This window comes from Syngnathoides biaculeatus, chromosome 2 (genome assembly GCF_019802595.1).
Source record: "Syngnathoides biaculeatus isolate LvHL_M chromosome 2, ASM1980259v1, whole genome shotgun sequence".
Taxonomy (NCBI): domain Eukaryota; kingdom Metazoa; phylum Chordata; class Actinopteri; order Syngnathiformes; family Syngnathidae; genus Syngnathoides; species Syngnathoides biaculeatus.
Genome location: NC_084641.1, coordinates 25856335 through 26000513, shown reverse-complemented (window position 1 = coordinate 26000513; position 144179 = coordinate 25856335). Strand labels below are relative to the sequence as shown.

The 144179-nt window shown below is 45.3% G+C and overlaps 4 protein-coding genes and 1 pseudogene across 7 annotated transcripts; 3 read left to right on the top strand and 2 right to left on the bottom strand.

Annotated features, from left to right (window-relative positions):
- The first annotated feature begins 23530 nt into the window (after positions 1 to 23530).
- Positions 23531 to 33678, top strand: LOC133513132 (acid-sensing ion channel 1B-like). Of its 2 annotated transcripts, XM_061843563.1 has the most exons (8): positions 23531 to 24112; positions 24215 to 24342; positions 25710 to 25860; positions 28625 to 28681; positions 28808 to 28961; positions 30535 to 30626; positions 30730 to 30809; positions 33368 to 33678. In XM_061843563.1, the coding sequence occupies exons 1-8, from the start codon at positions 24043 to 24045 to the stop codon at positions 33482 to 33484; spliced, it is 849 nt and encodes a 282-aa protein (XP_061699547.1). In that variant the 5' UTR covers positions 23531 to 24042; the 3' UTR covers positions 33485 to 33678. The 2 variants fall into 2 exon arrangements, with proteins under 2 accessions (XP_061699547.1, XP_061699537.1); XM_061843553.1 differs by having other exon boundaries at positions 23531 to 24342.
- Positions 33679 to 41018: 7340 nt separating this feature from the next.
- LOC133513126 (glycerol-3-phosphate dehydrogenase [NAD(+)], cytoplasmic) lies at positions 41019 to 51601 on the top strand. Its single transcript, XM_061843540.1, has 8 exons — positions 41019 to 41341; positions 42566 to 42743; positions 43746 to 43886; positions 45148 to 45286; positions 47092 to 47204; positions 48834 to 49070; positions 49157 to 49263; positions 49364 to 51601. The coding sequence occupies exons 1-8, from the start codon at positions 41166 to 41168 to the stop codon at positions 49458 to 49460; spliced, it is 1188 nt and encodes a 395-aa protein (XP_061699524.1). The 5' UTR covers positions 41019 to 41165; the 3' UTR covers positions 49461 to 51601.
- Positions 51558 to 66652, bottom strand: g6pd (glucose-6-phosphate dehydrogenase). Of its 3 annotated transcripts, none has more exons than XM_061843510.1 (13): positions 66616 to 66652; positions 62895 to 63016; positions 57883 to 57920; positions 57647 to 57755; positions 56801 to 57018; positions 56454 to 56612; positions 54408 to 54533; positions 54181 to 54274; positions 53912 to 54098; positions 53598 to 53833; positions 53400 to 53476; positions 52098 to 52190; positions 51558 to 52009 (listed from the first exon to the last, which is right to left on the bottom strand). In XM_061843510.1, the coding sequence occupies exons 1-13, from the start codon at positions 66635 to 66637 to the stop codon at positions 51919 to 51921; spliced, it is 1572 nt and encodes a 523-aa protein (XP_061699494.1). In that variant the 5' UTR covers positions 66638 to 66652; the 3' UTR covers positions 51558 to 51918. The 3 variants fall into 3 exon arrangements, with proteins under 3 accessions (XP_061699494.1, XP_061699502.1, XP_061699511.1); XM_061843518.1 differs by having other exon boundaries at positions 66488 to 66621; XM_061843527.1 differs by lacking the exon at positions 66616 to 66652 and adding an exon at positions 65822 to 66085.
- Positions 66653 to 73959: 7307 nt separating this feature from the next.
- LOC133513104 (adenylate cyclase type 6-like) lies at positions 73960 to 140398 on the bottom strand. Its single transcript, XM_061843490.1, has 24 exons — positions 140248 to 140398; positions 128733 to 128978; positions 127718 to 128651; positions 100402 to 100551; positions 98444 to 98565; positions 96142 to 96253; positions 94399 to 94526; positions 94143 to 94301; positions 93897 to 94038; positions 91897 to 92025; positions 91763 to 91791; positions 91548 to 91695; positions 91366 to 91463; positions 83790 to 83877; positions 83596 to 83712; positions 83363 to 83521; positions 83084 to 83259; positions 81254 to 81280; positions 81133 to 81162; positions 80929 to 81061; positions 78747 to 79010; positions 78456 to 78660; positions 78251 to 78375; positions 73960 to 76712 (listed from the first exon to the last, which is right to left on the bottom strand). Exons 2-24 carry the CDS (start codon positions 128750 to 128752, stop codon positions 76584 to 76586), a joined length of 3624 nt encoding a protein of 1207 aa, XP_061699474.1. The 5' UTR covers positions 128753 to 128978; positions 140248 to 140398; the 3' UTR covers positions 73960 to 76583.
- LOC133497388 (5S ribosomal RNA) lies at positions 136165 to 136284 on the top strand (annotated as a pseudogene).
- Positions 140399 to 144179: the final 3781 nt, after the last annotated feature.

Below are 144179 nucleotides of genomic sequence, written 5' to 3'. Positions count from 1 at the left end.
TTGGTTTGTGCGTCGTCTCCGCCTCAATTACGCCTGAGTAAAGGAGAGTGGCAATGCTTTGTCAGAGAAACAAACAAAACAAAAAAAAAACAAGATGGAAGGAAATGTGCATCACACACGCTCATGTTGTGGTTTTCAAACTCGAAAGACTGTGGAGATGATTGTGGACTTCGGGAGGCATCCTTCAACACAGCTGCCCCTGACGCTGTCCGACTGCCTTGTGTCAACAGTCGAGACCTTCAAGTTCTTGGGAATTACAGTCTCAGAGGACCTGAAGTGGGAGACGAACATCAACCGCATCCTCAAAAGAGCCCAGCAAAGGATGTACATCCTTTCTTCCTTGCGGCTTCCGAGGAAGCACAGCCCGGGCACAAATGCTGCTGAGACAGTTCTACACAGCGGTTATACAATCAGTACTGTGTACCTCCATCACAGTCTGGTTTGGGGCCACCGCTAAAAAGAACAAACTCAGACTGGAACGGACAATCAAAACTCCTGAACGGATTGTCGGCGCCACGCTGCCACTATTGAGGACTTGCACGCAAAGCAAACTAGGTCCAGAAATGGCAGGATTCTTTCGGATCCTCCACATCCTGGTCACCAGTTCTTCCAGCTCCTTCCGTCGGGTAATATGGGACGTTAACACACTCTCACACTCTCCCATAATTTCCGGCTTACCAGCCACGACTTTTTTCCACACGCTTTCAACCCTGCGGTTTATGCGGTGATGCGGCTAATTTGTCCATTTTTTTCTAAACGGCCGCAAGGGGGCACTCGAGCGGAAAAGGTAAAGAAGGAGCGGTGGAATATATGTGCCGAGGAAGTGACTTTTACCGGCCTTGTTAGCGCTGCGCAAGCGTTACCGCTGGGCTAGCATGTTGCTGCTGTGTTACTGCCGTGTCTCAGTGATATTTACCGTTAGGTTTTATTTTAACCGGACCCTGTTAGTGTAAGCCCCAGCTTTAGTGCGGCGCCAGCGTTTGTACTAGCATTAGTACATTAGCGTTAAACTCTTTGTACCGTCTTTCTTTGTAAACATCTTGTGTTTCAATTCTGGCACCATCGGCTTTTACACAGCTGCGACGTCTGTATGGACCAAATGGTATTTCCTTTACAAAAGTACTCTGTGAGGCTTGTAGGCCGGGAATTACGGAATATATATTTTACATCTTGTACGTCAGGAATAGTTCCTGTAAACAGAAATGTGTCTTGTTCTTTGTTCTGAATGTCGGACCCGGGCAGCACCGACTGCCGGAGAAAAATTCCCTGTGTGTTTTTAAACACTTGGACATTAAAGCTGATTCTGGTTGTAATTCTGATTTGACTCTGATTTTTTTTTTTATGTATCTAAGAAGCTTTTCACATACAAGGTGTGCCCGAATGATAAAGAAATGATACTGGTGAATAACATTCAGCTGTGACCAATTTGCTGCGGCCAACGGGGACAAACTATCACCGCTGACATATTTGACTTTGTAACGTTTATGTCACAGGTGTCAAACTCACGGCCCGGGGGCCGGATCTGGCCCGCCACGTGATATTATGTGGCCCGCAAAGGCAAATTTAGAACGTCAATTTTCATGATTCTTGTAAAAACCTGTACCAAAATTTAGAAATTGTCATACATCATAAATGATAAAGTTGAGGTATTGCAAGCATTTTTGTGTTACCAAACAAGAATAGTTGAAAAACGTATTACTCTTGGTTTCTGATTCCAAAACTAGTTCATAGATTGATGTAAATATGATGAGATGAATAAGGGTTCCACGGTCATAACGGCCCTCTGAGGGAAACCGGAACAACAATCCGGCCCGCGAGAAAAATCAGTACGAAACCTCTGGTTTATGGGGTGAGTTTTCCCGCAAACAGACACATCAAGTAAAATATTTCTGATTGTAAATCAGTGCATCCATATGTTTGAATTCAAACCTAGAAAGGAGGAAGAGGTTGCATGGGTCCAAAAGGACGGGAGTTGAGCGAGGGCAACGTTTGTGCGGCGGAAGATTATTGAGCAATTGGACGCACTGAGACACCCAGATGACACTCTGCCAGAATTCTGGTTGATTGGTGCCTCATCAGCCGCAACAAAATGGCGTAGCAGAACACAATGTCAACAAAAATCAATTGCTTTTTGAGCCGCTTACAAAGGGCTCATTCTGAACTCGCAACCACCTCCACTTTAAGGCCAAAGTTCAGTAGCTCATGGACGAATCATCACAATTAGCATATTCAAAGGTTAATAGAAATATGGAAAACTTGAGACAATAACCTCCATTGAGTGATCGCAGTATTCGTCCTTATACTCGGAAATGAGTTTTTCATTATAACATAATTGTTGCCTGGCAGCGAGGGAGTGATTGTGTTCATGCAGGTGTGTCTTTTAAAATGATCGCCGCCTTGCGTCGTCACCTGCGACCCTTTATTAATGGCAGCTTTGTTTTAATTAGACGGTGACGGAAGCGAGACGAGGGACGTTTGAGTGGCGGCGGCGTGTGCGCCGTTAGCATTCACTGCTAATTTGCATATTTCGCGACGGAAGAAGGTGAAGCTCGTCTTTATTTGAAGATACGTCCAATTTATGAAAACGTTTGTATAGCATGTATGAGTCATTTGGGGTGGGGAGTTTTTTTTTTTTATGCATTCTCCACCAGCAAAGCTTTTGTAATTAAATTATATCCACCCCCACGGCCTTGCTAGCAAGGAGCTTTTTAACCACCTTGGTGATCTCAACCCGAGAGATAGGTGAGCCCACCTCGGAGAAGAAGGCCCCTATGGACCTTTCCGAGTGGCGATCTTGAGCTCCGCCCCCTTAGCTACAGTTGCCATGTCCCACAAGCTTTACTGCTCACATCCAAAATGGCGACTGAACAGAACAGGTTTGAAGTCGATTCTCTAACGCATTTTCCAGATAATGTTGTGGTATGTTTTTTGCCAAATGCGCCAGACTTGTCCAAGAGAGTTCTACAGAGAAGTCTCGACTATTCCACGCAAGGATAAGTACACGGATTTAAGATTTCGGACAGAGCAGGACGCAATGTCAGCAAAATGTTGGCGATCGATGCGAAAAAAGTTTGACGCTTCACAAACTTCATGTTGAAATCCAACAGGGTAAAATAGTGGACTTGTACTGCGCATGTAAAGCAGGGTGAGTACTTTTGACTTGAAAAGATCACGAGTAATATCATTGTAGTCTTTAGAAGGGAGTTAGGTTCGATTTTCTACATTTAAACAATGGTGATTAACTCAGTCAGTGCCGTAGTCACCAGTTGAAAAACTTTGATTTGGTTCGTAATCGAACGCAGTGCTCTGTCTTAAAAGTCCGATGTGATACAAATAGGCAAATAGACGTTTCTCTTGCATGATATCCCACTTTTACGTATTACTAACCCGACTCTTCGTCATAAAACATCCCACACTTCATTCAGCAGGTCAGTGATACACTAACAAAGTGAAAGTTCTTCTCCTGATAATAATTCAATCAAACTCAGAGAAGTTATTTCTCCCTCAGGGGCGTGTCAAGCCAAGGGTTAAGACAATGTGGCTATCTTATTGGCTATTATTGTACGAGTGATTGACAGGTCGCAAAGTTCCATTATGAGGATTATGTGTCTTTGGCTTTCACTCTGATTTGTGACTCAGCAAAATGCTCATCGAGTCATTGTTTGATTAGCTTGATGTTTCTATAAAAAGTTGCCTTTGCCTTGCATGAATCATTTGCGCTAACCTAATCCCGGCTGTGTGCTAATCCTCATAAGTAATGCTGCGGTAGTCATACTTTTTTGGCCTTTGAAGACAACCTTAAATCTGAAAAACATTACTAATAAAAGGAAAACTCAAAAACTGTTCAGTGAGACCAATGTTAGAATATTCGGGTTGAAATCTTTTTGTTTTAATTCATTTAAAGTCTGACCTCTGCTTTCAAGACAGCGCAAAGTGCACACAGGGAGGTTTGAGTGGGTTTTGGCTATGAATGCAGATTCACACCCTCAACCTTTGCCTTTCAGTCACATTCCCCGCCCCCATTTTCATCATGAAGTCACCAAAGCAAACCGCGACTCATTTTACACAATGACCCCAGCCGACGCACCGGTGTCGATGTTTTCCCTCTGCTTGTCACATGACATTAATTTCATCCATCCATCCATCCGTTTTGTATGCTGCTTGTTCGTCATTGCGGTTTCGGGTGCGCTGCAGCCTATCCCAGCTGATCTTGAGTAAATACACCCAAGACTGGTGGACGGTTAATCGCAGACCATATACTGTACATATCTCACATGCACACGTATGGACAATTTAGAGCATCATTTTCATATTGTTATACATCTACGCGTTCTTTCACACACAACTTGTAGCTTTTGATTAACGCTCACACCGTTTGAGAATTTTACGGTTACAATATGTTCAAATAATTTGTCACCTCGTTTAAAATAACACAAAACAGATTGTAGGTACAGATCAATGGCAAACTACAAGATGCAGTGATAGAATCGCCCAAGTTATTATCCATAAGGAAGCGGCAACGGTACAGAATAGCCACTGCTTAGAATAAGGGGGCTTTGTACTTTGATAGCGGGGGAGGGACAACTCGTGCCAGAGGCCTTCTTGCATCATCTGCCCTCGTGTTGCCCCCATCCAAAGAAATCCGGTCAACTGAAATTGATCAAAAATTTCATGCAATATCTCGGCAATTCAGTACGACTGTAAATTGTTGTAGTTGCACATTTTAAGCATCCATCAATCCATTTTCTTTGCCGCTTATCCTCACGAGGGTGGCGGGGAGTGCCGGAGCCTATCCCGGCTGTCAACGGGCAGGAGGCGGGGTACACCCTGACCTGGTCGCCAGCCAAACGTAGGGCACTTGGAGACAAACAGCCACACTCACAAATAACACCTAGGGGCAATTTAGAGTGTCCAATTGATGTTGCACATTTTTGGAATGTGGGAGGAAACCAGAGTGCCCCGAGGAAACCTACGCAGGTACAGGGAGAACATGCAAACTCCATACAGGCAGGTCCGGGATTGAAACCAGGACCTCAGAACTGTGAGGAGGAGTGCTGGAGCCCTGAACTACACCCTGAACTGGTTGTCAGCCAATCGGAGGGCACATGGTGACAGACAAAATCCACACTCACAAGGAAAACCCACGCAGACACGGGGAGAACATGCAAACTCCACACAGGCGGGTCTGGGATTGAACCCGGGACCTCAGAACTATGAGGCCAACGCTTCACCCATCTGAGCAACTGTGCCGCCCCATCTTGAAACATACTGTATTTAATGTAATCAGAAAAACAAACAAAAACGACTTTACTGGGGCGGTGCAGCAGCCAGAGAGCGTTGGCCTCACAATTCTGAGGACCGTGGTTCAAATCCTGGGCCCACCTGTGTTGAGTTTGCATGTCCTCCCCGTGCCTGCGTGGGTTTCCTCCGGGCACTCCGGTTTCCTCCCACATCCCCAAAGCATGCATGAATTTGAGACCCTAAATTCCCCCCTAGGTATGATTATGAGTGAGACTGTTGTCTGTCTCCATGTGCCCCGCGATTGGCCGGCAACCAGTTCACGGTGTACCGGTGATAGCTGGGATAGGCTACAGCACTCCTGCAACCCTCGTGAGGATAAGCGGCTCAGAAAATGGATGGATGGATGGACTTTACTGGGTCTTTCATATTTATCTCTTTTTGACTTTCACACCTCGCCTAGTTCCAAGCCTTTAAGCTGACCCGGTCGGTTATGACGTGTTATCGAATTGATTTGACAGCGCAGATGTGATTGTTAGCCTGAATACATCCATCATATGCTTCAGTGCCACACAAGCCGAGCTCTTCTTCTTTTAAGGCGCGCTTGCGAGCTCCGCGCTGTCCAACTCTCAACAACTTTGCACAGCAAGACGGCTGAATCCAACCCTCCAGAGTTTGTTACTGCGAAGATTTTGACAGTCCTCCCAGGAAAGATAAATCACCATTCGCACGCCCGACTTGTGTCCCCGTGAAAACATTTTGTTTTTTTCATTGTTTCAAAGTTGCAAGTACGATAGCTACAAATATGACCATAGAGGAGAAGTGTCAAACTCAAGGCTCGGGGGTTACATCCGGCCCGCCACATGATTTTATGTGGCCAACGAAGGCAAGTGATCTGTGTGAACTTCAATGATTCTTGTGAAAATCGATCCATCCATTTTCTTAGCCGCTTACCCTCACAAGGGTCGCTGGGAGTGCTGGAGCCTATCCCAGCTGTCAACGGGCAGGAGGTGGCCTACACCCTGAACTGGTTGCCAGCCAATCGCAGGGCACATGGAGACAGACGGTCACACTCGCAATCACACCGAGGGGCACTTTAAGGTTTCCAATTAATGTTGCATGTTTTTGGAATGTGGGAGGAAACTAGAGTGCCCGGAGGAAAAACCCATGCAGGCCATGCAAACTCAACGCAGGCGGGTCAGGGATTGAACCCGGGACCTCAGAACTGTGAGACCAACGCTTTACCAGCTGAGACACCGCACCACAATCTTGTGAAAATCTCTACCAAAATTTGTAATTGTCAAGCCATCTATCCATTTTCTTAGCCGCTTATTCTCACAAGGGTCGTAAGGAGTCCTGCAGCCTTTTTTCTTCGGGCACTACAGTTTCCATCCATCCATCCATCCATTTTCTTTGCCACTTATCCTCACGACGGTCGACGGGTGCCGGGGTACACCCTGAACTGGCTGCCAGACAATTGAAGGGCACATTGAGACAACCAACCACACTCACAATCACACCTAGGGGCAATTTAGAGTGTTCAGTTAATGTTGCATGTTTTTGGGATGTGGGAGGTAAACCGGAGCGCCCGGAAAAAAACCCCACGCAGACACGGGGAGAACATGAAAACTCCACACAGGTGGGTCTGGGATCGAACCCGTGACCTCAGAACTGTGAGGCCCACGCTTTACAACTGATCCACCGAGCTGCCTTTCAAATTCTCGTGTATCACAAATAATAACATTGCTATAAACATGACCAATTGTTGCAAAACCCGTTACCCTTCATTTCTGATCCCAAAACTAGTTCATAAATTTCATGTGCAAATATGACGACGTGATTAATGATTCTTAGGATCATAACGACCCTCTGAGGGAAACGGAAACTACAATGTGGCCCGCGACAAGAATGAGTTTGACTCCCATGCCATAGAGTATGAATATGGTGTATTCTGACGTAACAAGTATTTTTCCTAATATTAGAGTTTGACCTCTTCTTGGGTGCGAGGTGCAATTAAGGAATGATAATGATTGAATAAATACTACTAATAATATTTCTCTAGTAACACCAGGGATGGGATATTACGCAAACAGTTTTGACTGAAGGACTCAGCTAGCTACACGGCGGGGGGGGGGGGGGGGGGGGTCGTCAATGTTCTAGAAAACAGAGCTGACCTGAGAATCAGCAGGACTTTAAACCTGGGCCTCCTTTCCACGGTGCGTGATTAAACCTTCCTCCCGGTTTGTTGCGATTTAAACGAATTCCTCTCCTTGCATTCAGGGACGGCATTTAGTGCGTTTCTCTCACCAGAGTGTGAAATTTGTCACACAGAAGAAGCTCAACCCATGCAGGGAAGGAGCCAGCGGGTCCTCTTTGGCCTTGTGGCTGCACCCCTGATCTTCAAAAACTAGATCAAAACTTTTTCAGAGATTAATTCAAATAATGGAATTTTGTGTTTTGTTTGCTTGATATAGGTTGCCTTGTCTTTTTCATCAGGAGGCTGGCCGCCTGCCTGACTTTGAAGCTGTCGTCGCGATTATCATAACGGCTATATGTGGTTCATGATGCACATTTCAACCCAATTTATGCAGTTTGCACAATGAAAAATGGCCACCATCATAACGTAGAATCACCTGGAGCGCTGAGCCTGATGTCAACGTGATGAAGCGCTTTTACAGCAAATCGCTCTTTCTGCTTCTTGTGGTAAGATTAGTTTCTTCCAACGTATGAGTCAACACAGACATTTTTCTAGCACATTAGTTTTGCCCTAAATTGTGCAAATATGGATTGATCTGTCATAAACCAGCAGCACAGGGTTGGACCCAAATGCAGGACTCCGAGACGAAAGCATGGTGTTGAGGGTGTTTTTATTCCAAGTCGGTGTCATACACAGTGTAGCGGTCCGACAAGGCAGAGGCACAAAAGCGCCAGGCTAGAAGCAAGGTCCAAAAACAAGGTCCGATTGCTGCGAAGCAAAACTTGGAAACATGAACAAAATCTTGACTATGGTGTCACAGGCTCACTGTGATAAAGGGTTGCTCTACACTAAACTTGCAACTTACGCACAGTAGCGGAGTAACCCAGGATGCGGTGAAGCATCTACAACGAACTGGCAAATGCCGATGACAAAACTCGGACTTCAATGCCTGCTCTAATACGCGTTCTTTAATGTCAGTCACTGAATAGTTACAGCATTGCATCGGGCGCCGGTATTGACGCCATCCAGCCATTTTCGGTACCTCTTAGCCTCGGGATGATCTTGAACCTATCCCAGCTGAACTGGTTGCCATCTAATCTTTTCACTCATATTCGCAATTATGGGAAATTTACGAGGAGAACGAGGAAACTCCACATGGGAAGGGCAGAGCCAAGATTCCAACACGAAACATGAACTTAAACTTCAGAATTTATTTGGCAGTCGTGCTAAAAAAAAAAAAAAAAAACATTTTCACGTGATATGTGCTCAGGTTGACTGAAGTCTCTTCAGTGAGGCACCTCAACAGTCTTCGGTGTCACTCCCCACCACGGAAGGATCTCCAAAAGAGATCAAACTGGAGGCGCAGTTCTACCCCCCCCCCCCCCACTAGAGCGATTCACCTCTTGAAGAACAAAGCGGCATTTTATAGACAGCCTTCGCTCCAGTTCAGGTGCTTCGAAATTGCCCCGGGCAGATCCCATCTCAACCCACACAGAGCTAAACTGTTTTAATTCCGTTACTCAGGGGGATGAATCATAGAGGTATGCCAAAAATACACTTAAGAGTACTCTTTTGCCCAAGTCCAACGTGTGAGAGTTTGGCACGCATCACGTGTGTTACCCTTGTGTTCAAAGTGTGCGTATTTTAACTTCTGTGACATGCTACCATACGTCCCCCGTCTTCCCCCTTTCGCCGTCACGCACGCGGAGTGTGATTTATTCATGTGGCTTTCTCCTCGAAAGCGGTCTCGGGAGCACACGGCACCCTGCGCTCCGGATAACGGAGGCTGATTGCCGTACTCCTCGGCACACTGGAGGGAAGCACAATGGCGGTGCGATACAGTCCGCGGAGGGAGGGCTCAGTCAGTCAGATTTAATCTCATTTATTCCCCGCACTTCAAAGGGGACGCCGAGAAAGTAATTACTGGAAAACTGATGAAAGCATTAAACGTAATTTCATTCTGTGGGGTGAGGGTAGGGGGTGGGGGGGGGAGTCGCTATTGAGTGAAGTTGTTTTAAATTAAAAGAAGAGCTGGTGTACGTCTGACATTAACTGTCTTTACTCGGTTCAACTCCGGTGTGAGCTTTGATGGTTTGTGGGTGCCTGTTGGCTTTGGGAAATTCATTTTCGCATCCTTCTGGGAGGTGATTATTCCTAGCTAATGATTTTATGCGTTGTATATTATCAGATGCGCACTCGAGATAATCTCCACACAAAATCGGCACACATTTGTCGGAGCCACCGAGGTCGTAGGCAATATGTTCTTGGATGCTGGCTGGCCTCAATAAATTTCAGAGAAGGAAATGATCTGTTCTGGTCAAAACTCATTGATATTAATTATCCAGGCAATGTTTGGAACAACATTTTATGTAATGTTTGTAAATGTAATCTGTGGACGCAGCTTTAACGCTGATTAAATACGCCGCGCTTCCCGTCTAATGCAGATTTTTGCTTTAACTGGAGCATTTAGTCTTTTGGGGTTGGCATATCCTGACTCGGCGATATTTTCAAACTCTTGCTCCAAATTAATCCTCCAAATGTCAAAAGTTGACTTATACGTGGCATCTCGAATGCACAGACCCCCCCTACAAATCAACTTAAATATTTACAACTGGATTTGGACCGGACCGTTCCTTTCGTTGATCTGGTTTTATGCTTGGGGTCATTGTGGTGTGGAACGGTTAACCTCATTGCACCTTTTGAACAGACAACTGAAGGTTTTGCCCAAAACTAACTCAAAACAATCATAAGCCGCTCCACATTGGCTTGAGATCCAGTTCTGGCTGAACAAAGCGAGAGAAACTACAGTACAGCGACATGCTGGAGGTGGTAGAATCACGGATGTGGTGTTGGTCACTTCTGGTGAATGTTGTTCAACTATCGTGGCGCAAGAGTCCAACGATCGGTGAATTTCTCAAGCTAGAGCTAATGCAACTTACTTTTTACTCGTACAAAAGTACTTTAATTAAGAAAGAATGTTATTCATATGGGGAGGTCACTGATGGTGTAGTGGTACACACGCCTGACTTTGGTGTGGGCAGCGTGGGATCAATTCCCGCTCAGTGATGGTGTCAATGTGTCCCCTGTGACTGATTGGCGACCCGTTCAGGGTGTACTCCACCCTTCGCCCGATATTAGCTGGGATAGGCTCTGGCACTCCCGTGGCCCTTGTGAGGATAAGCAGCTTGGAAAATGGAATGGAATGGTTACTCATACGGGCACCATGTTAGAGCATCTGCCTCACAGTTCTGAGTACCGAGGTTCATATCCTGGCCCTGCCCGTGTGGAGTTTGCATGTTCTTCCTGTGCCTGCGTGGGTTTTTGTTGGACACTACGGTTTCCATCCATCCATCCGTCCATTTTCTTTGCTGCTTATCCTCATAGGGTCGTGGGGAGCCGGGGTACACCCTGAACTGGTTGCCACCCAATCGCAAGGCATATAGACACAAACAGTCTCAATTTAGAGTGTCCAACAAATGCGGCATGTTTTTGGGATGTGGGAGGAAATCAGAGTGCCCGGAGAAAACCCACGCACACGGGGAGAACATGCAAACTCTACACAGGCGGGGCCAGGATTGAACCAGGGTCCTCAGAACTGTGAGGCCAACGCTTTACAAGCTGATCCACCGTTCCCCCACGGTTTCATCCCAGATCCCAAAAACACGCAACATTAATTAGACGCTCGCAATTGCCCCGAGGTGTGATTGTGAGTGCGGCTGTTGTCTTGTCTCTATGTGCCCTGCGGTTAGTCGACAACCAGTTCAGGGCGTACCCCGTCCCCTGCCCGAAGTTAGCTGGGATATGCTCCAGCACCCTCACGACACTTGTGAGGATAAGCGGCTCAGATAATGGATGGATGTTCCCCATACGCTCTCACATTGAGGCACACTGCGCTCCCTTCTTTTCTTTACTTAATAGCAATGAGTTTACCAAAAATGGTGAACAAAGAGGACTTCAGTACAAGGAAAAACTCCTTCAAGTTACAACAAAAGGATGGGAAAGAAGTTTAAAAAAAAAAAACAGGCACACAATTTACACAATTGGTGCGCTTTTTTTTTTTTTATATAACCTTCTTTGTCCTTGCGCATCTATTTACTGAACACGTTTGCGCCTCCCAATAAAAGAAGCCTTTTCGAGGAGAGGAACCAGACGTGTACATGGAGTAATTATATCGGGAGAACAAAAGAGGAGGAACAAACGGCAAGGACGGACGAATGTTTGGAGAAACGGGACGTTTGTGTTTCGATGTCATTTCATGCGCGTCGCAGATTAACCATTTTAGATCTGAATTATTACTATCACAACGGCTCAAAAATCAAACTCAGTAGCTACTCAGTGCTTGAGTATTTTTTTTTAACTCAGTACAAAAATTGGGACTACTACTTTTTACTTTTATGATTCATATTTTTGGCTACTCTACCCACCTCAGCTTATAAACAATTCAAACAATATTCAAGGTAACCTGAGTTGTTTATCCGTCTGCCTACATATAAACGATCATGTAATAAAGCACATGTGCAACGCAAGAGAGATTTCCTGTCTCAGTCTTTCCATCACCCTCGCTAAAAATGATATTTAGTCCTAGTTAACCCCACTGTCTGCCACCTAGAATGTTGTCAGACAAAATAAGGAGAAATGTGTTGCCTCTGTGAGTGCCTCCGAGGCTGTTTATCCCTCCATGTTTACTCAGCTATGCCTGACGAGGGGTCAGCGCTCAGTAGAATTACAACGCAGAGAGCGGTTGCTGTGACGATGCCTGCCCGGCTGGCATTTTCCTCACAGCTGGAGCTGGAGGACGGACTCTGTACACGTATAGGAGGACCGGAAACGCACGCCATTAGTGGGCGGTGGTAAGAATTCAGACATGCACGACAAAAGACTGGCACGTTTAGCCATCCAATAGGAAACATAAAAAAAAAAAAAAAAACTATGACATCTAATCTAATTCAAAGTGGCCGCATAATGCGTCACATAAGTGGTTGGCCGAGTAACCAAAAAAAAAAGAAAAAAATGCATGTCCATAATCCAAATCAGAAGATTATGTCCTTCTGTTGACCAAAACAGATGAAAACTCATGTTCTTATCTTGACTACGCACACACATGCATTTCTATACCGGTTAGTGCCCTGCGACTGATTGGCGACCAGTTCAGGGTGTACTCCACCTTTCCCCTGATATTAGCTGCGATTAGCTCCAGCACTCCCATGGCCCTTGTGAGGATAAGCAGCTTGGAAAATGGAATGGAACAGTTACTCATACGGGCACCAGGTTAGAGCGTCTCCCTCACGGTTCTGAGAACTGAGGTTCAAATCCTGGCCCCGCCTGTGTGGAGTTTGCATGTTTTCCCCGTGCCTGCGTGGGTTTTCTTCGGACACTACGGTTTCCGTACATCCATCCATCCATTTTCTGTGTCGCTTATCCTCATGAGGGTCCAGAGGAGGCAGGGTACACCCTGAACTGGTTGCCAGCCAATCGCAGGGCACATAGAGACAGACAACAGCCGCGCTCACAATCACGCCTAGGGCCATTTTAGCGTGACCAATTAATGTTGCGTGTTTTTGGAATGTGGGAGGAAACCGGAGTGCCCGGAGGAAACCCACGCATGCACGGGGAGAACATGCAAACTCCACACAGGCGGGTCCAGGATTGAACCCGGGACCTCAGAACTGTGAGGCCAACGCTTTACCAGCTGAGCCACCGTGCCGCCTGCTGGAAAATAACTAAATAAAATAACAAAAACATGTACGTTGATCAGCTTGACAACAAATACAAATTACACTTGGGAGGGGTGGGGGGGGCCAGAATGTGGGGTGGGGACACACTCATTATAGCCACCTGCCGCCCCGGGTTATCTTAATTAATGCAAAAAATATAAAAATGTACTTTTATGTTAAACACTTTTTTTTTTACCTTGACTTTATGTAGCAAATATTTTGCACTTTCTTTTAGTAGTGTGTGTGTGTGGGGGGGACAAAAGGAACTCAAGTAGTGCTATGTTGTTTCCGGGCATCGCGTTCAAACCAATACACCTTTTGAGCAGTGTGCTTTAATGGTGGGACAGCGGGGCCATTGACCCCTAAACATTGTTATTGGCCCGCTGTCGGACCCCCGGCCGAACCCTCATTACTCCCCCCCCCCCCCCCACATAGCGACTGTACAAGTCAATAAATCATTTTCGATAGGACCACCTCGTCCACTATTGACGATTGTAGACAACAAAAATGATTGGGCCCGGTCCGGCCACTCAGCTGAAAGTAGAGCAGAACCACCCCTGATTTGAAGTGACATTAGGAAATGGAAGCACTTTATGAATCGATTCATCCCTTTCTCAGTTCAATTGAGCTGAGCCGCCAAGGTGAGCCGCACGAGAAATCCCGTCTCGATCTGTGTGGCTGAGCTCGGAGGGGCCGCCAGTGATGCTCCACAGTTCACCGACTACGAGAGTCCCTAAAAATATTTTTTCGATTAAGCCTCAGCAATAAAACGATGGATCTATCCATTTTCTACACCGCTTATGTTCACTTTGAGATCACCGCTTGAGCCTATCCTAGCTAAGTGCAAGTGAGAGGCGGGGTACACCTTGAGCTGGTTTCCAGCCAATCCCAGGGCACTTACAAACAAACAACCATTTGTACTGACATTCACACCAATGGTCAATTTAGAGATTTCTGTCAACCTACCATGCATGTTTTTGGGATGTGGGAGGACACCGGAGCACCTGGAGTAAAACCACACAAGCACGGGAAGAACATGCAAACTCCACACAAGTAGTGTTGGATTTGAACCAGAGTCCTCAGAACAGTGAGGCGGATGTGCTAACCAGTCACGGACCGTGCCGCAAATAATAAAGGTAAATGTGTGAAAATGGGTTTTCGTCAAAAGACATGAACCCTCTCCAGATCGGGGATGAGATCCTGCCCCAAGTGGAGGAGTTCAAGTGTCTTGGGGTCTTGTTCACGAGTGAGGGAAGAATGGAGATCGACAGACGCAGTGATGCGGACTTTGTATCGGTTTGTTGTGGTAAAGAGGGAACTAAGTCGAAACGCGAAGTTCTCAATTTACCAGTCGATCTAAGTTCCTACCCTTACTTATGGGCATGAGCTGTGGGTCACGACCAAAAGAACAAGATCCCAGATACAAGTGGCCGAAATTAAGTTTCCTTCGCATTGTGTACGGACTCTCCCTTAGAGATAGGGTGAGAAGCTCGGTCATCAGGGAGGGGCTCAGTGTTGAGCTGCTACTCCTCCGCATCGAGAGGAGCCAGACGAAGAGGTTGGGGCATCTGATTCGGATGCCACCCCTGGTGAGGTGTTCCGGGCATGTCCCACCAGAAAGAGACCCCGAGGACGACCCAGGACACTCTTGGAGAGACTATGTCTCTCGGCTGTCTTGGGAACGCCTCGGGATTCCTTCGGAAGACCTGGAAGAAGTGGCTGGGGAAAGGGAAGTCTGGGTATCCCTGCTGAAGCTACTTACCCCGCGACCTGACCCGGAAAAGCGGGGGATAATGGATGGATGGATGGACGGCTGGACATCAGATTCAGTCGATAGACTTCACTAGATTGCATTTGTCCATATTTTTGACAGTTGCTCGAGGTTGAACTAATCATATGACGGGAATAGAACCGTGCCAAGTAAGACTGACGCATCCACAGCACATTAGCGGTGAGCTGCTGCCGTCTACCTCAGCAGTGGGAGAGGGCTTAAAAAAAAAGATAGAAGGCTGGTATACTAAAATGATCAGATTATGTTTTTAAGGCGTGATGCTATACAGATGCTGTCAGACTATACTATATCATATTTATAAGCTACATCTACATTAATTGATTTGGCTTCTGAATCATGTCTGCCACATTTCAGCTTGAAGTACAAGTTGGATACTCAACACAACAGCTTGTAAGCAAATTCTTACAACTAAAAATACTGATATACGCTCCATGATATGGAAATGTTTCTGTAGCTTGACATGCAGTATGCTGGAAAATATCCATCTATCCATTTTCCTAGCTGCTTATCCTCACAAGGGTTGCGGGGAGTCCAGGAGCCCATCCCAGCTGTCAACGGGCAGGAGGCGAGGTACACCCTGAATTGGTTGAGCTGATATCAGCTGGGATAGGCTCCCGGCAATCCCGTGGCCCTTGTGAGGACAAGCAGCTTGGAAAATGGAATGGAACGGTTACTCATACCAGGTTAGAGCGTCTGCCTCACGGTTCTGAGAACCGACGTTCAAATCCTGGCCCCGCCTGTGTGGGGTTTGCATGTTCTCCCCGTGCCTGCGTGGGTTTTCTTCGGGCACTACGGTTTCCATCCATACATTGTCTTTGCCGCTTATTCTCACGACGGTCGTGGGGTGCCGGGGTACACCCTGAACTGGTTGCCAGCTAATCGCAGGGCACATCGAGACAAACAACTGCACTCGCAATCACACCTATGGGCAATTTAGAGCGTCCAATTAATGTTACATATTTTGGGGACGTGGGAGGAAACCCGAGGTCCCAGAGAAAACCTACGCAGGCGAGGCCGGGATTGAACCCGGGACCTCAGAACTGTGAGGCCAACGCTTTCCACCTGAGCCACCGTGCCGCCTGCTGGAAAATAACTTGAAGAAAAACATGTACGTTGATCAGCTTGACAACAAATACGAACTACACTCATTATAGCGCGTTTAAATGGATATTTTTCCGTGCACACCCTCCGATGTCCCTAATTGCGTTCCGCTGGCATTATATGTCGCTACTTCAAACATCATAGAAATTTATTGCATTTCGTACGGCCCAGATGGTCTCTACCGCGGAAAGCGAAGGCAGCTGCTCCCCTTAAACAAGTCCCGATGGATTAAAGGAGGCCATGTCAAGACTCCCCTTGAACATATTAGACATCGACTCAGCTGCTCTTGCTTCAAACTCAACCTTTTTATTCCTCTGTGGCCTTCACAAGTAAAAAAAAAAAAAAAAAAAAAAAGCACGGCGATCAATCAAATGTTTTGCATGCGCGCTTTTCATGCTGATCCAAAAATTTCTCGTTTAACATGATGTAAATGTTTCAATATCTGTTATATGTACTTGGGAAGGTGTGTGTGTGTGTGTGTGTGTTCTTATTTCATTCTATTACTGAGGCTGTGCCAGTGTGTTTTTTCCACCCAACAGGATATATTAATTGACTGAGGACTCTTTTGTAGGATGTTATTATGCGTTAATAAGCCATCCTGATATTTAGAGAGGAGCGCCTCTCATCCGTACACCCACCCAGTCCCCTCAAGTGCCCCTTACCCGGTCTCTGAAGGTGATAGGTAGTGAGAGGCCGGACAGGGCTTGGGAATAGGATGAGAGAGGCAGAGCGTCTCTACTGGCCTGTAAAATATTCATCAAATGAAGCAGAGGTGGGTGGGGAAGTGCGGCAGGAGATAGGCGAGGACGTCATCGTTTTCAGCAGTGAACTGCAGGCAAAAACCAGGACCGAGGAGGAGGCAGAAAGTATTTTTTTTTTTTTTTGTGGAGGGGTGGGAGGGGAATACCATCTGTGAGCAGCCTGTTAAAATCCTGATTAGAAAATCCAAATTGGAGGTTTTGAAATGCAGATGTTTGGTTTTGTTTTGTTGAAGCGGCTGGAAGTATTTTCGCCTCGTGTTCTAAATGTCAGGAGCAAGCCAGCTCAAGATCAATTCTCCGTCTGCATTTTGACTTTCGGGTATACTGCAATACTGATGGTCTTATTTCCGTGCAAATCGGGCGACTGCATACATGTTTCCCCTTTTAATTATGGAGGTAAATAACATGCAAGTCACAGCATAAAATTTTCTATATCAGGTACCAAGAGAGGAACTGTGGTACTGCATGCGGAAGTCCAGTGTGGCGGAGGAATTTGTTAGCATAGTACAGGACATGTATGAAGGCAGCAGAACAGCGGTGAGATGTGCCGTAGTTGTGTCAGAAGAATTTAAGGTGGAGGTGGGACTGCATCAGGGATCCACACTGAGCCCCTTCCTGTTTGTGGTAGTGATGGACAGGCTGGCAGATGAGGCCTAACGGGACAAGCCGAAAGGAAAAGAAGAAGATGATGAAAAAGGTCAAAAGCAATCCATCACTGGAAGATGGTGAACGATGTGTGTATTTTTTAATTTTAACAAAATTTCCCATTGGAAATAATGGAAATGGAAAAGCAATTGACGGGATCCAAATTTTAGACCATCATGAGACCTCACAACTAGTACGTTAGACATCAAGTCTATTCTAGGCTTTTACTTTGAAGCTGGCCATCACATTGCGTTGCAGGCATGTTTGTCATAAGCCAGCGGAACGAGGGCGGACCTAAATGCAGCACTCCGAGGTAAGGGCATGATATTGAGAGTGGTTTTATTCCAGAAGGGGGTCAAACACCAAAAGGCAGTCCAAACAGGTGGAAGCACAAAAACGCTAGGCAACAGACAAGATCCAAAAATGTACACAAGGTCCGATGACTATGAGGCAAAAACTAAGAAACATGGACAAGACTTGGTCAAATTAAAGAGGCACAGTCTCGGTATGACAAAGGATTGGTGTACACTAAACCTGCTGGAGTAAAGCATACGCAACGAACTGGCAAATGCCGATGGCACATTCACCACTTAAGTGCTTGGTCAATTCGTGTCCAAAATGTAACATGTCAGAGGTGTCTGGCCACGCCCCTCACAGGAAGTGGCTATGACATGCCCCTGACAATGTTAGCATAAATGAGAGGATGAACAATCGTTGTGGTGACTATTTTTGTTTTTTTTAGTTCATTTTTCATACTGTGTAGTATGAAGCTATAATTGTACAGATGGATCCTCGTCCAGTACTTTGACCAGATACTGTAATGTTTCCTGCAATTTTTTTTTCACCAGTAGCATTGTTAGACCTATTACTGAAGTCCCCCCCCTCCCCCCAACTGATTGGTTGATTTCATTTTTTTGTTTTGTACTTTTTTTTTTTTTCTTTGACCCATAACATTCTTGAGTAAGTTTGAATATATGACCAATAATTCATCATGGGATTGTTTGTTGCCCCCAAAAAAGGAAGAAAAAAAAAAAACAGAAAAGTTGGGCAAAATTTTGGAAAATATATATATATATATATTATTTTTTTTTTTTTGAATCTGCAGGGGTCCACTCGACTTGACAAATGATCAAAAATTAATCCATCCCAGAGAGTTTCAAGACTAATTTGATATTACTTTGTTTAAATTAAAAGTAATTGAGTAATACTTCAGCATGGTGGGACAGCTGTAAAACTTTGGCCTCACAGTTCTGCGGACCCTGATTCAATCCTGGCCCACCCTATGTGGAGTTTGCATGTTCTCGTGCCTTTGTGGGTTTTCTTGGGGCACTCCGGTTTCCTCCGACATCCCCCAAAAAATGTGAGGTAGGTTAATTGAAGAATCCAAATGACCCGTAAGTGTGAATGGTTGTTTGTTTATGTGTGCCCTGTGATTAGCTGACGACCAGTTCCGGGCGTAACCCGCCTCTCGCCCTAAGATACTGTACCATAGTTAGCATGCCCACCACCCTAGTGAGGATAAGCAGTTCGGAAAATGGACGGATGGTTGTAAATGATGGGCTTAACTGACTTGATGACAATTGTTTTAAAATCTGTCCAGAAATATAAATAAGCTATTTCTGAGTCTACACCTGAAATGTCCTCACACAGCTCTACATTTACTCACATCCTGGGCATCTCTAGGGGGGGGGGGGGGGATCTAAGCCCCCCCCCCTATCTATAAACCTAGGGATGCCCCTGGGCTGAACAGCTTGGTTGTGTTAGCTTAACATTGCAGGGTGAACACAAATGGAAAAAAAAAAAAGGTAATTGTGACAAAAATCAGCCAAGTTCATCATATTGACCCATCCATCTATTTTCTGCACTGCTTATCCTCAATAGTGTTGTGGACGTGCTGGAGCCTATCCCAGGAATCTTAGGGTGAGAGGTGGGGAAACACAAAAAATAAGAGAATATTGATTGTTGAGAGGTTGAAATCAAAGGATTTGGACAATTTTAAGTAAAAAAATAAAAAAAGGCTTCCAAAGGATCGCTTGATTACCAAAATACTTTGATTAATTGATTTTATGATGAACAATAAATGCTGTACCTCTAATATGCTCCCTGACGCTGTTCAAGGATCTTCCAACAAAGAGTCGCTCATTTGGAAGTGAGAGGAGCATCTTTGTGCTATTGAAAATAAAAACCAAAGCAAATGTGAAACAATAATTTATCTGTGGAATAACTTTGATTGTGAAATGTGTAACTCACTGAAGATTTTCAAATCTATCTATGATAGCAAGCTCATCACTAAATGCATGCGCTGTCTGAAGTCTGTGACGCTGCTTTAACGTTTGTAATGTGCACAGAGGACACCCCGCTATTGGGTCTGGGAAGGTCACGTTGAAAGTATCATTAAGTCAGTCGCATTTTCAGTTTTATTCAGCTTCGGGGCTTAATTCCCCCTCCCAGCGATTTATTTCCCCTTTTGAGTGTTTCTCTATTCCAGCCACGAATGATCATCACCTCGGCGAGTCAGGAGAGGACATTCTTGAGGGGATTTCGTTGTTGCTTTTCTTGATTCGTTGATTTGTGAGTAGAACGGACTGTACATTGTTGTTCCGTGTGACCTTTTGAGCTGCAACCACTCAAAGCAAGTCCTGTACAGACAAGGGGCTAAAACAAGAGTGGGTGTTGACTCCCACAGAGACTAATCTCAGCGCCAAGGCAAAATTTCACTGAATCCAAATCCAATCCCCCGGGCCGCTCAATCCTGCTACGTTTTACCCACTCTGTACAAAATATGGCCTGAATCATCGTGAAAAATACATTGAATTTCCAGAATGATCAAGAAACACAACATACATTTTTTTGACAAATGCCGTGTTATACCCAGAAATTTGCAATGTTTAGGTTGATGTTCAGATATAAATATAAATACAAAGACATGAAGTTTAATTTTTTTTGTAGAATGATTAAAAAAGTAAAACAAACATCACACAGCCGTAAGTATTCAGACCCGACTGTTGCTAACTTGGGTGCCGTCCATTTCTTCAGATCATCCTTGAGATGGTTCTGTACCTTCGTAGGAGTCCTGCTGCGTTTGATTATGCTGATAAGACTCGATTAGAAAAGCCACACACATTTGACACCTTACAGCGCATGTCAGAGCAAATGAGAATCAGGAGGTTGAAGGAACTGCCTGAAGAGCTCAGAGACGGAATGGCGCCAAGGCGCAGATCTGGCCAAGGTTAGAAAACATTTCTGCTACAATTAAGGTTCCGAAGAGCTCAGTGGGCTCCGTCATCCTAAAATGGATGACGTTAGGGACGACCAGAACCCTTCCTTGAGCTGACCGTCCTGCCAAACTGAGCAATTGGGGGAGAAGACCCCTTGTGGGAGAGGTAAAGAAGAACCCAAAGATCACTGTGGCTGAGGTCCAGAGATGCACTTGGGACACGGGAGAAAGTTCTAGAAAGTCAACCATCACTGCAGTTCTGAGTAGTGAGAAATAAAAATTTCGGTGTCTGATAAGACCAAGATGGAACTTTCTGGCCTTAATTCTGAGTGTTATACGTGGAGAAAACCAGAAACTACTCATCACCTAGCAATACAGTCCCAACAATGACACACGATGGCAGCATCAACATGTTGTGAGATGTTTTTTAGCTGCAGTGACAGGACGATATCCTGGACAAAAACCTTCTACAGAGTCCTCAGGACCTTAGACTGAGCCGAGCTTAACTTTTCAGAAGGAAGATCACCCTAAGCACACAGCTAAAATACAGAAGGAGTGACTTCATAACAACTGTGTTTTTGAATAGCCCACCCAGAGCCCTGACTTAAACCCAATTAAGCATCTCTGGAGAGACCTAAAAATGGCTCCCCCACCAACCTGACAGAACTGGAGAGGATCTGCAAGGATTGGCACGAGATCTCCAAATCGTGAAAAACTTGCTGCACCATCACGGCTGTATTAGCTCAAAAGGGTGCGTCCACTACCTATTGAGCAAAGAGTCTCAATAAAGTAAGTGATATGCCATTTTTTTTTTTTTTTAATAAAACTGCACCCATTTAAACAATTTTCCTGTCAATATTGTGTGCTGTGTGTACATTAATGAGGAAAAAAAATAAACTTACATTATTTTAGCAAGTGTCATGGTCCACTGGTCCTTGGTTCAGTTCTCACTCAGTGATGGTGTGAATTTGAGTATGAACGGTTGTTCACAAAATAATGTAACTACGTTTAGTGTGGTCTGCATTTCTGTAAGGAGGAATTAATTGAAGTAATGTACAGTAGGGCTGAAGTCCACACACTCCTGTGGTCATTCCACCCAGTTAGTGTACAGTAAACTAGGTAACACCGTCCCTCCGCTTTACCAAGATGTCAAAATGCTTCCAAGACTTTGGAAGCGGTTCCATGAACTCAGCAGCACTAATGGATTGAATCTACCCTGCTGTAGACAGACCTTGTTAAATTGCATGCCAAAGTGCAAGTATTTTTGATTGAGGGATTCTTTTAAAAATCGAATATTCACCTGAAGTCAGACATGCAAATTTATGTGCATTATCATTAACGGCAGTGCTCTGCTGCGTGCTTTTAAAGCACTCAAACAGGCAAAAGTGGTTGTGAGGCACAGCTTTATTGATCGTAGCGCTCTGATTGCGTGTGTCTGTAAGTTAAGAATTTAATATTGTGGGGGGGTCCTGAAGTATAACTAATTGGCATTCAAGTGAAGGTCATATTTAACTATTTATAATCACTGATTAATACAAGGATCCATCATCTGGGATGTCACGCTTTAACAGTTCCATCGCACGACATACACGACATGTCACGCACATGTGCTTTGTGATTTATTCGTTCATTTTAACAGGCGCTTGCAATATGCAAGCTACACAGACTGCGTAACATACAGTCCACGGATGGTTTTTCGCACATAGCATCTCTTTCACGCCATGACATCCACGCCTCACGATCAAGCATAATGCTGCTGAACATCACGCACCTGTCTTGGCCATTCAATTACATTTATGCAGCGCTGACTTGGGAATGAGGACCAACGTTTGAATTATTTTTGAGGGGTTGAAGCTGTTTCGACAGTGGATTAGCTCTTGGGTTGTGAGCTGCCTAGCATTACGCTATAAACAATGAGAATAGAACAAAGTGTCAATGTTTTTTCACAAAGGCACTCTGCTAAAATCATTCAATCAATCATCATCATCACTCATCGTTATTTGTTATTCGTTGTTCATAATGCAAAGTAGAATCACGATATGGTTTCGCAGATACTGTACTAGTCACTGTGATTTGACGGGCGCGGTCGTGCCGGCGCGCCATCGCACTTGCAAATCTGCACACTCAAGCACAAAAAAAAATCATGTGCGGGAAATTTGTTACGAGTAGAAATACGTAGATATTGAAAGGCGTCGCTTATTTTGCGGAGTCTTGACCAATGCTCCCTCTAAGCTGCGCAATTGCGCACTTGTCGCACACATGAAAACCGATCCAGTGCCGTTAACTACAGCCTGACGTCTTTTTTTTTTTTTTAAACACGGAAGCACAACTGCCCAACCTACTTCTACTTCCTAGTTTACCTGACACCGCCCCCCTCCGCTCTTAAAGGGGTACACTCATAATTGCAAACAGAACACACACCGCAACTTTATATCTGAGGGCATGACTGACCACACCCGTACATTTTTCAAATGTGAGTGACTGCTGTACTGTATATGAGCCATTGTCAGACGATAGCGTCAGAAATTACGTTAATAGTTCGCAGCCTGCAATATAGAAGAGTCAAATCAATGAGCGAGTGGTTTTTTTTTTGTGTGTGTTATTTCACCGCTCTGAGGACTAAGGTTCAAATCCCGGCCATAGGCTCCAGCACTCCCGCAACCCTTGTGAGGATGTTTTACAGCTCAAATTGATTTCATTGTAAAGCATACTGAATTATAAAAACGTGGAAAACGTTAATTATTTCATAGGCTCATTGAAGCTGCGTCGCAGAGGGCTCGTTGGACTTTCTACTACTTTCGCTCTGACTGGACACTCTCTTTCACTTTGCACGCTTGCCCTCCTGCATTCAGATTTTGGCCGGTTTATATAATCTTGCAAAAACTCCAATGTCAGATTAACGTCAAAACTGGTACATTGTTGTCAACTGGCATACATGGAAAGTATTTACAGTGATAGTAATACCGTATGCAACAGACCTCTGTTTCTCTCTCACGCAAGCCGCGAACATTGTTGCTAAAAGGGACGTTGAATCACCAGCCTGCAGGTCTCCACAACCACACTGACACGAGGTTTTCTCCCAAACGCAAGACTTCAAACCTTCCCCTTTATTTTCTCCTCTTCCACTTTATACCTCCTATTCGGTCCTACATGTTCTGCAGCAAAGGGGGACAAACGCTGACCCCCAGTGGAAAAGGACTATTAAGAAGAGTTTTTTGGTTTTTTTTTTTTTTTTCAGATGACTGTAATCAATTGATGGTTTACAGGAAAAGGAATCTCTCTGATCTATCTCTCAGGTCTTCACTCGTTATGGCAAATGTTACACCTTTAATGCCGGGGGTAATGGCCGCCCTCAACTCATAACCACCAAAGGCGGAATGGGTAACGGACTGGAACTCATGTTGGATATCCAGCAGGATGAATACCTGCCCGTCTGGGGAGAAACCGGTGAGTCAGAACGCCATTTACAGATTGAAAGGATCTCCCGCTTCCATTGCGGACTGGGCTGCACTCACACTGACTTTTTTTTTCCCATTTGTCACTATTCAGATGAGACGTCGTTTGAAGCTGGGGTCAAAGTGCAGATTCACAGTCAAGATGAACCTTCTTTCATCGATCAGCTCGGTTTCGGAGTGGCTCCTGGATTCCAAACGTTTGTCTCTTGTCAGGAACAGAGGGTAACAACTTTCTATGGTTCAACGTCTTGACTTTCTTCTCTTGTGTTTAAAATTGAGCAAAAGTATTAGTACACACAATAAGATATTGCAACCCATTGAAATGCAATATTGGATTTTTCTTGTTTTTAGGCTTCCACCACTGCCTCTTTCAGTTGTTGCTTGCTTTGAGGGTTTAGTCACTTCACTCTCTTCTAAATGCATGCTCTATAAGGTTTAAGTCTGGAGACTCACTTGACCAGTCTGAAGCTGCACACTTCTTGCTCCTTGCAGTGGGAGCTTTGAGTCATTGTGTAGCTGCTTGATTCTTTGCATTAAATTGGTCGACAAAACGTTTGAGACTACTTGTTTGTTCATCTGAATGAACCTGCCACCATGTTGTTCAAGGAAAATGAGTGATCCTGTCCCAATAGAAAGAAAGATAGCCAAAGCTATTACATTACCGGTACCTACACCCACTTTTATATACAAAGAGCTTGGACTTCTTCTTTTTCTTTCGGCTTGTCCCGTTAGGGTTGCCACAGCGTGTCATCTTTTTCCATCTAAGCCCATCTCCTGCATCTTTCTCTCGAACACCAACTGCCCTAATTTCTTCCCTCACGACATCCATCAACCTTTTCTTTGGTCTTCCTCTCGCTCTCTCTTCCTTGGCAGGTCCATCCTAGTCACTCTTCTACCAATATCCTCACTCTCGCGCCTCTGAACATGTCCAAACCATCAAAGTCTGTTCTCTCAAACCTTGTCTCCAAAACATCCAACTTTGGCTGCCCCTCCAATGAGCTCATTTCTAATCCTATCCAACCCGTTCACTCCGAGCGAGAACCTCAACATCTTCATTTCTGCCACCTCCAGTTCTGCTTCCTGTTGTCTCTTCAGGGCCACCGTCTCTAATCCGTACATCATGGCCGGCCTCACGACTGTTTTATAAATTTTGCCCTTCATCCTGGCGGATACTCTTCTGTCACATAACACACCAGACACCTTTCGCCAACTGTTCCACCACCGCTTGGACCCATTTCTTCACTTCCTTTCCACACTCTCCATTCACCTGGATTGTTGACCCCAAGTATTTGAATTCGTCCACCTTCGCTATCTCTTGTGTGAATAACAAATCTACAAGGAAACACCAGAGAAAAACATGACAGTCGTACGTTCCGATAGTTTTGCATTAAAACGTTTCCATCTTCAGTCTTCGAAGTTGCGTAGCAGATCAAGCTTTTCATTGAACCTACATATTTTCAGTCTCTACGAAAAAAAATTAAGAAATTGGCCTCGCTTTTCCAATACTTTTGGCAGTTGATGTAAATATTGCTTTTATTCTATTGTTCATTTCGTTTCTAAAATGCTTTGTATGTTGTGTAATGTTCCAGCTGATATATCTTCCACCACCTTGGGGTGACTGCAAGGTGACACCCATGGAGTCGGACTTCTTTGACACGTACAGCATCACGGCCTGTCGTATTGACTGTGAAACACGCTACCTGGTGGACAACTGCAACTGCCGCATGGTGCACATGCCAGGTAGGAAATCTCCTGGAATCAGAAATACGTATGTGGACCTTTTTGTTGGTCCTTTAAAAAAATAAATAAAAAGATCATTCATCTAAGTCAAAAGAGTAGACAGTAATATTAAGATAATAATACACAAAAATGTTGTTTTTTTTTTCTTTTGATTGGACACACCATCTCTCAACCTAGAGTGGAATAAGAGGAGGTGAACCACGAAGGTAATGGTTTGGCCAAGTTCTATTCAGAGTCAGCAGTCAGCCTATTGTCCAATCAATAAAATGAGATTGGACTGCCCTATAAAAAAAAAAAAATATCATGTTGTCTAATCTCAGCAAATATTGTCCAGTGTGACTCAAAACTCACACAAAAGAGCTCTCAGAAAAAATGTATAATTGTTAACTTGGATGTTTCACAGCACTACTAAAATCTAAAGAAAAGCAATTATCAAATCCATTATCTGAAACCTTCATCCTTAGTCCCCCCCTAAAAAAAAAAAAAAAGATACACCACAATCAAAAAAATCATTTTAAATACAGAAAGGACACATTTGTGTGCCGATACCTTAAAATGCACAGTCACTTTCTCCCCTTTCTCCCCACAGTCGCTCCGCCCCGCCACGTTTCTCTCTAGCAAGAACAAACACTGTCTCTCGTCAGCAGTCACGTTCCAATAACTTTTGTTTTAAAAGACTTGCGTATAAACACTAACGTTTGCACACGCTTGGCATTCGTTTTGACCCAACATGAAATTCAGTTCTTTTATAATGTTATGAATGTCTCAGGTCTTCTGTGGCCGGAATCTCTGTAACTTCTCCAGTGTAAAGGATATTTTTTCATCCTCAACTTCAAATTGTTCTGAATACCTGGCTGCCATTATTTTATTGTATCTTTGTATGACATTTTGTTGATTGTTAGCCCGTGCGGCTAGCTGTGGTGTTTTCCATCATATGCCTTCTTTGTGGTTGTTTCAAATGCAACTCATTCTCTTTGTTTTATGGTTAGTTTGACTTTAAACTCCAACTAGTCGGGGCAATTATCCGCTTGAAACACATTTTTTTTAAAGAATATTTACAAAACTGCTGCTTGTGGTGCTGAGAGTGGAGACACCATTAATTTGGGCTCAAGAGTAAAAAAAACAAACACTCGGCTGATTCACAACTCGCATCAAGAAAAATCCCCAGAGCACGTCACCACTGGACTGGCAAACAACTAAAACAACAATTAAAAGAAATATTTGCTCAAGGTTATTTATGCCAAAGTAGACTCAACCAGGACAAAAGATTCTAGGTTCACATATCATTTCCATTCTGACCTGTGACATTTTTCATGTAGAGTTCATATGGAAATAAATATGTGCCACCAGGATTTGAATTAAAAATCATTCCATCCAATTTCTTTGTCGCTTATCCTCATGAGGGTCACGGGGAGTGCTGGAGCCCATCCCAGCTGTCAACGGGCAGGAGGCAGGGTACACCCTGAACTGGTTGCCAGCCAATCGCAGGGCACATCGACACAAACAGCCGCACCCACAATCACAGCTAGGGACAATTTAGAGTGTCCAATTAATATTCTGCCGCATGGATTAGAAATACCACTGAAAATTCTATGTTGTAAAATCGACATTCACATCACAAATTTGCCATATAAAAAAATGGAATCTTTGAAATTCAAACGCAATATTTTCAGTCTCCTGAGATTCAACAGGCTCCAATTCGCTGTCTGAAATTCACCGTCTAAATTAAGTGTCAAGAAGGCAGGGTTACTTCAGGTCAGAACCCAACACCCAGCCAATCCAGACAGTTGAATTTCAGACAGCGAATTGTACCCAGTTGAATCTCAGGAGACTGAAAATTTTGCGTTTGAATTTTTTTACTTGGCGAATTTGTTAAAATTGAAAAGTTCAACTGAAATACAGCCATTGAAAATGGGGTCACTTTGAAATAATGTGAATTTTACAACATAAAACGTTTTGTAGCATTTTTGTGGAAGTAAATTAGTGCCACCAGGATTTGAATTTGAAATGTAAAGTAATCACATTTTCAATAGTTGCTACAATTCGTTGTCTAAAATTCACCGTCTGTGCCTCTTGGCAGGGTTACTTCAAGTCAGAATCAAACAGCCAGCCAATCCAGTTGCGCTTTCTTAGTATCTCATGTCATGTGACTACGAAAGGTTACCTGTGATTGGCTGGGCGTTCGGTTCTAACCTGAAGTAACCCTGCCTGGTGGCACAGGCGGTGAATTTCAGACACCAAATTGTAGCCAGTTGAATTGTAGCAACGATTGAAAATGTGATCACTTTACATTTCAAATAAAAAATCCTGTTTTCGGTGGCATTTCAAATTCATATCCTGGTGGCACTAATTTACTTCCATACATTTTTAATTCAAATCCTGGTGGCACATACTTCTTTACATAACTTCGATAATAATACAGAAACAGAAAATGTTTGGGTGGTACGAGGTGAAGGAGACTTTTTTTTTTTGTCAATTTGTGTTATTTTTGTGATTTAGCTGCACACTCTATCATCAATTTATGCAAAAATCCAGGAAATTCCTTTTACTTGCAACTGTGTATCCTCTAGCGGCTGACTGAGGGCGCGAGGCGAGTTCCACCCCGTCGAGAACAAATCCCGTCAATCCATTAACTCGCAAACAAAAAATGGTCACAAGTCACGACATAATCGATGTGCACCTAATCCACGTTAATTCATATCCAGTATATTTACTGAAAGCCCTTCCGAGACCAATGAGGACTTCCCGTGCATTTTGGTTGCAGGTGATGCACCCTACTGCACTCCGGAGCTCTACAAAGAATGTGCTGATCCCGCTCTTGGTAAGAAAGAGTTTATTGTTCAATTCTGGACTGGACCTAAATGAAGGGGAAATACCAGTTACTGTAATTTATATCGGGACAGTACCTCGTCCTTAAGACTTCAATTAATCTTTCTTTCCCCTCCAGATTTCCTGGTGCAGAGAGACAATGATTTCTGTCTGTGTGAAACGCCGTGCAACATGACCAGATACAGCAAACAACTGTCCTTTGTAAAAATCCCCAGCAAGGCCTCTGCTAAATATCTGGCAAAGAAATACAACAAATCCGAGCAGTACATCAAGTAAGCACCGGCGATAAATTTCATGCATCGTTTTGTCTCAATTCAAAATTGAGAATGTCCTCATCCGGGTTAAAGGTGTAATACCGGGGCCGGCCTGCCAGAGGGCCGAGTAAGGAATTTTTTTAAAAAATATGTGAAATTATTATGTGAAAATGAAAAGTGCGTGCAGTTTCTGAGTGAAATCCTGGTAAAGAATCATTCTCTCAAGTGGGTGTGTATTTGCCATAAATTGGGAACTTTTAATTTGGAAAACATAAGGCAAATGGTTCAAATGTAAAGAAATGCGCAATTTGCATGATTACATATGTCAATAGCAAATAATCCGTCAGGGGAGGGAGTGATATTCTGTTCGGTCTCTGCTGGAGAAGGAGCAAATTTATTGATGTGACCCCAGAGAACTTTGAAAACATGGCCGAAATGGTTCAGAAAATACTGGAAGAAGGGGGAAAAAAAGAGTAAATGGAAGAAAGAGCGCTGTCGCTGTTGTTACTTTTGGTTTGTCCCATGAAGTGTCCCAACACCAAGTTAAAGCAAAGCAAATTTATTTGTATAGCTCTGCGCTCCGCTATTTGACCTGGGTCAGTCGATCTCAGAGCTTCACTGGGTTGGTATTCCGTGAGCATTTCTTTCATGTATTCAGGACGTAAATAGTTTAGTGATTTATAGACCAGAAGCAGAACCTTGAAATCTATTTTAAAGGTGACTGGAAGGCAGTGCAAGGACTTTAAGATTGGAGTCATATGCTCTGACCGCTTAGTTTTGGTCAGAACACGAGCTGCATAAATTCTGAATGAGCTTTAATACTCTTGTTTTTTGGGGGGAGTCCAGCCAGAAAACTATTACAATAGTCAAGTCTACTTGAGATAAAAGCATGGATGGGCTTTTCCTGGTCTGCTTGACACATACAAGCCTTCATACTAGAAATGTTCTTCAGATAGGAGAAGGCAGTTTTTGTGATGGATTTGGTATGGTTGTTGAAAGTCAGGTCAGAACCAATCGGAACACCAAGGTTTCAGACTTGGTCTTTGGTTTTTAAAGATAGAGAGTACAGGTGTTAAATCACAGCAATTCTCTTTTCTTTATTGCCAAAAACAATTATCTCAGTTTTGTGATGATTAAGTTGAAGAAAATTTTGACTCATCCAGTTATTTATCTGATTTAGACAGTGGGACAATACTTACTCTAGTTACTCGCATGATGTTTGGCAGTAACGACACAGAACTGAAACAAACATTTTCTTTTTTTCCCATTTCAACCCGTGTTACATGTAAATTCTAGGAAATGTTAAAAACTAGTGAGTGGTATTTAACATTTTTGTCACCCTATGTAAATCGTTGGGGGGGGGGCATATGAAATTTTGCTCTGTGAAACATTTTCGGTTGCATTTTTAGATATGAAAATTTCAAATAAATATGACTTGAGTGAGTGAGTGAGTGAGTGAGTGAGTGTGAGTGAGTGAGTGAGTGAGTGCATCACAGACAAAGATACCTTGGAATTGTTTTGTTTTTGTAATTTGTGAAAAAATATTGCAACATTTCTTTTAAATGATGAACATGAACGTTAAACTCTGCAGGGAAAACCTCCTGGTGCTGGACATCTTTTTTGAAGCACTCAACTATGAAACAATTGAACAGAAGAAGGCCTATGAAGTGGCGGGATTATTAGGTACAACATCATGGGAAATATCAATAACAGGATATCGAGAATTTGTGCTTCCTTTTCATTTTTTTTGGTAATCGTCCTGCCTGCCTTGATTTGAATATTCCAGGTGATATCGGTGGTCAAATGGGACTTTTTATTGGTGCGAGCATACTCACCATTCTGGAGCTCTTTGACTATCTCTATGAGGTGAGTCAACTTGAAAAACTACATTAGGTATTAAAAAAAATAATAATAAGTCTCCACTTTACTGATGTGTCCAAAAGGCAGGTTGTTTGTGAAATAAAAAAAAAAAAAAAAACACTGACATGAAGCATTTCAAAAGTGTTTCCACAATTGTAACCTATAATTTGTACAACCCAATAAAAAAAAGTTAATCTTGTGAAAAGGGGATCCATAAAAAAAAGGTTTGCAAAAGTGTGCACACCCTTTAACTGGGGCTGTCATTTTAAGAATTAACCACTCACATTCAAATTCAGCTGTAGTAGGTGTGATTTTCCTGATATTTTTGTAGTCATATGTTACAAGAAAAGCCATTGTCCACCAAGAGCAGGGGTCGGGAACCTATGGCTCGCGAGCCATAACTGGCTCTTCTGATGTTGCATATGGCTCGCAGAGCCTACATCGCTACATACTGTCCAATGGCATTTCTGTCACGTAGGCAACCCAAATGAGCAGAGAGTTTGTCCTATTGGGGTTGCCGTACTTCACTGTAGCAGTCGATGTGCGCAGGTGCAGGAGGGTCCAATCTAAAGCAGGTAGCAACAGCTATTTGTGCAAACAATTGCTCAAAGAAAAAAAAGATGGGGAGTTTTCGGCAAGACTGGAAAGTCATTCACAAATGAAGGAATATGCCAAAGCATTCGTGCCTGATGATGCCAATGAACTTTTTGACAACTTTTCGGATAAAGACAAGATAATCAAACGAATAAAAGTCATGCTATTGTTGGCAAGAACTGTTCACCATTATACCATCATGATGGCAAATCAAATTGAATTACGTTCACAATTCACGAATGGGAGTCTCAACGCCTGCATGAAGCTTCATCTAACGACGTATGAAAGACTATAAAGCCATCTGCAAAAGAAAAAAAAATGCACCACCAGAAGTCACATTAATGGTGACAAAGTGCTTTTGTCATCATTGGTTAGCAACATCAAAAAGTTATTTAAAATGATTCAGAGACTTATTGTACTCAAAAAAATGTTGGTTCTATATAAATCCTCAAATACACCTGTATTTAGTTTTTTAAAATATTGCATGGCTCTTTTGAAATTACATTTTGGCATTTATGGCTCTCTCAGCCTAAAAGGTTCCCGATCCCTGACCTAGAACTTCAACGGGGTTCGAGGGATCTCATGGTTGTGTTGAAAGCAGAATTCAGGAGATGGCTACAAAAGAATTCCCAAGGCCATGGAAAACAGTGAAGACAATCATCAAGTGGAGATGACATGGAAGAACAGTGATATTTCCAAGAACTCCATGTCCTTCTAAAATTGATGAAAAGATGAGGGGAAAATTAATCAAGGAGGCTGCCAAGAGGCCAAATATAGCAATGCAGGACCTGCAGAGAATTCTGGTCAGTCTGGCTATTCAGTACACCTTCCCATCTTCCTACCTTCAGGAGGCACCCTTCACCACATTTGCCCCTGATGCCGTCGAACTGTCTTGTGTCAACCGTTGAGACCTTAAAGTTCTTGGGAATTACAGTTTTACAGGACCTGAAGTGGGAGACGAACATAAACTCCATCCTCGAAAAAGCCCAGCCAAGCATGTACTTCTTGTGGCTTCTGAGGAAGCAAGGCATGCCACGAGAGTTGTTGAGACAGTTCTACAAAGCAGTCATCGAATCAGTCCTGACCTCCATCGCAGTCTGGTTTGGGGGGCTGCCACAAAAAAAAGGACAAACTCCGACTGCAGCGGACAATAGAAACCGCTGAATGGATTGTCGGTAACCACCCTACACGCCCTTGAAGACTTGCACGCCACTCAAACTAGGACCAGAATCAGTCCTGTGTACCTCCATCGCAGTCTGGCTTGGGGCTGCCAGAAAAAAAGACAAACTCCGACTGCAACGGACAATTAAAACCGCTGACCGGATTGTCTGCACCACCTTGTCCACCCTTGAAGACTTGCACGCCACTCAAACTAGGACCAGGGCGGCCAGGATCCTCCGCATCTTTGCACAACTGTAGTTCCCTACTATTTGAATGTCTATTGTTCTTCGTTCTTGTTCGTTTGTTCTTTGCCCTGAATGTCATACCAGGGCGGCACCGACTGCCAGACAAATTCCTCGTGTGTTCTTACGCACTTGGCCAATAAAGCTGATTCTGATTCTGAAAGGCCCGTCTAGTTACTCTGAACTTTAATTGGGGTAAATCAGAGACACTGTAAATGGTGGAAGATGTGCGCTCATTCCTATTTGACATGATTTTGACCGTCATTGGTTAATTTTGAACACTTCCACATCCCCAGTTTCAAGAATGCATGCACACTTATGAAACCACCGTCTCGGTTGTTTGTTCTCTCTCTCCCCTTCACGAAAAAAAAATGCTTCCCTTCTTTTTCCAACTAAGCAGCAGACATTCTAGGCCTCATTAATGGCGGAAAAAGTTTTGAAATGGTTTGCTCTGATTTCATTTTCCCTGGCTTTTGATCAGGGCTATGCTAATTTTTTATATCCTTGGTATTACAATATGTTAATGTTTTCTTTAGAGTCATTGACCGTTATGTTTCATCTTTTCAGGTGTTAAAGTACAAGCTGTGTCGCTGCTCCGACAAAAAGCACAAACACAGCAACAATGATCAGGGTACGGTACTGAGCCTTGATGATGTCAAGTGTCACGTCAGTAACTTCCACTAGTTGCCCAGAATCTCAAGAGTCCTCACAGATTCTGTTCAGTGCTACCAGCCAACAGGAAAAGTGTCTCAACTGCGTCGGACCTTTTGCAGAAGTGAAGAAATAAGACACTCGGATCGCAGGACTGCAGTGAGAAACACGAGTGATTGAACCGTGTGGCAATTTCTCATAAAGGTTCTTTTGACACGTGCTGGAGCAAAAAAGATCATAAAACAGGAGTGGAAGTTTTGAAGTTTTTCTTCATTAAAAAGATTTTGGTTTGTGGGTATTGTAAAATAATTATTATCAAGGATTTTTGCCTCATATGTTTGATGGCTTGCATGTAAGTTTTATCGACTTTTTAACAACTTCCCTTTTTTTTTAACTTTTCATGCCATCCAAGAGCATATTTGGATAGTCTTTCCCATGTCAAGGCTCGTGAGAACATTTCTTGACATTGTATACAGTATTCTACCTCATTGTGGAGGGTGACAGCAAGTGCAAGTGACTGAGATGAGGAAAACCAAACATTTCAGGTATTGGACTGAAATGGTAAGAACGGACAAAGGAGAAAATCCAACATTGGCATTTATTTGTGCTGCAGCTATTGTAGATATTTGTAGGAGAAGCATTCGTAATACAATATTTAGTCTCCAAGAACAACTAACGACTGTGACTGCAGATGTATTTTGTGGATCTTTTGAGAATTGATGTGTTTACATGACAATAAATTGCTGAATGTCTCATCATCTCGGGCTCAAGTCGCACGTAGCGCTGCGCTGCCGTCTATCAATGAGGTTGTATACTGACAGCATCTATGTTTGGTTTTTTTTTTTTTTTTTTGTCGTGCGATGCTCGTACCAAAGGCTGACCTTGTTTTTTTTTTTTTTTCCGGCAGTGCCTGTTTGGAAGTTTGTCTCCTTTTAAACTTTCCGTCATGCGCTATTCCGACTGTTTGTTTTCGGTCGTTCCTACTGAGCTCGATGTTAAGATCCGACAACTATACCATCAGATGACTTTAAAAACAAAAATAAAACATATAACCACGGCAGTTATTATACATATTTTTAGCATAGTCTAAATTGTATACTGTACTAGATTTCTGTCTGATGGTATCAGTAAAGAATATGAATATTAAGATTTACTTTTTAGTTTTGTGGGTATGGTCAGAGTTTCTTCTTGTATCAAGTAATTACACAGTTATATTGCGTTTTTGCAGTGTCTGCCGCATGACATCCTAAACGTGTCGAGTCCAGAAGAAAACCATTCATCTCCCCATAAAAATGTAATCTACAAAATGTATTTTTGTGTATCAAACACAAACTCTCTTTGCTTAAAACACTGTACATAACACACGACTTGGAGATCAAACTGTTATTGGACAGGCTGAAGTTTTTTGTCAGGGCTTTCGTTTTGTTTTCAGGATGACATTCTATTGATAGAACTAAATTACAGGATTAAAGAAAATGTTTCATTAAAGTTCAAGTTATAGTAATAACTTTTGTTCTATGTCATTATTTGAACAGTAGTACTTCGGTTGCATTTCCTGTTCTGGTTCCTCCCGTCCTCCACTTTGAGTTTTTCCCTCAATTGAAGGCAATGCTAGGAGAGTATGGGAGTAAATTAGCGCTGCCGGGATTTTAATTGGAAATGCCACAGAAAACAGGGCTTGAATTTGAAATGTAACGCGATCACATTTTCAATAGTTGCTCCAATTCGCTGTCTGAAATTCAACCGGCTCCAATTCACTGTCTGAAATTCACCGTCTGTGTGCAGTTACGCTCTCTTAGTCACATGACGTCACATACTAAGAAAGCGTTAACTGGATTGGCTGCGTGTTCGGTTCTGACCTGAAGTAACCCTGCCTGGTGGCACAGACGGTGAATTGCAGACAGCGAATTGGAGCCGGTTGAATTGTTAACATTGGAAAGTTAAACTGAAATACAACTATTGAAAATAGTTTACATTTCAAATCCTGGTGGCACTAATTTAGTCTCGAAGGAGAACGTTTGTTTCTCTGGCATCCCTTCTTAGAGATTTACACCAACTCGACGCTCCCGGCAGTCGCTGCCCTCGATTAGTCCCACAATGTGAACGAGCAGACTGACATTCAAAAAAATGAAATTACTGTATGTATATCAGAATGAATGCAAATCATGTCTCCCAAATAATAACCTTTCATGTTGAATTTAAGCGAGACTCAAATGCCATTCTACAAAAATAAGCAGTTTTTGGGTTTTTTTTTTCAACACCAAAGGATACCGTGTGTCTTGTAACTTCCTTAGCCAATAAAGCTGATTCTGAGCAGACTGCTGAATGTGTACTTAACAGTTCCTTCACGAGTCTCTGGTCCCTTGTTCTTTTGTTACACAACAAGGTCCTCTTTTATCCTCCACCACTGATGTTTGGATGGTACATCTTGTGACTTTTAATGCGCTAGCTATATTTTATTTAAGTGAGTAGACACAAAAGACCACTGTGAAGCACTTCATCTGACAACAATAAATACATGCTCTTCTGTGCTAAAAACTCAAATTGATGAAATAATGATACATTGCAACGATATTGACCTAAAAGCCATCCTTTCATGTCATTTAATTTGTAAGCATAATATTATTAGAGTAATACTCCAATCAGTGCTGTATTTAAACATACTCACTGACTGAAGTACAAGCCCCAGCTCCAATTAAGTTGGGATATTGTGTAAAACACGAATAATAATTTAACAAAAAAAAAATGATGATTTGTAAATCCTTTTCAACCTATATTCAATTTAATGCTCTAGAGGCCCCGTAGCTCAATGGTTAAGAGGATTGGTTTGGTAAACCAGGGGTTGCGAGTTTGTATCTCACTGCGGCTTCCACTCCCCAAGAGGGGTTGCGTCAGGAAGGCCATCCGGCGTAAAAAATGTGCCAAACAAATATGAGTGCTCATCTGAGATGTTACGCTCTGGCGACCCCGAACGGGACAAGCCGAAAGAAACGTCTATTCAATTTAATACTCTACAAAGTAAACCTACCCTCACCTATGGGCACGAGCTGTGGGTCATGACCGAACGAACAAGATCCCAGATATGATATGAAATGATTTTCCTCCGCAGGGTGTCCAGGGTCTCCCTTAGAGAACGGGTGAGAAGCTCGGTCATCCAGGAGGGGCTCAGTGTCGAGGCGCTGCTCATCCGCATCGAGAGGAGCCAGATGAGGTGGCTGGGGCATCTGATTCGGATGCATCCTGGATGCCTCCCAGGTGAGGTGTTCCGGGGATGTCGCATCGGAAAGAGACCCCGGGGATGACCCAGGACACGCTGGAGAAATTATGTCTCTGGGCTGGCTTGGGAACGCCTCGGGATCCCTCCGGAAGAGCTGGAAGAAGCGGCTGGGGAAAGGGAAGTCTGGGTATCCTTGCTGAAGCTACTTCCTGGAGAAGTGGTAGAAAATGGATGGATGGATGGATGGATGGATAGATGGATGGATGGATGGATGGATGGATGGATGGACTCTACAAAGACAAGCTATTTTATGGTCAAAGTGATCAAATTTAGTTGGGGGGAGGGGTTCCCCAGAAATACACTCATGAGGAATTTTATGCTCTGCAACAAGTCCCAAATAAGTCGAGATGAGCAGGTTTACCACTGAGTTACATCACCTTTCCTTTTAACAAACATAAGAGTTTGGGAATCGAGGACACTAATTGTTGAACCTTTCTCGGTGGAATCCTTTCCTTAATTCTTGCTTAATGTACAGGTTCAGCTGCTCAACAGTCCGGAGTCTCCGTGTTGTGCTTCATAATGCGTAACACATTTTAAGTGGGAGACAGGTCTAGGCTGCTGGCTGGGTAGTTGGGTACTCGCACCTTTTTAAAGTGAAGCTATAGTGTTTTAACACATTCAGAGTGGAGTCTGCCTGTCGCCTGAAGTCAACTGGGATAGGATCCAGCGCCCTGTGACCCGAACCACGGTAAGCGGTGTTGAAAATAGATGGATGGATGGATTTAGCAGTGTATTCAATACAACATATCCTGAACAGGATTTGCAAATCACTGTATTCTGTTTGTTTGTTTTGTTTTTCTGTTTTACACAACATTCCACTTTCATTGGAACTATCGTTTGGAATTCACTCAATCTGAAGTATGCTATCTTAATGCTAACGTAATACCACACGCCATAGACACAATTGCACATATTAGCATAGATGTTACCATAATGGGGAAAAAAAACTGCTACAACTTCATTGGAATTGGGGATCGAAGTTTCGTGCAATGTGTAACGGTCACAACATGTCCATACGTTGATTAAATGGGTTTCAACTTTGTACACAGAAAGAGTTGAAAGGTAGGTTTCATTGAATGTCATCTGAAGTATCTCTATTGCATGAACACACAAATAGTGCGTATTTTATAATCTGATTTTAAGTACGGAAATGTGCTATTGCAGCAACTCTCATAACAAGAGGAGAAAGTAGAGAATGGTATGATAATGTAATCAAATGGGTGGAGGGGTGGGACAATTCTAATTTAAAACCTTTCGGGTAAACGTTTAACGGTTCACTGCCGTCTTGAAGACCTTGGATGGCTGCTTGCTCATGTAGTGATCAACCTTCACCAGTAGTTTTTAAGAATTAACTTCACCACCTCCAGTTCTGTTTCCTGTTGTTTCTTCAGTACCACCGTCTCTAATCCGTACATCATGGCCGCCCTCACCACTGACTGCTTTTATTATTTAACTTTTCCCTTCATCCTAATGTAAATAACCTCTAGAAAGTCAACGAGTTGGGAAATATGAGCATAGATGTCCGTCAAAGTAAAACCAGCAATAACTGCCTAGAGTGACGAGTAAACAGAATGCAGTGTGCTTCCTCCAGTGCTTTAATACATGTAACATGCCCGATTTTATGATTATTTTCCCTTACTCACTGATTGTGTATACAGTGCACTCCAGATTTGTTTTCATATTCGTACTGCGCATAATTCGCCATATCCCAGGATTGTGAGTGTATGCAGTATTTTTTGTGTTTCTAGTCTCGAATATTAAAACTGTTTGAAGACTATTTTACTTTTACGGAACTTTCATTGTTTGCCTAAATATGACCTTATACATTTATTCAACAGATAAAGTGTTGGCCATTTGCTAATCAGAAAAGGATGTGTTGTGGAGCCGGTGGTTGTCCTTGATCTTTGTATGCAGAAAACCGGCTGGTGCCATCCTCCTATCCCAGGCGTTGCCGTGGAGACGAACGACACCATGGACCCATAAATATAAAAACCTTGTGTTACTGGGCAGCTCTTGTCTTCTTCTTTGGCTATCCTGCCAGAAGACACACGTCTCGTGTGCGGCAGATACCTAGATAAGACCCGGCCGGGCGTCTGTACTGCACATTGCTTTGTAATAAATCCATTCGCTGTTAACTTTTTCTAATCATTGGTCATATCTTCCTCGATTCGTGAACACGCGTAGGGTCCAAACTCGCAAATCCCTACAATGGCCAAGAGCAGATTCCACCAAGTGCGGGGGTGGTCTGGAGCCAAACCCCAGCATTAAACATGGGCTTACGGTATGCAGTAGACATAAAAAGAAGTCTCGACACTCCTGTTCGAAGTCCAGGTTTTTCCAACATCAATATCACCTTTAAACAAAGAAAGGAAATCTTTCCAAAAAGTGAAATAAATGCTAAAATTATGATAATGACATAACGTGCATCTCAAAGGCGGGTTGCAATGTGCTAAATTGCCTCCATTACGTTTACCGAAGTGGCATTCTGCTTCAATTGTACATGTCAAAGTAGTTTAATACTGCACACTGTTTTACTTAAATCGAATATTTATTTTAAGAAGAAACTCGTTACAGTTATCTAAATGTCACTCTATGCTTTCATCTGTCCGTTATCACGTATTTATTGTTTATTTATTTGGTATCATATGTCTGTTTGGACATCGACTTTTGCATTGGGCGCCGTTTGCTCAATCCGATTTACGCGCTGGTGACATTTAACCAAATAAACGAGACAAAGAAGTCACATGATCTCACTAGACTAGACGAGAGCATTCAGCCCTGATGAGAGAACATGCCTACGTGGCGGCCATATTGGAAAGGTCGTCCTCAACATTACAGAACACGTAAGTACACATTTAGACGAAGAAAAACAACACATTTCGTGTATTGTATTATTTGTCTGGACCGGCCTGCTCAAACCTGAATATTTCAGCCTATAGACTTCAAAATTACGGAAACACATTGAAAACACACATTATATATATAATTTACAAAGCAATAAGGGTAAATATGTATTCTGCAAGTGGCTATCAGTTTCCAGTAAATGAAGTAAAAATGCGTCACAATGTAATTTTTTTTTCTTAAAAAAAAAGGGCCGTAAAATGTTCAATATGATGGGGTGGGTTGGGGAGGAGAATATACATAATCAAAATGCCCTTTTTCCCCCAAAAAATAACTCGTGGACAATATAAGCCCTGAGCAGTACTTAGCAATCTACCACACCCTGGCCAAAATCCCAGATAACATCCAGTAAAAGAAATGGGACAAAATAAATGAAAGGACATTTTGTTCTGTTATGTGCGTATGTTTGCCCATTAGCTCATATCTCACATTTTGGGGACGAGTGTGAGTCATGCAGCGGCACTTTACGGTGACATTTGCCCGGGGTAATAAAGACGGGCGCAAGTTCGATCGAGAGACTTTTGGCCGACTTACTTTGAGCCCACTGACCTCGTCTCAGCAAGATGAATGAGTGGCCAAAACCGGCGCACTGGTTAAAAATAAAAAAATGAAAAAAAAAAAAAAAAAAAGACTGGCTAGCGCAGACACATCGAGCGGCGTGTCGATTGGTTGAAGCCAGTTGGCCGCCATTTTGGTACTCCAAAAGCGATTGGAGGACATGGTTTACAGGTTGGATTATGGCGGGGTTTTTCTCAAAATTTGCCATATGGAATTATAACTGGTCATGTGATCTTGACATTTTTTTCAGTTCTGGTGACATGAAGGATTTTTAATTCGACTTGGTAAGTCAAAAAAAGGTTAAGTGCAAAGGAAAGACATATAACAGTGACTTCTCCCATAATACGTTGTGAAGTACCATCATCATGACATAGCAAAAAATAAGCATTTTTTGTCATAAAAACATTTGAATTTTAAGTCAATCTGATATATTTATGGAAATAAGGACTCACAAAGGGTAAAATAAATGCTAAACACATTGTTCAATTGTTGTCTCTGCGACATCCTATCTCAGACAGAAAACTCAAACCTGTTTCCTCACATTTGAAAATCAAATTCAATTTGCAGAGTTATGTATTATGAAAGTCACCAGAAATTTCACAGAAAACGTGTTTTCTTGCTTATCCACTGATGAAGTTTGGGGAAACATTGACATCGCTTTATCGCAAAAAACCGTCGGCCTACAAAGGTGAAGCAGAGAGTGAACAGTGAACAACCGGAAACAAGTGAATTGAGCAAATCAGAAAATAAAAATAATAAAACTTTTACAAACGAACTTCAACCTACCTGTGGAATGTTTTCTCGCAGCCACGAAAATGGCGATTAGCGCTGCGCAGGTCGGCATGCTTGTTTTGGGAGTATCAAGATGGCGGAAGGCGACTTCAATTTTTGGTGGCCAATGAGCCATTCAGCCTTTTTTTGTTCTTTTTTTTTTTTTTTTTTTGGATCAGTGAACTGGCATACGAGCTTCGACCGCAAATGGGCGGGTCGGAGTCTCCCCTCGTGCGGGCCAATAACGCGAAGGGCTTCTCGCTCGACATCGGCGCACTTGCGGGAGCGTTGCATAACCTCGCGAAGGGATCACCGGCTCACCCCGTCGCCTTTACGACAATGGCAGCGGCGAAGAAAGTCTGCATCGTCGGATCTGGAAATTGGCAAGTACCGTAGCAGCAGCGACGCCCTGACGTGTGCCGCACAAAAGAGGGAACAGCTGCGAGTTTTGGGGTTTTTTTTGGGGGGGGGGGCTCGCGTGGCGATGTTGACAGCCGCCGATACTTTTGCTAGCCCGAATTAGCAAAGTCTGGCCGCCTGGCGTCAGCCGCTAGCTCACCAGCCGCAAATTTGCTTTTGCTTTGCCCGTCTTTTATTTTGTTTCACACCTCCGCCGCCATCCCGACGAGCATGGCCGAACCGTGTCATCGGGCGGTGGGCGTACTTCGGACAGGAGTCCGGTCTCAAAGGCTGTCACGGTCTTTTAGAGTCTTAAGGGACTACTGCACTTGACGGAAACGCCGCATGACGTCATCCGTCACGAGCCGTTGGAGCAAAAACAAATAAAACAAATTCTGACAATTTAAATGTAAACATTTTACATTGGCGTCGATATACCAATGGAGCATCATTTCTTTTATTATTTACAAAAGCTTTGTTTTCAAATCGGACTTAAGTTGAACGTGGCTAATGTTTCTTCTTAATTTGGAAGTTTAGCCCTTGCATCACGTGATGCCCGCATCCTCGTGCTTAAAAATAAAATAAATAGTGATCGAATATTGTGATTGCTACAGAAGTGATCATTTGATCAAGTGAACACTTGCAGAGATTGATGGAAAGTGTTGCATATTGGCATTTGTTTCCTAAATTGTTCACAAGTGTGAGAAATCGTGAACATATTCTTCACAAATAAAAGTGAGCATATAATTAAAGATAATTTGAGAAATTATTATTTTTTTTAAAACTTATTAAAAGACTAAGGTGTTCCTATACTGGGGGGGAAAAAAAGTTCTGACTTACTTTTAAATTCCACAGTGAAATGGTATATCAAATTATTAGTTTGAAAGTCCTACAATGAACCAGAATAAAGCAGAGAAATATTAGATGTTTATGTACTGTCTTTATCCAAGCATGCGAAAATACACGCTAACAATTGCAAAAGCCTGTGTAATTTTATATAATTTTATGACGCAATATGGGGTGTGTCATAATCATGACAATGTTTTTTTTTAACTTTATTTTATTTTAAAGGATGTTTGAGCAAAGTCAACCAAGTGCCTGACATCCTTCACACCAACAGTTTTATTGTGACTGTAACATATTTTTGGGTCGAATAATCAAAAGAAAAAAAAAAAAAAACACTAACAATAACCTATGAACAACGACAGGGGCTCTGCCATTGCCAAGATAGTGGGCGCCAATGCCGCTCGGAATTCCAAATTTGACAGCACGGTAAAAATGTGGGTGTTTGAGGAGTTGGTGGACGGGCGCAAACTGACTGACATAATCAACACCGACCACGAGAATGTGAAGTACCTTCCCGGGCACAAGTTACCCTCAAACGTGGTAAGCTCATGTTGCTTTCTCATCAAATACCGAAACATTCGCAGTGTTGTTGTCGCTTTGCCCTTTCTGCTACCGTGCATGAATGCTCGTCACGTTCATCTTTTTGCTTTCTGTGAATACGGTTTCCATACGACAGGGATGAGAATGACCAATTTGGAAAAAGACTGAAAATTGTCTGTCGACGGGGGGCGGGGGGGGGGGGGGTTGAGTTTCCTCCTGGATATTTTTTTTTGCTCCTATCGCAACACAGAGTGCACAGCACACTTTGCCGGGAATGTCCACTTTTTGCATGTGCTCAGTTAGACACGGTTCCGCTTTTTTCAAGCCATGCCCGTCTGAAACGGTTTTTGATTCCAGCATCCTTGTCAATTCCCCTCGCTCGATGTTCATCCATTTTTTCTAACACTTTCGCCGTCGTAAAACTTTGAACACACCGTCGCTCAGTTCGCGCAAAGTCCCACGCGCCAATACCTGGCTAACTCACAAGTTACGCTGCGATTTCTGAGAACCGAGAACACGTGTACATGGCAGTGGTGAAACTCGATTAACCACGAACACGATTGGGTCGTTATACTGTATAACTCTGATGTCCAATCGAGTAATCTGCCGCAAACAAGTTTGAATGTTTATGTCGCAAAATGCAAATATTTAGCCTGGCGAGCAAGTTAGAACAGCATACGATAGTCGTGCTTTTGCTAGCACTAAGCTGAACTTGCGGCTCGGAGCCCACCACCGAGAGGCAGGCGCACGATACCCTACCCCCTGAAATTTTCTCAACGGATTTGAGCGTATCTCGAGAATGGTCATTTTGGTCTGGAAAAAGTCGGAAATCTGCCGATCGGTTGAAAATTCTCATCCCTGATACGACGTCTTTTTATGTTGTTCTTCTGAGGGTCGGGTTCCCCCCCTCCCGAATGCACCCCGAGAAGAAGATTATAGCGCATGCAATACAAACGCATCGTACGACATGTTCCCACATTCCGTGCTGTCGTCGCTCCTTAGGTGGCAGTTCCGGACTTGTTGGAGGCGTCCTGCGATGCCGACATTTTGGTGTTTGTCATCCCGCACCAGTTTATCGGGAGAGCTTGTGACAGCATGAAGGGCAAGATAAAGAGCGACGCGCTGGGCATATCTCTCATCAAGGTTTGATTTAGCAGCACTCTATTATAGCTGGTAAAGCGTTGGCTTCACAGCTCTGAGGTCCCGGGTTCGATCCCGGCTGTGTGGAGTTTGCATGTTCTCCGGGTGGGCACTCCGGTTTCCTCCCACATCCCAAAAACATGCAACATTAATTGGAGACTCTAAATTGCCCCTAGGTGTGATTTGTGACTTTGCCTGTTTGTCTCGATGTGCCCTGCGATTGGCTGGCAAGCAGTTCAAGGTGTAGCCCGCCTCCTGCCCGTCAACAGCTGGGATAGGATCCACACGACCCTCATGAGGATAAGCGGCAAAGAAAATGGATGGATGGATGGATGTTGTTCACTGTTCACTCGCTGCTTCACCTTTGTAGGCTGACGTTTTTTTTTTTTTTGTTTGTTTTTTTTTTTTTTTCACAAAAAAGCGATGTCGCCTGTGTGGAGTTTGCATGTTCTCCCCCCGTGCCTGCGTGGGTTTTCTCCGGGCACGCCAGTTCCCCTCCCACATCTCAAAAACGTGCGACATTAATTAGACACTCTAAATTGCCCCTAGGTGTGATTTGTGAGTTCGCCTGTTTGTCTCGATGTGCCCTGCAATTGGCTGGCAACCAGTTCAGGTTGTACCCTGCCCTCCTGCCCGTTGACAGCTGGGATAGGGTCCAGCACTCCCCGCGACCCTCGTGAGGATAAGCGGCAAAGAAAATGGATGGATGGATGTTGTTCACTGTTCACTCTCTGCTTCACCTTTGTCGCAAAAAAGCGATGTCAATATTTTCCCAAACTTCATCAGTGGATCAGCAAGAAAACATATTTTCTGTGAAATTTTTGGTGAATTTCATAATACACAACTCTGCAAATTTGAATTTGATTTTCAAACGCGAGGAAACAAGTTGAAATTTTCCGTCTAAAATAGGACGTCGCAGAGACAACAAATGAACAATGCGTTTGGCGTGTATTTTTACCCTTTGTGAGTCCTTATTTCCAAAAATGTATCAGATTGACTTAATTAATCAGATGTTTTTATGACAAAAAAATTGCTTAGTTTTTTGCTATGTTATGATTATAGTGCTTCACAATGTATTTTGGGAAAAATTAACGTCACAGAAATCGGGCCCGAGGTAATATGCAAGGTTTCTTGGTAGTCAAGGTGTTCTATGTCTTTCCTTTGCACTTTGCCTTTTTTGGCTTACCAAGTCGAATTAAAAATCCTTCATGTTTACCAGAACTGAAAAAAAATGTCAAGCTGAATGTTTTTTTTTTTCTTGCAGGGAGTCGACGAGGGGCCCGACGGACTCAAACTGATCTCGGACGTGATCCAGGAGAAGCTCGGCATTGCAATGAGCGTGCTGATGGGGGCCAACATTGCCAACGAAGTGGCTGACGAAAAGTTTTGCGAGACCACCATCGGTCAGTCTTAATTGAGTGCAGTGAACGGGCTCGTTTCTCTGTGCCTCACAATACTTCGTTTGTCCTGCCAGCGCGTACTACAAAATCACAGAATGCGCTACATTTGCTGATTTTTAAATCGGATTTAAGAGGTACTGTATTTGTACTGTACTGTATCGGACTTAATACCGCCTTTGTAAAGGATTTTTTTTTTTTTTTTTTTGGGAGGGGGCATGTTTGATTTATCTGTTTAATTTAACAGGATGACACAAGGGTCTAAATAGCTATTGTGTCCAACTCATTTCAATTCTGAATGCGTTTCAGAGTTGATGGGTCATTCCGGGGGAAAACAAGCCAGAGTGTATCAGCAACAGGCTGCAGTTGGACGGCCCTTTGTGCTGCATTCCAAGGACAAAACAGCTTTGTTTTACATTTAAAGTCACATCCATACATCCCTCCAACCATTTTCCTAGCTGCTTATCCTCACAAGGGTTGCGGGGACTGCTGGAGCCCATCCCAGCTGTCAACGGGCAGGAGAACGGGGTACACCCTGAACTGGTTGCCAGCCAATCACAGGGCACATTGAGACAAACAGACGCACTCACAATCACACCTAGGAACAATTTAGAGTGTCCAATTAAGGTTGCATGTTTTTGGGATGTGGGAGGGAACCGGAGTACCCGAAGAAAACCCACACAAGGCACAGGGAGAACTTGCAAACCCCATACAGGCGTGTCCAGGATTGAACCCGGGACCTCCGAACTGTGAGGCCAACGCTTTACCAGCTGATCCACCGTGCCTCCCTACATTTAAAGTTACATGAAGAAAATCCATCCATTATCTTTACCACTTATCCTCACGAGGGTTGCAGGAAGTGCTATCCCAGCTGTTACGTGAAAGTATAGTTTATAAAGTAACGCGTTCAGTGCTTTAGAAGTCAGCATGAAATGTAGTCATGTCAACCTATTTTCTTGTTAAATGACAAGAGGAGGTTGGTTTGCTTCCACATATCCAAAGTTGGTGCGACATTTAACGCAAGATGGCCTGCCTCAATGTTTTAGACCACAGTATAACTTAAAACAGGGGCGTCAAACTCATTTTTGTCACGGGCCACTTTGTACTTCTGCTTTCCCTCCGAGGGCCGTTATGACGGTGAAACCATAAAAAAAATTGTTTATCGGCTCATCATATTGACACCTGAAATTTATGAATTACTTCTAGCCTATCCCAGTTATCTTGGAGCGAGAGGTGGGGAACACCATGAATTAGTCGCCAGCCAATCGCAGAGCACATATTAACAACCATGTACGTTCAGTACGTTCACAACGACAGACAATTTAGAGCCGGGGTGTCAAACTCATTTTTGTTGCGGGCCACACTGTACTTGCGGTTTCCCTTAGTGGGCGGTTATAGCTGTGAGACCATAAAAATCCTTAACCGCCTCAACATATTTACACATGAAATTTATGAACTACTTTTGGAATCAGAAATCAGGGGTAATGGGTTTTTTCCAACTATTGTTTGGTAACACAAAAATACCTGTAAAATCTCAATGTTATCATTTATGATATGATAATTTGAAATTTTGGTACAGATTTGAACAGGAATCACGGAAGTTGACATATATGATTTGCCTTCGCGGGCCACATAAAATCATGCGGCGGGCCGGATCTGGCCCCCGGGCCTTGAGTTTGTCACCTGCGACTTCAAAGAACATTTATAGCTCTGATCTTGTCGATAAAGTTGCGGTATCTTAAAAAATAGAGTAAAGGTTATCTTGCATTGTTTGGGGGGAAAAAAAAAGTGGTTGTGTGTTTTTCTTGCAGGCTGTAAAAATGAAACTCACGGGGCTCTTCTAAAGGAGCTCATGCAGACCAGCAACTTCCGTGTGACTGTCGTGCAGGAGCAGGACGTGGTGGAAATCTGTGGAGCGTTAAAGGTGAGCTTTATACGCAAAATGCAAGCGGAGATGAATAAAACCATTCAACATTCTAGCTTTGGATCAAGGTTGACGATCAAAGATTGGTAATAACGTAGTTACAAATTTGGATAGGCAGTGACTATGAAGACATCCGAGCCGTCCGTTTTCCATAGAGCTTCTCCTCATTAAGGTCGTGGGCACGCAAACAAACACGCCCATTCACATCTACGGACAATTTAGTTTTCAATTAACCGACCGTGCCCGTTTTTGGGGTGTGGTGGGGAACCAGACACGGGGAGAACATGCGAACTCTACTCAGACGAGGCCAGAATGGACCTTTCCGACAGGCGATCTTCAGCTCCGCCCCCCACTTAGCTACAGTTCCCATGCCCCGCAATCTTCCAAAATGGCCAATGAACAGAACGTGTTTGAACTGGATCCTCTATCGCGTATTCCAGAAAATATTGGGATATGTTTTTTGCCAAATGCGTCCGACTTGTCCAACAGAGTTCTACAGAGACTATTTCGCGCAAGGATATGTACACGGAAATAAGATTTTGAACGGAGCAGGACAGAATCACCGCGATTGCCGTAAATAGGAGTCCGGCTCGCTAGAACGCGCCTTTATGTGCACGCGCTCGACGTATTGGCCACACCTGAATCAAGCGACGAGGTGGATGATAATCTAACATCTTTTTTTTGGGGGGGAGGGGCACGCCGTCACATTGCCTCGCGATCGACACATTGAGCAACCCTGGTGTAACGGCATTTCCTTTGACATGGCTCATGTTGATAACTTTCGATGAACATGCTCAGTACAGTTTCCTTTTTTCTGGGTGAATGCTGATTGTTTTGGAGCAGGCTTGTTTAGTTAACCTTTATGAAATAAACACGTAAATTAATGTCAAGATTACACATAATAAGCAACGTCTTAATATCAATTTTTTCTAGTCGTAACAAATTTTACGCGTGTGATTTTTCGTGCTTGACTGTGCAGATTTGTGAGCGTGGTCGTGCACGTCAAATGTGATTGACTGATACAGCCTTGTGTTTGTTGATATTTTTCACATTTAGTTGTACGTGCGCTCTTCTGCGAGCCTTAATCCATCGTAGACACTTTGTCAACTGTGTTTTAGGCTTTGGGAAATGAATCAACCAGGCACCTTGTAACCTTGCCGGATCGCTTTCATCAGAATTTCACCTTCCCCAAGCGCATCTGAGGACCATTTTCTTCGTAACATTAATTTTTCCAAGCGCACGCTATTGACAACCAGGATTGCTTGTGGGACACGACTACAAGAGGGGCGGGTCAAGCCAGGGGTTAAGGCAATGCCGCTATCTGATTGGCTATTATTGTACAAGTGATTGACAGATTGGAAAGGCTGGGTCCGGGTCCTCAGGACTATGCCGCAGATCTTTCAACCAATCCTTTATGATCCCCAAATAGTCAAAATACAATTTTTCCACCATGACGTTCTGAAGTTATTGCTTTGTTCCAACAGACCCTGAAAATGGCGTTTGCTTTGTTCAGCTGTGAATTTGAGAGCTAATGTCATGCAAGTTTTATTTTTGCATGCAATATTTGTGTGATAAATTGAATTTCATAGGAATGAAACAATTGTTGCTTCTTCTCTTCATTTCCTAAAGAACATTGTCGCCGTCGGGGCAGGTTTCTGCGATGGTCTGGGTTTCGGGGACAACACAAAAGCGGCGGTGATCCGTCTGGGTCTCATGGAGATGATTGCGTTCGCCCGCATTTTCTGCACCGCCGGGCCCGTGTCTTCTGCAACCTTCCTGGAAAGCTGCGGCGTCGCCGATCTCATCACGACCTGCTACGGCGGCCGCAATCGCAAGGTCGCCGAGGCCTTTGTGAAGACGGGAAAGGTGAGTTGGGAGGAATACACGCCTCGAGTTTTAGCTTCTCCAAGTTTTCGATAAAATCGTGTTGCCGTGGTTTGTCTCTGGGTCAGTCGATCGAGGAACTGGAAAAAGAAATGCTGAATGGTCAGAAACTGCAAGGACCGGCGACTGCGGCTGAGGTCTACCTCATCCTCAAGCACAAAAACTTGGTCGACAAGTAAGCCGAAGCAGTCAAACACGCAGCCCGTCTCGGGGGGAGCCAAACAGCATCAACTCGGCCTCATTTTACACTGACTACAAACTCTTCCTTTCACCAGGTTCCCGCTGTTCAATGCTGTCTATCAGATCTGCTACCAGGGCCACCCTGTCACCGAGTTCATCAGCTGCCTGCAAAACCATCCGGAGCACATGTAAAACCCAAACAAACCGACCAAGTGCCTTCTACGTGGAGAACGTTACCGAGTCATCTGTTACTCATCCGAAACGTGAGGTGACCCCGTCACTCCACAGCCGCCACGCAACACGGCTGCCCTCGCGTTCACTCCATGGAGACCTTGCGTAACATACGTCGTCAACCACTTTGTCCTTACCCGTGGGTTCAAGTGCTTTCTCATTTCATGAATCATGCTGAAGCTTGAAATATATGTGTATTTTTTTTGTTTCCCCACTCTTGGGCTTGATAGTTCTTCTTGCCTGTGGCTTGAAACAAAAAAACAAAAACAAAAAAAAAATAAGACAAATCCAGATTCCCTTAATCTCATCGTTTACTCACGCCGATTGCTCGGAGGTGACTTGGCCAAATTTAGTCGGGCTTTTCCCTTCACATTGTAACTTTGTGCAATGTTTCCGGGTTCAGATTTTGACGGCCAGGCAATACGGACGACATTTATCAAGGTAGTCGGCGGTGAGACGGAATGACATTGCCGTCCAGTGGCCTCCTTAACATTTCATCGTTATGTAACCCTGCTTAATGTCTTAGTAGCTTTTAGTGGCCTCATTTTCCGTCTTGTACTTTGTCAACTACGCACAGAAATTGTTTTTATTAAATGAACGCAAGTGCCTTACCGTGCACGGTTGCTACGATAAGTCTTGGTGAGTGCGTCTATTTGTGCAAACAAAATACTTGATTCTGAAATGTCCGTCCATTTGTTAACAAGAATGCCAACAGACTACATTTCAAATGTCATGTCAACATTTGTCTGTGAATAAAATTGTCATGTAGACCGTAATGAAAAAAATATTTTACCCAAGTTACAACTACGTACAGTAGCAAAGTGGGAAATGCGGTGGTCAAAAATATTTCATTCATTTTCTTAGCCGCTTATCCACACGAGGGTCGCAGGGAGTGCTGGAGCCTATGCCAGCTATCAACGGGCAGGAGGGTACACCCTGAACTGGTTCCTACCCAATTGCAGAGCAGTGGTCAAAATAAACTCATATTTCCTTAAAAATGAAATAAAGCTGGAATTATTAAGGGAAAAATCAAATGCAAGAGCTAGTTGACAAATTCTGTTGTAAGTTTATTCTATGAATATCTGGAATTATGTTTGGATAAGAAAACTTCGGGCGGAACGGTAGGTCAGCTGGTAAAGCGTTGGCCTCACAGTTCTGAGGACCCGGGTTCGATCCCGGCCCCGCCTGTGTGGAGTTTGCATGTTCTCCCCCTGCCTGTGTGGGTCTTCTCTGGGAACTCCGGTTTCCTTCCATATTCCAAAAACATGCAACATTAATTGGACACTCTAAATTGCCCGTAGGTGCAATTGTGAATGACTGTTTGTCTCGATGTGTCCTGCGATTGGCTGGCAACCAGTCCAGGGTGTACCCTGCCTCCTGCCCATTGACAGCTGCGATAGGCTCCAGCGCTCCCCGCGACCCTCGTGAGGATAAGTGGCAAAGCAAATGGATGCATGGATGGGTAAGACAACTTCATGAAACGCATTCATAAAGAAGCAAAAGTAGTTTATTATATGCTATTCAGGTAGCATTGCTAGTATTACATAACATAAAGCAGCACACAGTTGGTCATTTCAAGCACTATTCAACCCTGACGCGTTGATCTGCTTCATCTTTCTCCATCCAACTATGGAACAGACCTCAGTAACTTTAAAGTGTGAAAATGTAAACAAAAGGGAATGCGATCAGGGGTGGGGGGGGGGGTATGGCCCGACTTAAGAATGCTGGACACTTAAGACTATTTCAATGCAAATGCTGAAGAGATAAAACTATCTGCATTGGCCTTTTGCCTTGTTAGCGTACTTGAGCCAATGTTCTTGGTCACAGGCAGAGAATGGTTAAAAAAAAAAAAAAAAAGAGTTCCAGTAAATATGATCAATATAATGCAGAAAAAGCTTTGTGGTATTACAATCACAAGGTTTTGCTTGTGCACTGTACTTCCTGTGCTGCTGTGTTCAGTTACCATCTTTTTGGTATAGTATAAGACATAGCTAAAAGTGACAATTGGCTAGGAGGAGGATATGGACCCTATTTAAAAGACTTTTTATTCTATGTCAAAAAAAAAAAAAACAAACATTCGGCTTTTTTTGTTCCCACATGAAGTTCACTGTTCCCCACAAGTAATGTCGCTACTAGTATTAAAAAAAAAAAAAAAAAAAAAAAAAAAAAAAAAAAAAAAAAAAAAGCATCACAACCAACCACAAAGTGGGATTAAGTCATGAAGGTGGGTTAGATTCATCACTCTTTGACGACGTGACAAATTGGCTCTGAGAAATAAACCTGAGAAATCATCACCGGAGCCACGGAGTGGAATGTGTCACTCTGTAAAAGCGGATCGGGGATGTCGAGTGTCTCGCCAACCGTGCAGCACCCCTCAAACTATTCTACCTACCCGATTCCACCCTTTGCTCGGCAAAGCTCAAAGTTTGTTGGGGTTCACCCACACATAAGTGCCTTCGTAGCGGAATCCGACTCTCTTTACGAGGTCGTCTGCTTCTGCTGGGCCCCGGCTAGAAGAAGGAGCGGGGGGAGGGGAGGCTGTCAAGATGTGGTGTTTTCTCTTTACGGCCGAGTGAGGATGGAAATGCTGTGACTTACCTTCCGTATTTGTAAGGAATAGGCTGCGGCTTCTCTTTGTCTATTTGGTGAAGGAGCGGAGTAAATATCCTCCAGGCTTCTTTTAGCTCATCACTGAAAAGGCATTAGAATTAGAATCTTGCATTTGTAAAACTTCTTCAAAATACAGTAAAGTCGCAGTTATCGAATGTCCCCGTTTTCAAACAAATCGGTTTTCGAACAAAAATTGAGATTTATTTTTTTTTTGCTTGTTTTTGAACGAAAATCAGTACTCGAACGCCCACGACAAAAACCGGAAATAACGTATTGCACGCGGCCAGACCCCCTGACCCTCGATGCGCTTTGTTAGTCTATTCGAATGTCCCCCGAAAAAAAAAAAAAAGGAAATAATGTTGCACGCAGTTGACCCACCCATGACGCATTTTGTTATTGTCTATTCGAAAGCCCCCCGAAAAAAAAACTGAAATAATTTCACGCGTGGCACAAGCAGCTGACCCACCCACAAAGCTTTTCGTTATTGTCTATTCGAACACCCACCCGAAAAAAAAAGAGGAACTAACGTTACAAGCAGTTGACCCACCCACGACGCGTTTTGTTATTGTCTATTCGAACGCCCCCCCCCACCCCAAAAAAATGGAAATAACTTTGAGCGCGGTGCAAGCAGTTGACCCACCCACGATGCGTTTTGTTATTGTCAATTCAAATGCCCCCCGAAAAAAACCCTGGAAATGACATAACGTTGTTGTTATTCTGTATAACGCAGCTTCTGTACACAGACGTGTCCCGGTAGTGAATATTGTTTTTGTTCTTATCGAGGACTACCGTATTAACCCCCAATCATGGCTCCAGAGAAGGCAAGTTGCTTCTTTAAAGTTATTTTTTGTTAATAAAAAAAGTTTACAAGGCTGGGAGCCGAGATGCTACAGATACGGGGATGCACTCCCACCCTAGCGTACTCTACTACTAACGCATAGATTTTAATTAAAAAATAAATATATTTCTTAAATTGTTTCATTATAACGTATTTCAACTATACATGTCTTTCTACCATGCGGTTTATTACCAGGAAGAGCTTTAAAAAATGCTTTAAAAAGCCAAATTTTTTAGGCTTGGAACGCATTATTCCTTTTTCCATTCAATTCAATGGGAAACATCGATTCGGTTTTCGAACAAATCCCTTCTTGAACCGTTTTCTCGTTGCGGTCGAGAACCGAGGCATCACTGTACACAAAATCTGCAACAACAGTGACACCTTTTGGTATAAACTGGTAATCCCGGCGAACAGATAGAACAGGTTTGGAAGCAGTGAGGTGGACTACAGACCTGCGAACAAAGTGCATCTGACTCCCGCAGAACACATCCAGAATTAGACGTTCATAGGCATCTGGTAGCTTCACATCCTGCAAAAAAAAAAAAAAAAAAATAATAATAATAATTTGATTATTTTTTCAGCACGTAAAACCCTCATAATGCACGGTAGCCTTTGATCAACAGTATAAATGCATGCAGCTTCACGCATGCCTTATATCTGCTCTTGTAGGTGAGGTCCAGCTCCGTCTCCTCGGGGCAGAAGTACACGCCGGGTTTCTTGCTCATCATCTTGGCGTAGACCGCCTCATTGGGTTGCACGCGGACCACCAGCTCATTCCGGCGACACTGATTTCCAAAAATGTCCCCGGGGACGTCTGTGAATTGCAGCCGCACCTCCGCCTTCCTCTCATTCAGAGCTTTTCCGCAGCGAAGGATGAAAGGAACGCCTGAGGAGAAAGCACGTCTTCAAAACTTGTTTCGGAATCGGTGCGAGCAAGCTACAGATTTGCGGCTGTGGACGTCACCGTCCCAGCGCTCGTTGTGCACGTAGAGCACTGCTGTGGCAAACGTAGACTGAGTGGATCCTTTGGGGACTGTGGGATCATCGAGGTAACCCAATTTGGCGTCTCCTTCCCCCTCCGGGTCACCCACATACTGACCCAAAACCACATCGGACATTAACACTGGATTGATGCATTTCAGCACTTTCACCTACAAGAAGAACCAAATAGTGAGAGGATTCAAAAACAAAAATGAGATTCAATTTTTGGAGCAATAAGAAAGCGAATCGTACCTTTTCGTCCCTGACGTCGTCAGAGCTGGTGGAGGCCGGTTTCTCCATGGCGACCAGCGACAGCAACTGGAGCAAGTGGTTCTGCATGACATCTCTGAATCGGAGCAAACGGGAGATCAGAGAGAGAAAGGCGCAGCGCCTTCCATGTTGGCACGTGATCATGTGACCGGATCAAATCTTCTCATCGCCGCCGAACGGTCAACGGATTTGGCATTATGGCGTCTCACCGGATGATTCCAAAGTCGTCAAAGTAGCCTCCTCGTCCCTGAGTGCCAAACGGTTCTTTAAACGTCAGCACCACGCAGGCGACGCTGTCCCGATTCCAGATTGGTCCAAAGATGCGGTTTCCGAATCTGTAAGAACGTCACATTGAGGGTTCTTCTCCTGCGGGGGCTCGACGTGCAAAACCACAGCAACTCGTGACAATAACTTTCTTTATTAAAACAGCTCTTTGGTTGATGCCTCGGCGATGACAAGACATCTAAACTGAAAAAGAATCATTTGAAAGGAATTCCTTTATGTAATAACATGGTAATAATGGTCTACTTACGAAATTAATCCATTCTGGAAATTGTTTCGCAATGTGACATTTTTCATAAATAGAAGCGCATTTTACATGTAATTGGCTTAAGCCATTACAACCACCCCGGCATAAGTACATAATGTAAAGAATAATGAAAAATTATGTTCATTTACCTTTTGCAAAATGAGTTTTTTTCCCCCTTTTTCTCTTAAATAAAGGATTTCATTTTCCCATTTTTGCCACCCATTCAGTCCACACTTGCTGCCAGCTGCAGCTTTCACCCTACGACCGTAAAAACATCCATCCATTTACAAGTCGCTTATCCTCACAAGGGTCGCGGGAATGCTGGAGCCTATCCCAGCTGTCAACGGGCAGGAGGCGGGGTGCAACCCGAACTGGTTGCCAGTCAATCGCAGGGCACCTGGAGACAAACAGCCACACTCACAATCACACCTAGGGACAATTTTGAGTCTCCAATTAATGTTTTGCATGTTTTGGGGATGTGGGAGGAAACCGGAGTGCCTGGAGGAAACCCACCCAGGCACGGGGAGGACATGCAAACTACACACAGGCGGGGCCGGGATTTGAACCCCGGTCCTCACAACTTTGAGGACAACGCTCTACAGCTGTGCCCCCGATCATAACTACATGAGGCAAAGACGTGTTGCTTTAATGGTCTTTTCTTAAAACGAGGAAGCAAAAGAAAAACTGGATTTGCATCCATAATGTCCAAACAAAAACACCCAATAGAGTATGATGGGACTGATGGTGAAAGAGCATCGACGTTGCCTTCCTAACCCTTTTAAAGTATTTTATCTATTCTGATATTAGAAAACAAAGTAAATTCCATGTCACGACAGTATGATCATAAACGGTTTGAACTAAAACATTCTGATAGCAAAAATTGTTTTCTTGGTAATCCCTAATATTTTCTCCTGCATTACCGGAGCCCACATTCCCCACTCCGATTGTGTTTATCAAAACTGAACATAGATAAGGCACAATACCTGATCTAGTTGGAAAGTGTTGGCCTCACAGTTCCGGGGACCCGGGTTCAAATCCCCGCCCCACCTGTGTGGAGTTTTCATGTTCTCCCCGTGCCTGCGTGGGGTTTCCTCCGGGCACTCTGGTTTCCTCCCACATCCCAACAACATGCAAGACTAATTGGACACTCTAAATTGCCCCTAGGTGTGATTGTGACTTGGGTGTCGTATGTCTCCATGTGCCCTGCGATTGGCTGTCAACCGGTTCAGTTCTGGGTGTACCCCGCCTCCTGTCCGTTGACAGCTAGGATTGGCTCCAGCATTCCCCGCAACCCTCGTGAGGATAAGCGGGCGGATAGATAGATAGATAGATAGATAGATAGATAGATAGATAGATAGATAGATAGATAGATAGATAGATAGATAGATAGATAGATAGATAGATAGATAGATAGATAGATAGATAGATAGATAGATAGATAGATAGATAGATAGATAGATAGATAGATAGATAGATAGATAGATAGATAGATAGATAGATAGATAGATAGATAGATAGATAGTCTAAAGATCTAATCTAATTTGATTGGTATATGGGGGCATAATGCTTTGGTGCCATTTCCTCTTTACAGTTTATCATGTATTATCTATGGTGTATTTTCTATGACCGTCATTCATTCTTCCAAAACTGTGAGCGACCACCCCAAATTACAAAACCTTCAAATGGCCACCCAAAAAACCCCCACTTCTTACAGTTTTTACCTTACCTCAGCACCATAAGGTTCTGCACCATTTCTTTGCCAAGATAGTGATCTATACGGTAGATCTGGTCTTCACTGAAGAGAGACGAGAGGTGAGCGGACAGTTCTTCAGAGCTCTGAAGGTCGTGCCCGAACGGCTTCTCGACAATGACTCTGGTCCAGCCTCTGCGAAGAACGGACGGGCCATCATTGCAACACGCTGTTCACATCTCACCAAAGACCTGAATTCCAATTCTATGTGGATCTCGCATGTGAAGGCAGCCAAACAACCGCCTGGCTTGCATTCCTTCGCCGACAAACATCCAGTCGTACATGCGCGCTGCAAGAGGTGAGGGAAGGAAACGCGGACTGACTTTTCGCTCATACAGTGGTGCTTTATGTTCTTGGTAACGCTGTGGTAGACCGTGGGCGGCAGGGCCAAGTAGAAGAGCCGGTTTGCCTCGGATCCTCCGGGCAGACTGAGGATGTGTTCGTTGAGATTGGAGAAGGAATCGTCGTCTGTGTATTTTCCACTTATGTACGAGTTTCTGCTGAAGAAGACTGACAAGCGATCTGCTTCAGAGTCGGCCACCTACAGGTCAGGAGATGAGCAAGGTGAGTTCACAACTAAAACCAATTACGTACTTGGTAGAGTAGAGAAAATACCTCCAAGGTATACGTTGAATTATGTACCGTAATTTCCGGCCGATAAGCCGCGACTTTTTTCCCCCCCACACGCTTCCAACCCTGCGGTTTATGCGGTGATGCGGCTAATTTGTGCATTTTTTCGAACGGCCGCAGGGGGGCACTCAAGCGGGGAAGGTAAGAGTGAGACAGGTGGAATATATGTACCGAGGAAGTGACTTTTACCCTGTCCCGACCTGTTAGCACTGCACTCGCGTGTTACCGCCGTGCCGCAGTGATTTTTACCGGCATGTGTTTTTTTTTTTTTTTTTTTTTAAACCGTCCCTGTTAGCACGGCGGCGCTATCGTTAGTGCGGCACTAGCTTTAGCATTAGCGTTAGCACGGCGGCGCTAGCGTTAAACTCTCTGTTTACAGTCTTATCTCGTATTTCAATGTGGGCACTTGCGGCTTTTACACAGCTGCGGCGTATTTATGTACCAAATGGTATTTCCTTTACAAATGTGCTGGTCGAGGCTTATAACCAGGTGCGCTCTGTGGGCCGGGAACTACGGTATACGCTTTCTTGCACTTATACCTTGAGGTACGGCATGCAGGAAGTCCTGATCGCATCAACTGTCAGGTGAGAGCGAGCGAAGCCAATAAAAAAGGTTTTCTCTGGGAGGAGACCATCTCTGAACAACCACCTGGAAGAGAACTTTCGGAAGTTACGCAGAACCGCGAGAAATCTCAGCCTGCATCGGAATAGTAAGTCGTCACGATCTACAATGTATTTGGATATGAGGAATTTTCCATGGTTATGAGTTTACTCACCACAGAGTTGGGTAGATTTTCTTCTTGGCCAGATCACCCTGCAAGTCCAAACACAAGAAGAATTTAAAGTTATTTACAGAACCCTGCTGACAAGGTCATGACTGTCAACAACGCAAAGATGTGGCATGGAGCAGCTCCTCATTAAAAACTGGATTCAAAAGAAATTCTGGCGCCCAAAACTGCGGGAAACTGGCTAAAAACAGAATTCAGACGATGGAAGGTTTGTTGGAAAAACAATTAAATCAAGATGTGCTAAGCAAGGCAAATCAAATCTATTAATATGTAGCGCGTTTCATAAACAAGGTGTCTCAATGTGCTTCACATGACTGAAAGCATTTAGATAGGAAAAAACCCAGCTCATAAACATTTAAAAACAAATAAAAATGAGATTATCAACATACAATATCCAACACAAGAGCTGTATCAAGTACAAATACAATAGCGGTGATTTTATTTTAATTACCCTAATTAATTGGACACTCTAAATTGCCCCGAGGTGAGACTGTGAGTCCGACTGCTGTCTATCTCCATGTGCCTCGCGAATGGCTGGCAACCAGTTCAGGGTGTACGCTTGTGAGGATAAGTGGCTAAGAAAATGGATAGATGAGCGACAGAAAATGCATAAATGGATGGAAAAGTCAGAATTTTCTTTATTCTTGTCATTCCATTAGTTTCAGCAACAGCGAATGCACCAGCATGAATTCATTCGTTGTGTGTACCGCTTATCCTCACTAGGGACGCGCACATGCAGGAGCCAGTTATCTTGGAGCGAGAGGCAGGGAACACCATGAATTAGTCGCCAGCTAATCGCAGAGCACATATTAACAACCATGTACGTTCAGAACGACAGACAATTTAGAGCCGGGGTGTCAAACTCATTTTTGTTGCGGGCCACGCTGTACTTGCGGTTTCCCTTAGTGGGCGGTTATGGCTGTGAGACCATAAAAATCCTTAACCGCCTCAACATATTTACACATGAAATTTATGAACTAGTTTTGGAATCAGAAATCAGGGGTAATGGGTTTTTTCCAACTATTGTTTGGTAACACAAAAATACCTGCAATATCTCAGTGTTATCATTTATGATATGACAATTAGAAACTTTGGTACAGATTTGAATAAAAAAAAAAAAAATTGCCTTTGCAGGCCATGTAAAATCATGCGCCGGGCCGGATCTTGCCCCCGGGCCTTGAGTTTAACACCTGTGATTTTTAGTGGGGGTTTTTTTTTGGGTTTTTTTTTTCCATAATTAACGTGCTACGCATGTTTTGGGGATGTAGGAGAATACCACATGGTACCCAAATGAAACCCACGTAGGCAGGAGGACAACATTCAAACGCCACAGAGACGAGTCCAGATTTTAACCAGGGTCCTCAGAACTGGGAGACAGACGTGCCAACCAGTCGGCCGCCACGCCGCCCAAGCATACATGCGCACTTTCTTTCGGCTCGTCCCGTTAGGCGTCGCCACAGCGTGACATCTCAGATGAACGCTCATATTTTTGTGGCTCAGTTTTTACGCCGGACGCCCTTCCGGACGCAACCCCTCTCGGGGAGTGGAGGCCCCAGTGAGAAACGAACTTTCGACCACTGGTTTACCAAACCAATGCTCTCACCACAAATTTCTAATTGAATTCTGCCATACTAGCAGATGTTGAACAACATAATAATAATAAAGTTATAAAGACTTTATTAAATGCTGACATTGACTCGAACTTGGCACCTCTTGTTTAGTAGTAAAATTTGTTAATGATGTGGAGGAACTAAATACGAGAGCATATGCACCGGTAAACAGGTTCAACGAGATTGGAACAGCGCACGGTTGAGTTTGTCAGTGCGTTGACCTGAAAGGAAAATGCTGACATCCAATGGCGCAGCAACAACACCGATCACCTCGCCCGAGAGCAAACAAAGACAAAAAGACTGACTCGTTCCACCCGTGTGTGCGGAGCGAAATTGATTGTTTGATGGCATGACCAAACAAAACGATATTCGAAGCTTCGTTTCAAAGTGCCGCAACCGCAAGTCGTTCGAGTTCTTCAACTTGAGCTCATTCGGAAAAAAAAAGGCAGACGATTCATCTTCATGCCAGGAGGTGCCGGAAGTTTTTTTTACTTGTGGAAAAGAGACAGGGGACACCCTGGACTGGTCCCCAATCACAGGCCACATAATATTATCCATCCACTTTCGTAGCCGCTTATCCTCACAAGGGGCAGGGGAGTGATGGAGCCTACCTGAGCTGTCAACGGGCAGGACACTCTAAATTGCCCCTAGGTGTGATTGTGAGTGCAGCTGTTTGTCTCAATGTTCCCTGCAATTGGCTACCAACCAGTTTAGGGTGGACCCCCCCTCTCACCCAAAGATAGCTGGGATAGGCCCCAGCACGTCCAGAGCCCTAGTGAGGATAAGCGGTACAGAAAATGGATGGATGGACTTGTTATACTAGTGTCGGATGCACGTGCAGAGAGCTTCCAAATTTTCCGGTGCTTTCTCCTTCTAACCAACCAACCGTTTTCTTAGCTGCTTATCCTCAGAAGTGTTGCGGGGGAGTGATGGAGCCTATCCGAGCTGTCAACGGGCAGGACACTCTAAATTGCCGCTCGGTGTGATTGTGAGTACAGCTGTTTGTCTCGATGTGCCATGCGATTGGCTGCCAACCAGTTCAGGGTGTACCCCGCCTCTCACCCAAAGATAGCTGGGATAGGCCCCAGCATGTCCAAAGCCCTAGTGAGGATAAGCAGAACAGAAAATGGATGGATGGACTTGTTATACTAGTGTCAGAAGCACGTGCAGAGAGCCTTCCAAATTTTCCGGTGCTTTCTACTCCTAACCAACCAACCATTTGTATACCTGCTTATCCTCACAAGGGTTACGGGGGAGTGATGGAGCCTATCTGAGCTATCAACGGCTGTGTCTCAAAGATTTTTACTGGTATGTTTTTTTTTTTTTAACCGGCCCTGTTAGCGCGGTGCTAGCGTGTTGCTGCTGTGGCGCAATGATTTTTACCAGTGTGTTTTTTTTTTTAACCAGCCCTGTTAGCGCTGTGTAAGCATTAGCACTGTGCTAGCGTGTTGCTGCCATGTCTCTGATTTTTATCTGTATGTTTTTATACAACCGCCCTGTTAGCACTGTGCTAGCGTGTTACTGCCGCGTCTCAAAGATTTGTACCGGTATGTTTTTTTTTTTTTTTTTTTTTTAACTGGCCCTGTTAGCGCTGTGCTTGCATGTTGCTGCTGTGTTACTGCCACATCTCAATGATTTTTACCAGTATGTTTTTTTTTTTAACCAGACCTGTTAGCGCTGTGTTAGCATTCCAGCATTAGCACTGTGCTAGCATGTTGCTGCAGCGTCTCAAAGATTTTTACCGGTATGTTTTTTTTAACCGGCCCTGTTAGCGCTGTGCTAGCGTGTTGCTCACGTGTTACTGCCGCGTCACAGGCACTGTGAAAAGCTAAGGTGTATTGTTAACTTTGAAAACTCTTTCTGTGTACCGTCTTTGTAAATATCTTACGTTTCAATGTGGGCACAGGCGGCTTTAAATTAGGTGCGGCTTGTGTATGTACAAAATGCTTTTTCCTTTAAAAATTATAATCTTATAATCAGGTGTGCTCTATGGTCCGAAAATTACAGTAATTGATGCCGAGGAGCAGATCACTTTGGTTCTCTCTACCATTTGTTAAGTCCTGCATCTACAAATGAGTAATAGCACAAGCCACATTTCACTTTGGTCCCAAAGAATTGAGCGCCCAAAATATTTGTAAGGATGCATTCCACTTCCTGTGTTGAAATAGGTCCACTTTGCTTTCATTTGTCTTTAAATAAAGGGCGGAATGCTTCGTCATATTGCGAAATAGATGGCATCATACAAAGTACTAGCAAAGAGGAACCTTGAGGAAGTGCTTTTGCAACCTCGGAGTACTGAGCGGCAACAGTTTATAGAAGGTCGGTGAAATAACTTTCTACATTTCCTAAATAAGATCTGCTGTGCAAATACTGTAATATTTTCGAATACTTGTAACATCCTTTTAAAAGACTGTCATGCAAGAGATCATGCAAAGGGAAGATGTTTCAGAAGCACATGGGTGAAATTCAAACAGCGTCACTATTTGTGCATAGGTGACCTAAATGGTTTGTTTCACCAAAGAGTCCACTCCTCAACCCCGGAAAGAGAAACTTTTGGGGAAACCTTTGACACCAATCGCTATCTTCCCATTATCCAAGGGTTTGGCGCCATATCGTGAAATTTTTGAGTGTTATAGAAAGAGCGCAACCATCACCAATTGGTGTGGTTTTAGCCCATCAAGGCAAAGTTCACTGTAACGTTACACTGTCGTGGGGTATTTATTCATGTGGATGACACACCCAGGTATTAAAAATTAATTACCGTAATTCCTGGCCTACAGAGCGCACCTGGTTATAAGTCTCACCGAGTACATTTGTAAAGAAAATACCATTTGGTACATACACACGCCGCAACTGTGTAAAAGCCGAAAGTGCGCCGCGGTAACGCTAAGGCTAATGCTAGGATCGTGCCAACAGGGCCGGTTAAAAAAAAAACAAAAAAAAAACATACCGTTAAAAATCACAGAGACGTGGCAGTAACACGCTAGCACAGCGCAAACAGGGCCGGACCGGTAAAAGTCACTTCCTCTGCACATATATTCCACCGGTTTCACCTTTTCCGATCGAGTGCCCCCTTGCGGCCGTTAGGCCGTCACTACCTAAACCGCAGGGTTGAAAGTGTGTGAAAAAAGTTGCGGCTTATAGGCCGGAATTTACGGTAGAAGAAATACTGCGTTGCTTTTCTTTTCTGACCATGCAGCTGCTTTTCGCTTCTTTGGGTCTGCCGTTCTTTTTACAATTGCGTGCAACGATACATCGGCAACAAACCAAAATAAATTAAAAAAATCCTTTTTGATAAACGATTAATCATTTAGTGATCATGTTTTCGCTAAAACAGTCCACATCCTGAGAACTTTATCAGCGTAAAAGCGAGCGCAGTAAAGTTCTCACCGAGGCTCCCATGATGATGAAAATATGAGCGTCGAAATGTCGGAACTCATGATCGCTCTGCAGCTCCTTCCTCAGTTCCCCGAACACCTCGGAGCGAGAGAGAGGAATGGTGCTCATTTTCTCTACAAAAAACAGAAATCAGATAAGCGTATACTAGTTAAAAACTGTATTTCTCGACGTAATAAACCAACAAGGAGTACAACACGTGGGACTGGGCTGCCCCAAAGGTTTGCATAAAAGTTAAATCCGGCAATGGTGTGTCAGCAAAAGAGACATCTGTAATTTTATTATCGTAACTAATGCAAATTTAAAGCCCAAGTCTCATCCCTATAAACATTCTAAAATAGATAGTGAAATGAAAAATACATAAAACATTATTCACTTCAATGTCAACACGAAAAAATAATTATGAGCGGAGAGGACGTCATCCATGCGCAAAGTTGCGGAAGTCTCATTCGACATCCAAGTGGTCGCCATGGCTGCATTTACTGTCCGTGATGTCACCCCGGACATTCGCCATTGAAAACACGTAGTGGCCCCTAATATGGGAGACGAACACGCCACTTCTGACACGGAAGCTCTTTTCGAAGAAGAAAACATCTCACAACCGAGTGAAGTGACCGGGGCAATATTACCCAATCGTTTCGAGCCATATTTAGATGATATGCGGATCACGGCCACACCATCTCCCAGCCCGATCGACTTCCGCGCGGAGGTGATTAAAAACAACGGCGCCCACCCGCGAGCTCCGACGACGCCGCAGACAAACTGCCTCCCTCTCTGATCTACTTCCGCAGTGGAGATGAGCCACCATGGCCCGGCGCCGTGTCGACAAGCCGGCGGCGATTCACAAGGCCTGCGGAGGCCGTCCTTCAGCGGCTGCTGCACGGAAGCCTTCTGATGCGCACATCGACACATTTAGCAACCCTGACTTATGGATTAGGCCCCCTCAACTGTTTGTTTTTTTTTTGTTAGTAGCTGTATACACACCTACCTGTCATTTGGAACCCACAAACCTCTCGTCCTTTACACCTGTGCAATCCATTTTTCACGACGAACCGGGTCTCTTGCAAACTTATGAAGGGTAAATCCATCCTCCCGAGCGTTCGAGCAATATCCAGCAATACAACGAGCCGGCACTTTGGCTAACACGAAGGAACAACAAGCTACCTTACCAGAGATAAAACTAGTAGAAACAGATGAGACCGCTTGAGTGCGCTACTGCCCTCTACGTCACTTCCTGCTTCTTCTCCAAAACAAATCCCTCGAGAAGATTTTCATGGCGGGAGTTACAAAAAGCCATATACGTCAAAATCATATTTTGTGGTGAAAAAAAAGCATGTGTCCATGTCGGCTGCCGTTTCTTCATTAATAACATACTAAAAATCATACATTTCATGACAGTGGACCTTTAATTAAAAAAAATGATAATCATATAATGCATGCGCACGTGTCTCTATTATTGGGTGGGAGGTGTCAGCTAAGTTTTGCTGCATACATTTCAGCACAAATATCTCTAAATTCTCCTCTTTACTTTGTCAAAATCGGATTGCCGCTTTTTTCAAACTCCCTGGAAGCGGACACGACATGAGCGGTAAAGTAAGATCTAAGATCTTGATTAAGCCCGCTGATTAAGCCCCTGGAGACGGAAAAAGCAGGGACAGCGGCGTCGTGGAGGAATGTGAACCAGGAAGCTTTGACGACAATGATGCAACACTTTTGGAGAGGAAAGGGATCCCCAATCCGTGGCTTTATTTCAGATCATTTCAAAATTATTTAGATCTGGGTGTGGGGGTCACAGAATGATTTATGACATTGATTTGTGTCTTTTCACAGCCTAAAAACTACCAAATTACATTATTTAAAAAAAAAAAAAATAACACGGGTAGGTGTCAATTTTCCAGTTACTATCATTAGCTAATTTGGCACTTTTAATAAATTACATCACAATGTAGCCAAACCCAACCAGGATACCATTTTCATACAGTCATACAAAACCCTGAGCCAATGCTAGCAAGAATCCATCCATCCATTTTCTTTTTGCCGCCTATCCTCACGAGGGTCGCGGGGGAGTACTGGAGCCTATCCCAGCTGTCGCAGGGCACATAGAGACAAACAGCCTCACTCACACTCACACCTAGGGGCAATTTTGGGTCTCCAATTAATGTTGTGGAGGAGAAAACCTACGCAGGCACGGGGAGAACATGCAAACGCCACGCAGGCGGGCCTGGCCTGGGATTGAACCCGGGACCTCAGAACTGTGAGGCCAACGCTTTATCAGCTGAGCCACCATTCCGCCTTGTTCTGAAGAATACATTTTATTATTCTTGCCACGTTGTCAAAAATTATATTGCATATAATGCTACACATTACACATTTTTTACTTAAGTGCATCCATCCATCCGTTTTCTTTGCTGCTTATCCCCAAGAGTGCTGGAGCCTATCCCAGCTGTAAATGGGCAGGAGGCAGGGTACACCCTAAACTGGTTCCCATCCAATCGGAGGGCACATCAAAACAAACAGCCGCACTCACAGTCACACCTAGGGGCAATTTAGAGTATCCAATTACTGTTGCATATTTTTGGGGTGTGGGAGGAAACCGGAGCGCCCGGAGAAAACCCACGCAGGCACGGGCAGAACATGCAAACTCAACACAGCTTTCCCCCCCCCCCCCCCTTATTTGCATTTTACTCTGTACTTTTCAAGTCATTTTTAATTAAATTGCTTGAATCGATAGTTCTACTTTTCTTATTTACACAAGTACTGTATCTGTGCAGTAATTGAACTACATACTGTAATGTGAAATGTCATTGAAAAGTGCAGTATGAATAAGACTGGCTCATTCACTTTATTTACTAACTACTTAAATACAGACTTTAGAGTACCGATATACTTTATATATCATAGATAACATCAGAATGCTGCACCTTTCACAATGACTTCCTTGTACAATTACCCTCCATTCGATCCACTCTGAGTGGTGACTAAACAGTTGTTGCAGTACTTCCTGGTACCTCCAGGAAGTATTGCAATGCTTCTTCTTCAACTTTTCATCTGAAAATACAGCAAACGGTCGTTTAACGACAATAAACTCCAGCGAAAACACGTGGCTCCATGCACTATTCCCTCCCGCAGTCACTCCAAGTAACAGAAATAGCCCGAGACGAACTATAATGATATTAGTTCAAATCCTCCACGAAATCCCCGATTAAGCAGGGCTCAACATTACCGCTGAGCACCTTAACAGATGACCCAACTAGTCGCTGTAGTCCAGCGTCCGTTTCTCATTAAAAAAAAAATAAGCGAAATAAAAATGCTAGCGCCGGCTTGTAAATGCAGAATGAAGCCATTTTTGTTTTTATCCGTCCTGCCGGTTGTTTGTGGCATATTTTGCGGCCACCTGCGAATATCCGAACACCCCCCCCCCCCCCTCCATCACCGTTTAGCTTCACGTGCTGTTATGACAACGCGAGCCGCCCCTGACGAGCTAGCAAGTGAGTTTAAAAAAAACACACACACACAACAACAAAAACAAGCTAGCACTCAAGAGTTGGGGAAAAAAAATGACATATGGATAAAATGTCGTTACTTACGTGGCGGTTCTCGAGAAGACAAACGGAATACACTTTGGATGGGAATAACACGCAGGGAAACTTCGGGGCGGCGCGCTACTTCCCTGTTCGAGTGACAACGCGATATTATTGGTTTGCGGCAAACTCACCAGCGCTCGCTCGACTTCCCATTGCTGCTCGATTGCGTCACTGCCCCCTCGGTGGGCGGGGCCACACGGGGTGCGGCGTCATCGGCGTCCGATCAAGCTCGCGTAATGTGACACGTGATGACTCCTGCGTTTCTCAACCGGTGGGTCGGGACCCAAAAGTGGGCCGCAGGCAAGCAGTTAGTGGAAGAAAAAAAAAAAAACACACACACATGCATTTCTATTCTGATTTTTATGATCCATTACTATAGTACATTGCAGCTCAACGTCATTTTAAAATATTGTACAGTAGAGTATATGTGTGTGCTATTTTCAAACCCCCCCAAAATCATTGTTCTTATCTTCTATGAAGGTGAGGCCTGACATGGTCTTCTTTTTCTTTTCCTTTCGGCTTGTTCATTAGGGGTCGCCACAGTGTGTCATCTTTTTCCATTTAAGCCTATCTTGTGCATCTTCCTCTCTAACACCCGCAGTCCTCACGTCTTCCCTCACGACATCCATCAACATTTTCTTTGGTCTTCCTCTCGCTCTTTTGCCTGGCAGCTCCATCCTCAGCACCTTTCTATGAATATACTCAGTCTCTCTCCTATGGACATGTTCAAACCATCGAAGTCTGCTCTCTCTCACCTTGTCTCCAAAACATCCAACTTTGGCTGTCCCTCTAATGAGCTCGTTTCTAATCCTATCCAACCTGCTCACTCCGAGCGAGAACCTCAACATCTTCAATTCCGCTTCCTGTTGTCTCTTCAGTGCCACCGTCTCGAATCCGTACATCATGGCCGCCCTCACCACCGTTTTATAAACTTTGCCCTTCATCCTAGCTAAGACTCTTCTGTCACATAGGACATCAGACACCTTCCGCCAACTGTTCCACCCCGCTTGGACCCGTTTCTTCACTTCCTTACCACACTCACCATTGCTCTGGCTTGTTGACCCCAAGTATTTGAAGTCGTCCACCCTCGCTATCTCTTCTCCCTGGAGCTTCGCTCTTCCCCCACCGCCCCTCTCATTCAGGCAGATATACTCTTTTTTGACTTCAGCTAATCTTCATTTCTCTCCTTTCCAGTGCATGCCTCCATCCTTCTAATTGTTCCTCCACCCGCTCTCTGCTTTTACTGCAGATCACAATATCATCTGCGAGCATCATGGTGCAAGGTGATTCCAGTCTAACCTCATCTGTCAGCCTACCGCAAACAGGAAGGGGCTCAACACAGATCCCTGTCCCACTTCTACCTGAAATTCTTCTGTCACACCTATGGCACATCTCACCGCTGTTCTGCTGCCCTCATACATGTCCTGTACTATTCTATATAACATATTTCTCCGCCACACTAGACTTGCGCATTCAGTTCCACAGTTCGTCTCTTGATACTCCATCAAGGCCTTTCTCTAGATCCACAAAGACAAAACCTTCTGACCTTCTGTGTACTTTTCCACAGACATCCTCAAGGCAAATAATGCATCTGTGGTACGCTTTCTCGGCATGCTCGCAGATACTGACTTCTGACCTGAGTCTAGCCTCCACTACTCTTTCCCATAACTTCATTGTGCGGCTCATTAACTTTATTCCTCCATAGTTGCCACAGCTCTGCAAGTCCCCTTTGTTCTTAAAAATGGGAACTAGCACACTTTTCCACCATTCTTCAGGCATCTTCTCGCCCGCTAGTATTCTGTTGAATAAGTTAGTCAAAAACTGACTGAGTCCTGACATGGTAACAGGAGGAAAATCCTCGTCGCAGGATGATAACGCTTGAGAAACTCTGTTTTAGGGAAATGGAAATCTCACCATGGCTATCCATGGTGTTTGTATTTTTTTTTTAATTTAATTTTTTTAATAAAACTCTTACTGTTGGTTGTGTTTTAATAAAATGACTTTATGGTCATGTTTGTTGTATTTTCAAGCAATTTTGGGGATTTAGTTGAGAACTTTCAATGGTGTTTCATTTTCTGCTAAGCGCTCAATTTGTGTAAGTCATTGCTGCTATATCAAACTCGTAGAGCCAATACAAGCACTACACTGACCTTCCATCCATCCATCACAAGGGTCGCGGGGAATGCTGAAGCCTAGCCCAGCCGTCAACGAGCAGGAGTCAGGGGACACCGTGAACTGGTTGCAGACAAACAGCCGCACTCACAATCTCACCTAGGGGCAATTTGGCGTGTCTAATTAATGTTGCATGTTTTTGGGGATCTGGGAGGGAACCGGCATGCCCGGAGAAAACCCACGCAGGCACGGGGGAGAACATGCAAACTCCACACAGGCAGGGCCTGGATTGAAAGCGGGTCCTCAGAACTCCGAGCTAACGCTTTACCAGCTGATCCACTGTGCTGCCACTACACTGGCCGACAAAAAAAAAAAAAAAAAAAAAAAAATATGCAATGTATTTAATCCAGAATAAGTAAACGGCAAAGTCTCTCTGTTGTCAAAAGATCTTCTGTCCACACCAAACATGGCAGCAAATTGATCCCTTCCCAAGGCTGATCCCGTGTAAACCCCCCAAACAGTGCACTACTGTTCCTCCAAAGATAACCTGAGACAGGAACGGCACCAATAAATGGAATCAAGTGTTCCTTACAAATGATCCCATATGCAAATGAATTACATACAGTGATTTAGCAAACAGTCCTTTATTGTGACCGGTGACATTTAGCACACGCACACAAAATGTCTCACATTAAAACGAACAGTGACCTTAAAATTCCTTGCCTGGAGTCTTCCATGTCTCAAGGAGGAGCCTAAAAACCACTGCAGATTTCAGATGCGGCTTAAGTTCTTCCTTTTGGACATGGCACAAGTCTGACGAGAATGAGGAAATGAATTTCACCAAGTGTTTCATCACGTACTAAGTTGAGTTAATAATGGTTGACTGTTGCAACAGCCTCTATTCATACGTCTTGCAGCCGGTTCACTATATTCCAAATACCACTCGCCAAAAATTGAAAAACATGAGACAATGCCTGTAATTAACACCCCAAAAAAAGATTATCCAGAAAAACAATGAGTGGTAGATGAGATCAGTACACTCGATGGGCAGCGGGGGGTTCTTTCGGTCTCGGTACACAGTACAAACAAAAATACGGTGTACAGTACTGTTGTGTGCGCGCTTCAATGCACGCCACGCTGCCGAACCGGTAATTCACGTCAACTGTAACTGCCATTTTGCTGCACTCGCACAAGGTCAAATGTTGCTGGTGCACCTGTTATGAGCGTATCCTCAGTTTGTGGCTGAAAGCATTTCCAGGAGTTGTTTGAGGAACAGCGATCATCGACTGTGCTGTGGATGGACGCTAATACACGACTAGGACATGATTAGCTAGTCATTCACTGAGCGAGAATTTACTGTATATGAGGTTAAACAAGTAGTCGGTGCAAATGTGATGCACCTGCCACTTTGATTTCCACCCAGAAGGGTTAGGGTTTGTTTCCATGGTTACTATAAATTGCAAAGTTTAGCTTTTTGTTACTAGCTTAAACTTTGTAAAGTTTGTCAGTGGTGTCCTGTTTTGGTCCAACGTAGCTGCGTAACCAAAATCCCTCAATTTGAGAGAACCTTAGAAAAGCGTTGTATTTTCTGGGTAAGACGACAATGGAGCTTTCTGACTTGTCAATCACTCGTACAATAGTAGTCAATCAGATGGCCGCATTGGCTTGACATGCCACTCTCGCCGTATTGTCCCACAAGCAATGCTGGTTGTCAGTAGCGTGCGCTTGGAAAAATTAAAGTTACGAAGAAAAGGGTCCTCAGATACGCTTGGGGAACGTGCAATGGACCTTTCCGACCTTTCAATCCCTCGTACAATAATAGCCAATCAGATAGCCGCATTGTCTTAACCCCTGGCTTGACACGCCCCTCTTGTCGTCATGTACCACAAGCAATGCTGCTTGTCAGTAGCGTGCGCTTGGTGAAGTTAATGTTATGAAGAAAATGGTCCTCAGATGCTCTTGGTGAACGTGCAATTGTGATGTGAGATATCCTGCTAGGTTACAAGGGGCCCGGTTGATTCATTTTATAAAGCCAAAAACACAGTTGACGAAGTGCCTGCAATGGATTAAGGCTCGCGGAAGACTGCACGTACAACTAAATGTGAACAATATCAACAAACACAAGGCTGTATGTTCCCGGTTAAGTGAGGGAGACAACACAAGGCTGTATGTTCAAAGGCAAGTGAGGGAGAAGTATCTTCTCTGAGTTTGATTGAATTTATTGTCAGTGCTTTATACATTGCAGGAGAACAACTTTCACTTTGTTAGCGTATCACTGACCTGCTGAATGAAGTGTGTCATGTTTTATGCCGAAGAGTCGGGTTAATGATGTGTAAATTCGCAATGTCATGCAAGAAAAATGTCTATTTGCCTATTCGTATCACATCGGACTTTTAAGACAGAGCACTGGGTTCAATTACGAGCCAAGTCAAATGAATACAACCCCCTCGCTAATAAAGACTCCAATGATATTACTCGTGATCTTTCCAAGTAAAAAGTACTCACCCTGCTTTACATGCGCAGTACGATTCCACTATTTTATCCTGTTAGATTTCAATATGAAGTTTGTGAGGCGTCAAACTTTTTTGGATCAATCGCCAACGTTTCGCTTTAACTTTGACATTGCGTCCTGCTCCGTCCAACATCTTAATTCCGTGTACATATCCTTGAGTGAAATAGTTGAGACCTCTCTGTAGAACTTTCTTGGACAAGTCGGACGCATTTGGTGAAAAACATACTGCAACATTATCTGGAACACGCGTTAGAGAAACGACTTCAAACCTGGTCTGTTCAGTCGCCATTTTGGAAGCTTGACGAAGGCATGACGGTGGTCCGTGGGAGCAGGAGAGTCCAGGAGGCTGACAAGTGTGCAGGTATTTGAGCTTGGCAGTGTGGTGGAACCAGAAGACATTGGAAGTTGCTGGAGAATGAGGAGAAGGCAAGAAGGTATCTGTAAACACTGGAAGTTAAATAACCCACTGCAATTTGCCAATCGAGCTAACAGGTCTGTGGATGACATCGACATGGGTCTGCACTTTATCCTCGAACATCTTGACAGCGAGGGTACCTATGTGAAGATCGTGTTCACGGACTTCGGCTCTGCGTTTAACGGCGTCATACCTGAACTCCTCTCCTCCAAAATACTCCAGCTCAGCTCTGCTGGCGGACACCACCGGGGCACCCCAAGGTTGTGCCCTTTCCCCTCTCCTCTTCTCTCTCTACAGGAACAACTGCACCTCGTGGCATTCGACTGTCAAAGTCCTGAAGTTCGTAGATGACACCATGGTCATCGGCCTCATCAAAGACGGCAACGAGTTTGTGTATCGACAGGAAGTGGCGAGACTGGAGCTTTGGTGTGGTCAACACAACCTGACGTTGAACACTCTAAAGACTGGAGAAATGATTGTGGGCTTCAGGAGGCATCCTTCACCACAGTTGCCCCTGGCGCTGTCCAACTGCCTTGTGTCAAATGTCAAGACCTTCAAGTTCTCGGCAATTACAGTCTGAGAGGACCTGAAGTTGGGGACAAACATCAACTCCATCCTCGAAAAAGCCCAGCAAAAGATGTACTTCTTGTGGCTTCTGAGGAAGCACAACCTGTCACGACCCACCGAGACGCAGGAGGACCCAAATGCAGGACTCCAGAGACGCAGAGGCAGTTTGGGAAAAGTGTTCCAAGGTCGGGGATCAGGCAGACAGTCAAGTGCAGCAGCGGTAGTCAGGACGTCGGGCGTAGAGAGCAGGTCCACGGGCAGGCAGGGGTCGGTACACGGGAGATCGATCAGAGATAGCAGGAATGTCAAAGGCGTCAGACTTACAGGGTCGGTCGGAGAACTGGCGGAGGTCGGTACACACGGGTTTAGAATCAGAGATACGGGTGTGCAGGAACGGGGCATGAGTTGCGACGATCTGGCGAAGACCAGTCGTCCCCTGGGTCCTATAAATACAGGTGTTAATCAACAAGGATGCGGCGCAGGTGTGCGGCTCCTAATTAGCGCTAGCGACCTGTCACAAGAGCTGCTGAGACAGTTCTACACAGTGCTCATCCAATCAGTACTAGGTACCGCCATCACAGTCTAGTTTGGAGCCGCCACAAAACAGGATAAACTCAAGACTACAACGGACAATCAAAACCGCTGGATTGTCGGCACCACGCTACCCACTGTCGAGGACTTGCACGCAACGCGAACCAGGTCTGGAGCAGGCAGGATCCTCTCGGACCCTCCACATCCTGGCGACCAGCTCTTCCAGCTCCTTCTGTCGGGAAATTTATTTTACTTTATTTATTTTGCAGACCGCATGATCCGTCACTTAAAGTGCTCCCTTTGCACAATTGTCATGGTTAACACACGTATCTATATAGATTTCACATCAGCTTATAAGGAATAGTTCCTAAAAAAAGAAACGTCTCTTGTTCTTTGTTCTTGTTGTTTCTTGTTCTCTGTTTTCTGTTCTGTATGTCGTACCAGGGGAGCACCGACTGCTGGAGAAAGGTTCCTTGTGGTTCTACACACTTGGCCATTAAAGCTGATCCAGATTTCTTCAATACTCAATAATCAGTCGGGAGGTGTACCACAGGGATGCAGGAACAGTCTGGTGCTGGAACACTGGGACTGGCGGGCTCTAGTGCAGGCTTTGATGAGTGCTGATAGAAACTGGGTGCACAGGTGAGGGTGAGATTCCTGCTGGGGGCGATGCGGTCTTATGCTAAACTAACCGCTTTGGATTTTGTCAGCTGACTAACAAATTGCTCTCATTTTGGTTCTGAATATGGAAATGGCATTCGACTCCTGTTCGGCGCAGGAGCGGATCTATTCTCGTGAGGTACCAGGGTCGTGGGTCACCCCAAAATCCAGAAATGTTCTTTCCACCTCCAGCAGGAAATCCATCCATCCATCCATCCATCCATCCATCCATCCATCCATCCATCCATTCTCTTTGCCACTTATCCACACAAGGCCAGCGGGGAGTGCTGGAGCCTGTCGTACACCCTGAACTGGTTGCCACCCAATCGCAGGGCACGCAGAGACAAATCACACCTACGGGCAATTTAAAGCGTCCAATTGATGTTTTTGGGATGTGGGAGAAAACCCACGCAGGCACGGGGAGAACATGCAAACTCCACACGGGTGGGGCCGGGATCAAACCCGGGTCCTCAGAACTGTGAGGCCAACGTTTTACCAGGTGATCCACTGTGCTGCCCCAACAGAAAATCTTTTTTTTTTTTAATTTTATAACTGATGGATTTGTTTTTATAACCTTTAATACATAATAACGCCGAATGTTATAGTAGCGTCACTCAATGCCCTGTTACAAAACATGTTATTGTATTTGTTATTATTATTATTAAAGGTGTTGTTTAGGTGTGAACCCAATGAGAAAATGCATGAATAAAAAAATATGTCTTGTCCTTGCATTTTTCAGCACAATTCACAAATTCATGCGGCACATATGAGGAAGTTAAAGCCTACAAATGCGCTTGAGTTCTTTCTTCAAGGGGAAATGTTTATTTTTCTCTTTTGTCATAGTCCTCAAGTCTTCTGGTCATTAGGCTATAGCAAAACGCGCCCCTGTCAGCTCCTCCGACGCAGAAAAAGGTACAAATAAAACGACAAAATGAAACAGAAACAAGTACGGGGGATATTTATCAGGCCTGAGCAAAAACACTTTTTCAGTTGTGTGGGGACAAACTTCCCAAGGTTAACAATTAACAAAAGCCCGTGGACAACCAATAGGAATAGAATACACGCAATGCACATTGATACAAATGTATATCCGTTCTATAAACTCTTTGCACGTATGAATCACTCTTGACTGGTCACAGTTCGCTCGTCCGGCGTTCTCCGCGACCGTGCCGTGCCGTCTTCGTTCCGGTGCTTCTGCCGCACCTTGAGCGCGGCGGGGGGAGCCGAATCCGGGCTTTCGGATGTGGCGACAAAAATAAAAAGTGGGTGATGACATGTTGCGTGGGGAATAATCTCGACAAGCCCTTATTCTTTTCTTTCCATCAGCAGTCCAGAAAGGGGCCGACAGGCACAGTTCCTCCATAGCGATATTCGAATATATGCTTTATATTAACTTAAGGCAATCAAACTCAGCCGTCAGCACAAATGTTCCTGAAAGACCGGTGAAATAAAAGAAGAAGTGATGAAATTATCCTGAAAAAAAAAAAACAACCTTCTACTTCCCCCTCGTCCACTCACCACATAGTGGTATATAATACCAGGAAATATACTCGGTACGCTCTCTGCGGACAGGAGACGTCGCTTAAAAGCCTGGCTGGGATTTACGATACTGCAGGAGGGTCAGAAGATAATCCAAACCAAGAAGAAGCGCAGGGAATCCTTCAGAAGTGTTTTTCACGCCAAGCGGGGGCTCAGACGCAAAACGCTGGACCGGAACGCGCCGACGGCCCGGAGAGGGGGGGGGGGGGGGGGGGATACTGCATTTTGTGTTAGGACTGAATAGTTGGAATTTGAGCTTTACCACTGGTGCTTAACGCAAACAAAAAAAAAAGCGTGCTGGTCTTTTGATCCTATTTCACTGGAATGGAATCATCATCATCATCATACGCATGATTAGAATTCATCAGAACGCATCATAATCATAACAAGATTAAGAATATACAAATGGTGGTACAAATGGCCCCACGTTGAAACAAACAAAGATGAAATGAAGGTACCACAGTAAGACATGCCTGGAAAGCAGTTAATGTTTGGCAAGAGAAAAAGCAGTTTTGCTGCAGAATAAAAACCTCACAGTGAAAATAGTTATGCCCCTCCAGGATTACAAAGCACAGTATTCAGTCAAAAAACAATATACATATATATATATATAGATATATATATGTATGTCTTTTCTTCATCTCGTTCTTAAAAGTTTTCTCTCCCTCCCCGATTCCTTCCCAGCGGCTTCCCATTCGCGCTTGAAAAAAAATGGGCCTCCAAAAGGGGGCAAAGGAGTGGTTGACATACTGTTACGGTTCGAATGCTGAAAAAGCAACCAATTTGCGGCGTGAAACGCGAGCTCAAACCCAGCTGAAGCTACGTGTACTCCTCAAAGAGCACAAAAAATGAAATATAATAAAATAAAATAAAAAGACACTTCAATTGCGGCCTTCTTCGAAACATCCTTCGTCGTCTTTAGTCGTCTAAAGGTTGAGGAAACTATTATAATTTAGAGTTAACGCGCTTTGCTGCCGGAGTGACAGACAAAAATAAATACTTTATCTGCTTTTTTTTTTTTTTTCAAACATATTTTATGAAAACAACGAAGCAGTTTTTACTGCCAGCAGCTGGGCAAGAAGACAGAAGGTTGGAGACCTTACAAACGGGCGGCCGCCGTTGCCGACTTTCGCCACAACACGTCGGGTGACATGTCTTGCCTTGCTTTTACTAAATACTTTAGTCTTTGGTCAATATAGTCCTCTTCATTTTATACTTATATTCATCCACAAATATACATGTACATACACACTTATTATCGTGTAGTAAACTGGATATTTGTGCACGCGCTTGATGTATTCACATGTTTTTATAAAGGACCTTTTGCACAATACATTTGAAATTCAAATAAATAATTGGAACTCAAAAGAATAATCCCTCTTCTCGATTCATGTGAAACCAAAAACGCAAAAGATAATAATAGCCTTATGTACAGCGTTAAATCTTCTTTTCGACACAGGCTAAAAGGCATTGATTTAAATAAACAGACTTTGCATCTTTCAAGCAGCCTGAAAAAGGCCAGAAATGAGAAAAAAAAAAGAAAAACGGCTGTCCTTCGGCTTGTGAGACCGCCAAAATGGGCCGTCGATTGGGACATAGTTTGCTCTCCAAGAACATGAAAGAGTCCGACATGTTCCTCGTTGACCCCCCCCCCCCCCCCTCGCTCGGGATTCAAGTGATGGCGTTTCGGGTTGGCTTTAGCCATTTGCGCACCCTGCGAGTCCTCACTCGGCGGCGCTGTGTCCCTGCAGTTGCCGTGGCTGCTAACTGTTGGGCGGCCCGTCGTTGAGGAAGTAGGTTGTCATCTCCCCTTTACCTTTGACCTTCACGACCCCGCGACACTCCATCACGTAGCCTTTACTTGCCAGCACCTGGTGGAGGTCTGTCGTGACCTAAGGATGGCGGGAGACAAGGGAATAAAATAAAACTTGCATCGACCTTCAATAGCACTTGTCGTTAATAGGCTGACGGGTGGCTGCCAGTTGATTTTGGGCGTGAGGGAGGGCACATCCAGGACTGGTTGCCAGTCAGGACGGGTGTCAGAAAAGTTCCAGTCTCCCTGAAGATATACAGTGGTACTGCGGTTCTCGAACGCAATCCGTTCCAGAAGGCCGGTTGAAAACCGACACGTTCGAAAACCAAAGCGCGTTTTCCCATTGCAATGAATGGAAAATGATATAATGCGTTCCAAGACTAAAAAGTATATATTTTTTTAGCTTTTCCTGATAATATACTGCATAGTGGAAATACAACCATCCATCCATCCATTTTCGTTGCCACATATCATCACGATATACAGTGCTCCCTCGGTTCTCGAACGCAATTCGTTCCAGAAGGCCAGTTGAAATCCGAAACGTTCGAAAACCAAAGCGCGTTTTCCCATTACAATGAATGGAAAATTATGTAATGTGATCCAAGACGAAAAAGTATATATTTTTTAGCTTTTCCTGATAATATACTGCATAATGGAAATACATCGATCCATCCATTTTCTTTGCCGCCTATCCTCACGATATACAGTGGTGCCTCGGTTCTCGTACGCAATTCGTTCCAGAAGGCCGGATGAAATCTGAAACGTTCGAAAAACGAAGCATGGCGCTCGGGTTAGCACGGTGCTAGCGTTAGTACAGTGCTAGCGTACCTGGTTATAAGCCTCGATACACTAAACTATGTGTACCGAGGCTTATAACCAGGTGCGCTCTGTAGGCCGGGAATTATGGTCATGTTATTGCGTAAAAAAAAATGTCCGGTTGAAAGGTCGGCCCGCGTGCATTTTAACCTGACCAAATGTGGCCCTCATGGCAAAAAGTTTGGACACCCCTGCCATACGGAAAGGCCTGAGCTGAGATTTGGACCCTGATCCTCAGAACTGCGTGGAGAGGTTTTTTTTATTCCCAGACGTTTTACACACAAGTTGTAAACACCGTCGTCAATCCATCCATCCATTTTCTTTGCTGCCTATCCTCACGAGGGTGGGGGAAGTGCTGAAGCCTATCCCAGCTGTCAACGGGCAGGAGGCGGGGTACACCCTGAACTGGTTACCAGCCAATCGCAGGGCACATCGAGACAAACAGCCGCAATCGCAATCACAATCACACCTCGGGGCAATTTAGTGTCCAATTAATGTTGCATGTTTTTGGGATGTGGGAGGAAACCAGAGTACCCAGACAAAACCCACACAGTTGGCGTTGGGATTGAACCCAGGTCCTCAGAACTGCGAGGCCAACGCTTTACTGGCTGAGCTACCATGGCACAAGTCCAATTTATTTTACATGAGGTCCAACTAATTCCAGCAGGGAGAAATTAAAAAAGCATCCCAAAAGAAGCGATCACTTGTAGGTATTGATTAAATATTGAACTGGTGATCCTCCTGCACGTGGCAGAAGCAGGCCTAAATGTTCGGTCTGAGCATCAGAAGCACGCAACCCACCTGTATGCAGTCTGGTACACCGGTGCTGTCCATGCGACTGGCCACATTGACGGTGTTTCCCCAAATATCATATTGAGGCTTTCGTGCGCCAATGACCCCTGCCACCACCGGTCCAATGTTCAGACCTGGATATTTCAAAAGAATAAATGAATCATGTACACAAACTATTTATTGCTATACTGGAGGGGGGGAAAAATCTCTTTACCTATCTTCATCTGGAAATTGTTGAAGGAATGCTCGTTGATGTATTTCATCTGTTCCCGCAGTCTCATCGCGTAATCAGCCAGTGCAGTAATGTGGGATCGACCCTCTTTGTCATAAGTGGAGTCATTTAGGCCGGAGGCGGCCATGTAGGTGGAGCCGATGGTCTTGATCTTCTCCAGCTGCCTGTATTTCTCCTCGCTGATAATCTGCCAAACGCACGACCCACGGCAAAGGTGAATCCTGTACTTTCGCTGTATCTTGAATCCCAGCACGCCGACGCGGGTAATCGCACCTCATCAAAGTCGGCGATGATCTCGTTGAGCAGACGCAGACACTCCACCCCTTCGTTGTTGGCCTCCAGCTCTACGTAGAACTCGGAGAAATTGCTTATCGAGGCGAACATGACCGCCACACACTCGCAGGACTGGTAGTAGAGCTCGTCGTTCCGCCGCTCGCGCGCCAAGAAGTGAGCGGCCACGTCTTTCGGCAGAATATTGTGGAGGAGGCGACGGTTGTAGGCTTGCAGCTCCTCCATCTCCTCCTTCTCTTCAGTGGCCTGAGAGTGAAGGTGCTTTATTAGTCACATTAATATTTGATGTGTCCATCTAAAGCGTTTTAGCCTTGCAAGGAATGTTTTAAATAAATCGATCTTGTCAAGCTTCATCCATTTATCCGTCCAATAGATACTTTTCATTGACGTCACTCCGACCACGTGTTTTTTGTTTACAACGCCATTTTGGACGGCAAGATCGTGTCATGGCTCGGAAGCGATATGTATACTGTAATGTTTTGGCTACGGTTATCGTTTGATCTTTTATCTTGAAAGTCCTTTGACGAACGAACACTGTAACCAGAGGCGATTGAGGCAATTGTGCTGGAGTGACGAACAAAGAAAGGAGCCACATGTGAAACTCGAGAGCAAGTATCGTCTCGTGATTATTAGACTGAGCTATGGCAGGGTTTCCCGTGACGTCGCGCTAGCTCAACCGGGCACTTGACCGCCATTGTTGCAGACGAGCAGTCAGCTGTCCGTCGTCGTCGTGCCAGATTTTTTGTTGCGTCTACGGATGTGGAAATCGCGCATACGAGCATACGGATCGATATCTTCACAGAGTTTGATCTTCTGCACATATCTAGCTTTGGCGACATCATCGGGTGAAGTAAGGATAGTACTTCTCGTATATAGCGAGTGCGGTGTGATTGTGATTGTGTTGACGTCAGCAGGGCGCGACGAGACAGTACGATAAGGAAGTGAGCTAGAGAGGTTGGCGGGGGAGCGAAATAAATATCACCCACGTTAAAAAGTACAGTTGGACTCATCTCTACGTTATCGAATAACAAGACAGAAAGGTCATAACATGGTGTCAGAGTGACGGTAGTATAGCTAAAGACTCACGGGGGGAGCATTGGGCGCACGGGGAGGGGGAGGTGAACGAAGACGACAACGAATTGACCACATTGAGGGGTACTGTTCCAAGACCGAGGATGGCCTGGGACTCATCCAATTTACTGGATGCGTGGCGGAGATTATAGCAACACAACTAAGTCATATTCACAGGACCGCTTAAGGGGCCACTGTCACGAAATGTATAATTTTTAGTACGTTATTAATGAAAAAAACGGCAGCCGGTATGGTCCCTCGCTTTTTTCACCACAAAACATGATTTTGACGTGTACGGCTTTTTGTAACTCCCGCCATGAAAATCCTCTCGAGGGATTTGTTTTCGAGAAGAAGCAGGAAGTGACGTACGGGGCAGGAGCCTCCTCTAGCAGATTCGTTAGTTTCTATTAGTTTTACCTGCGGGAAGGTAGCTCGTTGTTCCTTCGTGCTAGCTAAAGTGTTGGCTCGTTGCATTGCTGGATTTTGCTCGAACACCGGGAGGATGGATTTACGCTTCAGAAGTTTCCAAGAGGCCCGGTTCGTCGTGAAAAACGGATTGCACGGGTGCAAAGGACGAGAGCTTCGTGGCTTGAAAATAACAGCTACTACAAAAAAGTAATGCTTTGGTGGGGATCTTTCGAACGAAAAGTTAGAGATTTTTTTTTTTTTTTTTGCAAACGCCCCTAACAAAACCCGGAAATAACAGAACGCATATGGCCAGACAAGCTGACCCACGACACGCTGTTGTGAATTCCCGCCCGCAGAAAAAAAAACTGAAATAACAGAACGCACGCGGCTCAACCAGCTGACCCACCCACGACGCACTTTGTTATTGTCAATTCGAACGAACCCACGAAAATAACCCAGAAATAATAAAACTCTCGCGGTTGATTCGGTTTTAGAACAAATCGGTTCTCGAACCAATTTCTGGGACGGGTTGTGGTCTAGAACCATGGCACCACTGTATATGTGTCTGTATATATATTTTATTCTACGTCAGTAGGTTCGAAAAAAAAAAATTCTCTGGTACAAGACGTTCACCTTTCCATCTTGCAATGTTATGATCTCGCCCTCTGGTGGACAAAAGGGATACCTGTAATTTCCACAGGAAGTCGAGGCGTGCAGTTGATTCCACCTGCTGTGCGTGCAGGTACAGCGCCAGCACGAATACTGTGAGGATCACCGGGGTCATGACCCTCAGGGAAACTTTGGTCACAACAAACGGGCTGCGGAGGAGGACGCATGTTATAAGGCGGCAGGTTAAGCTGACGCTCGATCGAAATCATCGAAATCTTACCATTGGCTTGTAGTTTCATTGAAACTGGACCTAATTTATGAACATATAGAAATCAGGTCGTGCAATGCATAGAAGAAAAAAAAACTTTCAATTTCATCAATATTAGAAAATGGATACGTACCACTGAGTGCTTGTTTCATTTAGATCGCTGAAATGAAAGCGGAGAAAGATTACAAATGATAAAACTTCCTAACGATGTGTTCTTTAAGAAATGACGAGCAACCAAAGTCTTGCTTGACGCTAATGCAACCGACATACAGTGAAGAAAATAAGTATTTGAACACCTTGCTACAATGCAAGTTCTCCCACTTAGACATCACAGAGAGGGGTCTGAAATGTTCATCGTAGGTGCATGTCCACTGTCAGAGACATAATCTAAAAAGAAAAATGCAGAAATCACATTGTATGATTTTTTTGTAACGATTTATTTGTGCGATACAGCTGCAAATAAGCATTGGAACGCCTGAGAAAAACCAATGTTAATATTTAGTACAGTAGCCTTTGTTTGCAATACCACAGGTTGAACGTTTCTTGGAGTTGTTCACCAGGTTTGCACACACTGCAGGAAGGATCCTCCTCACAGATCTTCTCGAGATCAGACAGGTTTCTGGGCTGTCGCTGGGAAACACGGAGTTTCAGCTCCCTCCAAAGATTTTCAATTGGGTTTAGGTCTGGAGACAGGCGAGGCCACGCCAGAACTTTGATATGCTTCTTACGAAGCCACTCCTTGGTTTTACTGGTTGTGTGCTTCCGGTCATTGTCATGTTGAAAGACCCAGCCAGGACCCATCTTCAATGCTCTGTTCCCCAAAATCTCACAATACATGCCCACAGTCATCCTCTCCTTAATACTGTGCAGTCGTCCTCTTGTCCCATGTGCAGAAAAACACCCCCAAAGCATGATGCTACCACCCCCATGCTTCACAGTAGGGATGGTGTTCTTGGGATGGAACTCATCATTTGTCTTCCTCCAAACACGGTTAGTGGAATTATGACCAAAAAGTTCCATTTTGGTCTCATCTGACCACAAAACTTTCTCCCGTGACTCCTCTGTATCATCCAAACGGTCATTGGCAAACTTAAGACGGGCCTGGCAGCTGCTAGTTTAAGCAGGGGAACCTTCCTTGCCATGACATCTTAGTGCATTACCAACAGTCACCTTGGAAACGGTGGTCCCAGCTCTTTTCAGGTCATTGACCAAGTCCTGTCGTGTAGTCCTGGGCTGATTCCTCACATTTCTAAGGATCACTGAGACCCCACGAGGTGATATCTTGCATGGGGCTCCACTCCGATTGAGATTGAGTGGCATGTTTAGCTTCTTCCATTTTCTCATGATTGCTCCAACAGTGGAGCTTTCTCACTAAGCTGCTTGGCAATTTCTCCGTTGCCCTTTCCAGCCGTGTGGAGTTGTACAATTTTGTCTGTGGTGTCTTTGGACAGCTCTTTGGTCTTGGCCATGTCACAAGTTCAGGTCTTACTGATTGCATGGGGTGGACAGGTGTCTTTATGCAGCTAACGACTTAAGACAGGTGCATTTGGTTCAGGATAATACATGGAGTAGAGGTGGACTCTTAAAAGCGGAGTACCCGGTCTTTGAGGGTCAGAATTTTAGCTGATAGACAGGTGTTCAATTACTTCTTTGCGTCTGAATCACACAAAAAAATTGTTTAAAAAAATCATACATTGTGATATCTGGATTTTACTTTTGAGACGATCTCTTCCACACTGGACATGCACTTATGATGAAAATTTTAAACCCCTCCATGATTTCCAAGTGGAAGAACTTACAATATAGCAGGGTGTTCAAATACTTATTTTCTTCACTGTATTAGTAAGACCTGTTCAATGACACGGATTTGCGCAGTAATAAATTGATGAATTTTTGCCTTGAACCATGAAAATAAAATTTGAGGAACGTTTGCAACGAAACGCCATCCTCGCGCGGCACTCACATGGCGTTGGAGGTGACAAAGAGGTCCGCGTTGTCGAACAACGCGACTTGCGGCCACTCGACCAGTAGCAGGAAGGTGAGCTGGATGAGCAGCATCAGGGCCAACTTCCCGATGCTGCTGATCTGCAGGAACACCGAGCAGGCCAGCAGGGTCAGCAGCACGCTGTAGCTGAAGTACTGCCACAAACGGGGAAAGCGTCATCAAATGAAGCGCTCATTACGTTAGCATCCGGAAAGAAAGTGGGCACACGCGACGGACGGGGCGGAGTCGTTTCCTCACCTCGGGAAACGGGCAGGAGGGGCCTTGACCGGGGCAGATCTCCAGACCGCCTTCGACGGACACATTCAATCGGCGGATCACGCAGGGCGTCACCATGGCCGCGGAGGTGTTTGACTTCTCCGCAACGCACTCCACTAAGCTCCTGGTGTCGCACGCAAACTGCAACGACCGTTTTAAAGTGTGGATTTATTTTTTCTTGTTCTCCTTTTTCGGGGGCCTCTTTTCAATCGTACCATGTTGACAAAGGCAGAGATGAAGACGAGGACGATGGTCAACACTCCGACCAGAGTGCTGTTGGTGCGAGACTGGACAATCTTCTTTGAAACTGTCTGCATTGCAGCAGGAAAGAGCTGCGAGACAAGCGAGCGACACCGTCAAGTAAAACAAAGCATTTTGAAAAATTGTAGCTTTTTATGATCTCTACTACCTTTATGCAAGAGTATATGGCACAGATGAAAAGGATGTTTGCCAGGATGATGAAGATACTGATGTAGATTCCCAGCATGACGGGAGTACTGCAAGAAAAAAAAAAAAAAAAAGTACAGTTGGAGAAACATTTGTCTGTTTTTGCACAGTACCCTAAGTGGTTAGTACATCTGTCTCGGAATTCTGAGGTTCAGGGTGTGAATCTCCGCTCCCCATATGGGTGTTCCGGCTGGCTCCCAAACTGCACTTTATACCCGGTCATCTTTAATACTGCACGGTGAGTAGTACGTGGCGAGACTCCCCACTTGTGTGAACAATAGTTGGGGTCATTTCCGTTACGAGGCTTATTATTATTATTATTTTTTTCTTTGGGAGTACAAGAAGATTTATATTTTGGGAGAGGCTATTGTTTGTTTCACGTCAACAACACGCTCAGCAATTGGGACACGCACATGTTATTGGGGTGAAGGCCACCACAGTATTTTAGAACGTGCAGTGCCTTGTTGGAAGTATTTGGCCCCCTTGAACTTTTCAACCTTTCGCCACATAAACTTCAAACATAATGATGTAAAATAAAAATTTTTTGGGTCAAGAATCAACAACTAGCAGGACACAATCGTCAAGTGGAACAAAATTTATTGGAGATTTTAAACTTTTTTAACAAATAAAAAACCTGAAAAGTGCGCTGTGGAATATTATTCGGTCCATTTGCTTGCAGTGCAGCAAACTCACTCCCAGACGTTCAGTGAGGATCTCTGAATGATCCAATGTTGACTTCTTCTTCTTTTCCTTTCGGCTTGTCCCGTTAGGGGTCGCCACAGTCATCTTTTACCATCTAAGGGTTCTCGTGCATCTTCCTCTCTAACGCCCGCAGTCCTCATGTCTTCCCTCACGACATCCATCAACCTTCTCTTTGGTCTTCCTCTTGCTCTCTCTTCCTTGGCAGCTCCATCCTCGTCACTGTTCCACCAATATCCTCACTCTCTCGCCTCTGGACATGTCCAAACCAGCGGATTCTCTTCTCTCGAACCTCGTCTCAAAAACATCCAACTTTGGCTGTCCCTCTAATGAGGTCATTCCTAATCCTATCAAACCTGCTCACTCCGAACAAGAACCTCAACATCTTCATCCCTGCCACCTCCAGTTCTGCTTCCTGTTTTTTCTTCAGTGCCACCGTCTCTAATCCGGACATCATAGCCGGACTCACCACTGTTTTATACACTTTGCCGTTCATCCTGGCGGAGACTCTTTTGTCACAAAGAACACCAGACACCTTCCGCCAACTGTTCCACCCCCGCTTGGACCCGTTCCTTCACTTCCTTAGCACACTATCCATTGCTCTGTATTGTTGACCCCAAGTATTTGAAGTCGTCCACCTTCGCTATCTCTTGTGTGAACCTCAACATCTTCATTTCTGCCACCTCCAGTTCTGCTTCCTGTTGTTTCTTCAGTGCCACCGTCTCTAATCCGTACATCATGGCCGGCTTCACGACAGTTTTATAAACTTTGCCCTTCATCCTAGCGGAGATTCTTCTGTAACATAGAACACCAGATACCTTCCGCCAACTGTTCCATCCCGCTTGTACCCGTTTTTTCACTTCCTTACCACAGTCTCCGTTGCTCGGTATTATTGACTCCAAGTTGACTGATGATGATAAATAGAATCCACCTGTGTGTAATCCGGTCTCCGTATAAATATACCTGCTCTATGATAGTCTCAAGGTTCTGTTTAAAGCGCAGAGAACATCACGAATACCAGGGAACACACCAAGGCCGGTTCGAAATACTGTTGTGGAGACGTTTAAAGCCAGATTTGGAGACAGAAAGATTTACCAAGCTTTAAACATCTCAAGGAGCCCTGTGCAAGCAATCACATTGAAATGGAAGGAGTATCAGACCACTGCAAATCGACCAAGACCCGGCCATCGCTCTAAACTTTCACCTCGAACAAGGAAAAGACTGAGCAGAGATGCAGCCAAGAGGCCCACGATCACTCTGGATGAACTGCAGAGATCTACAACTGAGGTAGGAGAGTCTGTCCAGAGGGCAACAATCAGTCGTACACAAATGGCGCCTTTATGGAAAAATGGCAAGAAGAAAGCCATTTCTCAGAGATATCTATAAAAAGTCTTGTTTAAAGTTTGCCACAAGCCACGTGGGAGACAAACCAAACATGTGGAAGAAGGTGCTCTGGTCAGATGAAACCAAAAATGTAACTTTTTGGCCACAATCCAATACGATATGTTTGGCCTAAACGCAACACGGTTCATCACCCTGAACGCACCATCCCCACTGTCAAACATGGTGGTGGCAGCCTTGTGGTTTGGCCCAGGGAAGATGGTTCAAATTGATTGGAAAATGACTGGAGTCAAATACAGGACCCATTCTGGAAGAAAACCTGTCGGAGTCTGCAAAAGACCTGAGACTGGGACGGAGCTTTATCTTCCAACAGGACAATGATCCAAAACATAAAGCCACATCTACAACGGAACGGTTCACAAATCAACGTATCTGGGTGTTAGAATGGCCGAGTCAAAGTCCAGACCTGAATCCAATCGAGAATCTGTGGGCAGAGATGAAGACTGCTGTTCACAAACGCTCTCAGTCCAACCTCACTGAGCTCGAGTTTTGCAAGGAAGAATTTCAGTCTCTCTATGTGCAAAACTGATAGAGACATACAGTATCCCAAGCGAGTTGCAGCTGTAATTGCAACAAAAGGTGGCGCTAGAAAGCATTCATGCAAGGGGGTGAATAATATTGAACGGCCCACTTTGCAGGTTTGTATTTGTTAAAACATTTTAAAAAAATCCAATAAATTTCCTTCCACTTCACAATTGTGTCCCACTTGTTGTTGATTCTTGACAAAAAATATGAATCTTATATCTTTATGTGGCGGCACGGTGGCTCAGCTGGTAAAGCGTTAGCCTCACGGTTCTGAGGTCCCCGGTTCAATCCTGGACCCGCCTGTGTGGAGTTTGCATGTTCTCCCGGTGCCTGCGTGGGTTTCCTCCGGGCACTCCGGTTTCCTCCCAGATTTCAAAAACATGCGACAATAATTGGACACTCTAAATTGCCCCTAGGTGTGATTGTCTCAATGTGCCCTGGGATTGGCTGGCAACCACTTCGGGGCGTACCCCGCCTCCTGCCCGTCGACAGCTGGGATAGGCTCAGGCACTCCCCACGACCCTCGTGAGGATAAGCGGTGAAGAAAATGGATGGATATCTTCATGTTTGAAGCCAGAAATGCGGCGAAAGGTCGAAAACTTCAAGGGGGGGGGGGCAAATACTGTATGATCATTGGGCAGACTCACTGGATAAAAGAAGCTGCTGTCTTAATATTTATGATGTTTCATCAAAGCGGAGGTCATCCCCAAAGGTCAAATCATTTTTCTGGACTATAAATGTCAAAAATAGGTAAGCGTGTAGATTCCTTTTCACCTTCAAGACTTGCCCCGAAAACCAGTCCGCGAGCTCTCTCAAAGCTACCACAAGTGGGACTTTAACTTCTTGAACGGAGGCAGAGGTTGATTACGAAAGGTTTTGAAGAAACATATTCTTCAAATCATCATGTGATCAACAGGAAGTGCCTGATATCATGAGTTCGGGTTTGGTCACGTGACGTTCAAGCGTGGACTTGGGACGTTAATTTCAGTCGACACCAGAGGGCGATATTCTCAACATGGCCTTTAATTGTCATTCCACAAACGCAATGCTGATCAGAATAGCGTTTTTTGGATTAGTGGGGGCACATATCAAATATATTTTTGCCCCCAAAATTGTTGCTACTCATCTAAAACAGAATGACAAGTAAAGCAGCATTCGATGCTGGGAAGAATGGAGTACGGTACTCTGTAGGTTGAAGTGAGGAGCCTTATTTGGACTGGCATACGCATCAGCAAACCTTGACCTATCCGCCAAGTATTCGGCTTAGCGTCACCACTCAAACATTTGTATTTGGTTTCTGTAAAATATGTCTCATTATTAATGTTCCCTCTAATTTTTGATGTGTCCGAGCAAACGCTTGAGGTCCTTGAGCGGTGAGCAACATTTGACGTGCCATTCATTGAAGTTGCATCCATCCGTCCATTTTCTTTGCCGCTTATCCTCGCGAGGGTCGCGGGAAGTGCTGGAGCCTATCCCGGGTGTCAATGGGCGAGAGGCGGGGTACACCATGAACTGGTCGCCGGCCAATCGCAGGGCACACGGAGACAAACAACCGCACTCACAATCACACCTTGGGGCAATTTAGAGTGTCCAATTAATGTTGCATGTTTTTTAGGATGTGGGAGGAGACCGGAGTGCCCGGAGAAAACTCACGCAGGCATGGGGAGAACATACAAACTCTACACAGGCGGGGGCAGGATCGAACCTGGATCCTCAGAACTGTGAGGCCAACACTTTACACTAGCTGACCCACCATGCCGCCCTGAACGCTTTTAACTTAGAACGGTTTTAAGTGTTTTTGAAAACTTACAATGAAAATGTCAAACTTGTGTTCTTTTAACTACACGACAAAATATATAAAGATAATAATAATAATAACAATAATAATAATCATAATAATATAAGTATGCCTAAACAGTCCAACCCAGCTTTATACTATGAACTATAAATTTGAAAGCCCTCTTCCAAATTTAATTCAATCGTCTGTTTTTCTCGGTGTAAAATTAATTATTGCTTGTACAATATCTTTTGCAGTGTCATGGTGACAGCTGAATGATGCTCCCAGTTTTATGGTGAATGCTATTTTTTTGCACGAGTAACATCATTGTAGTCTTTGGAAGTGAATTAGGTTCAATTTTCTACATTTAAACAATGGTGATTAACTCAGTCAGTACCGTAGTCACCAGTTGAAAAAGTTGGATTTGGTTCGTAATCGAACCCAGTGCTCTGTCTTAAAAGTTCGATGTGATACAAATAGTCAAATAGATATTTCTCTTGCACGACATGGCGCATTTACGTATCGCTAACCCGACTCTTCGGCATAAAACAGGACACACTTCATTCAGCAGGTCAGCCATACGCTAACAAAGTGAAAGTTGTTCTCCTGCAATGAACAAAGCACTGATAATAATGAAATCAAACTCAGAGAAGATACCTCTTCCTCACTTAACCGGGAACATACAGCCTTGTGTTTGTTGATATTGTCCAGATTTGGTTGTACGTGTGCTCTTCTGCAAGCCTTAATCCATCGTAAACACTTCGTCAACTGTGTTTTAGGCTTTGGGAAATGAATCAACCGGGCCCCTTGTAACCTAGCCGGATATCTTTCATCATATTTTCACATTCCCCAGCACATCGAAGGACCATTTTCCTCGAAACATTAACTTTTCCAAGCGCACGCTACTGACAACCAGCATTGCTTGTGGGACAACATGGCGGCAGAGGCGTGTCAAGACAATCCGGCTGTCTGATTGGCTATTATTGTACGAGTTATTGACAGGTCGGAAAGGGCCAATGTCGTCTTTCCCAGAAAATACAACGCTCTTCTAAAGTTCTCTCGAATTGAGGGATTTTGGTTACGCAGCTGCGTTGGACCAAAACAGGACACCACTGACAAACTTTACAAAAAAATCTGACTCATGGAAAAAAAAGTTTAAGCTAGTAACCTGGCAGGATATCTTTCATCACCATTGCACGTTCCCCAAGCCCATCTGAGGACCATTTTCTTCGTAACAGAAACTTTTCCAAGCGCACGCTACTGGCAACCAGCATTGCTTGTGGGACAACATGGCGGCAGAGGCGTGTCAAGACAATCCGGCTGTCTGATTGGCTATTATTGTACGAGTGATTGACAGGTCGGAAAGGGCCATTCTAACGGCTTTTAAATGACTTGTGCTGAACGTAACGCTTGATGTAGTCCAGCTTCCATTCTGTCCACACGTTTCCTTCCAAAAACTAACTTTAATTTGGCTTTGCAACACACTTTTAATACCAGAACTTTGTCGCTTGAAAAAGAGAACATTTTGTCCAGTTTCACCGCTTTTTCTATTTGAACATACTCTGACAGTCAATGAATCGTAAAAATCATTATCGAGGGTAAACATAAGCAGGACGTCTTGCTCATCTTCGCTGTCTGCTGCCCAGGCCGCTTTGTGAACCAGACACGGGCGGTGGGCGGCCCATGAGGACGCCATCACGGTCAACAACGCTGACAGGAGGCCGCGCAAGTACGTACGTGAATTGGCTCGACGTCGCAGCCAGTCACCCCTCACTCATTGACTCACATTGCAAAACGGCACAAACTGAATAGTCGTATGTTCCACTTTCAATCTGGGTTGGATTTGTATTTTTTGCGTGCGCACGACGCAGAATATCCGAGCACAGAAACCACATCAGCAGCTCGGAGGGAACATTGGTCATCACATGTTTGTCGGAGGAGCACAGCGTGTCCTGCTGGTTCCATATTGTGTGAAGGGGGGAACAAACGGGGGCCCGTGTTCTGGCAACAGTGCAGTGAGTGTGAAGGGTGACATTTGTGGCAAGTGAGACAACGTTTTGGTTTTTTTGTTTTTTCCCCACCTCAACATTTTCAGTCACTCCCTCACACTGAAGTACTGTGTACATTCTGCCAATAAATATGTCAAACAAATATGACACAAGATTCTTCTTGAAGGGGGGAAAAAAGAATAGAAACAGTGTACGCTAATGTCAAAGAAAATATTCCGATAAAACATCTGTTGACAAGGATGGCAGTGCAGCAAAAAGTAACACTTTACAGCAGAGGTGTCAAACTCAAGGCCCGGGGGCCAGATCCGGCACGGCTCATGATTTTATGTGGCCCGCCAAATCACGTGTATCAACTTTTTTTTTTGTTCAAATCTGTACCAAAATTTCCAATTGTCATATCATAAATGATACTGTTGCGCTATTACAAGGATTTTTGTGTGACCAAACAACAATAGTTGTAAAAACCCTTGAGTTCTGAGTCCAAAACTACTTCGTAAATTTCATGTGTAAATCTGTTGAGGCGGTTAAGGATTTTTATGGTCTCACAGCCATAACGGCCCTTTGTGGGAAACCGCAAGTACAATGTGGGCCGCGAGTAAAATGAGTTTGATGCCCTTGCTTGACAGTATTGTAAGTTTATTTGAAGAAGTCTCATGTTGGGCTCTTTTGTGTTCCACTGGGATAAGTGCATGGGAATACAGATCACAGGAGTCCCCCCCCCCCCCCCCACACACACACACACACACACACAATTAAGTGTATGACACATTAGAGTGTAATACGGTAATACAGTACAACCTCGGTTCTCGACCACAATTCGTTCCAGAAGGTGGATCGAGAAGCGATTTGTTCGAAAACCGAATTGATATTTCCCATTGCACGGGACACGTCTGCGTACAGAGGCTCGGTTATACACAATAACGACGCACGTCGTGGCTCAGCTGGTCGGGCCACGCCTGTTATGTTATTTCCGGGTCTTGTCCAGGGCGTTCGAGTAGCGAGTTTCGTTCGAAAAAAGAAGCAAAAAAAAAAAAAAAAAATCTCGAAATCTTCGTTCGAAAACCGATTTGTTCGAGAACAGAGACGTTCGAGAACCGAGGAGTCACTGCAACATGTATGCTACTCACTGTGGAAAAATAACAATCTGTATGAAGGATATGAAGCAGAATACTAGTAGAGTGCAGGCAACATATCCACCAAAACGGTCATCCACTTTCTTGGAATACTGCAAAAGTAGAAAAAAATGAGACAGATAAGAAGAAATGAGGTCATAAAAGCAAGCAGTGACGATTAAAAAAGGGTTTCGGACCTTCTTCTCCAAGCTCGAGGTTTGAAAGGTTAGTAGAAACTTTTTGACATGGTCTTTTCGTAGCTGGTCGATGCTCCGAGCGTCAATGGCTCGTCCCAGGAACTCGTCCACCTCGTCCTCCGGGTTCATGGTCTCCTGAACACCGCGGCTATAAAAGGGACGGATCAGAAGATGGAGAAAAGGATGGAAACAGTCCACACGTTTGCGGTACTTACTTGTCTTTACTGGAGGTTTCATCAATGCCCTGAACAAGACAAAAAAAAAAAAGGAACACAATCAAACACTCAAAAACGGCCTTTTCAAAAGCGTTAGACGGGTCCACACACGGCGTGTGTTGGTGGAAACTCACCATTTGTCTGAACACTTTGGAGTCTTTGGTCCTGGAGAACGTTCTGTCAGGGACCCAGCGTGGCATCAGTCCCTCGTTGGAGTTGGCTCTCGTCCTCTGCATCTTAGCCATCATCGCCTTTTCTTCCTTCTGCTCAGAGAGAAAAACATGAGGGCTTTACCAACTGTTGCCGCGCTGAGAACAACAGCGCGAGTGACGAAGTGCGACGTCCTTTGTGACTGTTCTTCGGTTCCGGAGCTCAAAGACTTTCTTGGCGTCGTCTCGCTTGCTTCATGATCTCACCCGCATATAAAGTGAAGAAAATAACTATTTGAACACCCTGCTAAATTGCAAGTTCTCCCACTTAGAAATTATGGAGGGGTCTGAAATTTATCGTAGGTGCATGTCCACTGTGAGAGAGATCATCTAAAAAGACAAATCCAGAAATCTTAATGGATGATTTTTCAACGATTTGTGTGATATAGCTGCAAATAAGTATTTAAATAAGACATCTGTCTATCAGCTAGAATTCTGACCCTCAAATACCTGTTAGTCCGCCTTTAAAAGTCCACCTCCACTCCATGTATTATCCTGAACCAGATGGACCTGTGTGAGGTCATTAGCTGCATAAAGACAACCGTTCACCCCATGCAATTGGTAAGACTAAAAACTTGTAACATGGCCAAGATCAAAGAGCTGTCCAAAGACACCAGAGACAAAATCCTACAACACCTGAGAAATTGCCAAGCAGCTTGGTGTGGGGAAAAAAATGGTCCACTGTTGGAGCAATCATTAGAAAAACATGACGGTCAATCTCAATCGGAGTGGAGCCCCATGCAAGATACCACCTCGTGGGGTCTCAATGATCCTTGGAAAGGTGAGGAATCAGCCCAGGACTACACGAAAGGACCTGCTCAATGACCTGAAAAGAGCCTGGACCGCCGTTTCCAAGGTGACTGTTGGTAAGATGTCATGGCAAGGAAGGTTCCCCTGCTTAAACTAGCACCTGCCAAGGCCCGTCTTAAGTTTGCCAATGACCATTTGGATGATACAGAGGAGTCATGGGAGAAAGTTTTGTGGTCAGATGAGACCAAAATGGAACTTTCTGGTCATAATTCCACTCACCGTGTTTGGAGGGAGACGAATGATGAGTTCCATCCCAAGAACACCATCCCTACGGTGAAGCATGGGGGTGGTAGCATCACGCTTTGGGGGTGTTTTTCTGCACATGGGACAATAGGACGACTGCACAGTTTTAATGAGAGGATGACCGCGGCCATGTATTGTGAGATTTTGGGGAACAGAGCATTGAAGATGGGTCCTGGCTGGGTCTTTCAACATGACAATGACCCAAAGCACACAGCCAGGAAAACCAAGGAGTGGTTCCGTAAGAAGCACATCAAGGTACTGGCATGGCCTAGCCAGTCCCCAGACCTAAACCCAATAGAAAATCTTTGGAGGGAGCTGAAACTCTGTGTTTCTCAGCGACAGCCAAGAAACATTTCTGATCTAGAGAAGATCTGTGTGGAGGAGTGGACCAAAATCCCTCCTGCAGTGTGTGCAAACCCGGTGAACAACTACAGGAAACATTTGAACGCTGTAATTGCGAACAATTTATTTGCAGCTGTATCACACAAATAAATCATTGAAAAAAAAAATCATACATTGTGATTTCTGGATTTTTCTTACGAGTACTCCTTTTACGGGTGGTACAGGGGTGTCCCACTGACTAAAGGCTCATATCAATACTTTTATCGTGACTTTGGTGGGAAAACTGCCTCTGCCTCAAAAGTGACGAAAACTGTGAGGGGATCATATGTTTCTCTTGCCAATGGAGAATGACTCATTAGTTTCCAAAAAACTTACCAGGCTGCTAATGCTCATCTATTACCTTTTCAGCGCAACTAAATCGAAAGCTTACATCAAGTGCCATTACTGCAGCGAAAAGCACATTTCACTGCATCATACTGTTCACAACGTACGACCTTTTCATCCCCATTGAAACCGTTTTGAGCACTGACCCTCTTTTGGCTGCAGCCGAGGACCAGGAAGGTCTCGATGCTATTCTCCTTGAGATACGCGTTTCTCTCCCCTCCAAAACCGGGCTCCACTTCATAGTCGCCGTTGAGATATTGCAGAGTGGCGTTGGTGATGTGGATTCGTCTGAAGGGAGACACGAGGTTCAGGAACGCCCGGCACGAATCCGAACTCGGGTCCACGTGAGAGCTTGGAACGTGTTTATTGGACCTGGTGCCGATTCCACCCACCCTGCTTTGCCTCCCGCTTCCATGTGATTAGCCAGCGTCACGTCGTTAGACCACACGTCAAACTGCCACTTCCTGAGTCCGAGGACGCCGCAGTGTACGCGGCCACTGTGGATGCCGACCCGCATGTTGACGTTAACTCCCGTCACCTCCCGCACCAGCCTGAGGACACAATGCCGAGGAGGTCAGTGCTTCCGACCCCCCCAGCAGCAAAACTAAACTCGCTAAAACGAGGCTTGCAATTTGTCTTTCTACTCACGAGATAGCCTCAATCATGTCCACGCCCATCTCGACGCAGCAGTGGGCGTGGTCCGCACGGGGCTCAGGAAGCCCGGACACACAATAGTAACAATCACCCAAAATTTTTATCCGCAGGCAGTGGTTTTCCTGAAGAAAAAAACATTTTGGGATTACCATGCTTTATTTGCAGCAATGGACACAAAAACATGCTGACGGTTTCCTTAAAGTGGAATTCCGGCAGTTTGGATCAGCAATGTATCCAATAGATCATATCATATGTACTGTACCTTGAAAATGTGACGTTAATCCTCTCTCACTTAATGGTGTTTTGAGAAGATTTTTATCGGCAATTACGAATTTTCATGGGCACCGCCATTTTGGCGAGTCACATGACCTACATGCGTGGATGTGACCTAATAGGCACACAAAGGCTCGATTACGTTAGGAAATGATTGTGGCCAGCGCTGATTTCACGGATTTATCCTCATCCGATGAAGAAATGGCAGTATCGGTTGATCGGGAAGATGGAGGAATACTGATACATACAGATTTGAACCTGTGGCTGTAAATAATGTTGACTATTCAGATGGTTTTTCAGACGGAATGACGCAAGCCGCGAGCAAACTCCGGCGACAGGCCGCGAGTGAGCTTCGGCGACCGGCCGCGAGCGAGCGCCGGTGGCGGGCTGCAAGCGAGCTCCGGCACTGGGCCGCGAGCGAGCTCTGGCGTTAGGCCAAAAGCGAGCGCCAGCGGCCGGTGATCGGCCAAGAGCGAGCTCCAGTGGCGGGCCGCGAACGAGCGCCGACAACCGGCCGCAAGCGAGCTCCGGTGGGGGGCCACGAGTGAGCTCCGGCAGCCGGTGACCGACCATGAGTGAGCTCCGGCGACCGGCCGCGAGCGAGCTCCGGGGGCTTTTGTTCGTCCAAAGAACCATCCGAATATTCAACACAGGTTCAAATCTATATGGAAGTATTCCTCCGTCTTCACTATCAACCGATACTGCTATTTCTTCACCCTATGAGGATAAATCTGAGAAATCAGCGCTGGTCATAATTGTGTCCTATCATAATCGAGCCAGGTTTGCGCGCCTATTACGTCACATCCGCACACGTAGGTCATGTGACTCGCCAAAAATGGCGGCGCCCATGAAAATTTGTAATAGCCAATAAAAATCTTCTCAAAACGCCATTAAATGAGAGAGGAATAACATCACATTGTCAAAATAGGGTACATATTACATGACCTATTGGATACGTTGTTAATCCAAACCACCGCAATTTTCTTTAAAAATGTGCTTATGTTTCCATTGAATGAAAGATTCAATTCACATTTGGCACACCTGCGCATTCTCGTGAAATCCAACACCTGGGTCAATTGTGCTTTCCAAAATGCGCAATTTTAACAGCGCTCACATTTAATTTTATCACTTTGTGAAAGATGCGTGCAATGTAGTCATTATACATTACTTACAAACGTTACAAAATGCAATAATAAATATATAAATTGATCATGTTTCGGATGAGTGGTTGTTACAAATATGCAACGGTAATTTTGAAAGATTTCATTGTTTGAAAGGTGCATATAATTTTTAGCAATCCATCAGGGCAAAAATCTAAACTACTGAACAGGACGCTGAGCGTAGTCCCTTCCCCACAACCTTTAAGCGATTATCCAAATCTATTTATTCCTTGACAAAAAAAAACAACAACATATTTTAAAACGAGAAGTCGCAGCGAGGCGCCAAGTGACCGCCGAGCATTACCGAGGCCAGCTTGTCAAAGCGTGCGAAGAGTTCATTGAGCGTCATCACGAGTTCCTGCGCCGTGCATTGGGAGGCCAGGCTGGTGAAACCCTCGATGTCGGCAAACAGAATACTGAGGAGGACACATATTATTATTATTATTTTTATTATTATTTTCTATAATGTTGACGATTATAGCTCACGACGAAATGAAAACAAGCTTCTGCTGGGAAAAAAAAAAGGAAGCTTTCCACACTATTCTGAGGTTTCCAGATGAAAAATGTATGCGACAATATCGGGAAGAGAATTCATATCTGATTCACGTCCACTTGTGCAGTCAATGAAGCCGAATTCAGATTTGATTCCATGCATGTACTGCATCTTCTTTGACTACCAGGATACGTCGGCAAACTTGGCCACGTGGGAGAAACAAATAGCGTGTGCTGGAACTGCAGCAGCTGAGGCAGGGGTCTCAAACATGGGGCCCACGGGACATTTGCGGCCCGCAGGATGAAATTTTTCCGGCCCCTGCCTTAACATGAAAGTATAACGGTAGTGCGGCCCTTGAGTTTTATATGGATGGCACTTTCACAATGTTGTGTGCGGGGCAGACCGATCACGGTGAGGTAGATGGTTATCGGGCGTGTGACATCGACCGGGCTTGATGCAGGCAGACAAATAATTTTCAATGAGAACGTTACACCTGGGTTGCCAAGGAGAGTTTTCTTTCCCCCAGACGTTTAACACACAAGTTGTAAACACCAGCATCCTTCATCTTATCTAGCCATCCATTATCTTTGGCACTTATCCTCACGAGGGTCGCGGGGAGTGCTTGGAGCCTATCCCGGCTGTCAACGGGCAGTTGCCGGGGCACACCGTGAACTGGTTGTATCTCCTTGTGCGCTGCGATTGGCTGGCAACCAGTTCGGGGTGTACCCCGCCTCCTGCCCGTTGACAGCTGGGATAGACTCGAGCACTGCCAACGACCCTCGGAGGGATAAGCGGCAAAGAAAATGGTTGGATGGATTTTTAAAAAAGTTTATAAAATATGATACAACAAGGCGGCACAGTGGATCAATTGGTAAAGCGTCGGTCCCACAGTTCTGAAGACTCAGGTTCAATACCGGCCCCGCCGGGGTTTGAGTTTGCACGTTCTCCCCGTGCCTGCGTGGGTTTCCTCCCACATCTCAAAAACATGCGACATTAATTGAACACTCTAAATTGCCCCTAGGTGCGATTATAAGTGCGACTCTTGTCTGTCTCCACGTGCTCTGTGATTGGCCGGCAACCGGTTCGGGGCGTACCCCGCCTCCTGCCCGTTGACAGCCGGGATGGGCTCCAAGCACTCCCCGCGACCCTTGTGAGGATAAGCGGCAAAGAACAATAAGCTGCATGGCAACATGACAGAATAACATTTCAGGCTGAAGAATCAAAGTTTGTTTCAGATGGTGAATGTGCGCAGCGTGTTGGCTGAGTGCTGTAATTGAATGCGTACCAAGATTCTTCATCTTTGGGGATTATCTTTTCTTGGCTGCCGGTTATTAATTATTCCCTCACTGGCGTTAATTAGGCGAGACCCCATAAAGCCACACTAACCTCCATCTGTGTGTGTGTGTGTGTGTGTGTGTAGACTATGTTGTGACATTATCCATCATATCAGAACACATATCTTACATCACCATGCATGAAATTACCATGAACGGCAATTAAGTCTACATTTTTAATCCATCCATCCATTTTCTTAGCCGCATATCCTCACGAGGGTCACGGGGAGTGCCGGAGGCTGTCCCGGCCGTCAACGGGCAGGAGCTGGGGCACACCCTGAACTGGTCGCCGGCCAATCGCAGGGCACGTAGAGACAGACAGCAGTCGTACTCACAATGTGCGCAGGCACGTGGAGAAGATGCAAACTCCACACAGGGGATCGAACCCGGATCCTCAGAACTGCGAGGTCAACGCTTTACCAGCTGATCCACCGTCCCGCCATATTTTTAATCAATTGAGGAAAATGTACGAAACCACGGCGCCACAATGAGCGTCTGCCTCGCACTTCTGAGGACCTTGAGTTCAAATCCCCGTTGCCTGCGTGTTTTTTTTCCCGGGCACTCCTCCAAAATCCCCAAAACGTGCATTCATTGATGACTCGAAATTTCCCGTAGGTGTGATGATGAGTGTGAACAGTTGTTTGTTTTCTATGTGCCCTGCGATTGGCTCGCTACCGGTGTGTGTGTGTGTGTGTGCGCCGCCTCCTACCTGAAGATAGCCTTGTGAGGATAAGCGGTTCGTAAAATGGATGGATGTAAATAAAACACTGCAGACTGACCTGACATTGTCGTGTTTCTGGATATAGATCTTATGAAACATCATGTCTTCCTTCTTGGCGTTGATGTCAGCTTTCATCTCCATGGCAACGTGCCTTGGCAGCACTGACAGCAACAGACGCTCCTGAGAGGCACGCAAAAAATTGAAACCAAATCCAGATTGCATCAATATCCAGCGATCGATGGCCGATAGGCGTGCTCGACGGGACGGACACGGGCGACAAGGGCTCGATCGTCAACACGGCGCTGTTTCGTGCTCCCATTACGGGAACTGGGCCACGGACAAAAGACGGAGAAATGTTTTGAATTTGACGTTTGCAGCAAAGGCGAGACGGAGAAGAGTCGGGGCAACAGCGAGCGACGCCAGGGTGGGGACGCAAGTGACGTAATGTGACCCGAATCGGAGCTGCGCAGCTTCTCTTTCGTGCGACACGAGGCTTTAACCTTGTCGGATACGGGACGGTTGTTTTGTATTTACAGTAGCTTATCTTTTAAACGCAATTTCATCTGCTGAGTCGACAGTTACTCTCCCGTGTTCTGGGCTATGTTTTACTGCGGTCTACATACGAGCTGTAAACTGAACTCGTGTAGAGTTCAGTCTTCAGAATTGTTTTATTGTATGTGAAACTGCAGTAAAAGCTTAAAGCCTGATACAGTGAAGAAAATAAGTATTTGAACACCCTGCTATATTGCAAGTTCTCCCACATAGAAATCATGGAGTCATGTGTGAGGTCGTTAGCTGCCACCCCATACGATCAGTAAGACTCAAGTCAAAGAGCTGTCCAAAGTCACCAGAGACAAAATTATACAACTCCACACGGCTGGAAAGGGCTACGGAGAAATTGCCAAGCAGCTCAGTGGAAAAAGGTCCACTGTTGGAGCAATCGTTAGAAAATGGAAGAAGCTAAACATGACGGTCAGTCTCAATCGGAGTGGAGCCCCATGCAATATACCACCTCGTGGGGTCTCAATAACGCTTAGAATCGGTCCAGGACTACACGACAGGACTTGGTCAATGACCTGAAAAGAGCCTGGACCGCCGTTTCCAAGGCAACTGTTGGTAATCCAACATAAGACGTCATGGTTTGAAATCATGCACGGCACGGAAGGCTCCCCTGCTTAAACCAGCACATGTCAAGGCCCGTCTTAAGTTTGCCAATGACCATATGGATCATACGGAGGAGTCACGGGAGAAAGTGTTGTGGTCAGCTGAGATCAAAATGGAACTTTTTGGTCATAATGACCGCAGCCATGTATTGTGAGATTTTGGGGAACAACCTCTTTCCCTCAGTCAGAGCATTGACGATGGGTCGGGGCTGCCGGGTCTTTCAACACGACAATGACCCAAAACATACAGCCAGGAAAACCAAGGACTGGCTCCGTAAGAAGCATATCAAGGTTCTGGCGTGGCCTAGCCAGTCTCCAGACCTAAACCCGATAGAAAATCTTTTGAGGGAGCTGAAACTCTGGATTTCTCAGCGACAGCCAAGAAACATGTCTGATCTAGAGAAGATCTGTGTGGGGGAGTGGGCCAAAATCCCTCCTGCAGTGTTTGCAAACCTGGTGAACAACATCAGGAAACGTTTGACCTCTGTAATTGCAAACAAAGGGTACTGCACCAAATATTAACATTGTTTTTCGCTGGTGTTTAAACACTTATTTGCAGCTGTATCCCACAAATAAATCATGAAAAAATAATATATTGTGATTTCTGGACTTGTCTTTTTAGATTATCTCCTTCACAGTGGACATGCACCTCCGATGAAAATTTCAGACCCCTCCATCACTTCTAAGTGGGAGAACTTGCAATATAGCAGGGTGTTCAAATACTTATTTTCTTCCCTGTATGTACAGTATGACTAAGGATTTCTGTGCATCTTCCCGCTTCATGTAAGAATGTTAAACCAGAAAAAAAAAAAAAATACAATAAAATTGTAGCCAACATCGAAACACACCGTACCTGTTGCTGATTCTCCCTTTGGAGATGTAGTCTGGCTTGGATGTAGCCTCTGGTCTCCTGGAAGGCTTGCCTCTGAGAGACCTCAGCAGGGTAGTGAGTGCAGATGCCAATGATGTTGGTGCACAGGAAAATAAGGACATTCGCGCTCACCTAAAAAAAAAAAAAAAAAAGAAATACAGTTTTCTAAGACGCATCTCGGAGAATTCAAAACATTGCTGAAATCGACCAAAACAGTCACGCGCACAATCACACCTATGGGCAATTTAGAGTGTCCTATTAATACCGGGATACGTCGCATGTTTTTGGGACGTGGGAGGGAACCGGAGTGCCCGGAGAAAACCCACAAAGGCGGGGCCTGGATTTGAACCCCGGCCATCAGAACCGTGAGGCCAAAGATCTAACCACTTGCAGGATTATCCATCCATTCATCCATTTTCTTAGCCGCTTATCCTCACGAGGGTCGTAGGATTGTTGGAGCCTATCCCAGCTGTCAACGGCCAGGAGGCGGGGTACACCCTGAACTGGTTGCCAGCCAATCGCAGGGCACATCCAGACAAACAGACGTACTCACAATCACACCTATGCGCAATTTAGAGTGTCCAATTAATGTTGCATGTTTTTGGAATGTGTGAGGAAAGGGGAGTGCCCGGAAAAAACCCTCGCAGGCACGGGGAGAACATGCAAAATCCACACAGGCAGTTCTGGGATTGAACCCGGGACCTCAGAACTGTGAGGCCAACGCTTTCCACCTATCAGGATTATTATGATTTTTATTAATTGTAATACATTGATATATATTAATTGTTTTTTTTTTTGTTTTGTTTTAATGTGCTTCCTGGTTTTAAATCGGCTTTGCAAATGTGAATCTGTTCATTTTTTTTTTAAATAATTTTTTCAATATTTCAATGGCTAACGCTCTGGATGCAGCAATTTATCAAACAGATGTCAGTTTACGTAAAATTATAAAAAAACAAACTTTTGTAAAACTGATTGTTTGTGGTCCATTGATATGAAACAATATGCGTTCTACTTTTTGTGCGGAATTAGTTTAATTACATGGAAAACTGATTAGTGGGTCAGAAACTGTCAAAATATGGTTTCCGCATGGAATAAATGATGGTGGCAAGAGAACAAGATAGATTGGATATTTGTCTTGTGAAATATGACGCGGCCTGGGACTCGGGTTCCCACTGAATCATGGGAATTGCGGATGACCCGCCACTTCCTTTAAAGATCAGAGTGAACGTGACAGTCCTCATTTAACAGGCTACATTATTTTTCTTTGGGGTGGGGGGTGGGGGCAGAGTGGAGAAAATACATCCTGCATCTAATATTCATAAGAAGACCTGGACTGGATCATGTCAACTGGAAGTAAAAACAAAACCACGACGCCGCTCTCGCTCTCTCTCGTGTGAGATCAATTTCTCTTTCGCGAGAGGTTCCGAAATGGTACGGAGAGGAAGTTTCACACTGACATCTCCTGGGGAGAGACGGAAATACACAAAGGCCAAAAATAATGCACGTGAAGACCAAAACACGTGCAATATGATAACTGAATTTGTAAATATATGTAGCATAATCGAGAGCACTTGATTCAAAGATAGATTAAGGTCAATGGATATGTCGATTTGAGAAAGGGGATTGATAATTTCAGACATGGAACCATCCATTCATTTTCTATGCCGCTTATCCTCATGAGGGTCACAGGGAATGTTGGAGCCTATCCCAGCTGTCAAGGGGCAGGAGGCGGGGTACACCCTGAACTGGTTGCCAGCCCATCGCACGGCAGATCGAGACAAACAGCCGCACTCACAATCACACCTAGGGGCAATTTAGAGTGTCCGAGTAAATGTTGCATGTTTTTGGGATGTGGGAGGAAACCGGAGTGACCGGAGGAAACCCACGCAGGCACAGGGAGAAAATGCAAATGCCACATGGCCGGGTCCGGGATTGAACCCGGGACCTCAGAACTGTGAGGCCAACACTTTACCAGCTGATCCACTGTGCCACCCTGAACAGAAAATTCAAACTGTAAATATATTTGTAATTAATATTTATTACCACAATGGACCTTTCCGACCTGTCAATCACTCGAACAATAATAGCCAATCAGATAGCCGCACTGTCTTGACACGCCCCTGCCGCCATGTTGTCCCACAAACATTACTGGTTGTCAGTAGCGTGCGCTTGGAAAAGTTAACGTTACGAAGAAAATGGTCCTCAGATGCGCGTGGGGAACGTGCAATACTGATGAAAGATCTCCGCCTAACAGTTGACGAAGTGTCTACGATGGATTAAGGCTCGCGGAAGATCATACGTACAACTAAATGTGGACAATATCAAGAAACACAAGGCTGTATGTTCGAAGGCAAGTGAGGGAGAAGTAACTTCTCTGAGTTTGATTGAATTATTATCAGTGCTTTATGTATTGCAGGAGAACAACTTTCATTTTGTTAGCGTATGGCTGACCTGCTGAATGAAGTGTGTCATGTTTTATGCCGAAGAGTCGGGCTCGCGATACGTAAATGCGCCATGTCGTGCAAGAGAAATGTCTATTTGCCTATTTGCATCACATCGGACTTTTAAGACACGGCACTTGGTTCGATTACGAGCCAAGCCAATAGAATACGACCCACTCACTTCTAAAGACTACAATGATATCACTCGTGATCTTTCCAAGTAAAAAGTACTCACCCTGCTTTACATGCGCAGTACGACTCCACTATTTTATCCTGTTAGATTTCAATATGAAGTTTGTCAGGCGTCAAACCTTTTTTTTTTTGCATCGATCGCCAACGTTTCGCTTTAACTCTGACATTGCGTCCTGCTCCGTCCGAAATGTTAATTCCGTGTACATATTCCTTGCGTGCAATACTTGAGACCTCTCCGTAGAACCCTCTTGGACAACTCTGGCGCATTTGGCAAAAAAAAAAAAAAAAAACATGCCGCAATGTTACCAAGAATACGTGATAGAGAATCCACTTCATACCTGTTCTGTTCAGTCGCCATTTTGGAAGATTGTGGGACATGGCAACTGTAGCTAAGGTGGGCGGAGCTGAAGATCGCCAGTCGGAAAGGTCCGTTACCGAAAAAAATAAAAAAATGAATGATAAGAGGAATAATGGAGAGAAAAAAGTTGACCCAAGATAGCAGGTGAATTGAGAAGGACAAGGGGGTAAAAAAATAGAACTTAACGAACAAAGTTTAAGACAGATATCGAAGGAAGGAAGGAAACGAGTGGCAACAAGCGGGACGAGGAAGGAACAAGACAGCAAAAGAAGCATGCGAGTGAGTGATATCTGCAGAGGACAGATTTAGGCCGCGGTGACAAGAGGCAGATGGCCCCGGGCGCTCACTTCTGTTTACGTTTCACTCACTATCCAAGCGAAAACCAGCCCGGAGACCGAAAACGCTGTATCGTGTTTCTCTGCAGGTAAGGTGGTGTAAAAATGTCCAGGTAGTGACTTCCCAAAAAAATAAAAATCTAATGTTTTCCTTTCCATCTGCTCAGAGCGACTTGATGCGATGAGATTCACACCACGCTTATCGCCCCCCCCCGTGCCCGAGCGCAGACGCTGCTGCTAATTGCTTGCTTTTCTCGAGAGGGTGACGGCTTGCGGCTTTGCAGAGTACACAGGAAGCGCCCCGTGTTTACGCAGCGGCGCTCCACCTCTTCAGGAGCTTAGCAGCGTTTACCTGCTACTTGTCTTTGCTACCCGTGCGTGTCCCGCGCACCTGCTCGTGTCCTTCCTTTTTTATTTCGCAAAGGCGGGAATAAAGCGGGGGATTCTACGGCGTGCTCTGTGACACAATTCCCCGACGAGAAAGCGGACTTTGTTTCCGCGGCCGGCTGACCGGTCAGCGCGGGACCGCGGCCTAATCCCTGGAGATCAAAATGGCGTTATGTAAGAGCTGCTCTCATCTAGACGGGCAGCATCGGAGCAGCGTGCTATTAAAAACGTGTCTTTTTACACAAAAATCCTCCGTCAACTCGGGCGGGACGCACAGGCAAGGCTTAATCAATAAATTATGAACTCAAATATCACGCCTTAAAACTTGAACTACATGATCGTGGACCATATTCTTCTATCGTTGCTTCAACTGGTTCGAGCCTGGACTTGAAGGTAAATGATGTGAAACTACCGTAATTCCCGGCCTACGGAGCGCACCTGGTTACAAGCCTCACCGGGTACATTTGTAAAGGAAATACCATTTGGTACCTACATACGCCGCACCTGTGTAGAACCCGCAAGTGCTCACATTGAAAGACAAGATGTTTACAAAAAAAGACAGTATACACAAGAGTTTAACGCTAGTGCTAAAGCTAGTGCTAATGGTAGCGCCGCGCTAGCTCTAACAGGGCCAGTTAAAATAAAACTTACCGGTAAATATCGCTGAGACACGCCAGTAACACAGCGCTAACAGGGCCGATAAAAGTCACTTCCTCGGCACATATATTCCACCAGTCTCATTCTTACCTTTCCCGCTCGAGTGACCCCCCCCCCCCCCTACGGCCATTAGAAAAAAAATCCACAAATTAGCCGCATCGTGGGATAAACTGCAGGGTTGAAACCGTGTGAAAAATGTCGCGGCTTGTAGGCCGGATATTACGGTATATTGGCACCATAGGCAAGTCAAACTAATTTTTGACACGGGCGAGATTGTACCGATGGTTTATTGTTCACGTTACTCTAAATAGAGGAAAGAGGTTTAAAAATGTTTGCACTCAATCTTCATTCAATCGATTCAATTTATTCAAATTTTGATCCAGATTTGCGCAACAATCGCACAAGATTCGCCTTTGTGGGCCACAAAAAAAAATGATGTGGAGTGCCCAATCTGGCCCCTGGACCTTGAGTTTGACACCTGTGATGTCAAATTTGTCACATTTGACTCGAGGGCCCTCTCTCTGATGGAGGGTCTAAATGTCCGAACCGGACTAGCTTCCATGACTACCCAATTCAGAGTTCATCTAAAGAAGCACGTTCACACGGCCCGGCAATAAACGCTGTTCATATGTACATACAAAAAAATCATCCAGAAGAATGTAGGTTAATACGTTAAATGCCTTGCTGTTCAAATAAATCCCTTTTTGATCAAAGTCTCTCTGGAGCAGACATCCTCATAAGGTCTGTTGGGGGGGGGGGGATCCCCAAAGTCAAACTTCATAATTGAGGAGGAGCAATGCGGTTTTCATCCGAGCTGTGGGAAAGTGGACCAGTTCCACAACCTCAGTGAGGTTCTGGACGGTGCACTTAACCAGTCTATGTGTTTGGGTTTTTGATCCGAGAGGTCTTGTGAGAAGCGTTCCGCGAGTATGGGGTATCGGAATACGTAATACAGGCGGTCCGGTCCCTATCCAACCATAATTCCATCTGGTTTGGTACAATCAGTATTACATCCGTGCTTTTTGCAGATGATGTGGCGGCGTCGGCTTCATCAAGTCACGGCCTTCAGCTCGAAGCCGAGTGTGAAGCGATTTGGACGCGAATCGGCGCCTCCAAGTTTGGGGCTAAGTTCCTCACTCTGAAAACGGGGACTTCCTCTTTCCAGGTAAGGAAAGCGATCCTGCCCCAAGTGGAGGACTTCAAGTACCTTGAGGTCTAGTTAACGAGTGAGGGAAGAACGGAGGAGAAGACTGACATGCGGAACGGCGCAGCGGCTGCAGCAATGCGCTGACGCCGCATCGGTCCGTCATGGCGAAGAAGGAGCTGAGCCAAAACGACAACCTCTCGGCTTTACCACTTGATTTCGGTTCCCACCCTCACCTGCGGTCTCCGTGGCTCGGGACTGAAAGAACGAGATCGCAGATGCGAGTGGCCAAAATGAGTTTTCCCCACAGGGTTTCCAGTAAACGCGCACTATAAATTGAATTTTAATCATGATTACGATTTTGGCTGCCGTGATTAAATGAGCCTGTGCCTCGATATTTTTTTTAAGCGTTTAAAACGCAGTCGCTCGTGCATGTGAAAAAGTGCTTCATATTCCACTGCGCCACAGCATAACCTTTTCAGCATAAAAGAGGAACAGATGCCTTTTCCGCTTTGTCCTAAAAGGGGCAGAAATGTTTTTAAAAAGCCAGCCGCCAGGGGGCGAATGTTTGGTCAGGCCTCCATCCATCCGACGGAGTGGCTGGGACGAGTGACGTGTGGGCTTCCCCGCTCAGGCCGCTGTTCCCGTGGCCCGACCCCGAATAAGACGAATAAAATGGAAGGACGGATTGACAATACAGCTGCAGGATGTACACTTTGCGTCGAGTACAATACTTCCTTTCATTTCCATCTGCAAGGATAAATCAGTCACAGGGTTTATCTTAAGAGACCTGTTTTACATCTTGCATGTTTCGCATCTTGTACTCTTCTAGCAGAGTTTTTAAAGGACTCTCTTGGATGAGCTAAAGAGGTGTGATGCGGATTTTAAATGCAACTCTCACGCGTATCTTTCGCAGTCCTTTGTGAGGTTCTGCACGGTGTTGGATCGAGAATCACACCCACGAAAACTGTGAATTATCATGGGGGGGCCGCACAGCTTTTCACTTAGCAACTATCGCCCACATTCCACAGCTTTCCTCTAAAGACCTGCTGCCACCCCACCTGGGTTCGGGGCCGGTGCAGGAAAAGGAACCATCCGACGAGAAAAGGGCAGCGATGACTTGGACGGGATAGATTAGAGCAGCATTCCTCTCTCGTAACATACTGGATGCTTAGAAACGTTTGGAGTCATTCAACAACTCAACAACAACCTCTTTCCTTCAGTCAGAGCACTGAAGATGGGTCGTGGCTGGGTCTTTCAACACGACAATGACCCGAAGCACACAGCCAGGAAAACCAAGGACTGGCTCCGTAAGAAGCATATCAAGGTTCTGGCGTGGCCGAGCCGGTCTCCAGACCTAAACCCAATTGAAAATCTTTGGAGGGAGCTGAAACTCCCGTGTTTCTCAGCGACAGCCCAGAAACCTGTCTGATCTCGAGAAGATCTGTGTGGGGGAGTGGGCCAAAATCCCTCCTGCAGTGTGTGCAAACCTGGTGAACAACTACGGGAAACGTTTGACCTCTGTACTTGCAAACAAAGGAAACTGCAGCAAATATTAACATTGGTTTTCCCAGGTGTTCAAATACTTATTTGCAGCTGTATCACACAAATAACTCATTAAAAAAAAAATCATACATTGGATTTTTCTTTTTCGATTATCTCTCTCAGGTGAAAATTGCAGACCCCTCCATGATTTCGAAGTGGGAGAACTCGCAATATAGCAGGGTGTCCAGATACTTATTTCCTTCACAGTATTGGAAATACCTCTGTTCTTAGGACTAGCAAATGAGCCTACAAGCATTTGTACGAACTTGGCATGTTCACCGATGTCAGGGACACAAAATCACAGCAGCTTGCAATATAGCAGGGTGTTCAAATACTTATTTTCTTCACTGTAACAGCTTATTACTTATCCGTGGAAGAAAGAAAAATGTGCTCACCCTTTTGTTCCCCTTTGTTGAATCAAAACAACCATTTTCAAATAATTTGAGTGGGGATTTACACTTCATGGTTCATGTGTATATATCCATCCATCCATTTTCTTAGCCGCTTATCCTCACAAGGGTCACAAAATGGATTTGTGTATATATAGCCATTCATCTATTTCCTTAGATGCTTATCCTCACGAGGGTCATGGAGAGTGCTGGAGCCTATCCCAGCTGTCAACGGACACCCTGAACTGGTTGCCGGCCAATCGCAGGGCACGTAGAGACAAACAGCTGCCCTCACAATCACGCCTAGGGGCAATTTAGACGGTCCAATTAATGTTGCGTGTTTTCGGGATGTGGGAGGAAACCGGAGTGCCCACCCGGAGAAAACCCACGCAGGCACGGGGAGAACATGCAAACTCCACCCAGGCGGGTCCGGGATCAGGCAATTAACAGTTTTGGTCGTCGTGTATGGTGTTGTCTGAGAACCTCAACACAGCTGAAGATACACAAAGATTTTAATCTCAAACTCTGCCGCAAAACCGAAGAACAGGAGACACTTCTGGATACGATGCTTCCCGAGTCTACCTACAGGTTGCACAAGCCGAGAGCGGGCGATGGAAAAATAGCGATGTTCTAAAAAAAAAAAAAAAAAAAAAATGACTTTCTTTGGAAAATATACTTCTTGCCTTCTGGAGAACCCACTTTCATCCACAAAATGATGTCGGGTCAGACATTTTTCCTTTCGTTTGCGGTTGTTTCCATGTTCATCAGTCTTGTGCGGTTCTTTGATCGGTTACATTCTGTTCCGCGTCACTATTCTCGGCGACCAGGCCTTATCTGAACTTGATTCCTTGGATTACGAAATAAATGAGAAGCTAACGAAAAGATAAAGAAGTTTTGAAAGCATTTTAACATGTGAAGTCCGACACACGTTTTTGTGCCAGACAATCTTAAATCTCGTAAAATTATGTTTTAAGTGCGTCCTTGGGCTTGGGTTGTGTTAAACTGCACCTTTCACCCCACAATCTCAAAAACCATAAAGAGGGTTTCCACTGGTTTGCACTAACAATGTATCCAATCGGTCATGTAACATGTCCTGTATTTTGACAATGTGATGTTAAATCCTCTCTCATTTAATAGTGTTTTGAGAAAATTTTTATGGATAATTACGAATTTTCAGGGGCGCTTCCATTTTCGCGAGTCACATGATCTACGTGATGTGACGTGTTACGTGCGGTTCCAAACACTTAATTACATGGGACACCATTTATGTCCAGCGCTGATTTCTCAGATTTATCCTCATCTGATGAAGAAATATCAGTATCGGTTGATCGGGAAGACGGAGGAATAGTGTAATTAATGTTGAATAGATGATTGGTCGGATGGTTCTTCGGGCGGAATGACGCTGAGTCTGACAACTTGGGAAAAGGGCACATAAGTGCGTAAACAAAGGCCCCCGGAGCTCCGGGCCGGCACCTGCGGCTGGTTCTTCTGATGGGAATGACGCGGAATCTGACAAGCAAGCCGAGCTTTGGCGTCCGGCGAGCGAGCTCCGGCGGCGGCCGCGAGCCGAGGTTCCAGGCGCCGGTAGGCCGTTAGCCCCGGACGTCGAAGCTAGGCTAAAGGCCTCCGCCGCCACCGAAGACGGGCCGCGAGCCGAGCTTCGACTTTCGGGGAGGCCTTTAGCCGAGGGCTAACGAAGCGGACGGCGGCGGGCGGCGAGCCGAACTTCCGGGCGGCGGAGGCTGATAGACACGGACGCCGAAGTGAGGCTAAAGGCCTCCGCCGCCACCGAAGACGGGCCGCGAGCCGAGCTTCGACTTTCGGGGAGGCCTTTAGCCGAGGGCTAACGAAGCGGACGGCGGCGGGCGGCGAGCCGAACTTCCGGGCGGCGGAGGCTGATAGACGCGGACGCCGAAGTGAGGCTGAAGGCCTCCACCACCACCGAAGCTCGGCTAAAGGCCTCCGCCGCCTGAAAGCGCGGCTCACGGCCCGCCGCCGGAGCTCGCTTGTCAGGCTCCGCGTCAAGCACTGGATTTCTCCGATAAGGAAAAACATGTTGCATAAAATATATATTTTTTTCGTCCTTTTGTCCTTAATGTGCAAACAAGAACAATAGTGAAACCACTGTTCACTCCGCACTCCTCACTGCTCTGGCTTAACACAAACTGTGTTTAATCTCTTCTTTTATTACAAAACAAAATAAATGACATATAATGGCAGTGCGATTGTACAGGGGTTTAACGAGAGCATGAGGAAAATATTCATTTTCCTAGCAATCCATTTTCACAATTATGCGTTGTGTTACAGAAGAACATAGTGCATTCGCTTCTATTCACGCAGTGTCCCTGAACACACCTCACGTTCTCACGCAGCTGCGACTTGTCCGAACGGCGTCTGTGGCCGCGCCAAATCGGTTGCCAAATACACGACAGCGTTTATCTGCTGATACATGAAGGCTCATGTACAGCAAGGTGTTCAGACATGTTTTTGTTTTTTCTTCCTGGAAGTCCCAAATAAAACCTGTCACTCTTGAATGAAAATGAACTTTTGTCTGAAAACCGTTCTCCATGACGCTCATCAGGGAGAAACGAACGAAATTCGGTTCACATTCGCACAAATGATGAACTCGTCTGTGAACTTTCGTTTCAGCACTGCTTCCCGATGTCGTATTTTGTATGCAAGTGGGTTCCCCGGACGGCAACATGTATTTTCCAAAGCAAGTTTTTATCTCTTTCTTTATTTTTAATGCCAACGGTCCCACCTCCAAAAACTTTCGTGTAACATCGACACCAACTCTGAAGTCTGCCCGCGGTGATCACAGCAGACTTTGAGCTCAGCAGAGGAATAGAAACTCGATTTGTGTGACGTCCGATGTCAAGATGATCGGAGCACACCGCAAAAAGTGCATTAAAAATGCTCAATTTTATGTGTGGGGTCTGGCTCGATTTCACGACCGCACACTTGAGCCTGTTCATTCGTTCTCCATAAACAAAAGACATTCGCAGGAAACGAAATGAATTTCTGAATGAATGAACCCAACCCAAATGTGACACCACTGCAGTGTGTAGCGATTTCAAATCATCAATCCATCCATCCATTTTCTTAGCCGCTTATCCTCACGAGGGTCGCGGGGAGTGCTGGAGCCTATCCCAGCTGTCAACGGACAGGAGGCGGGGTACACCCTGAACTGGTCGCCGGCCAGTCGCAGGGCACATAGAGACAAACAGCCGCACTCACAATCACACCTCGGGGCAATTTAGAGTGCTCAATTAATGTCGCGTGTTTTTGGGATGTGAGAGGAAACCGGACAGTCCGGGGAAAACCCAAGTAGGCACGGGGAGAACATGCAAACTCTACACAGGCGGGATTGAACCCAGGACCTCAGAACTGTGAGGCCAACGCTTCCCAGATGAATCACCGTGTCGCCTCAAATCAATAATTCTGAAATCATATATCATAGCATAAACAGAGCTTTTATTGGACGAGAAATCCCCGTTTATGAACTGCATCAGCCCTGGCCTTCATCCTTTGATGCCACACAACTGTAAAATACATGATCGTATTCAAATATTTTCAGCATTTACTCTAAGCCAGTGCTCCCCATCCTTTGTTCCACCACAGACCGGTTCATGCTAGTACAGCCAGGGACTGGCGGCTATTTATTGACGTGGTGCGTGTGCCTTGATATCGTGCTATGTAGTGAAAGCAGGGAGCGGGTGGAGGAACAATTAGAAAGATGGAGGCATGGACTGGAAAGGAGAGGAATGAAGATTAGCCCAAGTAAAACAGAATATATGGGTGTAAATGAGAGGGGCAGAGGAGGAAGAGTGAAGCTCCAGGGAGAAGAGCTAGCGAGGGTGGACGACTTCAAATACTCGGGGTCAACAATGCAGAGCAACGGAGAGTGTGGTAGGGAAGTGAAGAAACTGGTCCAAGCGGGGGTGGAACAGTTGGCGGAAGGTGTCTGGTGTTTTATGTGACAGAAGAGTCTCCGCTAGGATGAAGGGCAAAGGCTATAAAACAGTGGTCAGGCCGGCCTTGATGTACGGATTAGAGACGGTGGCACTGAAGAAACGACAGGAAGTAGAATTGGAGGTGGCAGAAACGAAGATGTTGAGGTTCTCGCTCGGAGTGAGCAGGTTGGATAGGATTAGAAATGAGCTCATTGGAGGGACAGACAAAGTTAGATGTTTTGGAGACAAGGTTCGAAAGAAGAGAATCCGCTGGTTTGGACATGTCCAGAGGCGAGAGAGTGAGTATATTGGTAGGAGGGTGCTGAGGATGGAGCTGCCAGGCAAGAACAGCGAGAGGAAGACCAAAGAGAACGTTGATGGATGTCGTGAGGGAAGACACGAGGACATTTGGGGCTGGAGAGGAAGATGAAGGAGATTGTCCTAAACCTAAATCCTAAAATGGACAAAGATGACACGCTGTGGCGACCCTTAACGGGACAAGCCGAAAGGAAAAGAAGAAGTGTGCCAGATAGAGCTTCCCAATCAGATTTTTCTTTTATTTCGGGGGGCGTGGGGGGTAAGCCACCATAGCATTATCAACGCAACAACAGTGGACAAAATCACAGGGATTGATTCTTTGCGTGTGACCGCAGAGAGGAGAAATACTTAAATGTCCAAGGCAGCAAAAGTGTAAAAAAAATGGTTCATCAGATTATGTTCAATATTGTGTTAAGGTCCTTTGGAGGCTCCTCTCCAAAATCCCACCTCATCAAAAGAAAAGAAAAAAAAAGAAAAAAGGTGAGCCGACTGCAGCGAAGCCTGTACCATGCTGGTGTGAAATCAGCGTCGGTTAGCGGTCCTGGACTTTGACCTTTCATAAACACAATAGAGAGCAGCACAGAGCTGCAAACATTTGCTCCAGCGGGAACGAGCTCAGCGCTGCTTGATTTCAGCTGGGAACCGTCACAGACTGCGAGGAAATACGATTCATGCTTGATACGTGAAAATGTGCGAAGGGAACAGAATTGCAATTTTGTTACCGGGCTCTTTACCATCCAGAACTTTTTCAAACAAACATCTGGGTTGGATCGGGCTACGTACAACAAACAAACGCTAGTAGCCCGAACACGCCGATGGTGCGCCAAGTGAGGGTTGAGCGGGTTGTCGCTTATCTTTACTTTTCGAGGTGACTTTATGCGATATCCTTTCATTTCATTGATTGCATTCCCCGTCGCCTCCCGTGCGCACTTTTGCGCAATATCGCGTGATCCTTTGCGAGAAAGTGCGTGCGCCGTGCCAAGCAGCTGCTGGGTTTGTGTACTCAGCCCGGGCCTTCCTGTCAACACGCGGCGGTCGCGGGCCTTATCACAAATGACCAGAACCGCACTGGATAACGAGACAAGCCCCGCCTTTGGCCTGACTCGGCAGCGACAGGCGGTCTACGTGCGCTTCAGCTGCAAAAAGTTGAAAGAGGAAAGAAAAACACAAGGCAATATTTTCTCCCATGAAATTTCCCGCATGACAACAATCAGTCAAATGACTAAATTGTAACTGAAATTCCACCGCTTGGCTGGTTCGTCAATATTTTATCATTCTGATAATCATTGACGCATTGATTATCAAGTGGCCGAGGAAAATACGCTTCACAGAAAGGCTCCAACATACTCTACAGTGGTCCTGCACCAAGTTTTCAAATAGAGCATTGTTCTTCTTTTTTTCTTTCGGCTTGTCCCGTTACGGGTCGCCACAGAGTGTCGTCCTTTTCCATCTGAGCCTGTCTTGTGCATCTTCCCCTCTAACCCCAACCGCCCTCATGTCTTCCCTCACGACATCCATCAACGTTCTCTTTGGTCTTCCTCTCGCTGTTCTTGCCTGGCAGCTCCAACCTCAGCACCCTTCTACCAATATCCTCACTCTCGCGCCTCTGGACATGTCCAAACCATCGAAGTCTGCTCTCTCGAATCTTGTCTCCAAAACATCCAGCTTTGGCTGTCCCTCTAATGAGCTCGTTTCTAATCCTACCCAACCCGGTCACTCCGAGCGAGAACCTCAACATCTTCATTTCTGCGACTTCCAGTTCTGCTTCCTGTTGTTTCTTCAGTGCCACCGTCTCAAATCCGTACATCATGGCCGCCCTCACCACTGTTTTATAAACTTTGCCCTTCATCCTGGGGGACACTCTTCTGTCACATAGAACACCAGACACCTTCCGCCAACTGTTCCACCCCGTTTGGACCCGTTTCTTCACGTCCTTACCACACTCTCCACTGCTCTGGGTTGTTGACCCCAAATATTTGAAGTCGTCCACCCTCTCTGGGGCCTCACTCTTCCCCTTGACCCCTCTCAGATATATTCTATTTTATTTCAGCTAATCTTCATTCCTCTCCTTTCCAGTGCGTGCCTCCATCTTTCTAATTGTTCCTCCGCCTGTTTCCTGCTTTCACTGCAGATCACAATATCATCTGCAAACAAGGAGATTCCAGTCTAACCTCATCTGTCAGCCTATCCATTACCACAGCAAACGGGAAGGGGCTCAGAGCTGATCCATGATGCAGTCCCACCTCCACCTTAAATTCTTCTGTCACATCTCACCACTGTTTTATAAACTTTGCCCTTCATCATAGCAGAGACTCTCCAGTCAGGATGCTAGCATCCATCCATCCATCCATCCATCCATTCATTTTCCGAGACACTCATCCTCGCGAGGGCCACGTGAGTGCTGGAGCCTAACCGAGCTAACTTCGGGCATACAATGCTGTGATAAATTCTCAGGCCACAAATGGATCTGTTGTTTTATAATATATGACACATATTCCTCTGCAAAAAGCCAAACTGTTCACATAACTGATAGAAAAACATTTTTCTATGTGATTTAGCAGATTTTTATGGAGGGGACTTCAGGCTTTCACATAATACTGTAACATCGCAAGTCTATCATAAATAGAGATTATTCATCCATTCATTTTCTTAGCTGCTTATCCTCACGAGGGTCGCGGGGAGTGGTGGAGCCTATCCCAGCTGTCAACGGGCAGGAGGCGGGGTACGCCCTGAACTGGTTGCCAGCCAATCGCAGGGCACATAAAGACAAACAACCATCCGCACAAACACGCTCCAGGCACAACCACACAAGCTCCACCACAACTATCCATCCGTTTTCTTTGCCGCTTATCCTCACGAGGGTCGCGAGGAGTGCTGGAGCCTATCCCAGCTGTCAACGGGCAGGAGGCGGGGTACAGCCAATCACAAGGCACATATAGACTCACTCAGCACTCACAATCACACCTAGGGGCAATTAAGAGTATCCAATTAATGTCGCACGTTTTTGGGAAGGTGGGAGGAAACCGGAGTGCCCGGAGAAAACCCACGCAGGCATGGGGGAGAACACGCAAACTCCACACCGGCGGGGCCGGGATTGAACCCGAGTCCTCAGAACTGTGAGGCCAAGGCTTTACAGCTGCCCCACCGTGCCGCCAATCCATTCTCCAAACCGGTCATCCTGCACTTTAGATAAGAAGTGCAGTCCACTGCATGAAGCAAGTGGGCAAAATCTTTCTTCTTCTCTGTGTACATATGCTGCGCTTCTCTATATCTGAGCAGGGACACGGTAAAGGGGGCGCGGGGGCGTCGTCCTGGCGCCGTCAAACTCCTCAGCACGCATTTCACTCGGCAGTCACGCAGGTGTGACTTCTGCGGAGAGAGTGTGACTCCTCAAATGTTCTGTCCCTGCACTTGCCGATGTGCTTTCATTTCAAGAACGGCAACGTATAGAGCAAAAGGGGTTGAAATTGGGAACCCGAAAGAGCCCCGACGTGGCCCCCGTCCCCAACTGAATCCTCTGTGACGTTTGAGCAATTTATGATGAACTGAAACGGAAAGGAGCAAAGTTGGGTCGGATGGCGTCGGTAGCGAGAGGACAAATACTTAACTTTAGTGCCGTGAAGATGTTAGGGGACACATATGCAATGAGGTGGGGATCATATTTTGATTGGCGTAATCGATAAAAGAAATGACCAGAAAAATAAGCCCCCGCAAACAGCATTTCGAGTGTATTTTTGTCACGCCACTGAGGCTAAACCACAAGCTAGACAAGATAAGCTTCGACGAGAAAGGCCACATCCGGCCCGGTCCTTGACTCCTGACCGCCCCCCACGCATATGACCCGCGTTTAATTATGGACGGTCTCGTTTCAACAGCGAGTCGGTCGCCGAGCTCAGAGCCCTCAGTCGCATCCTTGGCCTTGGAATTGAAATTGACAAAGCGGATGACTTACTCTGCATTGTGAAAATAGATTTTATCCATTCACTACTTTTCCCCTTTTTTGGGGACGGGACGGTCTTTGAAAGCGTCAATTACCAAAACCGTACACCGGCAGAATGAACCGGGTCTCGGCTGCTTGAGTCATACTCGTTTCTATGGAAACCGCGAGTCCAACGGCGCACGAGCACAGAGGGAGACACTTAGCAATGCTGTTTATTCCCCATCATTCTCAGAAGTGATGCGGGTACTTCGTTTCCATTTCTCCTCATTTGCCCGACGACTGCCAGCCGTGGTTTGTATGTGTAAATCCGCGATGTGACTTCGAAGAAACAGTTCCGCGTCCCACTTACTGCGGACTGCTTTGCGTTTAATAGGCGATAACCTCTGTCAATCACAACGAGCTGTGACGTGACTCGCGTTAGTCTGCAACCAGCGTCGTTGTGAGCTAAATGTACGCGGCAGCACACAAATTATTTATGGAGGTGACTACGCGGGGAGGATGGCGGACTCTCCAGCGATCGCGGCGCCTCGCTGAGTCCTCCTTCGTGCATGGCATCGGATTCGATAGAGCTCGTGCGCATGACGTCACAATTTCCACGCCGTCATATTGCCGGTCAAAAAGAGCTGCTCGGCAGTCCGGGGGACATTGAATCGGCGCGAAATATTCACAATGGCCGAGACTTGTGCTGCTGGTTGTCACAACAGACGAGACAGATCTTCAAAGAGATCATTCTATGGAATACCAACTAAAAAGACCAGAAAATATCAATGGATTTCGGCAATTAAACGTGATGGATGGTGCCCAACCAAATACACACGACTGTGTAGCGATCGCTTCATTTCAGGAAGGAATTATTCTTCTCAATCTCAAATTCCCAAGAAGTATTTAGAATGCCAAGTTGGCTCATTTGAGAACAATTTATTAAAAAAAAAAAAAAAAGACAAGGAGTCATCTCCAATGTACGCGGAAGCGTGTTGCGGCCACACAAACTTTGGTAAACCTCTCCCCAACACTTTTTTTTTTTAATATGCATTGTTCTCAAATGAGTCCAATGCGTATTTTAAAAAAGAAAATGAACCGTCGGTCACACAGAGGTTTACGTAGGTTAACATCTGGCTGCAATACGCTTCTGTGTACGGGGGCTGAAGTCTATCCCAGCGGTTTATTTTCTTTTTTTTAAATATGCATTGGACTCATTTGAGAACATTTAAACAAAAAACGTCCGTCACGAAGAGGTTTACCGAAGTTTAACGTGTGACCACAACGCGCTTCATGTACGTTGGAGAAGACTGTTCTCAAATGAGCCAACTTGGCATTATAAATACCTCTTGGGAATTTGAAATTGAGAAGAATAATTCCTTCCTGAAATGAAGTGATCGCTACACAGTCGTGTGTATTTGGTTGCGCACCGTCCATCATGTTTAATTGCCGAAATCCATCGATATTTTCTGGTCTTTTCAGCTACTACGCTCTCCCACCCCCCACCCCCCAATCATAGTTAATGAATTCAAGTTTCTGTAAAACCAGGGGTCATTTATTGAAATATTGGTATTTGTATTGAAAAAAAATCTGAGTGGTACCATCACTACGTGAGATTTATTCCTGATTGAGAACAGATCCAACAAGGAAGTATTTGCATGCGTCCAGACTTTTCTACACTTTCAAACTTTTCCGTGTGAATCTCGACGACTTACTCACCAGATCCATGTGTAGATCCAGTTGTCCAAGACAAGCGGAACCGAATTAACAGTCCAGTTTATCGGCGAAAACATTGACTTCGGCATTAAATATGGGTCCCCTATGCCAAGTGTCTCTCATTTTTCCACGTACCTTCGTTTATTATCACCTTCTAAATGTTGTTTAACGGACAAAACTCTGGATGTCACAGGACGTATTTTTGTGTCGTCTCCAACCGACTTAGCATTGAGCAATGCTTTGCTTGACCGGCATTATGGCCAGTCACGTGACTTCGGTGACGTAGGTTGCACGAGGTCCATAGCTTTAGCTATGCACAAGTGACAACAGATCTAAGTCCCTCCCCCCGTGGTGCAAAATGCACACTGGAACGTTCCATCACAACTAGCAAGGAAGGAATTCGATCCAACAAGGTAAACGAAGTTGCGTAGACGCTTATGCAACAGTGTTTTGTATTTGGCCTTTTAAACCGAGTGCAAGTTTCTTTTAAATTCTTTACATTTTGCTGCAAAAATATAATCCATTGCAGGATCTTGGCAAGTACACGTGGGACTCACAATACAATATTATTGTTGTATTGTAGTTTGAAATAATACGTATTAGCTGATCACATGGATGGCGGAGCCGTCTCCTTTGAGAAGATCATCTATCGGGAATCCAAGTGTCCAATAAGGAGGAGCGGCATGACCGGTGCGACGGTCTGAGCGCTCCCCCGTGCTGGAAAGTCTCCTTGTGATGAATGCGCATGCGTTACTAACAGGGGAACTCTGGGTACGTAGCAGACGCTTAGTGGGAAATCTCCCGGTCTCATAGTTCCCCTATCCTAAACCTCACCCTAACCTGGCCGTAAGTTTACAAAATATACACGCATGTGTGTTAATCATGAGACTTTTCAGCACTGGCAGCGCTCAGACCGTCACACCGGTCACAGGGGCTAGCCCCGCCCCTTGACGAGTTTACAGCGCTACCGAAGCGCGTGTACGTTCAACGTCTCAAAATGTGTCACGCGATCTCAAGCAATCTTTTGGATCCGATGGAGACATACGTAGCATTAACCATGAGGCTATGGATATTTTTCAAATAATTGTACGAACAATTACCACTCACTGTGATTTGATGGGTTTGAGGGGACGCGTACGCGCCCGCGCACCATCGCATTTGCAAAACTGCACAGTCGAGCACAAAAAAAAAAAAAAAAAAATCACGGAATTAAAATTTGCCAGGATATTGAAATCCGTTGCTTATTTTGTGTAGTCTTGAGCAATCGCGCACTTGTTTCACACTCTCACCGCACATGAAAACCAATCCAGCGCAGTAAACCAGATTCTTGACACCACCCCCCTCCGCTCTTAAAGGGCTACAATCAATTACAAACAGAACACACACCCGCAGGTTTATATCTGCGGGCATGACCGGTGGACCACGCCCGTAACTTTATATCTGCGGAGCATGACTGACCACACTTGTGCATTTTTCAAATGTGAGTGACTAAATTACATCTCTTGATTTTGGAATTACTGTACGAGGAGTAATAATCCAATTGTGATTTACTATTATTTTGTTACCATTAACGCGAATAGTGATTGAAGCTTTACAGGTGGTGGCCGGTCCGAGCTCGATTCGCAACATAAGCGGATTTCTAATTTTAAAATGTTTTTTTTTTTTTTTTTAGTATCAATTCCACACGAATGAAAATATCAGGTTTTTAACATCCCGAGTCTCAGGATGAAACGCACCCCATGTAAAAAGCGCCTTCACCTGAGATCGTTTTGTGGACTGGCCCACGTGCGGGCAGAGGAAAAACAGGCAATAGAGCGACTCGCCTGCTGCTCCGGTAAAAGCTCTGATAAGACGGGACCCATGTGACGGAACACTTAGCAGAAACGGCAGTGGCTTCATTTTTTTTCTTTTGTTTGTTTGTTTGCTCGCTTATACGAAGCAGTCTTTGACCCCTGAGAAGGCCTTTCATCACGACAAAGCAGCCATTGTTTCTGGGCACAAAGCAAAAAACATAAGGGTGGAGGAAATGAGCCGCTTATTAAACAAAACAAGTCACCGGGAATTTTATTGACTATTGGAACTGAGCTTCCACGTCCTTATTAAACATGACCTGACTGCGTACTTTCTCTGTTACTCAGAGCGAGAGGTACAATTACTTTAAGAGCGGACATTTCAAGTCAGCGGTTCTTGAGCTTCGAATAAAAAAAGCGGAATTATTTCCAGTGGTTGAAGCCCGAGATATCCTCTTAAAAGATCGAAACACGCATGAGACAACCTCTTCGGAGATCAATACATATTTGGCTTGCGTGCCTTGCTTGGTAACTTCCTCAAGCCAGAGTTTTTGGTCCCTGAAGTATTCGTTTTGGGTTCTGTCCCCATCCACCATCCAACTGAATTTAAATTGTCTCGTGCGATTTTCACATCACTCACTAATCTCTCCAAACAACTAATTCGGTACGATCCTCAAATTCTCTATAACAATCGTCGTCGCAAATCATATCTCTAAACATGTAACCGTGATGTTCGCCAAGGTTGTGTGCGCGCTTGTTCGTGTGTGGCCGGTTGGGCGTTTTTTTGAGGACTGCACTCCTCCAGTGAAATTGTTCCAGCTGTGAGGTCCTGCCGGATAAAAGCTGGCAGAACGAAGCCACACGCTAACCGGATAGCATTCACCGGATCACCGTGGCAACCTGTTGAAGGTTTCGCCGAGATGTTAGGTATGTTTTCAAAGCCCACCCCCCCGGCACGATTAACTAAGTCGTTCAAACTCCACGATAGTGTACTTTGTGCAGGAAACAACAAGACATACAGCTTCAAAGGAAAAAAAACCACAAGTCAAACAAGGCTGATAGCAATTTACCGTCAAATGGGTTCGACTGTGTTTACAGGAATTACGGAAGTTCTATTTTAAGAGCCAAACACGAGTCAAAAGAAATACCAGCAGTCATAAATCTAAAAACCGGGTCTCCAACAGCCGTCTTGTACCGAAGATAAGGCGAGGAACGTTCCAGGACTGTGATCATTCAAGGTTTTTCAATCCGTTCATGTTTTGAACTCCTATGTCATCCATCCATCCGTTTTTTTTATCCTCACGAGGGTCACGGGGAGTGCCGGAGCCTATGCCAGCTGTCGACGGGCAACGAGGCGGGGTAGACCCTGAACTGGTTGCCACACAATCACAGGGCACATTGAGACAAACAGCCGCACTCACAATCTCACCAAAGGGCAATTTAAAGTGTCCAATTAATGTTGCTTTTTTTTTTTTTTTTTTGGAATAGCGGAGGAAACCCACGCAGGCACGGGGAGAACATGCAAACTCCACACAGGTGGGTCCAGGATCAGGCAATTAAAAGTTTTGGTCGTCGTGTGTGGTGTTGTCTGAGAACCTCAACACAGCTGAATATACACAAAGATTTTGTTGCATCGCTAATCTCAAAGTCTGCCACAAAACCGAAGAACAGGAGACACTTCCGGATACGATCCGATGCTTCCCGAGTCTACCCACAGTTTGCAGAAGCCGAGAGCTGGCGATGCAAAATCGCGATGTTCTAAAAAAAAATAACTTGCTTTGGAAGGTCCAGGATTCAACCCAGGACCTCAGAACTACAAGGCCAACGCTTTCCAGCTGAGACACCGTGCCGCCCCCGCATTCCTTATGAAGCATAAAATATGACAATGGAGACCCCAGACCGTTGAACAGGTGAAGCTGTACATCAAGCAAGAATGGGAAAGAATTCCCCCTACAAGGGTTCAACAATTCATTTCCCTCAGTTCTCAAACATTTATTGAATGTAACAGTGGTAAACATGACCCTATCCCATCTTTTTTTTTTGGGATGAGAAGGGTTGGATACAGCCAAAGTAACATACTGGACTTGAGCCAAAGTAAACAGTTTTTCTTTTTTCAGATGTTCCAGCCATTGAACCTTACTAAGAATACTTGTGACCATGCGCTACCAAAGTGTTCTGTTATTGTATTGTATTTATTGTGTTGTGTTTATTTCTTGCTCCACTTTTGTGACAAGTAAGCAAGAAAAAAATAGAGTCCAATGACGGCAAATCTGCAGGGGCGGCCTGGCTGGGTCAGGGTCACGTCCCGGTACCCGGGTACGGAGGGGCCACCGCCGAGGCTTGATCAGATGGATCGTCTCGGTCTCGTTTTATTTTTCGAAAAAAAAAACCAGCTGCATCCGTCTGTGCTTCTGTCAAAATTTTCACCTTGATCGCATGATACAGGAAAAATGGAACCCCACAAGCTTGAAAAAAAAAAATGGTTTGGAGAGCTTTGAAAATGGAAGAAAGCCAAATCATAAGAGAGAAAAACCTTTAAAAAAAAAAAAAGGCTTAATTTAAGAGATAAAATCTACAGTCCTACTTGAGTTTCAGGTTTAATGCTAATTTACAAGTTGACTTCCAAGTGTAACCTGTCTAATCTGCATAAAATGTCGTGACAAGTTATTATTTGAAGCAATGAAGCCTTCAAATCCAATTTATGTCTTTTTATTCCACTCACTCTGTCAAAATGTGTTTTTATGTCAGGGATTCCTGAATTACATTCAACTTCATCTGTAGCGCGCAACAAAGATGCAACCCAGTAATATTCCATCCATCACATTTTCTTCGCCGCTTATCCTCACAAGGGTCACGGGAGTGCTGGAGCCTCTCCCAGCTGTCGACGGGCAGGAGGCGGGGTACACCCGATACTGGTTGCCAGCCAATCGCAGGGCACATAGAGACAAACTGCCGCACTCACAAGCACACCTAGGGGCAATTTAGAGTGTCCAATTAATGTTGCAGGTTTTTCGGATGTGGGAGGAAACCCGAGTGCCCGGAGAAAACCCACGTAGACACGGGGAGAACTTGCAAACTCCACACATGGAGGGCTAGGATTGAAATCGGGTCCTCAGAACTGTGAGGCCAACGGTTTTCCAGCTGAGCAACCGTGCCGCCACAGTAATAATAATCAGAATAATAATGTTTTAAAATGATCATTCTAAAAAAATAATAAATAAAAAAAAAACTGTTAATGTCATAAAAACTCCTGCAGCCCCTCTCGTGTCTTGAGACCAAACAGTCAGTCCGTGTGAACCGCCTGCTGTTCAATCATGATCCTTTATTAAGATTAAGAATGTTTTCTTCTTTATTTTTTAAAATATTATTTTTACAGCACGGTAGATCAGCTGGTAAAGCATTGGCCTCACAGTTCTGAGGACCCGGGTTCGATGCCGGCCCCGCCTGTGTGGAGTTTGCATGTTCTCCAGGCACGCCGGTTTCCTCCCACATTCCAAAAAACATGCAACATTAATTGGACACTCTAAATTGCCCCTAGGTGAGATTGTGAGTACGACTGTTGTCTGTCTCTACGTGCCCTGCGATTGGCTGGCAACCAGTTCAGGGTGTACCCCGCCTCCTGCCCGTTGACAGCTGGGATAGGCTCCAGCACTCCCCACGACCCTTGTGAGGATAAGCCTTAGTTTTGTTCTGTTGGAGTTCTGCCCAAAATTATTCGTAAGGCAGAACATGCCACAGTTTTCATAGACTTACATTAAAACAGTACTAAAGTCATAACTACAATCAACATTTCTGTGAAATCCCACTCTTAGTTATGAATATGAAACAATTACGTAAAAACCCTACGCACCCCAAGCAAAATTTTATTCATCTACTGAAATTCTGACATTATCAGAAATGATCCAAGCTTTTCCCATTATCTATTTACAGTATACTGGACTATGTTTACATGCTTCATTTGCTGTAATGTGAGTCGAACCGCAACTGAGTGGCCCCAGTCGGAACCACCACAATCAACGTTCCCTCTAAGCTGTGCAACTGCGCATTTGCGCACTTGTCGCACACTCTCAGCGCAGAGGAAAACAGATCCAGCGCAGTGAACTACAACCTTTTATGTTAAACACGGCACCACACTGCCTCTCACAAAGAGCTGCTGCTGGGCTACACCAGGCCACACACACTCTACTTCCTAATTTACCTGACACCCCCCCCCCCTCCATTTTAAAGGGGTACACTCATAATTACAAACACCGGGGTATGTGAATAACAGAAGAAAAAGTGGTGAGACTGGACGAGATTTTCTCTTTTTTGAGTAAAAAAAAAGGTCTGGTCTAAAGCCAAAGTAGAAAGAACAGGATGAGATGGTGTACAATGTTAAAATTCCACCTTGGCACAGCCTGATCAAGGATGAAAGCACAGATGATACAGTGCCCAAAAAACTATTTCTGTATTTCAAATTTTGGAGGGCAACTTATTACTAACCCTAAAACTGTTTGGGAGCACCATTCACCTTTCAACATGCATTACGGAGGATATCCTGTAAGCAATTATTGAGTTTTACACCAAGAAAAACAGACGGGGTATATCAATGCGGGATTAAAAAAATAAATAAATAAATAAATGAAACAAAGTTGGAAGCGACATTTCACATTTATAGTAAATAGTTTGCTTGCTATGTATTTGTATTGTAATGTATTTTTTTGTTTTTTTGTCATTTTCAGTGTAAATTTGCAAAAACACAAAATTGTTCTTAAAGGGGAAATCCAGTGCTTGCATTAACAGTGTATCCAATAGGTCATGTAATATGTACCCTATGTTGACAATGTGATGTGAAATCTGCTCTCATTTAAAAGTGTTTTGAGAAGATTTTTATCGACAATTACGAACTTTCAGGGGCGCTGCCATTTTTGTGAGATCTACGTGGGCGGATTTGACGTGTTACGTAGGGTTCCAAACGCTCGATTACATCTAATTAAGAAATAGCAGTATCGGTTGATGGGGAAGACAGAGGAATACTTCCATCCAGATTTGAACCTGAGGCTGTAATTAATGTTGAATATTCGGATGGTTCTTTGGGCGGAATGATGCTGAGTCTGACTACTCGGAGGCTTACGCGCGACATAAGTGTGTAAACATAGGGCCGGAAGCTGCAGATGGTTCTTCGGACGCAGAGTCTGACGAGCGAGCTCCGGGGGCGGCCATGAGCTGGGGTTCCAGGCAGCGGAGGCCATTAGCCCTGGACGCCAAAGCTAGGCTAAAGGCCTCCGCCACCACCGAAGCCGGGCCATGAGCTCCGGCGGCGGGCCGCCAGCCGAGCTTCAATGTCCGGGGAGGCCTTTAGCCAAGTTTCGGTGGCGGCGGAGGCCTTTAGCCTAGCTTCGGCGTCCGGGGCTGATGAAGCGGGCGGCGGAGGGCCATGAGCCGAGCTTCCAGGCGGCGGAGGCCATTAGCCCCAGACACCTAAGCTAGGCTAAAGGCCTCCGCCACCACCGAAGCTCGGCTAAAGACCTCTGCGGCCTGAAAGCTAGGCTAAAGGCCTCGTGACCTATTGGATACACTGTTAATGCAAGCACTGGATTTCCCCTTTAAAAATATTCTGATGGGAATGTAATATGAACCTTTTAATGAGCCATGTAACGTTAATGGATGACACCGACGGGACCACAGTGCGCACGTCTGATGTTGCTCACGGTGGTCAAAGGGAGCGCTCGCGGGCTAAGCGTGTTTGCTCAGACACGTCAAAAATTATGGGAACATTGACCACAACCACCATTTACACGGCTCGCCCTTTCCTTGTACCCTTTTGTTGTCAACTGAAGAAAGCAAAAATGAAAAATGAGGACCCGCACTTACTGTATCTGCAGCCATCGCCGCTGACAGAAACCCAGCGGGGTTAATGACAGAGTGGAGAAAGAGGAAATAGCGTGATTAATGACACCGTAAAACTGCGCCTCGTAGTACACGGGCAGGAATACGCTCAGCGTGGCGGAGCCGCAGTTATCGTGCAGCGTTCATTCTCTTAACAAAGGCAAACATTGTTGAAGCGGCTGATGGATTGCACGACTGCATACTCTGTGCTGGATGTGTACTCTAATTACAGAGTTCCCATGAACGCGCTTCACATGGCTTACCTCCATTTTAATTGCGCCGGAACATTACAGTTAAGCCTCATTCCACTTCCTATATTTCCACCAAAAATCTTATCAAACGCAGAGCATCAGATTAAAATGCTGAATAACAAGAGACACACACTGGTCTCGTCCTCCCCGCCATGGCCCGACCCTTTGGGGAAATGCACAAAGCGTCTCTTGTGTCTCGGCGCAGAGACCCGAGTGACCCTGCTTAATATCATAGTACTCCGCCGCCGTCGTACAGCGTACGCAAGGGCCGTCCGGCCGAGGCAGCCTCGCTCGGCCCGCTGACCTTCAGCGGGCCCCCCGGGCCCTTGGCGTGACGCACAAACAGCACACTGTAAGACCAGAACCGCACAGTACATGTCAGCTCGCGGATGTGACGCGGTGACAAACGCGGGAGACGTTTTACGACAGCGTCCGTTCGAGCAATCATGAACGCTGAGGTGACATTTAAATAGACATACATAGATTGTATTGTCATGTTCTGTTCAATGAAAGGGTCAAATTCAAAAGCGATGTTTTCGATCGGGGGTCAGGAAACGACCTGGCTCTTTAGATGGTTGCTCGGAGCCCTCATAACGACATACTGTACAAGGTTTGTCCTGGTGGGTTTGCCGTAGTTAGGTGTTGGAGGCACCGCAAATGACGTAGAGAGAGTCTGGCCTAGTGGGGTTGCCGTAGTTTTTGCGTGGTAGTCTATGTCCAGAAGCGCAGAAAGGAAAATCTCATGAGCATTGGAAACACCATCCAGTAACTGATGTTGTCGCTCGTTCTCCCCTTTTGCTGCCACAAAGTCGGAGCTGGCAAGGTTAACTAAGCTAGCAAGCCGTCCACACATAGACAAAACATCTTAAATGTCAATAAAAAATTTTTAAAATGAACACACACTCACACACGTCTCGTCCAACCACAAAGGCCATTAAATAAAGGAGTGACTAGATGTGGTGCGTAGAAAGGAAAAAAAACGAAGAAAGTAGTATTGTGCTAACTACAGCCTCCTAACTCAAGAGTTAAGTAAAGTGAATTAAAAGACTTTTGTTTTTTTTTAATAAAGCACATACACATCTCCAAGGAAAGTCTGGTATGCGTAAACCCAACGTGTCATTTCTTAATAATGATACAAGCGATTTAAATCGGTATATTTTCATTCTGAAGGCGACTTTGCCAAGCACAGATTGAGCCCGTTGGATCGTAAGGATAAAAACTGACACGTCGATAAAAATGAATGAATCGTTAACCGCTAGGTGCTAACACAATGTAATTTCCCCGTTCAATGTGTGACTTTGAAAATCTCTATTCAGCTAGTAAGCTAGCTAGGACATGGGTCGTCAATTTTTGTAAACCAAGACTACAAACATACACCTTGAAACTCACAGCATAGACTTTAGTAATTGTCTAATAAACATTGTGGATCATCCCGGGGCCAGAAACCATATTTGCTAACAAATGAACACTAAGTCTCATCTCCCAGAAATCTTCTGCAAACTAGATCTGTGTGAAAAAAGTCTTTAGCGCACCGCAAATCCGAAACTTTAGCTCGCAAGTCAATCACCAAATGTTACGTGTTCTTTGAAAATAGCAAGATACAATATGAGAAATGCAAAACCCAATTACAAAATGCGGTTTTGTATTTCCTTTTCCCCCAAACGTGCTCCTTAGCGAGCCGCAGAACCTCAAAATCAAAAATGCAGCATTTAAGGTGTAAATGGTAATTGATATTAATTGGGGTGCCCATTTCACTACTTGTCCTGATGCATATTTGGTGGAATTATCGACGATTATCATTACCATCAATTAATTCTTTGATTGAAGCTTTCCATCTCAAGTGATTAAAATGGACGCTTTGCTCCATCTTGTGATTGAGTCAGTGATCGGATATATATATTTTTTTTTTAAACGCGTTGATGGGTGATGGGTAATCGACCCAAATCCTGATCGTGTAAAGGCTACTGTTGGCCATGCGCTAAGCATGACGAGCAACGAGAGCAGCGTAACCCGTCGGTCGTCAAGCTTTCCTTACCTGTTTCCAAAGGAATTTGTCTTCCTGGTTGATCTGCCAGGTGGTGACCACGTGTATGATGGACAGGACGGCTCCGCTGAGCACCGCCGCCCTCATCCTCACAGGCAGGAGGGTGTAGATGATGTAAATGAAAAACACTGACCACCAGATTCCCTCCGAAGCACTCCGGGGTGCCACCATGAGCACCCCAAACACTTGGACCGACACCAAGACGCCGATGACCAGGTAACTGACCATCCACATGTAGTCCTGATGGAAGCCGTTTCGATTGCACACCACCATAAGAGCCATGAAAAGCGCCATTGCCACGGACAAGGTGGACGAGTAGGCCACGTGGGGAGGTGCGTGGACACAGTGGAAGGTCAGCATGATGCCGCACACAATCACGAGGACCCCCATCAGCATGGTCAGAGAGCTCTGGTTGAGTCTGAAGAAGTATCGCTGGTATAGGCGTTCCAGTTTGCGGGACTGGAACTTTTTCGATTGGAATACCCGCACCACCCTGAGCCAACAGTCCGCAGCCGTCACCACGCCGGCCGCACCATTGTCGTCTCCCGTGTCGCCGCTTCCTCCGTTACACCCGCCTTTCCTGCCCTTCAGATCACCATCCTCAAAGTCCAAGTCCACCGATTTCAGCCCCACGCCTTCCCTGTGGGGCCTGCCCCTTTTGCCGTAGTGGTCCTCCTGCCATCCGCAACGGGCACCAAAGTTGCCAGCCCCTCCCATGGCCTCCGCCATCCCTCCACGGTGGTGCTGGTGGAGGGGGGCGCTCGAGGGAGGCTCCATAGCATCTGGATCCCGCAGACAGCTCATGTAACGTGGGTTGCAGAGAGATGAACCTCCCCTTCGTTTGGACTTCTTGCCATTGCGCTCCCCCCACGCAGTCTTACGGTCATCCACTCTGGCGACTAGGAAACCACTGAACCAGGACATTCTGTGTGACCACAGAGAGACAAATGGGTCGCAGAATAACAGGCACAATTTTAGATGACACGGGATTGCTTTTGATTCTTACCTGTTGGGGTTCTGGTACATGTCCCCGCCCTTTCCCAAGTAGCCGGTTCACTCATTTATACGAAGTCGGAAGAAGTGAGTGGGTTCTCGGAGCCACGCTGCAGGACTGCGCACTCTAAGCGACTGGACGGGGTCCAAATGTGTGCTCCGAAGCTCCAGATGTCAATGCCAGAGACAGTGATCGAAGCAGACAGGTTTCTGAGAACGTTCTCTGCTGTCAGGCCGATCTCCCCGGTATTTTCTGGGTCTAGAGGAGAAATTCAAACACGTACAGACAACGAGAGTTACTCAAACATTCAAGATCTGTGATTACATCTGAGAAATAAATCAATTGAGGGGCTGAGAAAATCAGACGAGGCACCCTAACCAGTTAACTAGTTAAACCAGTCAGTTACCATGACACCGAGTCTCAAAGATCCATCCGTCGATCTACTTTCTGAGACGCCTATCCTCACAAGGGTCGCAGGAGTGCTGGAGCCCATTCCAGCTGTCTTCGTGCAGGAGTGCCAGCCAGTTGCAGAGCACATAGAACCAAACAACCACTCACACTCACATCAACACCTACGGGCAATTTAGAGTCTTCAAGTAACCTACCATGCATGTTATCGGGATCGCCAGAGAACCAACGCACAGTGGGCGACTGGTTACCACAACAACCTCACAGTTATGAGGACCTGGGTTCAAATCCGGCCTTGCCTATGTTTGCATGTTCCTGCCTGGGTTCTCTCTGAGAACTCTGGTTTCCTTTCACCCCCCCCCCCCACCCCCCCAAAAAAAAAAAGATAGATTAATTGAAGACTAAATTGTCCATGAGGAGGAATATGAGTGCAAATTGCCGTTTGTTTAGATGTGAGCTGCGATTGGCTGGCGACCAGTTCAGGGTGTACCCCACCTCCTGCCCGACGACAGGAAGGGATAAGCTCCAGCATATGCGGGTCCTTCGTGAAAGTAAGCGATGTAGAAAAAGGATAGATGGAGGTTTTTTGGTTCATAATAGCATTACACCTATGTGCACTTTTAACTTCATTTCAAGTTTTGCCCTCCTTTGTCTGTCATTTTCTGATTTTTCTCCGTCTTTGACTCAACTTACAGCCCTCGCTCACTCTCTCCGCTTGCCTCTGTCTGGTCTGTGTACACTTAGTGATTACAATAATCACCGCCTGCGATGCACATTCGATTGGATGAAAGGGTGGCAGAACCCGCGTGATTGGTCAGTATAATTCATTACAACCGTAGAGCCTGAAATATGTCGCTCTGCTTAAAATAGAAGCATCTGGTATCATAATCATGGCCTATCTTTTTTTTTTTTGGCTATGGCGTGGGTCAATTTGGGACTGCTTCTGGGACCGGGCGCGGACCTTGAACTCGTGACTTCTGTTTTAAAGGATGCTGCAACCGTCAAACAAACCAGAATGAGCTGTTTAGCGGCGCAGCACGCTAGCAACATGGGTTGCAGGCTCGCGAACATAATAAATAGTTAACTTTCAATATAATACATATTGTGTACAATATAAGGGAGGATTTGGATGTAGGGCTGCACCTATTGAATATTTCAGTACTGTCATTTCTCGAAAGTAATACGCAAATTTTTCCCAAAATATTTTCAAAATGTGAATAGAGCGCATTATATTCAGGTGCGGACGAAAAATAAAAAAATACAATCACATTGTATAGTCATGTACAGGTACACAGAGTGGTTAAAATGTCTTAAGTTACACATTTATATTTATTACGGTAATGTGCGCCCCCAACCTGAGCTCTTTGACCTCCTCGGGGAGCTTGCGTTTTACGATCGTTAGCATAGAATGCTTGTTGCTACGGCACCAAAGATCAGAAACGACTGCCCGTGAGTTCGTTTTAACTTAAACTTGGGCAAAAAAAAATGTCGACTACAACGGCTAGCTGTGCAGCCGCTTTTAAAAGAAATGTGTCTTCATAGAAAGTCGGAGCCAGCAGGGTTAACTAAGCTAACAAGCCGTCCAGGCATAATATAAAACATCTTAAATGTCAATAAAAGTGCTTAAAAATGAACACACACACATAAGGGCATTAAATAAAGGAGTGACTAGATGTGGTGCAAAGAAAGGAGAAAATGAAGAAAGTAGTATTGTGCTAACTACAGCCGAGCTAGCTGTGCAGCAGCTTTTAAAAGAAATGTGTCGTCACTCGGGCCAACCCGGGAGTAGCGCCCCAGTCCGGAACAACGATAGCTCGCCTCAATGGCTTCATGTGGACATCAAAACAAACGTGAGCTCAAACTACGTAGTACAAGCGTCATGGGCACATAAAAAATGGAAAAAAAAAAAACCAGGAGCGCGCACACAATTGAAATACTCTGCTCGTTTCTACGTAGTTTGAGCTCACGTTGTTTCGATAGCCACCTGACGCCATATTGAAAGTTGCTACAGCCTGGAGCCGAACGGAGGGTGAGAGGCCGCGCTGCGGAATCAAAACTCTTGAGATTCAAAAGATGTTTCCTCACAAACGGCATGGACGGCACAGAGGACGACGTGCCGTGGGAGCAAGATGGGATGTTCATGATGCGATGCAGGAGGCAGCGGAAGTGGGCCAAGTCATCCATGATGAGTTCGACGGTGATGCACCAAAGGGAGCTACGATGGATCTTTTTCAGATTGGAGATGAGTCAGATTGCTTCTTTTGAAGTCTTGGCCAAGGATGTGGAATGTAGACGATAAACTGCACTATGCACAATTATTTGAACGCAAAAATTGTTTGTCAAACTGTTAATTTATTGATTTTAGTTGGTTCTGTTCTGACTATTGCAGGGACCAGGACAAGTGTGTCCTGTGCCCTGTCCTGAGATTTTATTACCGCTACATCAGCACATGCACGATTATTATTATTAATAATGAATGTCGTATAGACAGGTTTTTTTTTAAAAAAACAATACAAGTACAAACCCAACATAATACAAGTACAGATAATTCCCAATATTTTTAGCATACAGGTAGTAGCACATTGGTGGTGCGCATTGTACATTGGTAGAAAGGTTTTCCTGATTTTTTTTTTTTTTTTGTCAACTTTGGGGGTGCGTATTATACTTCAGGACTTCAGTACTTGAGTATCTTACTGAAAATTCTATCAAACAATTAATTATTTGGATAAACTATATTTTTGATTGGATAATGAGCAATTTTGATTCCAAAATAGAAAATAAGATCGTTCACTTAATCATGTACAACTAAATTGGAGGCCTTTTAATATACAAGTTTCTTTTTCTTGAGTTCATATTGAGCATAAAAGATAGGGCGTGATTTTTTTTTTTAAAGCATAAACAGCTTTTCTGCATCTTTACCCAAACGGTTATCATTTTAGCGGGTTTTTTTTTGGGACATAATATATTAGCTTCATGGCTGTGCATTTATGAACTTAGACCCGCTGAGTAGGACCAAGACAAATATTCTTTTTACTACTACAAGTTTTGGAAGTGTTCCATTTGCTCGGACGAAAAGGAAAAAACCTCAGGAGAGACACCACCAAGACCCCACTCAATTTGGGTACATGACGATGATCAATTTTACTCTAATTCATGGGTGTCAAACTCAAGGCCCGTGGACCAGATCTGGCCTGCCACATTATTTAATGTGGCCCGCAAAGCCAAATCTAAAGTGTCCATTTCTGTGATTCTTGTAAAAATCTGTACCAAAATTTCAAATTGTCATATATCGTAAATGATAAAGTTGAAGTATTACAATTACTTTTGTGTCACCAAACATGAATCGTTGAAAAAGCACATTACCCTCGATTTTGTGATTCCAAAACTAGTTCACAAATTATGTAAATATGATTACATATTTTTGTTCCACAGTCATAACGGCCCTCTGAGGGAAACCGGGACAACAATGTGGCCCGTGAGAAAAATGGGTTTGACACCCCTGCCCTAATTCCTCTTTGGACAGATTTTTTTGGCACGTTTTTCACCTCCGTGACTTCAGGTTTTGCCACTTACAGAGCAATCGATTGGCCATATGTCAAACAGTGAGTCCACTTAGCAAAAAGCACACTGTATGGTTCCGTTATATTGTCCTTATATGTTTTTTTTTTTTTTTTTTTTTAAAAACACACATTGATGATTAAGAGACATTCCGGAGTGCGAACAATATTTTAGTAAATTAGTCTATGGTTAAGCTCATCTATTTCCGCGACGTTGACCTCCCCGTCGTCTCTCGGCTCCTGCAATGCGGCGTCATACTCAGCGAAAACAAAGGTCACCGTTACAACCAATGGGTACGCGCCGCTGCCTCGCCGGTTCTCAAATCGAACACCAAGCGCGTTGCGTCGTATATGCTGCTGCCGACCGTCTCCGCCATAAACTTCATTTGCAAATTTCAAATGATTTCCAATGCGGCGATTTCGACCCTGAAACCGTGATGGGCAGACCGCTTCATTCTAGCCTTAAACACATATGAAGGGAAGCAAAGCAAATTTATTTATACAGCGCATTTCACACTCAAGGTAGGCCAACATGCTTTGCGTGGTTAAAACTATTTGAATACAAAGATGAAAAACATTTAAAACACAGGGGGAAAAAAATAGATAAGCAATGTTGTGCGTCATGGGCCGCACGTCGACAATACTTTTTGCATCCCTCGTCTTTTTTGTGTGCCTAGAATGCGGGACGCACATGAAACGAGATCCTTGAAAAAGCAGTGCAATAAAAATAAAGATTTTTCCCGAAACATGAGGAATGATCGTGATTACAAGACCGATCAAAGTAGTTGTGATTACCGTAGTTTCCTGGCTTATAAGCCGCGACATTTTTCCACACGCTTCCATCCCTGCGGTTTCTGCGGTGTTGCGGCGAGTTTGTGCATTTTTTTTCTAACGGCCGCAAGGGGGCAAGTGAGCGGAAAAGGTAAGACTGAGATCGGTGGAACATATGTGCCGAGGAAGTGACTTTTACCTGGCCCTGTTAGCGCTGCGCTAGCGTGTCTCAGTGATTTTTACCGGTATGTTTTTTTTAACCGGCCCTGTTAGCACAGCGCTAGCGTTAAACTCTCTGCGTACCGTCTTTGTAAATATCTCGTGTTTCAATGTGGGCACTTGCGGTTTTTACACAGCCGCGGCGTATGTATGTACCAAATGGTATTTCCTTTACAAATGTACTGGGTGAGGCTTATAACCAGGTGCGCTCTGTTGGCTGAGAATTACGGTAATCCCGTCAGTTATCCTACAGATGCTTGGTTGCAAGATAAACAACAAGAAAGAGCAAGCACCGCTTATAGTACATAGAAAAGAGGGCTCGAGGCAAAAATAAGAGGAACCAGACAGAACCTAGAACTCCAAAGAGAGCAAAGCAAACGTGAATCTCGAGAAAGAAGAGCCCCAATAATACAGTCCAACAAGATGTCCACAGCTGAGGCACTTGAGACTTCCAAACAAAGACTTACAGCCTTAGCTACCCAACTGGTAGACGAGAGAGGTAGAGACCAGGAGAGTTAACATGGCATTCTCCAAAAACACAGCTAACGTATACTCAGACTGCCACAGACCCACCCGTGGCTGAGACAGAGCAACACTGGAAGAATATCTGGGAGAAGGTATCACGCAATACCAAGGTCGGACAGTCCTCATCATGAAGAACACCCAGAAGGGAACAGCACCATCAAGCTACTGGGCTACAACCTGCCTCAACGCCACATGGACATTCTTATCAGGCATCATAGTGGCTAAAATGAGCAAGCATGTGGATCAATACACGAGCAGAGCACAGAAAGGCATTGGTATGAACACCACGGGAGCCAAACACCAGCAACAAGTCGACAAGACGATTCCCCAAGACTGTAAAACCAGAAATGCCAACCTGTCCACTGCCTAAAATGACTACCACAAAGCCGAGAACTTGATGCCACACACACGGATAGTAGAGCGCTTGGAACTGTGTAAGACCAACCAGACCGCGAGAGCATCAATCATTAATAACTCAATGAGGCTGTGGAAGACAAGAGCGGAGACCAATTCAAAGCATCAAAAATCAAATTTGGGCTATTCCAAGGAGATGCTCTGGCCCCGCCGCACTTCTCCATAGATCTGAACGCCCTGGGTTAGATTATAACCAAGTGTGGTTCCGGGTGTTGGTTCAGAAGCCGAACAATGATCAAGCACCTCCGAGCTGTATGCCAAGAATGAGTGTGACATTGACTCCCTCCCACCCTGATCCACCTCAAAACGATACCCAGTGATGACATTGGAATTTCATGCGGGCTAGGTAAGTGCGGACAAATTGGGAGGATCATCACAACCGAAGGGGTAGAACTCCGTGAGGGTGAACCGCTACAAATACATTAGAAGCGAGAAATTGAAAACCACAAGGAATCCCCTCAAAGGACGGCCACAGAGGTTGAGGCAGATCCTGAATCCTCAGCTGAATGGTAAGATTAAGATCCAGGTATGAAGATCCTGTGCCCTGCAAATAATCAGATACGCAGCTGCCATATTAAACCGAGCCACTGGAAGAGAGTCAAGCAACTGGCGTCAAGACAGGAAAACGAGGAGGTTTCCACTCCAATTCCAGCACTCTGAGGCTGTACAGAAAACGGAAAGGGCGTAGTTGAGGACTAGCGACTGTCACAGACACTATCCAGGAGGAAACAACAGCCCTCGAAGAATACATCAAGAAGATGGCTCCCAGGGATGAACTACTAAATGAATGCGCCGGGAAACAGAAACCAAATGAGAAGAAGGCGCCGGATGAGCTGTTATGGAGGGACAAGCCCCTCCATGGTATGCACCACCGACAAATTAAAGACGTGGTTGACGTGCGGAAAGCATACCAGTGGCTGGAAACGTTTGGACTAAAAGACAGCACGGAGCCACTAATCATAGCAGCACGAGGACGGGACCTAAACACAAGATCAATCAGGGCTGGGGTCTAACCACATCAGACAGGACCCCACGTGGAGGCTGTGCAAAGAAGCCCCAGAGACAGGGCAGCACATCACAACGGGGTTTAAGATGCTAGAAGATAGTCTACTGCGCGCTGGGAACGAATACGGACCGGAGGTCCCAGAATCAAGATGGAAGAAACCACCCAAACCAGGCCAAGATCTCGTGGGTCTTCGGCTCCAGAATGGCAAACTAGAGGTGGCGAACCAGCCTGACGTAGGAGTGGACATAGTAGACAAACAGCACAAGAAAGCACTTGTGATAGATTTAGCAATCCTCATTGCTAGAAATAGCAACTAAAGAATGAAGAACTAGAGAAAATGTGGATGGTGAAGGGAATAGTGGTGTGTTCAGCGCAGTGGGGCAGTAAACCCCGAGCTGGGAGGATGACCCCAGAGGATACCAGGAACAACATCGGACATTTTCTTTCAAACGAATGCCGTTCTGGGAACAACTAAGATCTTGCTAAGATCCTCCAGGATTCAGTAGTACATACTGGATAGCATTAGTATTACGTTAGTCTTGGGGCTTCCGGCCACGCCACCCCGGGAACGCCCGATCTCGTCAGATCTCGGAAGCGAAGCGGGTTTGGCCCTGGTTAGTACTTGGAGGGGAGACGGCCTGGGAAATACCGGGTGCAGTAAGCTTAAACTGCAGAGGGGTTGCGTCAGGGAGGGCATCCGGCGTAAAAACTGTGCCAGACAAATATACGTTCGTCTAAGATGACACGCTGTGGCCACCCCTAACGGGACAAGCCGAAAGGAAAAGAAGATAGTGTCGCTCTTAAATTTACTTCAGCAAACAAGTGTTAACACACAGTTATCAAATACAAATTGATTTTGCAATGCGTTTTAAAATGAAATATCCAATTCCATACAATTAATTAAGTTTCAAGGTTCGTCATTGTACTAGAAATGATCTAATAAAATTCAAGTGCACTCGAATTTGACATCAATTAAATAAAAACAATACATCGTAGTAGGTAAGAAGTATTTCTATTCATTCACATTTTGCACGCTGCATTTATACTACAAACACGGTACCAAAGTACGCAGTTAAAGGAGAAAACTTCAGCCCTTGTAAATGAGTATTGGTGGGGGGGGGGGTTCTATTAGTGGACGGAATCATCAATAACATAATGGATTTTGAAAAGATTAGATAGCGGCGGCACGGTGGGTCAGCAGGTAAGAGCGTCGGCCTCGCAGTTCTAAGGACCCAGGTTCGATCCCGGCCCCGCCTGTGTGGAGTTTGCATGTACTCCCCGTGCCTGCGTGGGTCTTCTCCGGGCGCTCCGGTTTCCTCCCACGTCCCGAAAACACGCAACGTTGATTGGACACTCTCAATTGCCCATAGGTGAGATTGTGAGTTGGGTGTTGTATGTCTCTATGTGCCCTGGCGTCCTGCCTTTTGACAGCTGGGATAGACTCTAGCACTCCCCACCACCCTTGTGAGGATAAGCGGCAAAGAAAATGGCGCATGGATGGATGTAGCATTTTTTTTTTTTTTAATTGATCAAATTTGATACAACAAGGCGGCACGGTGGATCAGTTGGTAAAGCGTTGGCTTCACAGTTCTGAGGACTCGGGTTCAATCCCGCCCTCGCCTGTGTGGGGTTTACATGTTCTCCCCGTGCCTGTGCGGGTTTTCTCCGGCCGCTCCGGATTCCTCTCACGTCCCAAAAACACGCAACATTAATTGGATACTCTAAATTGCCCCTAGGTGTGATTTGTCTCTCTCGACGTGGCCTGCGATCGGCTGGCAACCAGTTCAGGGTGCGCCCCGCCTCCTTGCCCGTTGACAGCTGGGATGGGCTCCAGCGCTCCCCGCGACCCTCGTGAGGATAAGCGGCAAAGAAAACAGATGGACGGATGATACAACAAATAATTTGAGGAGGGATAAATCAATATGAAGTATTTCCCGGAGAAGCAGAGGCATTTTTTTTTTTGGGGGGGGGGGGGGTTAAGTTACATTTGAGGAAAAAAATCCCTCGGGATGACTCAGGACAGACGAGCGATTCGGTCCGTTTGAGATAAAGCAAAGCGTTGCGACCCCTCGCAAAAAAGACGACACGCCTTTCGGTCGTGCACTCCAAGAGCACCACCGTACTTTGCACTTGTAGCTGATTATCGCAACTGATGATCAAGGAGGAGTCATAAATACAGATAAATGCTACTTGGGCCAACAGGACTCTGTCAGGATGAATTTTGTCGGCGTGGATAATATTCACCACGGCAGAGCCGGATCGGAGGGGCCCGCGGCACGTCCTCAAAATGACAAAAACCTCCAGTGTGCCGATGCCGCCCCTCGACTGCGAATGCCGTTGATAGTACCTCAACGACCAATCATGTCGACTTTGACTGCGCATCTCCATCGACACTTCGTACACGCAAAACAAAACTCGTTAGCAATATGATATGGCCTTATGAGATTTAAAATTTGAGCAATTATCAGTTGCAAAGAAGACATTTCGGCATATCCTACAGCTGCATAAAGTGCAGTCGCTGGATACTGATACAAAACCGCGGCAAAAAAAATATAAATATCTCCAAAAGCGGTGGAATCATCCATCCATTTTCTTTGCCGCTTATCCTCACAAGGGTCACAGTGGCAGCTGGAGCCTATCCCAGCTATCCTCGTCACAGCGTTTCTGTGCCACCACAGTTTTGTCCTGTCCTAGTTTATGTTTCATAGTCAAGTCCAAGGTCATGTATCCCAGTTTGTCTCTGAGTCATCAGACCTTGCTGGATGTCCTTTGGATCCTGCCTAGCCTCGTGTTTCTGTAGCTCTGCCTTATCGGACTGCTTCTACCGTGTATGACCTCAGCAATGAATAAAACTACGGCTAACATCATGCCCTCGTCTGGGAGTCCTGCATTTGGGTCCAGCCCCGGACCGTATGTTCATGACAGGTTCATCCAGGACTGTGATCATTCAAGGTTTTTTTAATCTGTTCATATTTTGAACTCCTATATAATCCATCCATTCATCCATTTTCTTTGCCGCTTATCCTCACGAGGGTCGTGGGGAGTGCTGGAGCTTATCCCAGCTGTCAACGGGCAGGAGGCGGGGTACGCCCTGAACTGGTTGCCAGCCAATCGCAAGGCATGTAGAGACTAACATGTGCCATGTGCTTTTGGTGAATCATCTGGTAAAGTGTTGGCCTCACAGTTCTGAGGATCCAGGTTTGATCCCGCCTATGTGGAGTTTGCATGTTCTCCCTGTCCCTGCGTGGGTTTCTTCCGGGCACTCCGGTTTCCTCCCATGTCCCAAAAACAAGCAAGATTAAGATTGTGAGTGCAGCTGTTTGTCTCGATCTGCCCTGCGATTGGCTGTACCCCGCCTCCTGCCCGTTGACAGCCGGGATAGGCTCCGGCGCTCCCTGCGACCCTCGTGAGGATAAGCAGCAAAGAAAGCGTACGGATGGATGTTTTGGGACGTGCGTCGTCGCCGCTCTGCAGCGAGACCACTTTGCACTGCCGTATAAAAGCATCTGTCCTCTTAGCACCTGGCTGGCTGACATCAGGCCTGCAAACCTGCATTCTGGGGGTGGGGGGGGGGGTCGAGCATGCTGTGTTGATGAAGCAAAAATAGCATTTCCTCGGCTACGTCTTGCCTGCCTGCGCTTTCTCTGGCACGTCCAAGCCTTCCTCTTCCTCCTCCTCCTCCACCGACCAAATTCAAGGAGACACCCCCACCCCCCCCCCCGCCCTCCTCCCTTCCATCAACCCCGGCTCCGTCTCTCCCCTGCACAAGGTCAACCGGCGTGGACCTACTCGCGTCGATGAGGTCGCTCGGGTGGGGGGCGGAGGTTAATATTCCTACAGGGGCCATTTTTGTTTTTTGTTTTTTTAAACCGGACTGCCGCCCGCTCCTTTGGCGCTCTACACGCGCCAACATGGTCATTCGTCACATTTCGACGTGATGCCCGATCCACTGCGCATCTCCATCTTCACGCGAAATGAAGGTTCGATTCCGGTCGCACAGGCCGAACGATGTGACGGAAGTGGAAGGGGGGGGAGGCCACGCGCAGGCCGCGTGTCCGGGACCGCATTCAAACGGCGGAGGCTCCTCGTTACATAACAGCCTGGCCCGTGTGACAAGCGCGGCGGGGGCCGTTCGTCCAGCGGACCTCCGCGGACACGCCGCTCGCAGCCATTTCGACGCAAGCGCATCAGCTGTTTGCGCGACGGTTTTATTGACAGCAGGCGCGCGCATTCCTCAGCATCAGTCGGCGATCGCAGTCGTGTTCTCGATCGTCCGCAAAGCCGCACTAGCGGTCATTGGCCGCTGAAGGCTTTTGGACGCGAGGCGCTCGGATGCAGTCTGCGACCGCGCGTCGTTTCTGTGGAGGAGAAACGCGGCCGGAACGCGGATGCATCGCGTTTCGATCAGCGGCCGAGTGGCGAAACGTGCACCGGCCGCGTCTCCTCCTCCTCCTCCGCCGAACGGGCAGCGGCAGAATGGCGGCCTCCAGCTATGTCATTCACTCCACTTTGGCGGAGAGTCGCCGGGCGGCTTCGAGGACGCAAAAGGCGCGCGCGTGTGTGACATGCATTCCAAATGTCAATCCGAACGACGAGCTTGACTCGAGAGCGAAACGCGGGGGCTCACCGTGATCATCGCCGCGACCGCGGCGGACGAGCCGATTCGGCGAAGTCGTCGTTGGGAGCGTCCCGGGCGGAGGACCATTGGTGGGGCTGGATGTCCGCCGGTGGTGCCGCCGCTGAATCGGTCACCCTGCGTTTCTCCTCCTGGAGTCGTCTTGCTCCACTCCCTTGCATCTCCTCCTCCTCCTCCTCCTCCTCCTCCTCCCCCCTACCCCCCCCCCCTGACCCTCTCCGGCTCCGAGCACCGCCGTCAAGACGCGGGAGGCAATACCGAGGATGCGATACCGTGCTTCCGGGTGCGGATTTCAAAGTAAGTTTTTGACGACACTGGCAATCTGCCCTAAATTTCTGTCCCTCACTAACATTGGGCCGATCGAACTCAATGTATTCTGACTGCACACCCCAAAAATATCATCCATCCATTTTCTTCACTGCTTATCCTCACAAGGGGCGCGGAATTCCTGGAGCCTATCCCAGTTGTCAACAGGCAGCAGGCGGGGTACACCTTGAACTGGTCGCCAGCCAATCACAGAGCACGAAGAGAAACAACAGCACTCGTAATCACACCTCGGGGCAATTTAGAGTCTCCAATTACCGTTGCATGTTTTTAGGACGTGGGAAGAAATCAGAGCGTCCGGAGAAAACACACGTAGGCACGGGGAGAACATGCAAACTCCACGCAGGCGTGTCCGGGATTGAACCCGGGACCTCAAAACTGTGAGGCCAACACTTTACCATCTGCTTAAAAATGCTACATCTATCCATTTTCTTTGCCACTTATCCTCACGAGGGTCGTGTGGAGTGCTGGAGCCTATCGCAGCTGTCAATGGGCAGGAGGCAGGGTACACCCTGAACTGGTTTCCAGCCAATCACAGGGCACATGGAGACAGACAACAGTCGCACTCACAATCACACCTAGGGACAATTTTCAGTCTCCAATTAATGTTGTATGTTTTTTTTTTTGTTTGTTTTTTTTGTTTTTTTGGAACGTGGGAGGAAACCCGAGTGCCCGGAGGAAACCCACGCAGGCACGGGAAGAACATGCAAACTCCACACAGGCGGGGCCGGGATTGAACCCAGGACCTCAGACCTGTGAGGCCAACGCTTTCCCAGCTGATCCACCGTGGCCAAAAATATCAGTTACTGATTATTCTTTTGAGGATCGTCAAAGTTCGGATGTGACAAGTGGGGTACCGGGCACGTGCACAAACACTCTAGGCGGCTGGTGATCAAGACAAAAACAAATGAACGCCCTCGCTAAAATTAGTCGTTCATCCATTTTCCGAGCCGCTTCTCCTCACAGTCTAATCAAATATGGCAATTCTTACCATTTTTCTTATTTTCCTTTCGGCTGGTCCCGTAAGGGGTCACCACAGCGTGTCGTTTTTTTCCATCCAAGCCTATCTCGTGCATCCATCCATTTTCTACCGCTTCTCCGAGAAGTCGCTTCAGCAGGGAAACCCAGACTTCCCTTTTTCCCAGCCACTTCTTCCAGCCCTTCCGGAGGGTTCCAGAGGTGTTCCCAAGCCAGCCGAGAGACACAGTCTCTCCGACGTGACCCGGGTCGGAGGCGCCAGGAACACCTCACACAGACCGGGAGGCATCCGGATCAGATCCCCCAGGCGCCTCATCTGGCTCCTATCGATGCGGAGGAGCAGCCGGCGGCTCGACACTGAGCCCCTCCCTGACGGCCGAGGTTCTCACCCGTTCTCTGAGGGAGAGCCCGGACGCCCTGCGGAGGAAACTCATTTCGGCCGCTTGTATCCGGGAGCTTTTTCTTTCAGTCACGACATCACGAGCAAATAATAATAATAATAATAATAAAGTTAGGCGCCATCTCTTAGAAGAGCTCATTTTGATTTATTTGCATCTTCCTCAATGGCAAGAAGGATCGAGCCAGAATCTTTGTGATGGGCTTGGTCATGCCACTGCTCCTGGCAGCACCTCCTCACTGGTACCACAGGAACGATGCCATGAGGTGTCAGTCGTGGCCAGTTCCTTGTGGGAGTTTATGGTTTATAATTTTTTTAAAAACTGCTTGAAAATTCTCTGTCTACCTTTCAGTCGCAGGATTGACAAATAGAGAGAATGTATTCACACGGGCAGTTTAAAGACTTGAACCTGATCATGTAGAACATTTAATTTCATTGCAATTTGCACCAATTATTAGACTGTAACTGATGCTCTTATTTTGAAGAAAGATTTTTCCCCAACGTCCTGTGGAAGTGGGTGCTACGTGAGCGGGTTTGGCGCAGCTGTCCACAGCCGTGCGCGCTTTCGACTGCGCTCCCATTTAGGAAGGCAGCGCTCCCTCTAGCGGTGAAGAGCGAGGCAAAGCAAATATATTTGTACATATGGCGCAATTCATACACGAGGTATGCGCTTTATATGATTAAAAGAATTGAAATACATCAATAAAAAAACAACATTGGGGAAAAGTAGAAATTAAAACAGCTTTTAGTGCAAGAAATATCACTGAAAAGTGGAAGTAATTGTAAAGAAATTGGATTTTTAATCTGGATTTTAAAACATTGACACTTGGGGCTGACCCCACATTACATTTGTTGGCAATTTATTCCATTTTTTGTTTTGCAGCATAATATCTAAATGCTGCTGCACCGTGTTTGCTTTGGACTCCGCACTCCAATCAGTGGACATCAGAGCCCTACTGGGTTTGGATTCCATTAGTTATTTCTATAAACAATTTCGTGATTTATAAACCAGTAGCAGAGCTTTAAAATCTATTCTCAAATTGACTGGAAGCCAGTCAAGAGTTACCGTAATTCCCGGCCTACAAGTCGCAACTTTTTTCACAGCCGCCGTGCTAGTTAGCGTTGCCGCCACTGCGTTAGCATTAGCACCATCTCACTAGCGATAGCGTTAGCACCGCCGCGTTAGCATTATCACCACTGCGTTAGCGTTAACAGCACCATGTTAGCATTGGCACCACTGCGTTAGCACCGCCAAATCGGTGTTAGCGCGGCCGCGCAAGCGTTAAACTCTGCGTACCGAGGCTTATCCCCATGTGTGCTCTGTAGGCCGGGAATTATGGTATATGCTCTTACTGCTGAAGAGGCTATCTGAAGGCATGCGTGTGTTCAGCAGTGTTTTCTATATCTTGGACGTCCAGTTTAAGGTCGGTGTAGTAGTACTCCACGCTCTTTGTTTTCGCGAGTAAGTTCAGCTTGTTTTACTAGTAATGTTTTGTTTTGTTTTGTTTTTTTTCCACCCCACAACTGTCTTCCAAAAATACTTCCTGTATACAAACAGCAATTTTTGTTGACTAGTAGTAGAGGAACTGCATGTTACTAGAGAGGTAAAACGTTGCACTGGTTGACATATGTGCGCTAGTAGTTAGCCCAGTTATTATAACAGAATTTTATGCCATTAGCATCTTATATTTAGTGTAGTAACACACAGTTGTCAACTAGTACACGACTACAGTGGTGCCTCGGTTCTTGACCACAATCCGTTCCAGAAGGCGGTTCGAGAACCGATTTGTTCGAAAAACTGAACAAACGCGTTGGACTCTGGACTGGTTGCCAGCCAGATGGTCAACTGCTGAGATGAGTTCAAGTGCGCTTGATGAGCATTAGCGGATACATTTGTTTGTGTGTTACTGACACTGAAAACACACACACACACACACACACCGTCAGAGCTGCACAGTCCTTACTGCAAGATCAATCAGTACTCGTCATGAACCCGCCCCGTAATGCATATGGATTTCACAAGTGGCCCTGGATTATTTTCTCCCTACTGCGCTGTGGCAACCCTTCCAGACTACATCAGAGAACGTGGTGTTCGACCCCTTTCAAGCAGGTTAAGGCTACTCCCAGGTACAACCTTTGGAACGATGAGTTCAGCTATCCGGTCAGATGACTCGCGTAAAAGCGAGGGATCCTCCGAGCAGCCTCCCCAGATTCTCTAGCCGAG

What these genes read in the sequence shown, in the direction of transcription:
- g6pd (XM_061843510.1), bottom strand. Translation starts at nt 66,637, where the DNA reads ATGGGAAGTCGAGCGAGCGCTG. An exon ending in TCATCATCATGGGAGCCTCG is followed by an intron (nt 57,921 to 62,894) that starts GTGAGAACTTTA and finishes TTGGACTTGCAG; the next exon opens with GGTGATCTGGCCAAGAAGAA. An exon ending in CACCACTGTATGAGCGAAAA is followed by an intron (nt 56,613 to 56,800) that starts GTCAGTCCGCGT and finishes CGTTCTTCGCAG; the next exon opens with AGGCTGGACCAGAGTCATTG.
- LOC133513132 (XM_061843553.1), top strand. Translation starts at nt 24,043, where the DNA reads ATGGGTAACGGACTGGAACTCATGTTGGATATCCAGCAGGATGAATAC. An exon ending in TCTCTTGTCAGGAACAGAGG is followed by an intron (nt 24,343 to 25,709) that starts GTAACAACTTTC and finishes GTAATGTTCCAG; the next exon opens with CTGATATATCTTCCACCACC. An exon ending in TCTTTGACTATCTCTATGAG is followed by an intron (nt 30,810 to 33,367) that starts GTGAGTCAACTT and finishes TCATCTTTTCAG; the next exon opens with GTGTTAAAGTACAAGCTGTG.
- LOC133513104 (XM_061843490.1), bottom strand. Translation starts at nt 128,752, where the DNA reads ATGTACCAGAACCCCAACAG. An exon ending in GAAGCGGGAGGCAAAGCAGG is followed by an intron (nt 94,039 to 94,142) that starts GTGGGTGGAATC and finishes GTCTCCCTTCAG; the next exon opens with ACGAATCCACATCACCAACG. An exon ending in CCAAAGTGTTCAGACAAATG is followed by an intron (nt 91,792 to 91,896) that starts GTGAGTTTCCAC and finishes TGTCTTGTTCAG; the next exon opens with GGCATTGATGAAACCTCCAG.
- LOC133513126 (XM_061843540.1), top strand. Translation starts at nt 41,166, where the DNA reads ATGGGCGGGTCGGAGTCTCCCCTCGTGCGGGCCAATAACGCGAAGGGC. An exon ending in TGGGCATATCTCTCATCAAG is followed by an intron (nt 43,887 to 45,147) that starts GTTTGATTTAGC and finishes TTTTTCTTGCAG; the next exon opens with GGAGTCGACGAGGGGCCCGA. An exon ending in CCTTTGTGAAGACGGGAAAG is followed by an intron (nt 49,071 to 49,156) that starts GTGAGTTGGGAG and finishes TCTCTGGGTCAG; the next exon opens with TCGATCGAGGAACTGGAAAA.